A 139,760-nucleotide genomic window follows, 5' to 3' on the forward strand; every position below is an offset into this window, starting at 1 on the left:
GCTTTCTTTACCTTTGAGAGACTGAACGATGTGATTGTGGATTTCTTTCTGTGTGACTTCACTGAGCGTGGAGATTGTTGCATTCAGGTCTCCGACTCTGTGATGAAAAATGAATAAAAATAAGGAAATCGATCAGTTTTGTGTCTGTTGTATCGCTACATTCATTGACATGTATAAGGAACCCCATACAGGCTACAAAAACAATGTCTAAAATCAAACATTTCCAGGGTTCCAGTGCAATGAGTGTAGCCCAGTCTAAAATACATCATTTCAGACAAGGCAATATGCTTAAGTGTCAATTCTGACAGACAAATGTTAATAAATGAATAATATAAATATGTTCATAAAAGGAGATAAAATACTATATTCGAATCAGTTCATTTTAGTGTTAAAAACAGTTCATTGCGGATTAAAAACTGAGCCATACCTGGACTAATAAGTCTTCGTCAAGGTGTTAATAAAGTTAATCGAAATTCAAATAGTTTGTTTACAGTGAACAAAAGAGTAGCGTGGTCATGCTCACAACCTAAACTTAGAGAGCGTTAAGTTGTCTATCTTTTGTTTTCTTTAATTGCATTGGTTGTTATGATCTTGTGAGCCCTATCAGAAAGGCAGAGGGGCGGGTTTTAGTGGTGAACCTGTGGGATGACGCCATGACGAAAACGAGACGAGAAGGCCACAGACGAGCAGAAGCGTGAAGCTTGAGAATAAAGTCTAATACTTGGTGGATGCAGAGTTTACCGACGAGTAACGGACTTATAGAAGCATGCGGAAGGTAAAAGCTTTTGTTCGTATGATTTGTACTGCTTCGACATGATGTAGTGTGTAAAATACGGAGATGCTACATGTAATTAGCGCATTAGCATGCTAGCGGGATTAGCATTCATTTTCAAGGTAATAGCAGCTGATGTTACTGTGTGTTGTTAGTATGTGCTAATGTTACCAGCTAGTGTAAGCTCACACAGACTCGGTATGAGACATATATGAGCTTGTGGATGAATTAAAGAGAGACTGTTAATGTACACAGTGGACCGGGAAGCACTCCCATTCAGCCTGCCTTACGTCTGGACAGTTGCCGCCAGCCTGTAACCTCACTGACTGTTCACCCTGTCAGCCATCGCCCTGCTTTTCACCCTTTTCTTTTACTGCAGATGAAAACTGAAGGATGCGTGAGTAAAAACTAACCAGTGCACATGCTTTTATTTTCTGTGCTTGCATTTGCAAGTGAACCGGCCAAGCTACGATTCAGGCCTGCAACGTCTTTTATTTTGGTTTGAAACTGATACTGGAAAAAAAGGTCATAATTGAAATTGGAACTTAAAGGGTACCTATTGGTGAAAATTGACTTTTTTTCTGAAATTCCTGAAAGTTGTTCATATTGACAAAGGAAGCACTTTCAAGTGTATTGGTACATGTTTTGGAAGTGTTTTGTATTTTTTTGGTTAAAAATCATTATTAATTCAACTAAATTCATCATCTGAATTTAAAGTGCTGTCTTTGGGTCCTATTTACATTCTTTTAAGCTATTTACAATTCATTACAGTGTGTTTAAGGTTTAAAAAGGGAATACAAAATTTTTAGTAGGGATTAAAAATCAGAAATTCATATTTTCTGGCTGAGTGGAGGCACCGCCATTTAATTAAAATTCATAAATAAGTTACAGAGTTTTAAAAGCAATTATTTTCTTTCCTGTTTACTCAGGGTAACATGGTCAGCCATAAATAAACGTGCTTAGGGCCCCCCCATAATACTACAACCCCCTTTAACCAATAAGTTAATCATATAGCCACATGGGACGGGTGCTACATGAGTCGTTAGCTCTGGCTCCACACGCTCACCCCAGCTGCTCGATGCTGCAGTTTCTTCCTGCCAGTATCTTGAAGAACGGCGCAACGTGGAGTGGGGACAGGTTGACCAGCAGGGGGCGCAGTCGGTTGTGGAGCCACAGTGAAACCACTGAATCGCCCACTGAGTGATCCGAGAGGTTTGCACGATCAAACACAACCTGCAAGATGGCCGACCTCACCACAGCAGGGAGCATGTTGTGATGAGCCTGCAGGGAAAGAAACGAGGGGAAAATAAGGAACTTTAGAGAGAAAAAAACAAGAAATGTGTTTTTCTCCAAAGCAACAACAAAGAAATTGGATTTAGTAGGTAGAATTTCATTTCCTGAAGTCTAAACTTTGACGGGAAGTGTGTGAATCTCTCCCTTAGAGAAGCTGATAAATGTTATTCATGCTGACAGAAATATTCTTTCCAGACACAAATCAAGGTGAAGACATCATCTGAAAACTAGTGTGTGACGCACTCACCACGATAGCAGGTGACAAGTCATCAAAGAAAGCAGGGAGGGCTTGGTCGGGGACGTGTTTCATCACCATGGCAACCATGGCGGAGGAGGTGAGCTGGCCAGGTGTGGCGGACACCTCGGCTAGCTGTCTGACTGTCAGCTGTGGTAACGCTTCCATCTGTGTGTGCAGACAGACAAATAACGAACAACACGGATTAGACAAAAAAACGGAAACAGGCACATATAAAATGAGGGGAGGCGATGCAACAGGAGGTACCGCTGAGAAGTTGGAATAGAGCATCTGCAGGTCCTGGATGGACACGAGGACAGAGAAAGCTCCCAGGTTCCTCTGCAGCCATTCGCCGCTGTTGTTAGTGTGTGAGCTGCAGCTCATGTCTGCACCGCAAGACACACGACGATTCAACTCAGTCCCAGACATTATTTTGAGTTATGATTATGAGTACGGCTACAATATCTTTACCATACTGGATGGCACTCTACCTGCGCTGTTATTCCTGGTCAGGAAAACCTTAATGAAGTGTGTGTAGACGGACATCTGCCTGGGGATCGTCATGTGTGGCTGGAGACGGCTCAAAATCTGCACGCTGAGTTCAGAAACGACACGAGGCGTCACGTGGTTAATGGTAACATCTTCAGAGGATCTGCGCTGAAATCGGAGGAAAGGTGTGAGCTCACATGTGCTGGTAGGTGCTGCAGTTCAGTCCCTTGGTGGTGAGACACGACAGGAAGTCAGGGGAAACAGCAGGCAGGAACGGAAGCAGCCGGCGCTTGAACCACAGCTGGATGAAAGCAGGATTATTGATGCTGGCCTCGCCGAATACGTCCAATCGGATTTCTCGTATAGAGTCCAACACCATTGACACTGCAGGACTTCTGAGGTCCAGAGTCTGCAAGAAGAAAGAGTCCAGAGTCTAGATCTGATCAGGCAGACGTGATGTGAGGAGTGTGACTGATTCACACCTTGTTGGTCAGAAGATCCAGAGCTTCATCCAGAACGTGTGAGGCTTTGGAGAGGAGAAGCTTCCAGACGGGTCTGGAGCTGCTGGAGTCAGAGGAGCGATTACACGCCAGCATCGCTGCCAGATGCTCTGCTTTCAACGCCGACAGCTGTGCGAGGAAAGAGCAGGCTGTGAGAAATGAAGATCAGAAAACTCAGTGAAGATCAGACTGAAACTGATTCCCGCAGCGTCTCACCGAGGCGCAGGCGAACTCCTCGACAGCGAAGTCACAGAAACGTCCTGCCATGTGCCCGCTGTTCAGGTGGAGCTGCAGCATCGTGCTGTGGTTTCCAAATAAAAAGGACGTCACGCATTTATTGACAGAACATTAAAAATGAAAAACAAGCTCAGAGTAAAAAACCAGAGAGCGGCTCATAAATCCCACCTGTTCACTCCAGCACAGATGTCTGTTTCTGGGAGAAACAGATGAATTCACGGTGATTATTAACATTCAAATAGTGAATTATTTGATCAATTAAGCTTTTTTAAGCAGCGAGACAACTTACCATTTGTCACGGTAACATTGCACTTGGGGGAGAAACAGATTAAGATGATTGTGAGTCTTCTGTCATAAAATCAATGCAACACAAACAATATTCAGAAAACAACATGAAAAAGATGAAAATCTCATGTAATTACCTCTCCACTGTATATGATGCAGCCTATAATCAAGACAGACATATTAGAAAGATCATTTCAATGAGTTTACATCATGACAGGGAAACAAAGACACATTCATGTAAGATGATAAACTTGGAAACAGAATCTGCTCCTAATGTTGAACAACGGTTGTTTTTTAGCAGCAAGTTGTAAAGTTTCCACTTTAATTACTGTTTTACTCTGATACTGGAGATCACACTGGTTTATCCACTGTACCAGTTAAACCTACAACAACTGGTGTTTTGCAGCCTGCTGCAGCCAAAAACGACACGATGAGAGCAGCTGCAGGTCAAACAGTTGAATGAGCTGAAACTGAATATAACCACAATGCATTTAAGTAATGGCATTCATACTACTGCATTTACTGAACTTTACAAGGTACGCTTCTCACCGACTGGTATGTGCTTAGATAAGGCCATCTTGCTGTAAATGATGGATGAAGCCAGCTCAAGAGAAACGGTGGCCATGGCCAAGTCCAGTCTGTCAAACCTGGAGCAGCAACACGTGGCGTTAAAAAACACAGTTTTATGTTTCACGTGATTAATTCTAATAATCAATGCAGAATCTAAAACAAACACATGAACTCACAGTGTTTTGTAAGACGAACAGGAGAAATTTCCCTTCAAATAAAGAAAACAGACATCATTACCTGCAATGAGTCGTGCAAAGTGTAAAGTTTGAATGAAGAGGAACCATGTTTATCTTCTTACCCGCTGGAGCACCATGACGAGCTCAGACAAGAACTCTGTGAATTTCCCCTCGTCAGGAGACTCGGTCAGGTGATCAAAGATCATGTTTATGATGACGCCTTTGTCTGGAAGAGCAGGAAGAGTCAAGACCAGCAGCTCTGCGGTCTGCTTCGGAGTCAGGAACGGAAGGACCTCCAGCTGAAAGGATCAAAACACATTTACTGCTGCTGAAAACAACAACAAGAGAGCAGCACTGCTGCTGTTCAGACACTGAATCTTACAGGGCTGAAGTCTGGGTTGAGGTAAAGCAGCTCCTCGAGTGACAGAAACCCTGAAAACGGACCCAGATTCTTCATCAGCCACTCCGCGCTGCCATTGGACAGCGACGCGCAGTCTGGACCTGGACCGAGTCATGAGGACAGAGACATATCTGTGAATGCTAACACGTTTTTCAGCTCTCAGTCCATCCCAGTTTAAAAAGATGAAATACATTTGAACATATCACATCGTAGTCGTTCAGGTTAGAGTACCTGAGTGCGACAGGAAGCCGAGCACGAAATCCTTGAAGACCACGTGCTGCTGTTTTAAGGTCATGTTGTCAAAACGGTGGATAAATACCTGCAGTCTGGCCACAAAATCAAGGACAGAATGAGAAATATTATAACCTCGGGGTAACTTAATACTAAAAATCATGATGTTGTATCTCATAACACCAAATCCAGTATTCTGCATGTTGTTGTGTTGGTCTGCTTACATTTGCTGGTATGAGGGACAGCTGAGGTTCCTGCGGCTCAGACACTGCAGAAACCTTCCTGAAGCAAACGGCAGGAAGATGCTCAGACGGCCGGAGAACCACTTCCTGATGAAGCTGCTGTTCATCAGCTGCTCATCAGTCAGCATCGACACCCTGATCTCTCCAATCACATCCAAAACCTCCGGTGCTGATGGACCAACCGTGGACTGAAGGAGGATCAATCGAGTGAATTGTTATAGGTTCTATTAGTTGGAGCTCTCCTGCAGTGGAAACCTCATCAGAGGTTTAAAAGATACTGACCATGTTAGCCAAGATGTCCAGAGCTGGGTTCAACACGTGGGACAGCTGAGTCAGCAGCATCTTCCACAGTGATTTGGAGTGGCTGCTGTTTCCAGGCAGATTACACTTCAGCAGAGACACCAGCTGATTGGCTGTGAAGTTCTCCAGCTGCATGTATGAGACAGCGCGTGGTCATTTAGCCAAACAGCATCGAAGCTACTCCAGAAATAAACAGCTGCATTGCCATCTGACTTTGTTTCAGGTGAGACGCTCACCTCTGCACATGCATACGACTCCAACGGCAAACTACAGGAAACCTCCATAGATGTGTTCAAGTACAAGTCAGAGCTGTGAAGGCAAAAGCAGAGAGACATCAGTGCTGCTGAAGGAGGCCTCTGTAACTCTGGATGAAAATCAGAACAAATGGGATACCTGTTCATTCCTCTGCAGATGTTTGTTTCTGTCAGACAGCAGAGAAAACTCACTTTATCTCTACAAGCACTCACAGCAATGTAAAGAGGTATTAAATGAGACTTTACTGAAGATCTTACCGTTGTACTGGGTTACTGGGCACTGCGAATGACAGATTTAAAACATTTTATTCAACATTAAAAGAATTAATATATTATAAAACTGAAGCATAAGCTACAACAAAGATTCTTTGGAAATATGAAATATAAAGAAATCTCACCGTGATGTTTTCGGGCACACACTCTGTCCAAAACGAAACAGAAAAAATATTCAGTCAACTTCTGTTTAAAATTAAATTTAACATTTAAATTAAAAAACCGTCTAAAAAATAAAAGTAAGGCCTCATTTTGGCTGCCAGGCAGACGGTATAAAGGAGGTCATTGTGTGTGTGTGTGTGTGTGTGTGTGTGTGTGTGTGTGTCTGTGTGTCTGTGTGTCTGTGTGTCTGTGTGTCTGTGTGTCTGTGTGTGTGTGTGACAGACAGGCACTGACCCTCTGGTGCCATGGTTATCAGGTCGTCTATGCCCGCCCAGGTGACAGGCTCCATGCTCGGGGGCAGAGACGGTATGCCTTCATACAGCCTCACAAAGCTGACACACAAATGAAAAGAAAGCACAGAAAAGGTTTATTTAACATTCAGAGGCCTCAGCTACATAATCTTAACTGCATAAGGCTCATAAGAAAGCTGTGAAAATGTCCAAAAATGCCTTTGCAAATCAAGAAGAAGATATTTTGACTTATACTGGACTTAATTTATACAACTTAAAGCATTAACGATGAGTCGCTTTGAACAATTAGAGCCACACAATGCAACGAAGCCATCAGATATCTTGTTAAGATAACGGCACTCACATGTGTTTGTAGACGCCGCAGGGTGGATCCACCTGAAGGTTGGAGTATTTTACAATTCATCACCCAGGACAGTTAAAAGTCTCCAAAAGCGTAAACGTTTCTGTATCGTAGCAAAGTCGTTACCTCTTTGGCGAGCTGCACCAGGTAGTGCAGGACCTCCATGAACTTCCTGTCTTCAGGGGACTCCAACAGGAAGTCAAACACTTGGTTGATGACGACGTGTTTGTGCGGTGGAGTCAGAAGAGGCAGCAGCAGCAGCTCTGCTGTCTGTTTTGGAGACAAGAGGTGAAGGACCTCCAGCTGGACAGGAGACAAAGGAGAGGACATTAACTCTGATGAAGTGGAGTCAGCTATCGATGAAACGTCTCAGCCTTTTCCAGACTCACTCCAGAGAAGTTTGGGTTCAGCTGGTAGAAGTCAGTGATGGAGGCGAATCTTGAGAAGAAACCAAAGTTGTTTTTCAGCCATTCTGCGCTGTGATTGGCTGAGGACAGACACTGGGGGTCTGAAACACATATGCAAAATGAATGTATATTTATAAATTAATTACAACAGTTTGTCTTCACATTAGATCTTTATTCATGGTTACGAGAAAAAACTCTGAAACACAATGATGTAAAGTAACTAAGTACATATCCTCAAGTACAAATTAAAGCACGTTAAGATTTTATATGCAAAACCTTTGATCAGCTGTTAACATACAATGAATCTTTACGCACCAAACTGCACAAAACACCATATAAAACAGTTAAAAATGGCTCCACCTCGACCAAATTAAACGTTAAATTGCTTCTTACACACCACTGATATTCTAATAATATTAGTGACTCAATCAAAGATGCAATTTACTTTTAATACTTCAGTACATTATACTCACAATACTTCTTTACTTTCACTGAAGTGATATTTTCAATACAGTACTTTTACTTATGAGTATTTTCACACTGTGGTTTTACGACCTTTACTTACTAAATGATCTCAGAACTTCCTCCACCACTGCAGAAAGAGAAGACGACTCCTCTGAGTGAACATTTTTATGTAGTTGCAGGATAAAAGTTCAGGTGTATTTAAGGTGCATTTCTATTTAAAGGCGGCTTCTTCTGCTGACGGCTCGCTTACCAGAGGTGTTGTGATGCAGCAGGAAGGGAAAGATGAAGTGCTCGTAGATGTTATGACTGTACATCGGGTTAGCGTCCATGAAACTCATGTGTCTGCTGAGTGCAGCCACACTGCACACGTAGAAAGAGAAAATAAAGACGTGAGAAATTTAGTTCAGCGTACTGTTTGTGTGTGAGAGACAAACACTCACTGCGCACTCACATGGTTTGGTAAACCGGGCAGGAGAAGTTCTTGGTGCTGAGGCAGGACAGGAGGCCTGTGGGTACGTCAGGCAGGAGCGGCATCAGCTTGATCTGAAACCAGAGCTTGATGAAGGCCGGGTCCCTCAGGTGCTCCTGGGTCAGAGACGGAGAGTCCGGCTCGCCAAAGATCTGCTGAAACTCAGACGCCAACTCCGTGAAGTTCTGCAGGAGAGCAAGAGCATTGAGTTTAAAAGGTGTGATAAATCAGCAGGAAAACACACACTCTCGAAAATATAAGACCTTTTTACTCAATGACAGCGACTCCCAGGGGTCATGCAGTTGTTACTGCCGTAACTGAAGTCTCATACTGGAGGTTTTGTGTGTCTGTAATTATCTGTGAATGTTAAAAGTGATGTCTTTGTTTTTAAAATTCACCTTGTCTGACAGGTTATTGTTATTGCTTCAGTGTGTGTCATAAAAAAGAAGATGATAAAGGATAAAAGGTTTGTTCACATGAGTAATGCTTGTACACACTGAGGTGAAACAGGCTTATATTCTGATTCATTATGTGTTGATTATTTAGCATTTCAGTAAAACAGGAAACAGTGTCAGCGTTAGGGTGTTTGTTAGGATGAACATGGACGGAGTCGTTGGTCCACTCACTGCTTTGGACAACGCTTGGATCAGTGAGTTCAGACGTGCTGTCAGCTCTTCGATCAGCCTCATCATCGTCACCTCAGACATTGTCAGGTTGCTGCGAGCAGCACAATGCAAAACATGGGCCATGTTTTCCACTGCGTCCGTCAGCTGGTGGGTGAAAAAATGATGATCGTGTGAGTTGAAAGGACAACAAGAAAAGGTCCATTTAAGTTTGAATTAAAATGACAAACATTCAAACTTGATTAATTAGAAAAAACCTCACCCCACAGGGCCTCTTATCAAGAGTGATGCTACAGACATCTGGGTCCTCAGCGGTGTCATTGTCCATGACATGGTCCAAATAGCTGCACACAAACAAGCACAGATGTAGATTAAGACATTATAATACCCCATCTTACACCAGAGAAGCATATCAGCTGACCTGGAGCGAGTGGAAAAGACCATTTTTACTCTTTCATTCTTTTTTTAGGCACTTCACATCTAGCTGACAAACCCTCAGTGTTGACACAAAGCAGTTTCCCACCAGGAATCAATAAAGTTTTCCTGAATTGGATTATCCCTTCATGAAGATTTGCTCTCTGTTTTGGTCTCCACCAACTCCTGAGAGAAATATCAAGTTCTTAGCTGCTCAATGTTCCTCTTTCTTCACATGCTAGACGCTAACAAGCAGTTTCATGCCATCTGGTAAACATACGGCCATCATTATATATGTTATAGTTATGACGTAGATCATTTCTTAAACTTGTACTTGACCCATCCAACTCTATCTTCACTGACACACATTAAACAAAAGACATGAATACTCAGGGATGTGGTGTTGGTGACGTACAACACTTGGTGGAAGGCGAGTCTGATGTTTTGATGCATCAGAGCTTCATTGTTTGGCAGGAGCCTCTGCAGCAGCGGCATCACGACCTGCTGGTACCAGTCCTCCACGTCTGTCACGTCAAACTTTGGCCTCTCTGGAACTACAGATGTGTTTTGTGGCCGGTACAAGTTTGCCAGTTCAGCCAGTGTCCAGTTGAGCATGAACTGGGTCAGAGTGGAGCTTCTTATTTGTGACACGTCCCTCTGGAGAAAGACGGCAGGTCAGGAGTCGTTTGACTGGGCAGGTGGGCTCTGTGTGTGTGTGTGTGTGTGTGTGTGTGTGTGTGTGTGTGTGTGTGTGTGTGTGTGTGTGTGTGTGTGTGTGTGTGTGTGTGTGTGTGTGTGTGTGTGTGTGTGTGTGTGTGTGTGTGTGTGTGTGTGTGTGTGTGTGTGCGTGCGTGCGTGCGTGCGTGCGTGCGTGCGTGTGAACTTGTACCTCCTGTGTGAAGGACACAAAGTTATGCACGAAGCTCCCAACAGGTCTGAAAGCCATCATGAACCCATTCACAACCTGTAAGTGTGACAGAGCAGGTGAGGAGGTTTTAAATCAGACCCACGACCTGAAATGACATCCTAACTTCTTAAACTTAAAGATTCGTTAAATTTCTTTAAAGCTGCATGTAAGGATTTTTTTTTTTTTTTTTTTTTTTTTCCATTTTGGGGACACAACAATAATGGGGAAACCGACATATTGTCACCACATGAAGCTTATTTAATGAAAGTGTTTTTAAATACTTGCTAATTTACACATGTAGCAGAGACATTAGCATTAGCATTCATTTGCAGTCATGTGGGGGCGAAGCCAGATTTTGTAAACATTCAGGGTTTTGCGTGAAAGACTCTCATAAATTTGAAGAAAACTTAGCATCAAAACATGATTCAGCAGGAGTTTCCATACATGCACTGAATTCATTTAAAGGCAGGATCCATGCATCTGTGCCACATTACCGTACCTCTCTGAGGCTGTTGTGTGGGGGTGGTGGTGGGTATGGGTGATGTGTGGGTTTTGGATAATAGTGAGGGGGGTATCCAGGGGTCATCCAGGTGTGGTTCCCTCCAGGGCGGGCGGTGGGGGGAGGGCCCGAGCCCCCTGTCAACAAATTGTGGAAGACCAGGCTGAGGGTGCCATTGTCCAAACTGGCAACCTCAGGCCTCAGCAGCAGCTCGGCCTTCTGCGCGGGAGACAGCAGGTGGAGAACCTCCAACTTCACCGGGAAAAACAACAATAGAGCGAAGGAACAAGATCAGGAGAAAGTTAATCACTTGAAATAAAAACTCTGCCCAATCTGAGGTTGACCAGTGTTGTAAATCCTATAAAACACTCTAACTCACTCCACTGAAGACTATGTTGAGCGCTGAAAAGTCCTTCATTCTGGCCATGGCCCTGAAGGCACCAAAATTCTTCATCAGCCACTCCTCACTGCTCTCCTCTGGGCTCACACAACCTGAACAGTGGTTTCACACAGAGTGAACACGTGTTCAGACTTCAACAGAGATTAAAAAAAAATCTTGTACGCTAACAAACTGAAACGTCATCCTGTGAACTTCATTAACTTAAAGTTTTTAAATACGTCCAAAAGGAAAAAGGACAGTGCTGCTTTACTTGAGTTTCCTTTACTGTTGATGTCTTACCAGTTTTCTGCATAATGTATATTTTGCCATTGTTTTATATAATAATTTTACATAAATCTCCATTGAATTGTGCAATAACAGCCACACTCTGATCAGCCACGTGTGTGTGTCAGCCCAGTCTTAACACAATGGCTGAGAGGTTGACTCATGGGAAAGTATGAGTAGTTAATCCTTGCACAAAGATCTACTATGCCTGAGCAGCATTAAGCAGCTCCTCAACAATCATGGCTGCAGTCAGCCAAGATGATTGTCCATCAGTGTGGAGAAATATTGGGTTTGTTCAGAGAAGCACCTGGTTCAGCTGCACACCTCTGGAAGATGTGCAGAGTTGGGATTTCTGGTACAACTTGAACTTCTTCCAAGGTGCATGAAGGGAAACAGCCTCCAGCAACATTCGTGGTATCACATCTGTCATGTGGCCTTCAGTGACGATCTTAAATGTGTCACTCTCACCACAAAGTTGTTGTTCATACTGTGAATGTTTCTGGAGCTGTTGGAGCGATTACAAATGTAGTAGGATGTGCAGCTTCGGTGGCGGTTTGTGCTATCCAACATTTCATTATCAAGCTGAATTAAACATGAAAAAAACCTTACCAGCTACTCTGTCTCCAGACAGGAAGGGGTACATAAAAAAAGTGTAGATCCACTTTTGTCTGACTGGATTCATCTCAGAGTAATGGTGGCTGAGCTCCTTCACCCTGCGAGAAGAGACCGGATGGTGAGACGGTTTTAACAGAAGAGACAGAAGCGTGCAGGCGGACAGACACTCAGACCTACACCGTCTGGTAGGTGGAGCAGCTGAAGCTCTTGGTGCTGAGGCAGGACAGGAAGTGTTTGGTGATAGATTTCAGCAGCGGTTTCATCTTGACCTCCAGCCACATATGGACCAGGTCTTCATTCTGGAGGGGGTCCACTCTGGGGTTTAACGCCAGCGCCCCCTGCAGGCTGAGGAGTGGCACTCCCGTCATGCTGGACCGCTGTGGTTGAGGCGATGGAGGGTGTGAAGAAAATGAAAGGGAAGAGTCCATTGAAATGTATGTAAGTACACAAGCACATTCAGTAGAGCAAAAGTCTTCACTAACGTCACATCATTGCTAATCTGTCACCGTGTGAATGTCGCTCCATGACAGGAGGCAAAGACAACATTGCAACACCAACTGGTCAGGCTGGAATCAATGGCAGCATTCCTGCTGTGTGTTTCTAAGGAGAGCATTCCTGTTAACTGTCAGCTGTACCATGAAAGTGTACACGTCCATCGTCGCTTCCAGCATTCCTTTCAGCCTCTGCATGTGGTCCCTCCCCGTGTCTGTCGATGGCAATCCCACGCACTGCAGGAAGCGCGAGGTCGAATCTGGCACCTTGGAATGACGAAATGAAAAGACGAGCAGTGAGGAAATGCTTTGATATGATTCTTTGGCGGTGACGAGAAAGCTTCTTTACGAGAAGAGACTGAGCTGATGCAATTAGTCCACAGCATCTGGATCATACTGTGCTATTAGGGAAATTCTCATCCATCTCAGAACCCATCACCTTTAGCCTCTGGGGCAGCGGCCAGTGGTTTGGTGCTTGAACCCAATGAATAAGCCATAAAACACTCTAAAGCTATGAGGACTGGGCTTTATGCAACCTTTGTGACCTCATAGGACTGATGTTGATGCATCTTCGTCTGAGCTAAGAGCTTTGATTTAGACTTTTTAATGAAAGCCTTGAAGAAAGTTGTTGATTAGATGTATCTTTTGGTTCTAAATACAATAAGGAAAAAACAGTGTTTTCGGTCTTCTGGTGAAGCCAGAGTATATCTGGATTTATGGATATCTGAGCCAAGACTTCCTCTTCAGTCTTTGTTTAAAGTGCTATTATCAACATTGCTTTCAAACTCGACAACAGCTCAACAACTCGGCTAATTTCTACAATTAGATATTTGAATATGAATCAGATGCGTAATAAAAAGATAATGATAAGCTAAGTTAATGCCAGAACATAGTTGATGTGTTCACCTGTAGGCATGCAGGTAAACCTGGTTTCCAACCACAGCCTGCTCAAACACGATTGGTCAATACTATTCAGACTGCAGTGAAAACCAGAACACTTGGCCTCTGTATTAGATAACTGTTTACAGAGATCGATTTTCACAAGGCCAAGGCTGTTTGTGGCCATCTAGATTTACTGTTTATGTATTTATTGTGGCAGATTCTGGAGAAAGATTGTTGATATTGAACTCAACACCAGAACAGGTGCAGCTAAACTCTAATAAGTGTCCAGTTAGACGAGAAAGACTGTTTCATTCACCTGTTTTGAAGATTGAATGTGATCCGGTTCTGGCTCTAACATGGCGGCTGAGTTTGTCTATATTTTGGGGAACAGTCTGGAGCTAACTGGGAATTTGTTAATGTGTCAGTGGTATTCGGGCTAGCAGTGGACACAGCCGAGGAAATGTTGATGTGAGGGTCAGCTCTGGAGCTCTGATCATCACAAAGGTAGTGAAGCTTTGCCTGTTCATTATTCTGCATCCAGGCTCATTATTTACACCTGACCAAGCAGCCACCTCTGCAGATGAAGCCACATGCCAAAAACTGCAGCCTCTAATCTGCCTCATAGAGCGAGTCAGTCCCCATAGACCCCCATATTAAAATGTCCAACTTTACAGTAGAAATAAACATGTTTACAGGCCTTTCGTCCACAGCTAATTTTCCCATTCATGACAACAATACAGAGGGTGAATTCTTACATAACTTACTTGTTTCTATCATTTTAAGGCTTAAAGTTAGGCATAATTATAGGTATGGCTGCTCTGAGTGACAGATAGCCGCTAGGTTTCAGCAACCAGGCTTCGTTTGGCCCTCCTCGGCTGCACCCGCCCTCTGCCTCTTTGTTCATTTTTGGATTAGCTGGGAGTTTTTCACTGAGCCACCGCCAACACGGCGACAGTAAAGTGGTCATGGACTGTGAAGAAGACGTGTATAATGTTTCAGCGAGTGTCTCTTACTTCCTCTGTAAGTTCACACACGTACAGGATGTTTTTAAAATCTGACACGCTGCCTCGTCGTACCATCAAACGTGTGCCAAGGACAAAAGTCTGAAAGCATGAAGACTGCAAACAAGCTTAATGATGATCGACTTGCATCGACACTCATATCTTCACATGATGGGCTTCACCACACTGATGCTCACTGCAGGCAAATCCATCATTTGGTGTTTCAGTTAGACTCTGCGCCTGTGGATAACCACGTGCTTTGATAAACTGCCTTCAGGTTCACTGTATCGTCTCTGCTCTGTTTGATAATGGAGCACGATGTGAAATCCTGATCTGGCTGGTATGTGATTTGGGCAGTTTTGCAACTTTACATCTGAGTCATCCAAGTGTCAGTGAATTCATGAGGAAAGTTTAAAGGTGTCACTGCAGCTCTGGAGTCAAACTGCCAGCTCACAGTGAGGACGCTGAGCCGGGACCGCTCATCAACCCTGTCCTCTGACAGCACGCGACTGTAGGACTCATGAGGTCGAACACTACTATTATGAAACGTTTGGTAACGTTTCGCTTGACTGGAGACTTTGCTGTGAAATAACAGCAAACAGTGAAAGAGGCGTATATTTGAAATGTCAGCTTTGAAAAACAAAACCACGCCATGAGCTCGCTCAAAGCTGTCTTATCATTTGTCGTTCAGACATCTGAGAAGCTGTCTTCAAAGATAAAATCGGACTCTTTGTACCTGTCGCCTTGGGCGGGATTTGATTCTGATCATGAATCCAAATCCATCAACATAATCATGTAACAGGAGAATTTAAACACTTTTTTCAGGAGAAATTCCTCTTTCTCTTCGTAGACTTTTGCTTATATACACACACAGTAAAATGCTTAAGTGTGTGAGAGTTTCACTCACCTGGCCACAGTTTTCTCTTTTAGCACAGGTCGCATTTCTGTAGATTTCCATCAGTGAAGCAACAAGATGTTTAGAGACAAACAACAGCACAGTTTGTTAGAACAGGGCGAGGTCTTCACAAGAGGAAAAGGACATGTATGATGCACGGGATTTGTAAAAAACACGTTCTGTGGCTTTTATTTCTGCATCCTGATCTTACCTTTGTGCGCTCAACGTCCCTGTTAGAAAGAAACAAAGACACCATTTGAGCTGACGTTAGAATTCGACATAACCAAACTAGATTTTGTCTATATTTTAGCACGTCAGGGGAAATAAGAAAATATAAAATGAGACAAGGATGTCTAGGTAAGTGGAATGATCATATTGGAGAATTTAAATGATCATTTGGGGAATATTCTGTAAAAAAAAGACCAAAACTGTGAATTAAACAGTAAATTAATCCTTCTAATAGCTTATTCCCTATAAAAGCATTAAAACATGAACGCCACCCTGCTGGACTGGGTGATGTGTTCCTTCATTGTAATTTATTTTGAGTCAATCCAACACAAACTGTCACCCACTGCTTTAAATACTCAGTAGCACATCACATTTGTATAAATCCACAGCTGAAAACAGTTCCCTGAAAAACGCACTATCACTATAAATATCACTATTACGAGTAGAGCAGACGGGAAGTCGTAAGTATTGATTGCACATTGCTGTTCTGTTAAATCAGGGCTGACTGCACACGCTGCCTGCAGCCTGACAGATATATAACTAACACAAGCAAAAGAAAGGAACAGCTGAGTGACGCTTGTGCAGTTTTCAAACTGTGTGGATGACCTTTTACTGGAAGAGCATAACGAGGAGTGTGAAGCAATTTTGGCAGTGAGTGAGATTTATCAAATGCAGCTATGAATCTGCACAGACCGGCTTAAAACAAACAAAACGTGCTCCGTCCAGATGACTGAAGCAACAGGCTGAACAGTATCTGGTATCCCTCCCATGCACACAGCCTTACGTAGGTATGAGTGGAAGGTCAAACATGTTGAGCTTTTTTCAATTGGAAAATATGGAATAACTGCTGCCATAGTGTGGATTTGTCCTTCGATTGTATCTCCACACTCATACATGACAGAAAGGACACTCACCCAAGCAGCTCCCCAGTAAGTAAACCAGGAGGAATAGGTTGCGTGATCTCATGATGTGACCCGTCTCATGGGATGAAAGGGCTTTGTGCTGAAATTCACTGGGGAGGGAATCAGAGAAAGCAGGTAACACAGTCAGCCACTGCAGCAAAACGCACAAACTGGTGGAGTATAGTCCGAATCAGACATGACAAGTTTGCTTTCTTTGAAGGTAGAAATAATCTCAGAGCAAAACACACAACCTTTATCTGACCAGTCGTCTCAATATGAGATCAGCAAGGAATAACTGGTGTTGTGTGATCGCTGCCCAACAGGCTCGACCCTTTTTCTCCTTTGAGATCTCAGCATTTGAAATCCTAAAACTTTACATAAGAAGACTTTTTGAACCTGTTTTCAGTCAGACCATGGTTGTCATGTCACTGTCAGTTTTAACGGTTTAAGGCTGATGCGCTTTGTGAAAATCAGGGTTGGAGTCTGTGGCTTCGCTGGCCGATAGGAATCAGGGAGCGGCAGTCAGCTATTTTGGTCAGTAGCATAGAGGTACCTTAAACATGAAACAATGGATCAGTGCAAAGAATGCCGAAACTCTACACCCTTCACCTCCAGACAATCAACACAAAGGGAACGAGCGCATGAGCCTGCCTTAAAAACAGATTCTGTGAAAGAAAGCAGAACAAAGGATGCTTTCTTACACGATGATACTGACAGCATTACTTATATCTTCATGTACGACTGATTTTTTTTTACTGATCTGTGAATATTTTCTCAAATAGTACACATTTTTTCAGACATCTCTCACATCTTTGCTAATTTACTCACATCTCAGCTGTCAAACCAAATAAAAATGCACACAGAAACACTTGTTCTGGTCTTTTTTTGATTTTTTGATGATATTGTACAAACTCGAACGAAGACTCAAACATTTAAAGATGCTTTAAAAAATTGTTTGGCCAAAGCTGCAAAGAAAAGTTGAAGTGGAAAATGTGTATTTAGCCAGCAGGCAGAGACAGAGCAGCATCAGTGTAACAGGGTTTGGACCATGTGTGACTCCACTCGACACAAATAAAAGAAACTTTGCTCGTCGTGAAACATTTGACTGAGTTTGTTAAGTGTACCAAACGTTACCGCTGAAACTAGCGAGTTAGCAGGTTGGCGATGGGCTAAACTTCAGTACACAAGCATTCACTTTGAGTCACTTGTCTGTCCACCTGATGGATGTCACATATTTGTTCTCTGCTGGGAAATATTAGCTTGCTTTGTGCTTCACTAGCCGTTAACTTTGTCCTTTTGCTGTTTGTGGCTGGCAGCGGATTAATCGAAGCATTAGCACTGAGAAAGTGTCTGCTGCTGCAGGTGGAAACAAAACTGATGAGAACCAGAACTAAAAGACTGAAAGACACAGAGCTGAGGGGGCTGAGGGGGCTGAGGGGTCAGCTGATGACTGTCTGACGTCAGCCATTTGATCCACTGTTAACAGAAAAATGTCACCTGGTCCAGTTTTAATGGGAAACTTTGTGGAGACCAGATTTTTGTCCCCACATGAGAGGTGAGTCTCCACCATGTGACTGTGTGAACAGACTTACATTCATTTCTGGAGACTTACCTTAACTTTAACCTTAACCTTAACCTTAACCTTAACCACTGCCTGGCTAATTCTAACCCCGACCTCAACCAAAGTCCTCACCCTAACATGCAATGATTTACATCATGGGGACCTGCCTTTTGTCCCCACAAGTACGGCGAGTCCCCACAATTTGACTGTGTAAACAGATTTGTGTCCCCACAACATGCGCACACCCACCCACCCACCCACACACACACACACACACACACACACACGCACACACACACACACACACACACACACACACACACACACCTCTCCACACTTTCACCCACTGATTCAGAGCCATATGTTGCAACATGGATGCTTGTGTTAGAATAAATTGCTTGTTGAACTTTGAGTGTTTATTCAGGATCATTCCATCCACACACACACACACACACACACACACACACACACACACACACACACACACACACAGATGAGACAAACATTGCTTAGATTCTCTATTTCCAAAGCTGGAGTTTGACAGAAGTGATGTGAAAATATTTGAAAATGTTTGTCCAACAAGGCGGGTTAAATGACATCACCCATACACACAAAAAATAGATATAATATGTAAACATATGTTTTCTCTTCATTTCCCCTTCAGTTTTTTTCTTACTGTATTTATATGAAAGGATTCTGAAACTAAATAAAATAAAATGCGGTTCATAATCCCTCAATAGAGTTCACTGTCAAACCCTTTACACCTTTACGATTTAAATATTTAAGCAGTATGAGCTGTAAATTACAAATGTTTTGTTATTGCAGGTTATCATAAATGTTGATTAATCTGTGACTGACTGAATAAAACAGTTTTTTTAGATTAAATACTGTCATCTTATTAATAATGTCCCACTACCACAGAGTGGATACTAACAGTTAACATTAACTCCACAATGATGAACCACAACACTTAAATACTGCATATAAATGTGTGATAATAATCTGATAACACTCTGAAAGGAAGCATTCTGCATAAAAAAAGAGTACTTTTACTTTAAAATTTCTTAGTATATTTTGCAGATAATGCTTATTTACTCAGCTCAGATTTTGAATGTAGGACTTTTTATCCTGCTGTCGCCGCTTTGACTGAAATAAAAGGACTGAAAGCTTCACATTAATTCCTCAATGAGAACCTTATTTGTCATCGACAGCACTCACACACGAGCCTGTCGTTTTTTCAACTGAATTTCCTATATTGCATTTATTATTCTTTCCTCTGAAAGTCACGTTTTTTCCAGATATTATCACTCTGTAAGGAGAATTCCTCTTCCTAACTCATGCAGGCACACAGGAACACACTCTCTTATCCAGCTACACGAAGCAGAGTTCATTATTTCCACAGCTCAAATCCCTGAACAGCTCGTTGTTACCAGAGGTACCCGCTCACACAACAAGAAGGAGCTGATTATGGCAAGTTAAGTGATTACTTCACTGATTTTCAACCTTATCTGAAGACCTGCTGGTGCACACCACACACACATTTATCAATCAGTCAGAGCAGAGCGATCAATGACAGCAAATCCAGACGCATAGAGATGAAATTAAAACTTAACGAGATCCTTTCACTGAGACAAACTTGGCCAGGAAATACGCTGAGATAATGACGTGAAATTAAAGCTGAATCTCTCACCGGCTCTTGTTTTGTTGCTGAGGTGCTTCAGGTGCTGTAACGTGTCGGTGTTTAACTCCCTCTGTCCTGACACCTGAGACTCAGGTGCACCAGTGAACTGCTGAAGGGTGTGTTGTCCTCTGACGATGACATGGGTGATGATGGTGCACAAGGGGGCAGGACGAGGCTGGCTCTTCTGCTTCAGGTGTGTGTGTGTGCGTGCGTGTACGTGTGTGTGTGTGTGTGTGTGTGTGTGTGTGTGTGCGCACACACAGTTGCACTCAGCTTTTCTGTACATGAATGCCTGCGAGAAAGAGAGTGTGGAAAAAGAAAGAAAGAGACAAAGTATGAAGTTACATGTGATTCACGCCCTGCAGGTTACGCCTCCCCCGTGTTTGTTTTTGGATATACAGTAAGCTCGAGGCTTTGTCTGAAATAAAGCAATTCAGACTGACACAACCTGTTCTGGACTGTTTAGCTTACCCTCCTGACTGTGCAGATAACATTAACAGGGATTTATTCTGATCATTTGAAAGCGCACCCAACCAAAATATGGGCTGATCATAACCAGTCCTGCCACAGATGGAAAGGGATCTATTTTAAAGCTTTACAAATGATCAATTTCCTTAATATATCCCATAATTTATTCATGGATTGTCTGTCAGTTTAAATGCATAAAGTAAGAATAACAAGCTAATACATGTCGACTGTGAAATTTGGTATTCATGTGTATGTGCTTGCACACACGCATACGTGCGCACACTTTGACATGCACAGATCAAGTTAAACTGGTTTGTAATCATAAGAGGTTTGGAACAAACTGCATTCAGTATTATAAGAAATGGTTCATTCAGTATGAGGGTGGCTTCTCCTAAGTGCCAACCAGCAGATTATATAAGAAGAAACTGAGGTTCATTCATAATTCACTAAATCTCAGCATGTTCACAGCCTCCACAAACACTTTGTTTCTGACGTGACTCACGGGTTATATTTGAGTATTCATTTATTAGAACTCCTCAAGATTTTCTTTATAATTATTTCAGAGTCACATGGCAGAGATGTCGTATTTGAAAGAATATTCAACAAGTGAACACACTCACGTGTTCAAACTTTTTCACGTGTTTTTATATTAAAGGAACAGTTTGACATGTTGGGGAAAAATGTTTATTCACTTCCTGAGAGTTAGATGAGAAGATTGATACCATTTGATTACATGGAGAGATTTAACTTAAAACTGGGGTCAGACTTTTTTCCACAATGGCTGTTCAGCATATTGTCATTGAAGTGAGAAAAAGAGAAAAACAGATTTCTGCCCTTCCTCTTGACTTTGTTTTCAGGCTTTAGAAAAAATAGTTGATGACGGGAGACTTGTCAAAGAGCGGACGTTCCTATTGGCTGTTGTGTAAACGCACGTGCTCGTCCCTTCAGATGGTGAAAGTCTGATTCAATGGTGGAAAAAAATCCTGCAATTTGTGGTCAATTTCTAATATATAGCACAGAGTAGCATAAAAAGTGTGTGAACACATCCAGGCTCCAACAGGAGGTTTTGCCTTCTGCAGCTTTGAACTACTCAAAAATCATGGATTGATTGGAGGGAATGTAAGTCTACCACGTGACTAAATGATTTGCTGTGTTTTTGCAGTGTTTTCCTCGGTGGCTCCTCGGCTCTCTGGATCATATGACAGTTCCCTCGACTGCTCTGCATCATTACATGATTCCCCAGCTGCTTCTCATTGCTCCACAGTCAGCAGACTCACAGTAAGTATTAGACTAATTAAGCCGCTGTCTCCTGCAGCCATCCACGGTCAGTTTGTCAGCTTATGTCGTTTTACTCACTGTGAGTCTGACAGTCTGAACCTCAGGGCTTCCTGCATGTTGTTCTGGCTGCCTGCGTGCATCTGAGAACTCCATCACAAAGGTTACCGGTATCCTGACTTGTGGTCTACTGGTTTCCAGCATAAAGCCTTAAGTCACCTCCCATCCATCACCTGAAGCAAATCAATCTGTTCACCTGTCTCCAGTTGGTGCTCTTCATTCCACTGTTGATTAGGCAGAAAATACAGAATATTGTCTCGTTATTATTTCATAGTTAGTATCTCAGCTGATATTTTAGAAAATTGACTTTCTTACAATACTGTACAATGCAGTACAGCAATATAAAATTACATATAGTTATTAATAGTGAAGGTAATAATGAACATGTCATGTGGCACATGTACTTTGGGTTTATTGATTTCATAAACCCAAACATCATGCATTCAGGCTTACAGGGGTTGCTGGGCAGTTTAGGTTGAATGTACTTCCATAAAGTTGAAAAGAAACTTTTTGTTTGTTTGTTTTAATAAAAATTTGACCGACTTTTAGGGCCTGGTATAAGTGACTCTTCAGAAACATAATATTTTTTGTGAGAATTAGTTGAAGAAAATAAGAAACCATAAGTTCCTCCGCTGGGTGGCAGTAAGCGCTTTGAGGACGCGCGTTCGTCTTCCGGTTTTGAGTCGAAGAAGAAGAAGATTACTCAATGGACTCAAATCATGTGTGTTTGACCCAAACAAACGCCGCCGAGCTCTCAGACGTGTGAGGAACAACTTTTAGGGTTAAAACGTTCCGTGTTGTCGCTTGCTGTCGTCTTTGAAATGCACTTTCATTAACCGTCATAAAGTCTTACAAAGCCGGACTGCTGCCTCGCCAGCTAGCTAGCTAGCTAGTTAGCCAGCCAGGCGACTGTATAAAGTGTATGATGCTGTTCGCACAGAGGTGTTTTCAGTGTGTGACAGCGGTCAGAAACAGACGCGTTAAGCTTCAGCTCAGCGCCGCCTTTATAAGATGCTGCTCCACGGTTCAGGGTGAAGTGAGGGTCAGGTTTGCACCCAGTCCGACAGGTAAGGTCCTCCCCAGAACACATAGAGCTAAAGTGTCCTGTACTGTAGAGGTTATCCAGAAGGACAGCTACTAACTGGGCTGTGGGTCTGCCCCTCCATCGTTTCCTCTCTTTCCCACAGCATCATTTCCTCAACAAATCAGACGTTTCTGGAGTGATTTTCTGACCTGTTTGTCTTTGTTTTTGATCGTTTTGACATAGTTTTGCAGATTTCATGCACACCTTCATTTCAAACTCCCCTCATTGTGAAGCTTGTGTTTTTCTCTTTAGTAATAATCCCTCTCATGTGTCTGAAAAACAGTCTTCAGGTATTTTCATGGTTTATTTGGCAGTCTGATGTTCTGACAGTGTATTGTTTTCTTTCACAGGCTTCTTACACCTCGGAGGCCTCAGAACTGCTCTCTACAACTACATCTTTGCCAAGAAGTATGGAGGCTCATTCATCCTGCGGCTGGAGGACACTGATCAGAGCAGGCTGGTACCAGGAGCTGCAGAGTCCATCGAGGACATGCTGGAGTGGGCTGGTGAGAAACACTAGACTCTTCAGGATTACTGGGTTAATATTGTCAGTGCGCTTACAGCAAAATGACTGAGTAATATCTTGATAAAATGTTGTATAATAATTAATTATATCCAAGTTGTCTTAGATTTTGCCCTATGCTCACTCTCTCCTCCAGGTGTCCCCCCAGATGAGAGTCCTCGTCGAGGAGGCTCAGCGGGTCCTTACCTGCAGTCTCAGAGACTCGACCTCTACAGTCAGAGCGCCCAGCAGCTTGTGGAAAGCGGTCACGCCTACTACTGTTTCTGCACCTCTCAGAGACTCGACCTGCTCAAAAAGGAGGCCTTGAGGACTGGACAGACACCGAGGTGGACAGATCACATGAATGCACACACTGTTTACAGTTTCACCCGATCGTATTCCCACAGAGGTGACACACAACCAGACTTCAGGACACTCTTTGTCAGATTGGAGACATTGGCTGCGTTTCCCTCCACAGGTATGATAACAGGTGTCGTCACCTGAAGGCCCAGCAGGTCCAGGACAAGCTGGCTCAGGGAGCGCCACGTGTGATCAGGTTTCGTCTGGAAGAAGGCGTCGAGCCTTTTCAGGATCTGGTCTTTGGATGGAATCATCACGACGTGGCCCAGGTCAGAATCGTGGTGATTCCACACTTAATGATGTGAGACATTGCAAACATGGCTTAGTATCCGTTTTTGGTTCTAGAAAAAGCTAAAACTCAAACGTCTGAGAGCATTGATGGAGTAACCTTTGCCTGTCAGTTTAGCTTTTCATACCGTCTGTCCTGTTTTTAGGTGGAGGGGGACCCTGTGGTGATCAAAGCAGATGGTTTTCCCACCTATCACCTTGCTAACATAGTGGACGATCATTACATGAGGATCAGCCATGTGCTGCGAGGGTCTGAGTGGCTCATCTCCACCTCCAAACACCTCCTCATGTACCGTGCTCTTGGGTGGAAGCCGCCCACCTTCGGACACCTGCCGCTTCTGACGAACAAAGACGGCAGCAAACTGTCCAAAAGGCAGGGGGACATATTCATTCAAAGCTTCCAGAGAGACGGAGTCCTGCCAGAGGCTCTGCTGGATATCACAACCAACTGTGGATCTGGATTCACCTGTGAGTGATGGGGAGTTATCAGAGAGGGGATGAAACCATGTCATGCTTCTAAATTACATATGCTGCCTTACAGCCAATCGGATTGGGCGGAGGATAGAGGAACTGATCTCCGAGTTTAATCCTTCAAAGATCACAACACATTCTGCCCTGTTAGACCTGGACAAACTACCGGAGTTCAACAGGTGAGCCAGACTCTCTGCTCATTGTCTCTTTGTTGTACTGTATTATCTCAGTGGTTTTGAAGTGGATAAATTGGATTTTTAGCCACACTGGCAGTGTTGATCGGTGCATATGTCTGAATACGGATGCCCCTCTCATATCTCTACAATAAATATGACACCACAGCCAGCACATGCTTAGCTTAGCTCAAATTAGCTGCTGGCTGTAGCTTCATATTTACCAGACAGGTATGAAAATTCTATCAATCTTCTCTTTGAACTCCCTGCAAAAGAATAAACACATTTCCAAAAAGTGGAACTCGTCCTTTGAATGTCAACTGTACGGACGTTAAACCCCTTGGTATCAGCTCGGCCTTCCTCTGCCGCCACCCGTGGCCCAAACTTTACATTTTTACCTGATTGTGGAACAATGTAATATACATCCTGGCATGTAATGTACAGCCTGATTGGGCAGCTAAAATGACTCTTTTCTTTAATGCTTAAATTATGAAAGTCACAGTTCATATATCAAACATCTTTGATCGCGGCAGAATTCACCTGCAGCACCGCATTGAGGATGAGGAGCAGTGCCATTCGCTGATAAAGGATCTGCAGGAGCAGATCCAGCAGGCCTATACAGCACAGATCCAGGATGAAGAAGTGCTGCATGAGGATTATATCAGGCGGGTGCTGCATCTTCGTAAGGTACCTGTAACAGTTTACTCCTTCATACCATGTTAGCATGTGTTCATGCCGTATTTTCAATATGCTCAATGATAGATTCTGTTTACCTGGTTTCTTTTGAGACTAACAAAGTGTAGCTCAAAGTCTGTTGCAGAGTATCAGCCCAATTTAGCCACTTTGTTTAGACGTGTGTGTATTTCCACTTCAGAGCAAGAAGGAAACATGGGAGGATTTTTAAATCCGGCTGATGAATCACTTTAAATGTGCTGGTGTGTGTAGGACATAAAATTACTGAATTAATGAATTAACTCAGAGTCTGTCACAGTTACACAGTCTAGATAAACTGGACTTGAGGGGTTTTAGATGTGGTTTTCGTGGTATTGAAACCTAATATTGTTAAAAATTGCTGTTTGGACTTTAACCCACTGTCTCTTCCTGCAGCCGGTCAGATGTGGCATCTACTCTCATTTCACAATACTGCTCCTGTATCTGTCCAGTAACACTGAAACTGTTCTCTTCCCTCTCTGCAGGGTCACATATCCTCCCTGAAGGAGCTCGTCAGTCCTGCTTACTCCTACCTGTGGGTGCGTCCTTCCTTCTCCAGCCAGCAGGTGGCAGCACTCACTGCAGAGGCCCAGCACATTGCTTCATTAGTGCTGAGGTGTGTTGTGTTTACAGCGGTACCTTTGAGCTAAAGAGTTTCTGTTGGGATTCTGAACATTTCTGCGTCTCTGTTGTAGATTAGTGGCCGAGCGAGGCGAGGAGCTGGCCGTGGATCGACTCAGTGAAGATCTGAAGACTTTGGCCAAGCAGACTAAAACCACCAAATACAGAGAAGTGATGAAGCTGTTGCGTCTGGCTCTCAGTGGTCTGCAGGTACCTGTTCACCATGGTCACTGTTACAACTGAACATGTCTTCACTTCTTTTCTCGCAGTCTTCTAGTTTCCAAACCTCAGAACAGCTGTGACGTTCACCCTGCAAGACCCTTTATTCCAGGCTGTGGTCATGTTGATGTGTGGATGCACAACCCGTGCAGCTGATCTCAGATCAGTCAGTCAGATCAGTCTGACTCCTGGAGGAAGTGATAACATGATTCTCTCCTTTCATCACGTGCAGATTTCATTTCTGCAATTTTATTCATGAAACTGTATTTTTCAGACTGCACCTCAGCACGTCATCATTTTTGGTGATCATCAAAAAAGACTCCTGGCTGGACTCTTGCCTCGTGTCCCTTTTTTATTTATTTCTGTCTGCAGCATGACTGAGCTAAACTTTAAAATAGCACGTTTAAAATGACAGTGATGAGTTACGCCTCAGAGCAGCTACAGTAACCACAGTCACCCTGCAGACTCTCGGCGCTGGAATATGGAAAGAGGAAGTGGATTCTGATTGCTCCTCGCAGACGTTTGTTTCCTCACTGTCTGCTTTGATGGCGTTACTTCACTGACCCCTGACCCTCTGTTCTCCTCTGACCTGCAGCAAGGGCCCAGTGTGGCGGAGATGATGGTGGCTCTGGGGCCCTCGGAGATCCGCCATCGCTTCCAGAAACTGGTGCTGCTCTCAGAGACCAGTTAAAGACCAGACAGCCTGACGCTGATGCTGAGGATCACATGCAGCCCCCTGCTGATTCTCACAAAGCCAACTGGGACACATTCATGATGAACTGCACTCGAATTATTACAGACGTTTTATAAAAGAGATGAAAGCTGCTTTTACTCACATGGTCTGTTTGATTTATTCAGTTCTGTGAGACTTTACAGGAGCAGGTGACCGAGCAGGCGAGGATGGGAAGTACCTCGGTATTTTTATGCAAATGCTCCTGTGCTCTCTCCTGCAAGTCGTTCTTAACGAACTATAACACACAGATGTGTGCGCATTCACAAGAAAAACATCAAGAAGTCATTTTTGCTTGAAGTCAGTCCTGAGCTGGATGCATTTGAGGAAAGTGTCACTCAGAAATGATTTTGAGTGAAGTTTTTAATTAGCCTATAATATGTGTGTGTGACATTTTATCATCAGTTTATGCCACTCAGTATGTTCACTTCACTACAATGTAGAGCTAAACATTGTGGTTTTTACTCCATTACATTTGTTTGGCAGCTGGAGTCAGTCATTTCTTCACTGTTCAGAGTTTATGTCCAAAGTTAAAGCAGTAACAGTTCATTAAGTAGTTAAAATGAGCTCCGAGTTCAACCAGCTACAGCAGTAAAATGCTGTTTTCACATTAATATATCCATGGTAATGCAACTCTCACAGGGGTCAGTATTTGTAGTATTTTTGCAACGTAAACATACTCCAAAAATACTTCTTTTACTTCAGTAAAGGGTACTTTACCACTGTTACATCATCGAGGCGTAAAACTTCCACAGAACACTGGAAAAACACGTAACCTGCAGTGAAGAAGTATTCAGATACTTAAGTAAAGAAGCAACACCAAACTGTAGAACTACCCCTTCAGTACTACTTGAAACAGTAAAAAGTGGAAGTACTGAAGCATCATCATGTAAGTGTACAGAAATAGTACTCATTATGCAGCAGCATGGCCTCAGTGAGAGTTACAGCGGGACATAATATCTGAACATTACTGCTGGTCATTAACGTCACGTCAGCAGTGGTAGAAAGTGAGTCTGAACATTTACGCGTGCACAGTACTGGAGTACAATTCTGAAGTACTTGTACTTTACATGAGTATTTCCGTTTTCTGCAGCTGCATTCAGAGGCAGTATTACACCACATCCAGAGTATAACCAGTCTCATATTAACTAGCCTTTGGCAGCTTTAATCTATAATAATCCATCAGATTCTAGAAGCTTCTCACATGTTTTCTATCTAAAAACATGATCTAAAGTAAAAAAATCCATTTCCCTCTGAAATGTAGTGAAAGCTGTAATAACTTTCTAAAACTTGGAGCTTGTTTGCGTGAGCTGATGGAGGCCTGTGGTTGGAGCAGTCAGCTGCAGTGACACAGGGCGGGGGGTGTGTCACCCTCCCCGGCCGCGGTGTCAGGGGTGTGACTGAGTGTCACATGTCGGCTCGGCCCGGCGCCTCGGTGACACTCCGCTTTCCCCAGAGAGACGCGCGAAGTTCGGCCAGCGAACCTCTCCGGACGGCATGGCGACCGGTGACAGCCAGGCAACTTTGGAGGCGCTGCTCAGTAAGTGAACCGGGGGTGTCGGAAGGTGCTTTTTGTTTTTGTTTGCTTCACTTTACCTCCGACATAACGCGAGCTAAGCTTCCTCATCATGTCGCTGCTTCGGGTGCTAATGTCGCGCTGACTGCCGCGCGTGGAGACGTTTGGGCTTTTACGCGTCGTGTTTGCGGGTAAAACGTCAACGTGTGGATTTATTTCATCTTAAATAAAATAAGCTCCGACATTGTGCAGAGAGCGTCAGTTGAAACAGGAAGTTGGTCAGACCGCGCGCGTGCTCGACGAGCGCTCGAGAGCCGTGTTGTGTCTGCGCCGCTGCTGCTGCGCGCGCGCACCGTGCCAGGAAACGTTATCTCAGTAGATGCAGTTGTTAGATGAAGTTTCCAGAATTTCAGTAAAAGCAGCAAAAGCAGGAAGGAGAAATACATAGAGATAAATCCTACATGTGAGAAGCCAACGAGTACAGGCAGTAAAAAGTACTCAGAGCCGAGTACTGTGACAACCGGGCTTCTCAGGTGAGGAGTTAAAAATACCTGTTTGGTTATTGACTGTTTGAAAGCCTCCTGTCCTAAATTTTGGCTCGTTTCCTTCAGGCAGGTTCAGGTTTCATACTCTGCAAAACTCTTCAGACACTGACAAAATGCTTGTTTTCATGGTGGCTTATGGATGGAGACACATGCTCAGCCTCCAAACAGCAGTGTGTAATGAGTTTATCATGTTCAGTGCATCCTCTGAATGTCAAAAGATTAGCATTTAGGTGATTAATTGAGCAAAACTGCCACAATTTACAGTCTTTAGACCATCGGTTGAACCAGACAAGCAGTTTGAAGAGATCATCTTGGGAATTTGGAGAGTGAAATATGCATTTTTCAGATTTTATAGACTAAACAAAAAACAACTTCAACCTTGTTTTCAAGATGAAAAGCATACAGACAGAGTATACAGTACTTGAATATGTACAGTGGTTGTCTTATGAGTGTACTCAGTGCAGCATAGGCCTGTGTCTCCATGCATGTCTGTCTTTAATTTTCACTTCCTCATTAGATTGTATAATGTTTTGCATTCATTTCCATGTGTTTGATCTTGATATGGTGGAACGTTATAAGAATATTTTTTGGATGTTTAACCTGTTCAGGCCAGGCCACAGACCCAAACAATCAGGAGGACAGGTGGGACTGCATCCAGAGCTTCTACGAGCTCACCAACCAGGAGGCTGATGGGTAAGCTGAGCACAGTCTTTGCACCTCAGCAGCGTTTTTTCTCGTTTCTGTCTGCGCTGTGTGCTCGAGCACAACCTGCGAGGGTTTCAGATCATCCTCAGGCTTTGAACCTGAGCTGCTTTTCAGAGGAGGCTGCTAGAAGTTACCTTAACGCAACTGTGTTGTTTGAGAAAGAGTTGCTTCACATCCACATTGCGATCACAGCTTCTCAGTTACACCATCGTGCACGAGGGAGGAGGAACTCTGCAGCACCTCCTCGCCTTTTGACCCTTTTTAGTGTAACATATTATATTGTCTAAACATAGTGCATGCACGTTCAAAGCCAGCACGGCTGTGTGTGGAAAGCCATGTGAATAGTGCTTCTTTCAGTGCTGGCACATGTTCTGTGGTCTCCTCAGGCATTTTAATGTGAATAAATCTTAATTTTCAGCCCACAGGTAGCCATTCGTCTGCTTTCCCATAAAATCCAGTCTCCACAGGAGAAGGAGGCTCTGCAGGCTCTCACTGTAAGTATCACGTTCTTCATCTCTACATCTGACACACGTGGTTAACGGCTGCGCTGTGTTTGAAGTGATGTTCAACATGTTGAGGTAAAGACCGTTCACTGCAGAACAAATGTCTTGAATCATCTTGCGGGGGGGCGTCCTGTGAATATCTGTGACTATCTTCCATCACATGACATGAGACATTTAATCAGCGTTTGAATCTGCTGTGACGCCACGTGCTCTGTCAGTCATACGTTGAAGAGAGCTGCAGTGAGTCACTTTAAAATGTGACTGAGGGAAGCTTGTCGAGGCGCAGGGGCCTGCTGTCATGTGACATTTAAAGGTGGTTGACCACGAACAAGCCGTGACAAATCTGTCCTTTCTCTCTTTTGTGTTTCCTCAGAACAGACGACTTCTTTCAGTTTCGATTGAAACTGAAAAACTGAAAAATCTTCTATTGCTGATGATTTATAATGATTTGGTGCTTTCCAGGTTCTCGAGGCATGTATGAACAACTGTGGAAAGAGGTTTCACAGCGAGGCCGCCAAGTTTCGCTTTCTCAACGAGCTCATCAAAGTTTTAACGCCAAAGGTACGGTTACTCCTAGAGACAGAGGCTTCCTTAAAGCCGTCGTTAAAACAGAAAGTTTGCATTTTCCCGTCTCACTGCTGTCATTAGAAAACCTAGAATAAAAAGTAGTCTGCTGTGATCTGCTCCGAGTTCAGACTCATATCTTACAAAACAGAAACGTCTCTTCTGTATCATCTGACAATGATTCAATCAGGCCAGATTCTAAATGATCCCATTTTTGTCTGTTCATACTTGAGGAAATGATTGATTGTGTAGTAAAATGGATAAAATGACTTCCAGTAATGTGAGATAAAAAACACGAAGAAAATGCGATTTTTCGGGCAGTACTTCGGAGCGTGGACGCCACAGAAGGTCAAAGACAGAGTGACCGAGGTTCTCTACGGATGGACTCTGTGGCTGAAAGAAGAACCCAAGATTCAGCAGGCCTACTGCATGCTGAAGAAACAAGGTGTGGATGCAGCATGCACGCAAAACACCGCCATGTTTTCTGCTCTGTGCAAAATGAGCCTTCATTAAAACTGAGTGACCGCATGATGTTTTATGTGTTTACAGATACTCAAGATAGCACCAGTCTTTATTGATCCCCAGAAGGGAGATCATAAAAGAAAGTAAAATGAATAAATGAGTTGAAAGGCACTCAGAGAATTCAAACCTCTGCCAAGGCCAACGGCCAGACCAAAAGCATAACCTCCTCAGCTCAGCCATGTAAAGTAAGAATAGGAGACAGAATGGTGCGTGTAGGACTGCTGTGACAGCATACACCAGATTTAATTACAGAACAGTTGAGTTATGATGCTTCATGTTTGTCTGGATTCATGTAGAAATAAGATGCAATTAAATTGTACAGCATGTTAATATAAACAAGATAATATAAGGTTAAATGTAGCAGTGTAGGATAACACCATGTGTAGTACAAAAGTATGACACATAATATATACATACATATACATAAAGTATCCATTTCTTGTCTCAAGAATAACACCATCGTCCTCCTCCTCCTCCTCTTCTTGTTATTTTAGGCATCGTGAAGAAAGATCCCAAACTGCCAGACACCTTAATAATGGCACCTCCACCTCAAAGAACCACAGAGTCTGTTTTTGACCAGGAGGACAAGGCCCAGGTGTGTTTGAGAGAACATCTGCTGACGAAACATTGAAGGGGAAGTTTGGATTGTTTGAAGGATGCTTGTGTGAGGTAGTTATTCACGGTCAGTGTATGGCCGACAGTAGACGGTGGGCAGCTGTTAATATCGCTCAGCAGTCACAGACCAGACTGCTTTGACCAAAACACTGATTTTACCTCCTGGATCGCAGGAGTCTCCGGTCTGCTGCTGCCTCATTCGCTTTGTTTTTGTGTGACTTCTGTGAATCACACATATAAAAATGAAAATGTGTTTCTCTATCATCAGCTTTTAGCCAGATTATTGAAAAGTGGCCGACCTGAAGACCTGGAAACCGCCAACAGACTCATTAAAAGCACCATCAAAGAGGTGAGGTGCTCATCTTGGCAATGCATGCGAGTGTTATGGAATGAATCTGGTACTGATTGTGTGTGTGTGTGTGTGTGTGTGTGTGTGTGTGTGTGTGTGTGTGTGTGTGTGTGTGTGTGTGTGTGTGTGTGTGTGTGTGTGTGTGTGTGTGTGTTTAGGAGCAGGAGAAGGCTGAGAAAGTGTCAAAGCGTGAGTCCACTCTGAAGGAGGTGGAGAGCAGCACCAAACAGCTCCGAGAACTACTGAACCAGCACGCCAGCGCTGGAGCCTCGTTACAGCCGAGCGATGACGTCAAGGTATGTCGGATGCTGCAGTCTGAGGCTCGCCGCCTCGACAGATGGTAGCAGAGGATTGAGTGGAAGGCCTGTGATTGTTGTCCTCTGTCGCCCTCTGCTGGCTAACAGTGAATATGAGGCTTCGGTCACTGTCAGTTCTATGTGAAAATTTAAAATCACCGGCACCGATTTGTAGATTTCAAGAAAGTGATATTTGGGCTACTTTTCTCAGAGCAGTGCACGTTTACATCAGTATCCCCTCACTGTGGAAGTGTAACTCAGCCTCGGACGCCTCCCTCTCCCACTGCAGACCCTGTACGAGCGCTGCGATCGGCTGAGGCCGAGCCTGTTCCGCCTGGCCAGCGACACGATGGACGACGACGCAGCTCTGGCGCAGATCCTCGCGGCTAACGACGAGCTAACGCTTGTAGTAAATGCCTACAAAGAACGAGTGGAGAGGAGGGAGTGTGACGGTGGACGAGAAAGAAGCAGAAGTGAGGAAGAAGAGGAGGGTAAAAATGATGGTCCCTGTGGAGAACACCTTGAGCTTGGCTTCGCTCTGTCTGTTCTGCTTCTATTTGATCCTGCTTGTTCTTATTCCTCCAGCTCCAAGGAGTCCCAGAGAGGTTAAAAGCTACCACCTCATCGACCTGTCAGCGCTGGACTCTCCAAAGACGCACAGAAAAGCTGATTCGCCGCCGACCTTCGAATCCTCTCCGCCCACGTTTTCCTCTCTTCTGGAAAGTTCCTTCCAGTCAGTGTCTGACCAGGACTTTCATCAGTTAGGTAGGCCTGCATTATACCTGCCTCCAGTTTGTTCTCTTTGACGGTGATGAACATGTTTCAGAATGAAATGATGTGGCCTCCTGTGTTCACAGAGTTAGATAATCTGCTCTCAAAACCGGCTCAAGAGTCGTCCAGGTCGTATTATGAGGAGCTTCTGCAGGTGAGGCTCCGCTGTGAAGACAAAGGTTTAAAGGTGGCTTTTATTTGGAAGAGCGCATGACAGTTTATCCTTTTCTGTCAGCTTAACGGAGACCATCAGATGAAGAGTGCCGAGCAGAATGGAGGGCGAGGCCTTGTGCTGAGAGCTCGTGGATGTGGGGGGAGCAGCGCGACATCAAATGGGACCAACATTTGGTAAGTATGGAGAAAAGGAGGCTCGTAAAGGCCTAAATGGCATTCCATGCATCAGAACAGAACCAGTGAGTCTGTGGTCCAGGATGTGCTGTTCACACTTACCTAACACGACTCCTCTGACAGGTCACTCCCTCACAGTCAGCAGCTCGGTGACGCGTCTCCTGTGAAATCGGAGGACAGCTCGTGTCCCTCACATGTCCTGACAAACATCTTCGTTCCGGTGGAGACGATCAAATCCAGTACGTTCCCAAAGGAAGAAACCGGTCCTGCTGTTCTGCCTCACGTCCGTCTTGTCTGAACGCCTGTCTCTCGTTGGTTTGTAGGTCATCTTGAGCCGATCACTCTGTTCGATCAGGCCGGCGTCCACGTCTCTCTCCATTTTGCCAAAGACTCTCCGACAGGTCATCCAGGCGTCGCGGTGGTCGTCATCTCCACGGTGAACACGTCCGCCCTCCATGTGAAAGACTTCCTGTTTCAAGCTGCCGTTCCAAAGGTGATAACGTAACAGCATCTCCCACGACAGACAGACGTGTAATAGTATTTAGAAAAATAATAAACCATGCAATCTTTATTCAGACTATGTGTTTAAGTTGTAGCTGGCGCCCCCTCCTGGAGCCCTCTGTCACAGCCCTGTGAATACTTCTTTACTTTCTCTGACATCCTCTCCTCCCGTCTTTCACAGCCAACTGTTTTCCATTAATGAGTTGAACTTCCAGTTAACTGTCAGCTGAATTCCTCTCCTGCAGACCATGTTGGTGAAGCTTCAGCCTGCCTCAAGGACACACCTACCTCCTTACAACCCTGTCCTGCCTCCACCCGCCATCTCCCAGGTCGTCCTATTGGCTAATCCTCAGAAGGTGGGTATGGGGAGCGTTGCTGGCTTAGATTATTATGTTAGTGCCTGATGGAAGTGCCTCCATCACTGTTACGGCACAAAGAACAGAAGTACTTGTATTTGTATACATTTCAGTGTGCTTATATTTTAATTTAATTTACTGGGTTGCACTGTTGTTTAGTTTAGTACTCAGATCTTTGAGTAAAAGTAATGTAGAAATACTCTGTTACAAGTAAAAGTCCTGCATTCAAAACTTAACCAAAGGTAAAAGTACTCATTGTGCAGAAAGGCCTGTTTATGAATAATGCGTATTATATTATTGGCTTTTTTAAGTGGAGCTCATTTTAATTTTTGACCTAAACCGATGAGAATACATCATAATGTATTTGTTAATTACATTTGTATTATTAATTTGAATCTGAAAAGTAACTTTGTTTATAAAATTAGTGTAGTGGAGTAAAAAAGGGCTGATTTATGGATAATGTATAATGGAAATACTCAAGTGAAGTACCTCAAAAGTGGACTTAAGTTCACTTTTGGGTTGTTTTTTATTTCCTTGTTTTGACATAATTTTCTTTCTTTCTGAAATGTTATATAGACCATAATATTCAGCAATATTCATGTGTGTGTCGTGAAAGATACAGATGAATTGGACATTATAATACTGCACATTGCAGTGAACTGCAGAGTTGGTGGAAGTTAACCTTCGCACAGACAGCTGAGATCAGTCACTGATGCATGGGACCGCTCGCTGCAGCATGTGGCAGCTGCTCGTTTGCTTTTCATTAATTATTCATTCAGTTTCTCCGTTTGTCTCCGTTAGCGAAAGCTGCGTCTGCGCTACAAGCTGACACTGACACACGGAGACAAGCAGCTGAACGAGACCGGAGAGATCGACAGCTTCCCCGACTGGCCCTCTCTGATTGGCCGCTAGAAACGCCAGATTTGGATTACAAAGAAATAAAACTCTGGACGTGTCTTTGCGGGACGCTGAAATCTAGATTTTGAGATGACAGAGTGAACTCAGTGAAAAGGTGGGAAACTGGTGACCACGCCTGCAGCCGATCCTCATGACGTCAAACAAGCATCAGGTCTGTGTTTCCTTAAAGATCCTGCGTTTACCTTGAAAGACTTTTCTGCATTTTAGAGCGTAGAAGCAAGCATTACAGAAGCCAAGGAACAACCTTAAGGAGATTTATTTTACTCTAAAAAAACATGTTCAGGTGGGTTTGGTACATCCCTGATTGTACCTGGTTCAGGTAAATTCAGGTATTCTGCTGTTAGTGTGCTGTTTTTTCTGTTGCTGCCTGTCGCTCAGCTGTTCATGTGTGGCCGGTCACGTCTGCATATGAAGTTTGCTGTTGTGCAATTCAAACTCAAAAGTGCCTTAAGATGGAAAAGGTTGTTCTTAATATGTGTTTAATTGAGGTTAAATGAGGCTGCCTTAAGGAGAGTGTGTGTGTGTGTGTGTGTGTGTGTGTGTGTGTGTGTGTGTGTGTGTGTGTGTGCGTGCGTGCGTGCGTGCGTGCGTGCGTGCGTGCGTGCGTGCGAGTGAGTGAGTGAGTGAGTGTGAGAGAGAGAGAGACCCTCTGAGCTTAAAACACAAGCAAATGGAGGAAATATCTGTGTTTGTTATGATGAAAACAGGCAACATTTAGACAAAAGCAAAGCAAAATGTCCATTCTGACATGAGGTGTGAAAGAAATGTGCTGCAGATACAGAAAACATAAGCAAATCCAGAAACGCTACAACGTCAACACATCGTAAATGTAAATAACATCGACAGCTTGGAAACGAGCAAAGCTTGCTCATTTTAGTTTTACATGCCAGTTTCACCTTTTTATTGCATGTTCATCGTACTGGTTACATGATACAAAGGTGACCAAATAACTGCCTGAATCACAATTAACCTCATTCTGTCTTGGGAGTAAGTTGAGGCTCTTATTGTGAAAAAACAGGAAGTGTTGTTGTTCATGAAGCTGCTGTGAACGTGGCCATCGCTATCCAATAACTCCAGAACGTTGTATTCTTACTAAATGTTGTTGGAGTTTTATTTTTCACAATAAAAGCACCCACTTCCTCCCAATACATTACAACATATAACAGGAAGTTACTTGGCCAACTGAATGTAATGCAACAGCATCAAAGTATCAACATTTAACTTGTGTTGATTTGAAGCTTTCTGTGGTCGCTTGTTTCCTGTCATTTCTTCACAAACAGGACGCTTTATCACGCTGCTGGATGTGTTTCCTAATTTGCAGCTTTGTTTTTCCTGATATGATCTGATGTTTGCTCTGTCAAAGCTGTGAACATCATTTCTTAATTGGCTCAAAGAAACGATTCTCAGACTCTCTCAGCTGTCGTACATCTGGGACTGTTGTTGTTGAATCACTGTTAAAAAGACCGGATCAGTGTTTCCTCATAAGTTGTTTTGTACTGTGAAGTTTTATTCTTTGAGCCCAGAGCAACAAACTCAGTAATCATCTGTGACTGTCAGGTTTACACAAGCTCACAACAGGATGATTCAAAGCCAGTCTGAGCGTTTCCTTTGAATGCTCGTCCGCCTCTCCTCTGTCAGTGTTGATCTGCAATATGTCATCAATAAAGACAATTGCAGTCTGCATCACAACAAAGCTCAGAATCTGTCGAAATCACCCCAATCCAAGAACATCAAAGGCTTTTGTGGTGATTTAGTAATGACCCGTCACATTATCCCCAAAAATAGATGAATCAAAATAATTGTTTCAGGTCTATTTTATTTTGGCGGTTTGTTACTTACTAAAACTTTTCCTTTGATAACTGGAATTTTCTTTTAATTGCTATTTAATTGCTCCAATTAAATATTCATTATCAATATTCATATTTTTAACATACAAAAACGACAAATTTACAGTAGAAATTAAAAAATTAAAGTTAACTTTAGTTTACCAATTTAACATTGTTTTGTTTTCTACTATATTTAGTACAAAACAAATCGTTCTTTCTGTTAGCACTGCAACTCATCACTGTTTGAAATCATTGATTTATTATCTATTAATAATAATAATTAATATCTATTAATAGACTTTTCAATAAAAAAGTCTATAAAAAGTAACAAAATATATAATATGTTACACTAAAACTGAATATTCTCAAATTTAATAAGCTGGAAGCATCAAATGTTTTGTTTGATAATTCAATTTTTTCAATTCATTTAATTTGTTAATTTCTTTGATTAATCAACTAATTATTCAGTTTGGAAATTCTGGGGAATAACAGACCCGTCAAACAAAGCGTCACCATAAGCACTACTCGCTGTATCATGGTGGGTAAATCCCTTCTGGTATTACTCAGAGCAGAAAAATGACCTGCGACAGAAAACACCGACTTCATCGATCATATTTATTATATGACATCAGCAGATTAAAATACATGTTTATTATGTACATATATGTAACAGGGGTGTTACTAGATAAAGTGCCAAATACCATTTTTTTACAAAAACAAAACCAAAAAAAAAAAGGGATTAGTGGAAGACCATCACACCCGTTACCCTGGTCCCACAGTTCATTGCTTCGCGGTCGAGGAGCCACCTTGTGTGGAGGGAGGCTGAATTGCTCAGTGCTGGTCGTGGGACAGTTTGGCACGATTCAGGGCGGGAGCGGTGAAAGTGTCGCGGTGGGATGAATACTGGCTGCTTTTGTTTCCAAACGTGAGCCGGCGTCGACGCGTACGACAGCTCGGCGCTCCGAGCTGCACGCGCTCCCACCGCATCAGTCCAGACGTTATTGAGAGATCCAGCATGTTTGCTTTAAGGTTCGTGTGTGAGGAGGCGAAACTGTTCCTAGACCAGAGCCCGAAGGCGTCCCAGCATCCTGCTCCCGTGTGGGAAGAAATATAAGACCACAGACTGCACTTCCCAGACTTCCTGCTTTTTTTTTTCTTTTTTCTGACATCCAGAGGAAGTTGACATTCTTTTAACAGTTATTGGTCGGCGTGTGTGTGGCGGTATCTTCCTCATAAACGAGACAGTGACAGAGAGGATGATGGGTAGCACTTATTTGCATGGACGTATTTCGGGTTCTTTTAGATTTTCAGGAGCTACAAAAGGTCGATTGAACGGGTTCCCCTCCCTTTTACTGTCCCCCAGTTTGTTCCCTACGGCAGTGATGGATGTACATACTCGGTGATGAAGACTCTGGTCCAGTCGATCAACGATCTGCCTGTTTCGGGAAGGCGGAGGCTCCGGCCAGGTTTTGTCGCGGCGTCTTCAGTGTTCGTCTGTGAAGGTTAAGACGTCGGCCTTCGGCTGAGAGGTCACGTGACAAAGTGGTCAGAGCGAGAAGGGCGACGTCGGCTCTTCGTCCTCCTCCGTGACAGTCGTACAGCAAGCTGTCGAAGCCTTTCTTCCTCCTTTACGTACTTCTTCATCTCGTCATAACCTTTCCTCGCGGACCCGGTTCAGTTCTGTTTTTACATCAACTAACTTTCTTCTTCCTCTTGCACCTCTTCTTCCTCTACCTCCTCCTGTCCAGTTTCATCCTCTGCTGGCGCCTCCTCCTCCTCCTCCTCTGCTCCTTCCAACTCTCCTTTCTCTTCTTCAGCATCTTCCGTTTCTCCTACCACCCCTTCTTCCTCCTCCTCTTTCTCGTCTGTCTCTGCTGCCTCCTCTTCCTCTTTCTCCTCCACCTCTCCCTCCTCTGTTTCCACTTCTCCCTCCTCGTTTGCCGTCTCCTCCTCCCCCTCTACCTCTTCCTTTTCCAACGTTTCCTCACCTTCTCCTTCCTCTTCCTCCTTTTCTCCTTCATCGTCACCCACTTCCTGCTCTTGATCTCCTTCCTCTTCTTCTTTAGTCTCCTCATCCTCCGCTGCATCGTTCACTTCCTCTTCCACTCCGTCCGTCTGCCCTTCTTCATCTTCTGCTTGGTCGTCTCCTTGTTTCACCTCCTCCTCTTCTTCTCTAGTCTCCTCCTCCTCTTCATCTTGGACTCCGTTGTGTTCGCTGTTGTGATTCTCCTCGTCTTCCTTCTCAGCTTCCACGTGGTTCTGTTCCTCGCCTTCTGGCTCCGCCTGGTCGTCCTGCGCTTGCTCTTCGGCGCCGTCATGGCAGATGGCTCTCCGCCCGCTGTTTCTGTGGTGGATGTGGTTGTGATTGTTGTGCTCCAGGTCCTCCAGGGTGAGTTCGAACTGGAAGCGGTCGTGCTGCAGGTGTCTGTCCGGGGGAGGCGAGGGAGACTGGGGCATGGTGTTCAGGTACCACTCCCGGTTCTCCTCCAGCGTGTCCAGCAGCTCCTGGGCGTCTGGGTGCACCAGGTCGGCCCACGTCTCCCACAGCGGGTGGACGATGTAGTCGATGAAACCCACCTAGAAAAGAACAAGAGTCACAACTGAGGCCTTGATGATAGGTGGTGTTAGAGAAAAGGTTTTTGGAGAAATGATTTGCTTTCTTGCTGAGAGATAGACGAGAGGATTGATACCACCAGTAAATACGAAGCGACAGTTAGCTTAGCTTAGCATAAAGACAGGAAACAGGGTGAAACAGCTAGCCTGGCTCTGCCCAAAGGTGACAAAATCCACCTACCAGCACCTCTAAAACTCACTAATTAACACGTCATATCTCTTTTGTTTAATCCATCCAAAAATAAGCATTTGTGGTTTTACTGGAAACTTGCTTAATGTTTTGCTATAAATGAATTATAATACATTAAGACATTACTCGCCATTGAGTACTTGAAATACTTTAGCAAATGTTCGCTAACACATAAATAAAGATGGTGAACGTGGTAAACATTTTGCCAGCTGAACTTCAGCATGTTAACATTATCAGTGTGGGCATATTACTCAGCCCACACTTGATTTAGCATGTTAGCATTTAGCTCAAAGCACCACTGTGCCAAAATACAGCATCACAGAGCCACTAGCATGGCTCACAACAGCTTTATTAAAGGCCCAACCAGTAATAAAAGCACAAGAGTATGAATGACATCTACATACTGTTTAACATTTTGCATTTCTGTTCTTGGTTTTACTCAAAATTTGAACACATGATCTAAACAAACAATTTAGAAAGCATTCATACAGTAAGTTGTTGTCGACCGTCTTTCTGTTGATATAAAGATGTAGAAAACAATTCAGAAATGATAAAGTCATTGTGCCGACTGAAGAGGTGTTGACTCATCTCAAAGGTCTTTTTTCCAAGACACAGTTTGTGTTTTTTGTTTAGCAAACATCTTGGTTAAGAGTCAGTGTTGCCATGACGGGATCTACGTGTGACCGCTGTTCCTCTTTGTGCGGTGTCATTTCATCACCATGAAACACTTCAGAAAACTGGGGGGTTTGTGAATGACACTAACAATGACCTCAAACATGACATCGCTCCTCTGACAGTCTCACCATGAACTGACTGTTGCATCGTACTGTAGGTGTTTCTGTTATTTTGTCCTCTGACGCTGCTTGTTCATGGTCCATTATCCAGTTTCCATTTCATCAGTCTGGACTCATTGTATTAACAGTGACACAGTTAGAGGGGAAGGGGGGAGATCGAGCGTTACCTGACTCTTCTCCACTGAAGCGGTGTGTTTGTCACACATGGCGCTGATCTCCATCCCTCGCTCTCGCTCTTTGTCACCCTGTCGGAAGAACTCCTCCATGATCCTCTCCGTCCACTGCTGGTACAACGGCAGCGTCTTGGTGGGGTTGCTCAGGTCTGCACAGTGCACCATGTTCCTCAGCACCTGAGCACACACACATTGAGAGTGTGTAACATTCACACAGTTCAGCCGTGGTCTGAGTGAGCAGCTGCACCGGCATGCAGTTACCTGTATCCGTTCAGTATAGTGGTCCAGCAGCAGCACACCGGAGCTGGTCACCTTCTTGGTCTCCACCATGGTCTTCAGGTCAGCCAGTAGGGTCATGTGTTTAGACATGTCTGTGGCCAACACCTGCAGCCGTAAAGACAGGAAGGCAGCACTAGAAAAGAGGCACAATGATCCAAAGCTGAGCGTAGAGACCCAACAGGCTTTAGGTGAACTAGTTTAAAACAGTAACTGCAGACACAGAGCACGTTCATGCACCGGGTATTGCAAACGTTTAACAGAAAGTATGTCTATGTTGTAGTTTTGGAAGAAATCCAGTTCTTGAGCTGACTGAGAGTCCTGAGGTTCATGGAGACGCTGGCCAGATAAGATTGATAGATTTCACTGAGATGAAAAACCTAGATAGGCAAGATAGGCAGCAACAAGTTACAGACAAACAGCATAAAACAGACGATGATTAAACAAAATGAACCTGTACCGCCTTAAATGAAGAAAACTGACAAGTCTTAAACTTACTTAAGACAAGTCTAAAACTATCCCGATAAAGAGGACAGTTCTCAGCATTGGCAGCAAAAGAGAATGATCACAGCTGACCAACCAGAATCAGCTGAAGCACAGGTGAAATGACGGCTTGTGTGTGTGTTTAGAATGAGCCTGCGGGTGTGAGACGAGGCAGGAAATGATCTGACCATATCGATGACGAGCTTGCGAAGGCTCTGGCGCTGGCGCTTGGTGAGGTTCTGGAAGATGTCACAGTTTTCCTGGTGCAGAAGCTTGAAGCCCACGGCGAGGTGGTGGTTCTCCAAAACCGACTCGTCGTTGTACATGAGGGCCAGCTCCGAGTCTGAGGCAGAGGAGGAGGGCGTAAACACAGTGTGTGTGCGTGTGTGTGTGTGCATGTGTGTGTGCGTGTGCGTGTGCGTGTGCGTGTGTGTGTGTGCGCGCGCACTCACTGGTGTTGATGAGGAACTGATTGGAAACTCCGGGGTGGTCAACATCATGGATAGCTGCAGCGAACAGAGCGGCGAGGATCTCCAGGTCAGTGAAGGCGGCCTGAAAGGGACAAAGAGGGCAGAAGACAGACGAGATCAGAGAAAATGAGACTGGAAATTAATGACCCTCAAGAACACACATTATCACTTCCATTCATTATTTTAAAAGGTACAGTGTGTAAGAACTGGCCACATGTCAAAGGTCACTGTAAACATATCGCCAGGGTAACCACAAACTGCTGCTCACTACTCTTTTCTGTAAGTTTCTATGGCTGTAGCTACTCGCTGCTGTTAGCTAGTTAGCTCAGTTAGCTGTGCAGCTAGTGGCCCCATTAGCTGACTGGAGTCTGCGCCGAGCGGGAGCTGTTGGTGTTTACACTGTGGGACATGGAAGCACGCTCAGCAGCCTCCCAGCGAACACGGACACATCAGGACAGAACGCAGCCTCAGAGAATGACGGCGGCCAGTTGGACAACAGCGAGAACAGCGCTGAGGTGATTTACAGCAGCTCCCACCAGGACTCTGACTCCAGGGTCAGCGAAGTATGGCGGGCCGGGACAGGAGGGGTGTGAAACAGGAGAGGAGCGAGAGGAGGGTCAGCGCGTAAAGCCAGAATAATTTCACATCTAACTCGGAAAGACAAACCATCCACGTCTGTCCAGACTCATTTAATATGACTTCAAGGGAAGTGAACGAGGGGCACTGAGTGTGTCTGTAGCAAAGCAGAATGTGATTGAGTTCATAATGACACTGCTTTGTGGAGCAGAAGTGTAAGTGTAATACTCAGGTGCCCCAAAACTGTTCTGAAGTATTGCGCTTGAGTAAATGTACTTCGTTACAGTTCACCCCTGCAGGTTGACGGAGTACAAATGACATTTGTGGTGAATTAAAATATTACGCTTTTGAAAACAGCCATCAGGGTTTGAGGTGTATTTGTTTGTTTAAATGAACAAATAAATAGTCTTGTTGGTGTTAAACTTTTATCGCTGTGCCCTGGGCTGGGCCATAATCATCTCCCAGCCAGAATGAATTATGAACTATGAAAGAAACGTGCTTTGTCAAGTCAAACAGAACAATGAGAACGTTTCCATGAAGCCGTGTCTGTCCACTTCAAGCACAAAGCAACCAGAAAGTGTGTGTGAGTGCATTCATCAACGTACATCGAGAGCAGGTGTGGAGAGGAGGACGTGTGTGGACTGGGTGACATCTGCAGCGTGGAGGCTGTTGTGGTACGCTACGTTTCCATGGTAATGGTCCTCCAGGGTCATCACGTAAGTGACAAAGGTGTCGACTGGGATGCGGAACGTCTTCAGCAGCTCTCGCTCCTGAGGAGGGAGGAGAGGAGGCACAACGGGAGAACGTCACGTGCATCAGCAAAGCCACAAACACTTCAGAAAACACACACGCACACACACTCATTTTGTTTACCTGGAAGATGGCGTACATGATGCAGCTGAGAGGTCTGTTGTTGGAGAATTCTGCTACTCTGAATATGTTAAAACTCCACTTGTCCAGATCCTCCAACTCCTGTTCAAACACCACACACACACACACACACACACACACACACACACACACACACACACACAGAAACAAACATAATATGAAGATAAAAAAGCTTATTCCACTCGATGTTTCATTAAAGGTGCAGCAGAATTAACATAGAGCTACACAATAAACCAAATGTATCAAAGTACCAACATTGTGGATCACTTAAACTTAATTTACTTGTAATGCAAATAAAAAAAAATGTCCAAATCACATATAATTAAACAGCAGAGCAACAACAACCACTGACGTCCACCCACAAACTGAGCCAGCCAAAGAGTAAATACTTCAGAGCTCAAACAATCAGCTATCTGAAGCTTCCTGCTTCACAAATATGAATCTTTACTTGTTATAGACCAAAACAGTTAATCAGTTAAGATAGAGAACAGATACCATAACCTCCCTTCTCGCCCCATAATGAGCTGACCTTAAGTCGCCCCTTGATGTTAGCACTTAGCTCAAAGTGCCGCTGTGCCGGCGGCCCTGCAGCACAGGGAGCGCTGTACTCTAGTTAGAACCAGGGACAGTTTTCAGTTAAACAATGAGGCACCGAGCACAAAAAAAGCAGACAATCAATAGATTCTATCTTTTTGGGCAGCGTTTGGCTTCAGTAGAAAGTCTCACAGCCTTAAAACACACAAAAAAACTCGCTTGATTTCTTTAAAAATGAAAAAAACATCTCTATTCACGGAGCACAGTCAAAGTCTGAGCGGCGATTGATCTGTGCAACTCATTCTGTGTGAGTCAGAGAAAAAGAGACAGACAGCGAGACCTTGGCGAGCTCATCCTCGTGGTCTGTGTTGACACCGAAGCGAGGCATTGAAGTGCTGGAGAGGCTCGAGCTGTGAGACAGTTTCCTTACTCCGCTGATGTGACTCATAGGCTTGTCTTTCAGAGTAGGAGACGGGATTTCCACTTCGTTCTGCTTGTCTACGGATTGGCGGACAAACACGCAGGTTTATTGTTTTTTACGTGGCAGAGGTCATAATCAAGACGAGGACAGACATCACAGTCTGGTCCCACTCACCCATGAAGGTGCTGGAGATGTATTCAGACACCTGGTTACCGGAGCGACTCATCTCCGACAGGTGGGACAGCTCCCTGTTCAGCATCCTCTTAAACTGTGGCAGAAAGAGCAAAACGGAGACACGAGCCAATGACGCGCTGTTTCTGAAACATCTGGACACTAAGAGGAAATGTGTTCACTGTGTATCAGTTTATGGTTATAATACAGTTCAGCATAGAGACGTACACACTGAAGATATTTGAGTACGATCAGCCGTCATCACAAAGCAAACATTTCTTTCATTCAAACATCGTGACAAAGATCAGAAGGCAGATTATTACAGCTGAACAATGAGTTCCACTAACGTAAGCGACAGTAAGAATAAACAGAAGGTGACAGTAAATCACCATAAATAATTTTTTTAATATAATGTTATTGTGCCCTGCAATCGGCTGGCGACCGGTTCAGGGTGTACCCCGCCTCTCGCCCATTGTAGCTGGGATAGGCTCCAGCCCCCCGCAACCCCGAAAGGGATAGGCGGTATAGATAATGGATGGATGGATAATGTTATTGTTTATTTTCTCCATCTGATCTTGGTCTGTTCAGCACTTCGCGCTGCATCTTTGCATGAAAGGTGCAAATAAAGTTAGAAACTTTGAGACAGAAAAATGTCGCTTCTGTTCGTTTCATACGCTGTGCGCTGACCTGTTTACCATGAGCCTGCCTACCTTGTTGGAGGCCATTTCGCTGACAGAGCGGTGTGTCTGAATGGTCTCCAGCTGGTCCAAGCACCAGTCCAGCTCCTCCAGCGTGTCCAGCGCGAGCTGCTGGTACTGCTGGTCCGATAGAGATGCCCTGGGACTGACGCACACCCCGCCCAGAGGAGACCTCCTGAGGACGCAACAGTTAGACCCACATCAGCAAAAGTTAGCAACGGCCTCCTCAGCTGCATCTATTTAGACATTTAGCCATTTATTACCAATCCCACATATAGTTTTTAAGCTTACAGCCTTGATTGTCTTTAGTTTTATAATTGTTACAGTTCAAGATTCCTTTCTGCTGTGTTTGGTACAATATAAATGTGTGTCTCTCTCTCTCTTCCTATTATGCAATAGTGACTGTTCTTCATCCCTAACAGTTGGCATTGCTTTGGGCTTGGTAGCTCGTTGGCTGGTTAGTGGGATATTTCAGGACAGTGAGTTGTACTGACTTGACTGTTGGTGTAGAGACGTTGGCAAGAATGGTGAAGTTGCTCCGCACTGATCGCAGACTGGCCAGAACCTAAATCATCACAGTGTCACAGGACGTAAACAGAACAACCTCAGAGAAAGATTCATGTCGCCCTTTTCCACGAGCAGTTCAAATCATGCAAAATTAAGTCAGACTCACTTGAGCAAAAGGTGTGACGATGAAGTCCTCTGCTGTGTGCCTGAGAGAGGACAGACAGGTGGGAATGAGAGAGGAAGCATGAAAACATGGACACACACACACACACACACACACACACACACACACACACACACACACACACACACACACACACACACACAGTCTTTCTGTCTGTCTCCCTGAGTCTCACCCTTCGCTGGCGAGGGAGGAGTTACGCGAGACGGTCTTGGGCGACATGTCGTAGTCGGAGTCAGAGCGGTAGAGGAAGGACTCTCTTCTCTGGCCCTGGGGAAAGGAGGTGTGCAGGGTGAGGCCCGGACTCTGCGAACCCAGCGGGGTGTGACCTGGCGACACGCCGTTCTCTGCTTCATAGCTGGAGCGCAGGGAGAGGAGGAGAAGTCCGATGGTTAGAGACGAGAGGAAGGACGCGTCCTGCAGAGCTCCCTGCAAGGCCAAAGCCAAACTGTGTGCAAACCTGTCAGTGTCCGCTTGTGTGATGGAGATGCGCGGCGGGATGCGGAGAGGAAGAGTTGTTGGACGCGACACATTGTTCAGGACCTCCGGTGAACGGGTGCGGTCTCGAGGGCGGAGCCAGCAGGGTACCTGTGCAGGTAGAGGCAGGGCTTGTAGATGATCTGTCTTCAGTTCAGGGCTGGGAAACCGTCCACTGCCCCACAAGCCCCAGATTATTTTTCCTGTTATTCTCGGCAGCCCGCTGGATGAAATTCAATTATTTCGGAAAGAACTGATCGTTTGGCCTCAGACACACAAGATGTGAACACATCACTGACTTCATATCTCTTTTTCGGTTGATATAACAAACTTCCTGGGGAATAGTTATCCATTTACACATCCAGCAGTTATGGGGGAACATTATCACTTATTTGGAATTGCGATGTGTCCACAATGTACATCCAGTATTTAATCTTTTAGCTCTTCACCAAATCCTGAGAGCAACAGATGACTCTTTAGGTGCTAAAGGCTCGACTATGTTAACTTTGCTGTTTGGTGGTATGCAGGCAGTTTACAGCAGGTTAATCAGCATTTCCCTTAAAGCGGCTCCCTGCTGCTGCTGAAACTAAACAGTGCTACACGCTGTTATTCCATCTACTGTTAATGCAAAAATATGGTTTAATGCAATTTGTGTGTGTCACACCCAGTTTACATAAAATCTTGTGTTTCACTCTCGCTGCATGGTCATGCACTTAAAGCTGATTTGGAATGACGTCACTGCATTACCTCACACTGACTGTAGGTTAACTGTTCTGAATTCAGTGGAAGTCAGCGGATCCCTGCGGTGGAAGGAATCATCATATTCCTAAAATCAGCGGTATGCTCCTTTAATATTATGTGCACACGTTCACACAGCTCATTTTATACCACAGGGCCCCGAAGCACGTTAACGCGCCCGCGCTGCCTTTCAATACCTGGAGACTCGACGAGAGTCTTCTGCTCCTCCCCCTGCGCAGCTCGGCCCCCAGCGTGGCCCCAGACGTGTAAGATCGGCTGTAGCGAGATGACTCCGCCTTCTCCCCAGCACCTGTTATATCTGTGTCATTGCCCTGTGAGATGGGGGCGGGGGGGGGGCAGGTGAGGGACACAGACATGCAGCATGAGAGACATATTTCATTTGTCTTTGCAAAGAAAACTCGTACTGTGGATCTAATGATAAAAAAATCAGAGTAACTTCGGTACATTTACCAAACCGTGTTGATTTGCCACGTTCACATTCTGAGGAGTGAAGAAACTTATCAATGCATGTGTGTCTGCACGCGTGTGCGGCTGCGCGTGTGTTCAGCTACATGCGTGTGTGGCTGTGTGTGTGTGTGTGTCTGGGATAAGGCCTCTACAGACTGAGCTCTTAGAGGCTGATCTGCACTGCAGTACCGTAGCAACAAAACACTAGGGGAATGGTAGCAGTTGCTAGGCAACAGTGCCGTGTTGCTTCCATGCTGCGTTTGATGTCGTCCAGACCCAGATGTGGAAAGATGCTCACACACAAACACACACACACACACAGTGGACACAAACACACACATGTATGGGCATGATCAATAAAAGAGCGTCTGAATAATGCATGGCATGATGTCCTTCAGCCGAGGCGTTAGCTCTGAGAGAAAACAGCTCGTTGACACAGCGCGCTCATTTAGCTGGGGTTCATTTACATACAGGACGATGACTGACTGAGAGGTTCACACTATGTGAGACAGACTGTCCACTCCGACTCCTGAGTGTGTCCACAGACATCGACAACAAGAACAAAGGGACTCCTGGATGTGTGAGAGTCATAAGGTTTGTATGTCATCGAGAGCATTCAAGCAAACACACACACACACACACACACACACACAGTCGAGTCGGACGGTCAGCTCTGCCTGGTATCTACTCTCATGGAAACAAAGTTCAGCTGATGCTCTCGAGTTCGTCCCCGGTTGTTTATATCCTCCTTCTCACCTCTTCTCCAGTCACAGACAGCACGCTGCGGCTCTTCTTCATTCTGATTGGCTCGTTCTGGGCCCCAGGGCGGAGCGTTCCGGAACCCAGGCAGCAGAGCAGGTGGAGAGCCAGGACCGGAGAGGTCAAAGGTCACTGCAAGGTCAAACCTGGGTCAGACCGGGTCACAACCGGCCCCCATTGGAGCTGACTCAGCCAGCCAACCGTCTCGCTCGTGCTCCGTCCTCACCAGTCTTCAGATGGCTGAAACCGGGCGTCCGACCAGCCGCTAGATGCTAAAGGTGCATTAAGTGCCCCTCAGAGGCTCCAGGTTCAGGCTGAGGTGGATGACCTTCGTGTTGATCTGTTGTTTATTCACGAGCAAAAGGTGGAAGAAAGACAAATCAAAAAGAAAATTCTCACTCCATTTTAGAATAAGCTACGAGTTTCTGGGGAAGAACAAGCCCGCCGGCACGTGGCCTTGCTTTGGCCAGACGAGCCAATGGGATATCCCGGAAAGAGTTCATGACGGCACTGCTGAAGAAAACCTTTTCCCGAGTCTTCTCAAACGTTTATCCGACTTGGAGCGTTGTTCGAATGACATTTCCCATTTGAAGACCTGATCCCACATGAATGCAGCCTTCCAGCACTTAATAATCCAGTTTGTGTCTCCCGTCTCAGATCAGTCCTCCGCTGTCACATCAATCAGTCGGATCCAAGCTTTAAGTCCAGATGTCAAAATTCCAGGTTTGATATTCCAGGATCCATCCTTGAATCCCAGCGTGTCGTCCTCGGTGTAGACTCCCTGAGAGAAAACAGAAATGAAGAGTTACCATGAGCAAGAATTCAAATATCGTCCGCTGTCTTTTTCAGTCTTTCCTTCCTTCTTTTAGATCTAATGAATTCATTTGATGCATCATCAAACATGAGAAAGTCCTCTCCCCATGCACACTGTACTCCTTTATTAACATGAGCCAGCCTGGAGAAACATTTCAATGCCCATTGTTTTCCACAATACGAAGCCCCCGCCTGAAGAAACTACTGAAATACCAAAAGAAATCGCAATATGATGACTAATATCCAAACAAACCATCGGTCGGCTGACAAAGGGGGCAACCTTAACTAAATATTTTGGCTGCCATGGCAGTGCAGGAGCTGTACCTACAGTGTGGCTAATTCTGAGCAGACACTGCAACACCAAAGCTCTCTGATGTTATATAATTACTCTGAGCGGTCCGAGATGACCTAATTCCACTGGATACGGCAGATTCGGCATATCAGTGTGTTTCTGATTGGGCTGGTAAACAGAGAGATGATGCTGGAGACGACTTCTACCAGGGGTCATCAAGAACACACCCACTCAACGAAAGCGCTCTCACACCAGAGTCTGCACAGAAAAAAAAGGCTTTGTATGGAGAAATCAACAAACGCACGGTGACACAGTGACATATATATACACAGACAATGAGGAATGTGAGCACATACACAAACACCATGGCTGCCACCAGCACCACCTCCACTACACATAAAGCAGCTTATAAAACCAAGCAGCAGTGCATCAATATGCAGCTCAACCACCAGCCCGCTCCTCTGTTACAAAACACCCAAATATATATATATAAAACACACGCACCCCCACTGAAAGCATGCATACATGAGGACAGCCCTGCCGTCATGCCTGTCTGCACACACACAGCGGGAGATGTGTGTCAGACAGACACACATGCACACGCACACACACGGCCGGGCTGCAGCACGTAAGAATAAAAACACTCACCTTGATCACCTCAAGATCAATGGAAAGAAGGGCTGGGCCTCGTCTTGCTTTCACTCGTCTCCGTCCCCGTCTCTCCTGCCCGCTGTCTCTCTGCAGACTAGCAGTGTGTCACCACGGCGAGAGAGGGAGAAGAAGAAGAAGAAGAAGAAAAAAAAAACACTTGGCGTCTTCATGAATATCCACGGCTTCACCAGCCTCCCTCTCCCCTGCCACAGTGGTCTCCCCCAGCCACCCCCCCTCCTCCACCACATCCTCCATGGAGAAGCCCATCTCCCCTCCCCTCCCTCCTCCCACATAGTGTCCATTAATCCCATACAGCAGCCTCCGCTCCTCCTCTCCATCAGCACCCCTGCCGTTTTCTTTTTATTAGTGGCCACACGCCGACTCTCTGCTTCAACAGTCAGGCATCGGTCCTCCCCATTATACACACATTCAACACAAAATCACACTAAGGATTCATGGTTCCCGTTTACTCGCTCTCCTTTGTCTCCCATGTCCTTTTACAGTCATTCAAGGACACGCAGTGCACTTATCCATTTCCAGTCCGACAACAGGAATCGTGCCTCTGGTTTTCTGGTTTTATCTCTGACAGTGTGGGATGACCAACAACCTTGATGTGTTTAAGGTGCACTTTATGAATTCACTCCATCAATAATTGATTAATCAGCTGATTATTTTCTTAATTAGGCAATTCCTTGTTTGGTGACAGAAAACAGTGAAAAATGTTGATCAGCCCTCCCAGTCTCAAAGATATTCAACTGTAGGACAAGCGAAGGCAGTGAATCCTCACATTTGAGGGGCTGGAACTGGTGTTTTCCACATATTTGCCTGAAAAACTGCTTCAGCTCTACAAGACAGTCAGAGTGCAGACTGAAGGCAGAACAGCTTCTGATGATTCTGGTTAAACCTGTGCTTTTTCACAACATTCACACATCTAGAGGACCTGACTTGCAGCTACAAGCACACGCTGATAAAAACGTACAAATAAACACACCCGAGCCTTTCTGCATGACGCTGTTCTGTTTCCCTCCCATCAGCTTTTATAGGCATTATCTAGATTTGATTTATGCCCTGGGCCTGCGCTGATTGTTTTTTATTTACAAAAGTGACTGCACAAAGAAGCTTTGCCTCAAAAATCCTGCAAACGCCACTAAATCAAACCCACCAATTAATTACGAAGGAGAGAGAGAGAGAATGACCCAGGAATTAATTATGCAAGTGAGAGTGAGAGACAGAGATGGAGAGAGACCAGCCAGGATTCACAGCAACCAGTGGAAAAGTTCATCAACGACACAAATAAACGAAGCCTGGTTTATTGTACAAGTTCTGCAAAACAATCTAAAAACAGAGTCTCACGATGCCAAAACTGCAAAGAAAATAAAACGTACTACTTGAAAAAACACAAAAACTATGACATACTATAACAAGGCTTACATCACAAAGCAGCAACGATGAAACGATTTGCCCTCAGAGTTCACTTGAGCTTTAGAGGGGAAACTAGTCTACTGACTGATTAAAGGAGCAGTCTGTAGCATTTAGTGGCATCTAGCGATGAGGTTGCAGACTGCTGCCAGGTGAATCCCCCTCGCCTCGCCCTCTGACGCGCACTCTACAGGGACAGCGTTTGGTTTGTCTGCTCTGGGCTACTGTACAAACATGGCCGGGCAGCGTGACGGACTGAGGAAGAGGAGCCGCTCCCTCGTTCTAAGGTAACAAAAACACGCTCATTTTCAGATTATTGCACACTGATGAAAACACACTTCTGAATACTTAAACGCCTTTCTGCCACATTCTGCAAAGACGTCTCCCTAAATCTTACACACCATCCCTGAAGTCAATCGAGAGGAGATTCATTTTGATTTTCGATTCATCGTTTGAGTCATTTTGCATGAAAACATCCTCAAGTTTCTTTTACATCACTGCTAAATTTCTTTTATGTCTCAGTTAATAATAATCAGCAGCAGATGAATGAAACCCACATCACCTAATACACACATTTCTCATCATAATTAAATACTACTTAATGGAATCGTACTCTGAAACATGGACACAATGATCTCAAAACTGTCTTTGAATTTCAACACTGCAGTTTTTTTGTTACTGACTGACAGCTACAGATCTGCGATAAGCAAATATCAGCTGATATATTTGTCAGTTTATCAGCTTTGCTGTAGTTCTACCATCTCGAGTTCACGCCTTCAAAACAGAAAACACTTTCATTTTCAAGTAGAATCAACACTCTGACAGTCTCAACAAAGAAACAGCCCTCATCAAAGTTCACCTCATTCTTATTCATGCAGGGTTATTAATTCGTAGCCACAGCGGTCATTTCCAGAATCCAATGCACTCAACATGAGCTAAGGTCCGGCTGTTTGAGTGAGGAGACTCAGCTTAGCGCCGACTGATATCAGCTGATATTGATTAGAAATGACTCACTCTGTGGGCTCACATTTCACCAACACAACGACAGCTGAGCTAATTAGATGGACTGCTGTTCAGGAGATGGGCTTGTGGTGTAGTTTACAGGCTGTGCCTCCAAACGGACCTGAGGTGGCGCTGTTGACCACGGGAGGACAACAGCTGCAGTCAGGCAGGCTTATTGATTGATCTGTAAATGGTCAAACGCCTGTGAAGACATACTAAACTGCTTTTTGATTTAATTTAAACCTAACAGAGTATCAATAAAGATGCAATAATCAAAAATAACATGGATAAATACAAACATCAAAAGGAGCCGTGGCTTTTTTTTCCCCTCTCTCTCATATGAGATCTTATTAACTGTGCTTATACAGTGAGTACATCGTGTTGCATCATGTATGAAGCAGCACGTGCACACTGTTGGACTGACAAGGACTGTTAGTGATGATCTGGGTCAAAACGGAGGCCAAGAAAAGGCGTACTGGTTCCACTGAAGTCCCGGGAACATTATCTCACTGCTGTTTGCTTTCATTTAGGTTCTTCCTTCTCTCATTAATCTTCTTCCTCATCCTCTTCGTCACTCTCCTCTTCATCATCACCCTCTCCCGAGTCAGGGACCCACAGTCCAGAGTCAATACACCTCCTCAGGTGGTATTTTCCCTCCTGTAGGCAGAAACACAGAATGAATGAACGAACATGTTTTGAGGCATTTAGTGCCAGTTCAACACTTCCTGGTCTGTGAGGCTTTTTACAGGTACGAACACTCACCTCAGGGTCCAGTCTGTTGATAGCTTCCCGCAGCATCTGGACGTTCTTCTCATCAAAGCTCTTCTGTATTTCCTATGAAACAAAAGTACTGCTGTGATGCCGTGGGCCCAGAGAGCCGAGTCCTGCCTGCAGGTTTGTCAGCACTGAAATCTGAGTCAGTCTTTCATAGTCACGTCCAAAACGTCAGCGTGTGATCACTTTAACATGCGCAGTGGACACCAGCGTCGACTATCTGAATGTTTTCATTACACATTTTTCTACAGTTATACAAACTTTCCACTTTGTTCAAGCTTATGCGAAAGCTAAAGGAAAGTAGATAAAGGTGTTTACCTTGCACAGAGAGCTCACGCCTGACTGGTGGAGTCCATTCTGCTGAGCTGTGTATTGACTTCTCTGATTATCCAAATGGCGGCAGGGTTCATATCAATAGACTGCGCAAACACTGACTTCAAAATCTACTAACAGCTTTGAAATGAGTGAAAAAATGCAGCCGCCCACACGAGACACGACTGTCAGCCAGAGTAAAACCATCTCTTTAAATAACCCGTGTCAGGAGCCACTGACAGGATGTGAACTCTACGTGGAATTTTTTTATTTTTTCGCAAAACAGAACGGAACAAAAAATAAAGCAAACGTAGAAACAACAGCAGGAAAAGTACGTAGGTAGACTGGCATGGATCTGTCTTTCTCCTGCCGAGTATCAACAACATACCTTTACACTGCGCATACTAACAGGCCGGCTGTCTTCCCTCACAGCCTCCAGGGACGTAGACAGAGGCGACACACAGTTTCAGCTCCAGTGCAGGGTGAATGAAATCCAGCTGAGCTGAATTCATGGTGACCCTCCTACTTTACAGTAAGTGTATAAATGTCATCACAGAGACGACTACTGTGTACAACTCAGCCATCATTTGTGTCTTCTTGTAAATTCAGCATTAAAATCAAACCAGTTTTAGGTCCATCAGGTCTGCTCTGGTTCCACCACCAGTTTGTTGCGACTCACTAATATTCTCCAGTGCTCTAACTTTCATCCTTCATCGTCGTGTTACCTACATATTCAATTATTAAACGTGCGTTTTACTGAAGAGCAGCTGCTGCCCACAGTGGCCGACCTCTCCTGACATACTGGTGCGTGCTTGCATGTGTGTGTGGATGGTTTACCTTTGGCAGAGATTCATAGACCTCTACGGGGTCTAAACCACCTGGGCCCAGCCTCTTCTGCCTCTCTTCTTCCTCTAGCTCCTTCATAGCGCTCTCCATCCGGATCTGAGCACAGCTGCGGACTCGCTCCTTCAGCAACTCCAGCTCATGGTCAAAGGCGTCTTGGTATGGCTTGTCTGCAGTCTGACATGGACACAAAAACACTTAAATGGCCAAATTCTTAAAATTGCACCACCACAAATCATTTTCCCCAGTAGAAACTTAGTCCACAGACAAATATGCGACCTTGATCTTTGAGAAGAACTGTCTGAAGCAGCCTTTTGGGTTGACCTTCAGTGTCCGAGCCAAATCCAGGATGAACTGCATGACGATGGCCTGATGGGCCACCTGCTCCATCAGGGCATGTTTCTATGAGCACACAGAGAAAGGACAAGGCTTCACCTGACAGATCTGTGTTTCACCAAGAGCATGCATACACACTTTTGCATCAGCACTCACCTCATCTATCTCAAAGTCAATGCAGATGACAACAAGGCAGTTAGTCGTCTCTTCGCACACCAGATGTGGGTTGTCCGACAGATACTTCTGACTGTCGTCCCAGCGCCGCAACATACCTGAAGCACACACATGCACATCCACAATAATGCAACGTTCAAGCTGAGCTCCAGAGGTGTGTTTTCAACACAGGAAGTCAAATATGTTCTGCACTCAAGTGGCCTCTGTCATGAGAACACTTGAGGACACTTCAGGGACTAAAAGTCAGGACGTGTCTTTAGCTGCTTTGATTTTGACTGCTAGAACACCTCTTTAAAAACATCATCACAACTTATTCATGTGAAGACCTACAAAGTGACAAATACCTTAAAAATAATGGCTGAACAACATGCAAAAAAGCATGACACTGGGATTATTGTGACAGTTATTGCTGCTGTGACGAGTCACGACTCGAGTGGGTTTGGTAAAGGGAAGGCAGAGAAAACAAAGGTGCATCAAGACTAAAGCATACCAAAGTGTTTGATTTCCTTCGCATATTTCTCCACAAAGGTCTTGTGCTTCTCCACCTTTTCCTTCTCCGTTTCCTCCTTTGTGACAGGCTTGACGTTGAGTACGCTCTAGAAAACAACATGAAGATAAATCAGTACGCCGATAAGACGAAGCACATCTCACACACCTCGTGACCTCCACGCCGTGCTACCTAGCCTAGCCTTACCTTGCTGAAACCTTCTTTGCTGATAGTGTCCACATTCCAGGGCAGTTTCTTTTCTTCTCGCTGGTGCTCTTCGATCATTTTCTCAAACGACTTTTCATCCTTCTTCAGTTTTCTCACCTCGGCGTGGACTTTCTTTAGCTCAGCCTCTCTCTCCTCATCCTCCTCTCCCTCCTTCCTTCCTCCCTCCAGCTCTTTAAGCCGTCCCCGGGCTTCCTCTAATAGCCTCTTGCATTCTGCTAAGTTAGTCTCCAGGTCTTCCCCTCTCTGCTGAAACTCAACCATTCTCTCCAGCCGGGCCTGTGGGCCAGAGTGCATGACAGTGAAGTGAAGAAATACAAGGCAAAGATGGTGGGAGATGAGGACAAGAGGAACACTAAAGGTGGAAGGGGGTCAGGTAAGAAGATACTCAAAAGGAAAACTAGAAAGCACACATACAAAGTAAATGTGTGCATGACAGAGAGGAAAACTGAATAAAAGCAACTAATCATCTAGGAGCTAGTTAGGACTGTCTTCTATTCAAAAACAAGAGGAATCAGGATTTCACATATGTTCAGAGCTATTAACTTGAACTCCATGTCTGTTGCTGGGCGATGAAACACCTCATGGGCATAAATCATTTGGTTATCTTGCGACCACATTTGTACATTCACTGGCTGAAATGAGCGATGATACTGAACCTCACGCTCTAGAATCAGAGCCCACGACAGTTCAAACATCACTCAGTGGTGTTATTTCCTCTTCGGCGATGAGCTACAGATATGAGCTCTGAGAAATACTGGAATGAAAATAGACAAGTGAAACCAGAGACCTGCTGGAGACTGCAAGTCTTTCTCGACCTTTCACCTAAGCAGACATGTGACAGCCAGGGACCGGCTAAGCTCATTAGCTTCCCAGAGCCAGAGCCACACAAACTGAGCTTGACCAGCGCAGTTAGCAGCCACACAACGTCCTGCCTCATCTATTTAATGTAAAGTGATATTAAAGTATGCCTCATGACAGCCCACCCCGAGGAGCTGCAAGATAAATCTGTGCAGTCCTGAGACAATTAATGTGAAAAGAGGAAATACATTTGCTTTTGGAGACATTACTCTAATCCTCTAATTTTGTCTTTACTGGACAATCACAATTACATCTCTTCTCTAAAAAATTGCCTTGATCATAATCCTTGACAATGGCTCACAGCTAAACACTGACCTTGATCATTGACCATTGATCATTGATCTTCCCCAATGCTGGAAGGCTCTGTGAAAGCTGTTAGCTCACAGTACTTCTGGACATTGATAGGTATTGATGATTTACTACAGTATCTTTAAAAAAAAAATATGATGATTTGTTGTCTAGTATTTATTTATTTTGCAAAGATCTGTGAGGTTGGTAGCCACTAGCAAGTTAGCAGAACATCAGCAGCCAGCCTTTAGTCTGTTTCTAGTATTTTTCTTCTTTTTATACCCTTCACGTTGTGAGTTGCACATTTGCTTTCATACACTGAGACTCTCTCATCTCCCTCTTTTTCATTTTCATCTTGCTGTAAATTCCTTTCCAGCCGTTAAAACAAGTGCTGTACAAATGAAGTTTGCTTGCTAGTCGTTAGCTAGCTAGCGGACCCTTAGCGTCAAAGAAGCGCACATGTGTGTGTGACACCTGTTGGCCATCTTTGTACACACTGCTCTGTTTGACTGGTACTAAATCACTTCTACTGGTAAAACTAACCAGGTATACGACTCCAAACGTCACAGCTACTACAAGTTTCACTGCTGACCCGGTGTCTCATTCTGAACAAGCTCGGCGTGTCGACGTACGGACTGGTCACATCTTCGTCGTCTGACACGTAAATGTGATCCCAGGCGCTGTAATCGATGCCCGCTCCGCCGCTCATCCTCCAGCTCTCTCGGCCGTCTCCCCGCTGGTTTTCGGTTTCAGTTACAGTGGACGGAAACTACCGGGCTGTCCGGCTGGGACGGCGCACTGACACAGGCTGTGCAGTGAGACAGAAACCGATAGTTTCCCAATCCTCTTAGGGAGGGAAGCAGCGACGCGCCGTTTACAGAAATCCCCTCTTTAACTGCAGCTCCGCGCGCCTGGAAGCCAATCGATACACGTCATCAAGAAGCGCGGGTCGGGTCGTTTATGTGTTTTTACAAAGCGAAAACACAAACAAACTTTAATGTTAATGGGGAAAAACAGTTATAATGTGGTAATAGAGGAGGGTTTTGTTGTTTTATAATAATTCTTACAATTAATGTATATATATTTTTTTATTTCTTTATTAATTGACATGATAAACAGTATTTTAGTCATGAAAAAAATACTTAAAACTTGACAAGCTAAACAGATAGTGCGCAAAATTCATCATCAGTTTCATCTTGTAAACATCAAACTATGTGGCTTACTATAAACATACCTTTCAGTGTAAGTTTATTCTTGTGGGACCTAAGGTTTTTTCCATGTGTTAAAGGTTCTGCTTGTCATTTCTTTAACTTAATTTCTTCAGTTTGTGCCTGATAAAATCTGCAGTATGTGAACATTTAGGCAATATGTTTAAGAAATTTAAATATGGAAAGGCATACTCCCAAAGCATAAGTGGTCAATGGGTGAGGAATAATATTCAGTTTTTAACAAATGCTCAGTCAGATTCAGAGATCATGTCAGCTGTAGTTTATTTTAGGCCACTGTTTCACTGCAAACACAACCAGTCTACATCCACTGTCCCAAACACAGGCGACTGTTTCTGGAGGAGCTCTGGTGATATTTTTTATTATACAGGATATAAAAAAAGACAACATGAGTATGAAAAATCGTTTCAATCACATGCTTTCACATGTCTACACTTGTGCCAACATGGAGATACAAGCAAAGAGCTTCAGGCCAGGATGCGCAGACGTTTCCTCTGGAAGTGGTGTCAGATCTGGGGCCGGTGATCACACTGTAAGCACGACCACATTCAGTGACAGATTTCCAAAAAAATGCACGGTGTCATTCTTTTTCAGCTGTACGGTTGTTACACACATGGCTGTAGGGGAGCAGGACATGGAGAACTGATCTGCTTTAATTCCAGTCTTGTAAAATCAAATTATTTCAGGTCTATCAGGGAAATGTTTTCAACCATGCATTATCCATCCATGAATAGACAGACATACCGCGTAGCCTACATGAACACGAGTTGAATAACAGTGCAAATAACACAATATAGGACGAGTTTAATCAGTTATGATGGGGTTAATTCATCAATACTTTATTATTCATGATCAAATATAAAGTGTATGAAGTCTTCTTTACTCGTCTGCTCATCTCCTCTGAGCTTCCTCTTGGTAGGGGAGGAGAGAGATTATGGGAGGGGAGGAAAAGAGTAGGAGTGAAATATTTCTGGCATGTAATGACTCACATTACCCTTAACTAAATCTCTGTAGTGGAGTTTCCCATAAAAGACTCACAGCCAAAAACAACGGAGAGTTCTGAAGTTGTTAAGGCAACAGAGAAATAAAGGACTTCAAAAACAGGAAATCTGCTGTTAACGGCCACTACCTCGCTCTGTGTATTTTCATTTTCATTTTAAAATACATTACTGATGAAAGAGACTGGGATCCATCACACTGTTTGAACAAAAAGTTATCATTTATTCACATTTTTTCTAAACACAGTCAAAGCTTATTTTTCCACATTGAAGTTCAAGAACATTATCATACAGTTTCTGCTTGCACAAATTCCTCTTTTATACACATACACACAGAGATGTACTCTAAGAGTACAGGCACATAAACACAACAGCTGTTTCTTGATCAGTAGCTGTGACTTACAGTGAGGTCAGGTTCAGTATTTAACACACAGCAGTGTAATTCTGTGGGAGAATTTTCCCACAGTAACATCAAACTTCATTTGTAGAGCAACTCTCTAAATAAAGTTCTTTGCAGTAGCACAACCAAAATACATGTGAGAGAAACAGTAAAACAGCAATAGCTTGACTGGAGGTTTCAGGGCCAAGTATGGACTGCATAGTATGGACTTAATATCATGGATTTAGTTTTATTAGCAAATGACAGAAATAAAATTGGTTTCAGCTTGTTTCAATTTACTGTTTCACTAATTGCAAGGAAAGTCAGAAAGTGGTGACATGGATATAAACTACTTTATTCATAAACTACTTTAACATATTTCAATTTACATTAATAGCTTGTGTTTATTTAATAGAAATTCATATCTTATCAAACAATCTGCACTGCAGATAATATATACTTATACAGCTTTAACCTTTGTTGGTCAACTTGTTTGCTTCTTTAATGATCTATTTAAGGACAACACACATTAATTAACATTTCTGTAAATGTGCCAGTTAGCCAGCATGATCGTTTTCAGCTGCAGTCCTTTGGCAAAATGTTCTGAAACCAATGAGGTGACAATTTAAGAAGTACAAAGAGAGGACAGTAAGATGCTGAATTGACAACAATCGCAGCAAAGCATCAGTTTGAGGCTGATGATATTCTCTGTTACATCAATGAGCTACTGAGGCTACATTACCAACCAGCAATGAAAGCAACTGCTGCAGACACACAGAGATCCTGAGGAGGAGTGGTGTTCGCCACAGCTACAAACTGAAATGGGTTCTCAGGTGGTTTCTGCTTTCTTTTCCCACCACTGCAAAACCATTAAAACCGCCCTCATGTGTGTCACACCTTTGCAGATGGTCCTTCGTTAGGATGAACGATGTCACTGCACTTAATGGATCAGTCCCACATGCACCATCCTGCTGCCACAAATACTCACCAGCAATCAACAAATCCATCGTTTTAACTTCTGTTGAATAATGTTTGTTAATTTTTACAGTGACCAGCTGTTTTAGGAAATTACTGACCATTTTTATATATTTGTGTCCTGTGTTACGGCTCCGGTAGGAATGAATGGTCTTAGGACTGAGTGATACAGAGTAAGACTTACAGACAGACTTACTCATTGCTGGTTTTAGCTTTTTTATGGGACATGCTGACGACAAGAAAAATCTAGAATAACCCCGCCTTACTTTACATAGATAAATATTTACACGTTTTGTAGTAATGAAATGATCTGAGCTGTATATATCTCTCCTTACACAGTATTACACTTCAGTCTATGGCCTCAAACTGTAGTTTGACCGTATGGTGTGCAAGTACGTCACAAACTTCAGATACAAAGTGAACTCTACAGCAGCTGGGCTCAGGTGAGAAAACAGCTGTGCTAAACCGAAGCTTCTGCAAACACAGCACTTTGTTATAAGAGAGGGCGCTAGTTCCATTCAGTGCAGAGGGTACGCAAGGTGAGACTTAACTCTTTTTTATGTGTTATTTTGGGCATTTCATGTCAACAGTTAGCATCAGTAGAGAAATGACAGGAAATGACGGAGAGAGGTGCAACAAAGGACTCAGCCAGACAGACCGGGGACATTGTGGTTCATGGTCGATGCCCTTCTAAGCCCCATGTGACTCCTCCTTAAACTCTTAACTGCAGGTGATGGTAAAGCAGCAGCTCCAGACTGTACACGTCACGCCTTTCCAACAGACTCACTCTGCAGAGGGCAGGGGAGAGTGTTGTGTATGAAAGCGGAAAACGTCCTTCAGGTTGTACTTTCCCATTTTGTTGTGCTTGTAGTAACGGGCGGACAGAAAAGCCACTATGATGGCAACCAGAGCAACAGCAGCTATTACTCCAAATATAATGTATCCGATGTGGTTGGCTGCAGAGGGTTGGGGGAAGGGTCGGGGTAGAGACAAGAGAAACAGAGAACAATCTGCATCAGATCATTGAAATACCACAAAAGTCACAATGAACTTCCCCTCTGGTGTCGCACGTTGGAACAACGTTGAACCACTGTGAGAAAACTGACTGAAAGCAGCACTGTGGTCAGCTTCAGTCCCTCACTCTGTAGTAACAACCGCTCTGAAGACTGAACACAGTGAAACTCATAACTCACCTCGGACATCCACGTTAAACGTCACGGTGAGGGCATCCACGGCGTTCCTGACGGAGCAGGTGTACCGCCCCTTATCCGCAGTTCTTATAGAGCTGATAGTGAGAACGCTGCTGTTGGTGGTGGAAAGCCCATCTGATGGTAACAACCAGGTGTATGAGGGGCTGGGGTTTCCCACAGCTGTGCAGTTCAGCTGTAGAGGACTTCCCTCTGTGATGATAATCGGATCAGGATGTGATGAATCATTACGCTGAGGCTTATCTATGTGTTGAGAGGGTGAGGAAGAAAAACACGTCATTACAGCAAAATGGGAACAATTTTGAAATATAAATACCATCCATTGATGCTGGCAGACAATGTAAAAGAGCAGTGGTGGAAAGTACCCAGTAACTTCCACCACAGGACTGGCCAAGACAGGCTTTCGTATTTCACTTTCAGTTTGTACTACTATGTAGCTCTGCTCCAAAACATGTCAGAGGAAATGCTTCAACTTTGAATCCACTCCATTTATTTCCAGGAGAAACTGTAGTCAATAGTCACTTTGCAGATTGATGTTTACATACACATCATCAGTAACAAACAGTGAAGCATTAGCTCAGTCAGGGAAGCCAGCACCTGTATTCAAACACAATGGGGCTAAATGCTCACAATTACACTGCAAGCACCTAAAATAATCAATATCAGTTTAAATCCATGCAATATTGTGAGTATTTTCAGTGCTTGATCTTGCTGTCAGACAGCCCTTTCCTTTGGCACTTCATTTTCTTAACCTTCTCGCGCTCCGCACTCCTACACATAAGTGCAGCTGTGCCTGGCACGCTAATGTGGCGTGTTTTCATTCAAGAACATTTTTCTGAAACACTGTCAGACATGAGCAGATTGTGTGCTGCAGGGTGAGAGACATAAGACATAAGAGAGAAATAAAAATAAGTGATTATGACAGCAGAATGAATGAAATGCCGTCCACTGTGGAGACACAGGACACAGGAGACACTGTTCTGTATTCTCTGGTCCACCCTGGTCCTTCTCCTGTGCACTCTGGAGAACCAGCTGTTTCTTTGCTGGTTGTTTGGTATTATTTGCAGGTATTTAGTGTTATATGACCTGATGGCTGAGGGCAGCAGAAAATACAAAGGAAAGGGCTGTCTGATGGCAAGACAAAGCCGTGAAAAAGCTCAAAATATAGTGTCCACTAAACTGATTTATTTTATTTGGACCTTTATTTAGGTGTCCACAGCAGTACACTGTTTAGCTTCTGTGCTGGTGCACCTGTCTGCTTCTCCAAACTGTGGGCATGCTAACCCCCATCTAAAGCAGTTAATACACGACTATCGATGAGCATCTGTGGAAACCCAAACCCAGACTATCCCTTGTAGATGATAGAGCCTTGACAGTGTGTACCTCCACATCTAGCAGATGCAGAGCAAGTTTAACATTTGCTTGGAGTGGCCACCTGAGAGATTTGCATCCAATATTTACTCTGTACAAACTCCTGAGAGACATATCTGATCTTTAGAGCTTTTTCACTGAAAACGTGCCGACAGCTGTGAGAGTGATCCAGAACAGCAAACTGTGGGCCGTAAAAGCAAAACACTGAGATAAAAACTTTATAGAGCTCTGCCATCACTGAAAAAGAGGTGAAAATGGTAAAACAAGGGTGTCATGGTGTGTTTGAATAATTGTTATCAGACTCACAGAGGACTGTGGCAGTGACGGTTTGTGACGCCACCACTGGAGGGGGCTGTGGTCCTTCAGGTCCCAGCTCCAGCTTGGCTTCACACCAGTACTGGACTCCATCATCTTCCTTCTTGGGGGTGATGTTAAAAGTGAAGATCTCAGTCATTGGTGTCTTCTGCTTTGTGTTATTCTTGGACTGCTGTGGATACAGTGCTGTCTGTCCTTTGTAGAAGGTCACAGTGAGGTTTTCAACAGGAGCAACGTCCTGTACTGTACACTGCAGAGTGTACTGATGATCCTCACGCATCGGCCCAGTGTGGTTAACAAAGCTGATGGACACACTGTGTGGAGGCTCTGTGGAGAAAGGGAAGGAGACAAAGAGACAAGCTGAGAGACACGTGCAGAGACAAACACACAAAGAGGATAATTTGCGTTGACTGTACATCATGAAACCATCACTAGCAGTAGTGTTTGTTCACCAGCGGTTTTACTTACGGTAGACAGTTACAGGCAGGGTGCTGAAACACTGGCAGCCAGTTTCTTCAATGTTATAATAGCACATGGCAGATGTGTCCCATTCAGTCATTGTGTCAATTCTCCAAAAAGCCGTGGTCCCATTTATTGTTCGGACTCCCAGAGATGTTTCCAAACCATGTGTCTCGCTGTGGCAGTGCTGACATACAGAGCACCTGGCAGAGGCCGAGTCACCAAACTTCACCACCAGCCTGGATGGAGTGAAAACAGGTTCATCTGCACACGGGTCATCTGAAACACAGACATTAAAGGTTGTGACTTTAAACCGCTTGATGCAAAATAGTCATCAGATACACTATTAAAGAATCTCAAACTGTAAATTCACACAAACAAAAGTCACTTTACTGCTACATACTGTCACTGTGTTTGGGTTTATTTATGCAATGTATTTCTATTTTTCCTAAACAGAATATCTGGCCTCCCCTTAATTACTAGACAGGTGTGTTGCTAGGCCACCTGAAGTGGTCTGTAAACAAAACATTAGCAGTTATGTTCATGTTTGTTATTTAGCACACGCACACTCGTAATTTTCCAAGGTCAAAAAAATACTCACCAAAAATAGATTCATTTCCATCATGCAGATTTTCTAATCATATGTTTTCTGTTTCTACATTTCCAGTCAATCACTGAATAAATCAATAAGATTATGGGTTAACTTATTCAACGCTAAGGTCCAGGACTGATTTCAACAGTTCAAATAGTTTTTTAACCACTACTGAATACTGAATTCTATATATTAACTTTTAGAAGTGACTGTAGGAGACTAACCAGGCGTCAGTGATGAAACCATCGACACTGTGAAAGCTTTGTTTTATTCCACGATCAGTTCATAGTTTTATTGGCGAGGCCACATCACGCGCAGTTCTGCCACGGCATGGTGTACAGTTTGAAATGTTAAGAGTAATATTCATAATGTGAGAAAGAAAGATGCTTTGTACATTACTGTACTAAATAACAGCATATACACAATACAACACAAGCTATAAAACACTTTACTATTATGCAGTACACACTAAACAATAATGAAATAATGGCAATTTTGACATACAAATATATATCAAAAAACGTTAATAATGGAACCTTAAGGATGTAAGTGCAGCAATAAATTACAGTTTTCACTCAATCTGATGAAACACAAGTGAAAAATGCAACAAACAAACAAACAAAGAAAAGAAAAGAAAAGAAAAGAAAAGAAAAGAAAAGAAAAGAAAAGAAAAGAAAAGAAAAGAAAGCACGAAGCCAAACAGCGCCGTCAAAGACGGACTGTTGACCGGTTGCAGATCGAAGCAGATGCGGAGAACTTACCACAGCTGGACACGCGGAAGTCGTGCAGAATGTTAATCAAAGAAACAGCCAAAAATATGTGTCTGAAAATCATTATTCCCAAAAATCGAGGAGCCGGCTGAGACACGTTTGTCCGCAGTGTGCGATTGAAATCGGAAGTACAATCCGGACAATCCTGTGGGGACGTCGGTGAGGTCGGACGGAGCTGTGGATCCGGAGCGCGCGCTGACGCTTCAACGACTGACGCCGTGTCAGTCACGCTGTTTCTAGTAAAGCTGTGAAATTGAAACTAGTTTGGGGAGGTTTTCCGAGGGACATTGGGAAATTCCGGTACTCTCATCAGATGGTGACTCACATCAACCCCCTGCGTCAACTTTCAATGACCCACTGAACTAAAGATGCCCCACACGGATACACTGAAGCGTCAGTCAGCCTATAGATGGACTATAACACACACAGCAGAGGTGTACGTTTAGGAAGGCCTGCTTCTCTAAGTGGACTTTGGTGGAGGAATTCCATGTTCCGGAAACAGACTCCCCTTATCTCCTTCCTGAGAGCCCTTCCTCCCTCCAGTAGGTAAAAGCCTCCAAGTCTTAGACTGAAAAACGTTCATTCACCTTCACCCCGTCTGCCTGTGTGGACCCATCGCTGCTCCCTGCTGTCATATCCCAGAAAATCTAGATCCCGCACTGATGTCTCCCTCCTCAGAGTTTTTTTTAAATCTGTAATTATCTCATTCCTTCCCCCACCGCTCCAGCATGCAGGCAGAGGAAGCCAGGCCTCCATATCAGAAGGCCAGATATTTTAATGGCGTTTGGTGTTAGGAGAAGAGCAGCAGACAGACACAACCAGAGCGGTCAGCTGTGATTTAACACCATGTGAATGACACTCTTACCAGGAACACCTTCAGTTAAACAACCACCCTTTCTGAATAGCAAGTTCCCCTAATGTCTTTTCTAAGTTAATAAATCACTTCCTGATGCTTTATAGGTCAGACATGAGGTCATTAATTAAACATTGTGCCATTGCTTTGTTTTGTTTATAGCCTACGTCCAGGAAACGTGTCAATCCAACATGTTAAAAGAATAGTTTGACATTTTGGGAAATGCACTCACTGACTTTCAAGCTGAGTGGAGAGGATACCGCTCTCCTCTGCGTGCTAGCAATGAAGTTAGCCTACAGCTAGTAACAGTTAGGTTAGCTTAGCGTCAAGAATGGAAACAGGGGAAACTGCTAGCTTGGCTTTGTCTAATCATAACAAAATCTGCAGCACCCAGACGGCTCACTAATTAACATGTTATACCTGTTTTTAGGCTTAAAAAAAGAGCCACAGCTAAGATGCAGCCAGATTAGATATGTGTGAAGTGATCTTTAGCTGTTTCCCCCGATTATAGTTCTTATGCTAACATAAGCTAAGCGGCTGCTGGTTGCATCTTTATTTTAAGCATTGTTTGTACACTTTGGTATTTTTATTTGTTAAACAAACACAATGTAACGTGTTAACAGAGAAACGCCAGCTGTTTCCACCTATATCTGCTAAGCTAACTGGCTGACCTATTAGACGAAGAGGTATAATGTGTTAATTAGTGACCGTTAGAGCTAATGGTTGACAGTTACCTTTCAACAGAGCAAGGCTAGCAGCTCACCTTTGTATCCACTACGATAACTGGCTGAGTAACATTAGCTCCATATTTAGCATACACAGTGATACCACTCAGCACCAAACTCAAGAAAGCGAATCAGTGAGTTTCTCAGAAAGTAGAACTGTTCCTCCACAGTAAGAGCACTTACTTCTAACATGGTCACAGTGGTTAAACGATATAAAACATATAACATTGAATTCAGCAGCACCTGCACTTAAAAACAAAACTACTTTAGTGCAAATCAAAGCAGGAGATATCCATAGTAATACACATAAATACAGTAGATTAATAGGCCTAGTTCAGGAAACATTTTTTCAGTTTACAGGCAGCTGCAAAACAAACTTGTCCAAAGCCAATGTTTAATCTCCATGCCAGTTATTGAATAACCCATGGTGAGCTTGGCTGTGCATGCTCTGAAAGAACTTGTTCTTCTTCTCGGGCAGTGAGACAGTTTACAGTAATGATATACTTTGAGCAGGAGAGCTATAACAGTGTGACACATAACATAAACAGAGACAGGCTGTAACAGGACAGGGCTGTAGCTATTTGACTCCTCAGATCATGTGAAATATGATCTAGGAGTCATGTGTTCACAAAATATTAACAAGAAATCCACCTCTGTGAATGAAAAATGAAGTCATGCGCTGACGTGTCTGGAATTTATTTAGACATTTTCCAGTTCTGCAAAATAGGAGAAGTGAAGCACAGAAACATAGAAAAAAAAACAGGAAATGCACATCAACTGGGGTTAATTTAGCAGAAGTTGAGCTTGAGTAACCATTACTTGTTAATGGGGGGGGGGGGGGGGGGGGGGGGGGTCATGAAACCAGCATGACTGTCATTGGCAGGTTAGCGCTATTCAGAGAACTGGGCAGGTATGTGTGAGGTTTGTACTTCTTACATCGTGCCCATATTTGTATTTTTTAGTTTATGGCGCCCCCTAGTGGCACTGTGCTTCAAGTTGAAAATACCTCCGTTTTTGCCTGTTAAGTACAAGTAATGATGTGAATGTGCTTATTGATAATAACATAGGACACCCTAAATGCTGTAAGTTATACATTATGGAAGGTTCTGCTTTAAAACTGAGGTACAAAAGCAAAGTCCTGTTTATTTTCTGTCAGACTTGGGTGTAGTTTTTCCTCCCAGCTTTTCAATGAGAGGAAATGGGCTTGGAGGATTATGTAAGTGCACACCAGTTATGCTTTGATGGTTATCTTGATTCCTGCTAATGAGTAATGAAAATATTGTATTAACTGAATAAACACAACTATAATGTGTTAAGTAACTTATTATAAAAGAGTAGGAAAAACAACTATGGTGATGACAAAATAGAATGTTTCTCATTTTTGTTTCTTTATCATAATAAAATATAGCTTAATGTTTTGTAACTTACAGCATCTATCACTACGGAGGTGATCCCTCCAATGGTTAATTATTTCCCATTTTTCTTTATTTAGCTCATGGTATATCTATGCCTTCTGGACATTTCCAGATATGAAGCTGTGGTGGAAAAAGCCAGAGTAGTTTCTTTATAAGACTGGATATCAAATGTCAAGACATCCTGAGTACCGATCAAAATGCATCTGTTGAATATTGAGAAGTGACAAATACTCAAAGCTGGTGTTGTTTTATACACACACAAACACACACACACACACACACACACACACACACACACACACACACACACACACGTATATACATACATATATCATATATTTCGTGAGATAAATCAGGAAACATGTTTAAGTTTAAATTTTTAAGCAAAATACCTTATTTAACATTTGAGCAATGAACAGTTTGCAAGAAATGATCAAAAGGTTTAAAGTTTAATTTAAGAGCAGCTCTACTACCATTACTAGTTCAGAATCAGCCTCAGTCCTAATCCTCAATAGTAGCCAAAGTCCTGGTTCTGGTTCTGAGACAGAAGAAGTAGGGGAGGCACATGGCGATGATCAAAACCAGCACAGATACTGCTACAATGGCCATTAAAAGGATGGGAACTGGATGTCGAACTGGCAGATGATCTGTAGGCAAAGAAGTAAACAAGTGGTCCATTAATGTAGGTATACAGCACATTAAGAGGAACATACACTGTTATATGCTTGTTTCTGTCCAGTGGTCTGATGACAGTGAGGCAGTCGTAGACTACTTGGTCTAGTGCATTATTTTTAATCAGCAGGGTTATGGGGGAGCTGATGTTATGGCTGGGCATTATGGCTAACAGTGATGTTCAATATCAGCATATACTGTATCTCTATATGGCAAATGTATGCACAATGACATGTAAAACTGTGCTCCACGTCTGTGTATTATGGCAGAAATCTTGTCACACACGGCAAACAAAAAGCACCGTTTAGGAGATGCTTATTCACTTTCTTGCAGAGAGTAAGATGAAAGGATGAAGACCCCTCCCAGATGGCACAAGATTTACAGTTTGCTTTTTTGAACAAATTCAAGCAGCTTGATATAACATGTTATTTAGAGACTTTTAGAAGTGCTAGCAGGCAGATTTAGATAAAGCTACGCCAGCTGTTTCCCACTTTTCCAATCTTTATGCTAATTCATCAGATATCCTCTGTGGCATCAATAACTGCCATACGTCCAGAAATATCAAACTATGGCAGAACATGCTCATATTACCATGATACAGTTCAAATGACAGTTGAGAAAGAATAATATTAAATGATTGCCAAGCCTTGGTTGTTTTCTTGTCAGACTCACAGAGGACTGTGGCAGTGATGGTTTGTGACATCACCACTGGAGGGGGCTGTGGTCCTTCAGGTCCCAGCTCCAGCTTGGCTTCACACCAGTACTGGACTCCACCATCCTCCTCACTGGGGGTGATGTTTAAAGTGAAGATCTCAGTCACTGGTGTCTTGTGCTTTACGTTATTCTTGGACTGCTGTGGACCCAGTGCTGTCTGTCCTTTGTAGAAGGTCACGGCGAGGTCTTCAACAGGAGCAACGTCCTGTACTGTACACTGCAGAGTGTACTGGCGATCCTCAAGCATCGACCCAGTGTGGTTAACAAAGCTGATGGAGACACTGTGTGGAGGCTCTGGAGACACCAACAGAGAGAAATGTGGACGCACGTCAGGAAAAATTTTAAATTATTACATGAACTTGTAAGAGAGTCCTTCAGATCTGCCCTAATCTTTCTAACATGCTTCATACCTCACTCTGATTATGGGCTGAATGATGAAACCATCTGAGTGTTTCATACTCAAAACAAGTTTACTTACGGTAGACAGTTACAGGCAGCGTGCTGCAACACTGGTTATCATCGTCATCAATATAGTAGCACAATGCATGTGTGCCCCATTCAGTCATACTGTCAACCATCCACAGTATCATGGATCCATTTCGTCTCGTCACTCCATCAGATGCTTCCAAACCACTCGGTCTGCTGAGGCAGGCATGCCGACACACAGAGCAGCTGGCAGAGGCTGGGTCGCCATGCTGAACTACCAGTCTGAATGGGCTGAACACAGGTTTATCTGCACAGTTTGCATCTGCAAGACACACATCAAAGAGATGTAAAACATCTGAATTTTGCTTATTTATCTGCTTATTTTACATTCAACTTAAACATGTCTTCATTATTTTAACTAATCTTAGACGCTTGCTCTCATCTGTCCATCACTCAATCATATCTTATCCTCCTTCTCTTGATCCTGATGCTCCACTCAGAGGTCAGTGACTGCAGTTCACTCATCAAAATACAAGTGATGAATGGCTGAATTTAATCATCATCATCTTTCCATTTCAAGAAATCAGTTAATCAGCACAGTGGAGGAAGAAATATTCAAAACCCTAACCAAGATAAAAGTAGTATAATTATATTATAGATACAAAAGTGTACTTTAAGTGTCAAAAGTAAAAGAACTCAGATGCAATGCAGCAAAATTGCACCTGTAGGTGTAATATTATTATATATTCTATTATTTGATTATTACTACTGATGCATTAAACATGAGAAACATTTTTAAATTGCAGCTGGTTGAGATGGAGCTCATTTGAACTAGTTTATACACTGTTGGGTAGTTTTATTAATAAAACTGAGTACTGTTGGTATGTCCCTATGAATTGTTGTGGAGTGAAAGTAAAGTAGCATAAAATGGGAATTCTTAAGAATAAGTGCCACCAATTTGTATGCAGCAGTTGAATAAATCCTCCACTGTATCAACAGCAGAGCCAGCGGCACAAAGTGCCAAGCAGTATGTGATGGTAGGGTCTGTCTAAGTACAGTAACAGTGTAATAAATACAGGAATGGTGACATTAAAAAAAAAAAAAGATTTTAATGCTTTTTAACTACTTACCACAACTGGATACATGTAAGTCGTGCAGAAAAGTCCCCAAAGACACAGTCAGAAGTATGAAAAACATAATTTCCAATTATTCTTGCCAAGTAAATAAAGCAGTCTGGTGTCAAAATCATTGGATGTAAAAATGGTCAGAAAGTCGGGCAGTTAGTCTCTTTTCACAGCAAACACTGTTTTTAGCATTGTGCGTCTGATGGTCTCAATTTACCTCAAAATGAAGCTTATCGTCAGACCCAGAAGTATTTCAGGGCTGGTCTGGAGTGACCAGGCTTCATTTTTACTGTGAGATTATTATACAGCAAGCGAGAAAGTTTGACAGAGATAACGTTTTAATCAACTAAGAGCCGTGTTTCCATGGTCACAATCAGTGACGCTCGCCGACCAGTGGCACCAAATGACAGAGAGCAGAGGAAAACATTGCTCATCACTTGTGGTTTGCAGTGTGGAGAATAATGGAGGGCGTGGTGGAAAGTCTCATGAGCTGAAGGAAGGAGTCCACCAGGAGACTTCAGACGTCTTATGCAGACGTATTTATTGCAGGCTTGATGCATCAAGGAGAAGCTGATGAGCAACACAATGTCCACAAGTGGACCATGGTACAGTAGAGCCACACCAAACTATGAAGATGTCCCTCTAATGTGGTGTATTAAAACCCTCAGTGTCACATGTTTTCCTCTCTACTCCTTGAACTATGCCCTATTATAGATATTCTATACCTTCTACATTTGTGTAACTCTATTGGATGGTCAAAACCAAACATTAGCTCCTACCATGCTTACGTCTGCCCTGACATCCAACCCTCTAACTGAGGACACTTTCACCTAATTCCTTTAAAAGGTGAACTCGAGCAGTCCTCCTAGAACTGGTCTGGTCTATGTCTCCATAGTTGATCTGTAATACCTTGGCTACCTCCATAGTAAGACCAGGGAGAGGCTTCCTACCTGCTGTCTGTTAGAATGGCCTCTAAATATTATGTTAAAGAGTCTCTGTCTGAGGTCTCTGTGTTGTCCAACCTTGAGACCTTCGGGTGCCTCTCTGTACAGAAGACCCGTGATGGAAAATTCCCTCACAGTTTGCCCAAAATCTATCCTGAGCAGTACTGAAACCAGTTACTAACAGCCATGCTCCACCTGAGCTTCACGGCGGCTCCTCAAAAACCTGCGGGTGACATCACAGAGACAACGTCATGTTTTATACAGTCTGGTGAGAATATGTGTGTTTACAGTGCATATATGCAAGAACAAGATGTGAAGTAAGGGAATAAGAAGGCAACAGTCTGGGCATTGTTTCCATCCCATCCCTTCAAGAGTAGCATCACACTGAAGGAGGCTGCGAGGTTTGAATCCAAAACCTTCGCAATCCAGCGTCGTGTCGTACTTTCTGTAATCTGACAAATAAACTGCTTTGTTCAAGTAAAGTACAGAGTCTGTCAGCCGGTGCAAGAATTTAAAGGGTCTGAAACGGACCCAGAGCGAAACACAGATTCCAACAATATGTTAATCAATGTGGGAAACATAGATTGTTGATATTCTAACTAGTAGAATTGTTTGTGTTGGTCTGTGAGAGGATGAGATTATATTTCTGTTTTGTTTATGAAACTGCTGGAACAGAAGGGTGTAGTCAAAGCTATGTATTTAGGGGAGAATTGGGAGGATGTGACTCTGTCCCGGTCCGGACCCTCTGCTATTTTCTGCTGGACTTTTGTGTGCATGAGAAAAAGACTGAATGGCTGAGTGAGCACTCAGTGTGATGATGTTGTGTTGGTTTGTTGTGTGTGCTGTTTTTGCTGTAAGGCTGGTTCATTTCATGCATCACAAACAGTAAAACTGTGATATTGAGAAGAGGAGAGAGACAGAGGAGGAGAGACAGATATGTAATTGATTGAGGTGGGAGACGCAGATATAACTCATAGGACACATGAATAAAACTTGTGTAAATTTATAGAAGACCTCTCTAGTCAAGTTTCCAAGTCCTTCATCAACAAAAGTAGTCAGAGCAATGAGGAAAAATTAGACGCATACAAATTTGCATTGGGTAAATCCACTGGCTCACCACCAAATTCACAGCTATGACAGAGACTGAACGCACCAGTGTCAGAAACCTGGGTACGGCAGAAAGTCTGAGAATTCCCCTGCTCTCACGACACCTTCCATGTGTGTCTCAGACGTTAGCGCGTGACGAGGAGCGTGGTCACAGTGGAAACCACGAGCCGTTTCCGGGACTAAGTGATTGACAGAAACAGTGGCTGCCCGCAAGCAAATTCCTGTGAGGGGTGTGGTCGTCGCATTGGCTTGATCTGGTGTGTGTGGGCTGCTGCTTACACCCTGGAGTAAAAGAGTGTTACACACACATACACACACGCTCCCTCGCTCTCTCTGTATACTGTATACGGTCACAGCATCTTAAATCTCACACACACCCCGGCTGCAGTTGGCTACTCCTGCCTTGACTCCCTACTGCCCCCTGGAAAAAGATCTCCACACCAAAGAGTGCTGCTGTCCACCAGACATCAGTAAGTTCTGGTTTGGGATTAGAGGAAGACACAGAGGAAGAGGAAATAGATGATGAAGGAGTGCTGGTGGGATTGGGTGGAACCACTGCGCTGCAGCAATCCCCTGCTGCTTTTTTCTTTGTGCTGATAGCACACAGGTTCAACATCACAAAAGCTCCTGCAGTTGAGACGCCAACCCCTGCTGGCTTTGATTTTATAAAATGTGCTGCTCAAACTGAGACCCTGATTTGACCTCTAGAGGAAACAACGTAGTCGATATTATGACTAAAACAAGTGCAACATTTTACTGCTGAAATTGTGAAATCAGCTTGTGGGCTACTGGGCGCACACCAGACATTTTCATGCTTTCATCACCCCCAGTCAACTGAAAAAGCAGAAGGAGCTAGCAGCGCACTCAAAACCAAACTGTACAACAGCTTCTGCTGTCATGTTTGCAAAATGAGTCCAGTCAGAGGTTTAGTGTAAGAAAGGACAAAAAGCTTGAACTCACCTTGGACAACCACAATAGTCCCCACAGTGTGACTGAGGCTAATCTGTGTGTTGACTGACGAGGAGGAGAAGGTGAAACCACGAGCTGTTTGCCTGGAAGTAATTAATGCAAACAGCAAACGAGTGCACGATTAAAAATCCAGAAGCAAACAGATGGTCGTCAAAGGAGTAGTTTGACAGAAAGACACGGATTCACTTTCTGATTCAATATGAAGCTCAGCTAGTGGCCGGTTATGTCTAAAGGCTCCTCCCCACATATTCATTCTAGTATGTTGTGGATGCTCCAAACATGAGGGCCCTGTATACTTAGTCTGGTTTTGTCCGCCAGTCCTTCACCCCTGGTAGCTATAGCCAGTGGCTGGGACCATAAGGATGCATGCAGGTCACTGAAACTAAGCTGGACTCACAGCAGCAGGCATCTATCAGGTGAAAGATCTTGACACTTTAGCAATCATGCAAACTTAATTATACATTTATTTTATGCAGCTGAATTGTGGCGTGCTGAGACTCTCAGTGGATGGTGGCATCACCACATCACCACTGGGGGGCAGTATAGTTCTTCAGCTCCCAGTTCCAGCTCTGCTCCCTACTAGTGCTGGACTCAATCTTCTTCTTTACTGGTGCTGATGTTTCAAATGAAGATCTCAGTCACTGGTTTCTTCTTCTCTGTGTTATTGTTGGACTGCTGTGGACTCAGTGCTGTCTGTCCTCTGTAGAAGGTCACAGTGAGGTTTTCAACTGGAGCAACAAAGCTGAGGGACACATTATCAGGAGTCTCTGTGGAAACCAGCAGAGACACACTCACACACACACACACACACAGTAAGACAGAGGCTGCAAACAGCATCATAGCTTTAGATTATAAATGATTAAACCATCACTAGCATCGATATTATGCTCAACACTAAATTTCCTGATAGTTACAGCCACTGGCGCTAAGATAAAATCCCACAGCATCAGTAAAACGATCATAATAGCACAATGCAGATGTGTCCCAATCAGCCGTTCTGTTAACGTCCATGACAATCAAAGTTAAAGTTCTTGGAAACATCTTTTTGTTAATTAGTAAGAATACTTAGAAACTGAGTGAAGCTGCTTTATCTGTGTGGGTGTGGATGGTAATGATTTGACTTCAGCATCACACATTGCATTTGTTCTTCTGATCAGTGTGATGAAACGTGTTGTCTGCGGTTGTTTCCAGTTTGTAACACGACCCCCGTGATCGGCCTCTGCATGGCTGAGCTGAACTGCTCACAGTTCGACAGACTGCAGTCAGGACACGCTGATCTTTGATCTTTGCAAGAGCTTCACAGCTGTCAGTCTCTCCTGTGTGCCTGTGAGCAGGGATTTCAACCATTCATCGACACTGATTCATTTGTGTTGTGGTAGTTTCCCTGGTGCTCTTTTTGGCTCGACTGTCCGGAGGAAACAGTTTCCTCTGAGACTCCAGCTGCTGCTCCAAAAAAACACCTTAGAACAAGACCAAGAATCTCACCACATTGACTGTTTGTGTTTCAGAAAGTATTACAGTTCAACACCCAGTTATACAGGATTAAGTACCTTTATAATATAAAATAAATATAACAGAACAGCTATTTGAATAACTAAACATTTCAAATCTTTTAGAAAATGTGTGAGTTTCTTTGCCCACAAGTGTTAGAAGATGTACCAAAACTTAGACATTTAACAAATGAATCAAAGAGTTTGATTAGTTAAAAACAAATAAATAAGTAAGTATATATTCAAACAAATGAAATAGATAAATAGATCAATGGGATGTATTTCTGTATATTTACTTCTGTACAGTTTCTTCCCTCATTCAGCCCCTTTATTAGTCCACACATTTGTCCTGACGAGCCCTGATAAGGATGCATTCACAGCCTGCTTGAGTGTGTTTGTGTCTCATGGTACACACACATTGTCTGTCTCATAACTCTAATTTAAGAGAAGGTGCTTCAGACATTATAAAATACAGTCAAACCTTTTTATTGTCCAAACTGGGAGGAAACCAGAGCGCCCCGAGCAGACCCTGTCCTCGTGGTTGTGAGGCGACGGTGTTCTCCGCTGAGCTTCTGTTCGGCCCGTAGACCTCTGAAGACGCTGCAGTGCAAACCTCCTGGTTAGTCCTCCTGTATCCTCCTCCCAGCCTTCAGCAGCAGGTTTAGCAGCTGTTTCACGTGGGCAACCCATTCCTCCTGACTCCGGCTCAGGAGAGCGCGACACTTACACACCAGAGCTGGTTTTCACTTCCTGCCTCCGCTGTGGACTCACAAGCTGAAGAGGCAGCAGGAACTGTGGACTCTGTCTGATCCAGTTTGGCCTCAGAGACCTGCAGACCGGCTTTCTCTCTCAAGGATGCTCTATGATGGTGCAGCGCAGTAGTCTCTGCTGTGAGATCTAATCCTGATACTGGGAAACTATGTGCTGCTGGTGTGTCATAGTGTACTGTAAGTTACAATCAATGTGATAACACGCATACATTCACCCACACACACACTTTCTCTCTTAATCTCTCATCCAACCAAAGTAAAACAACAACAATAACAACAAGATCCTTGTCCATAACTCTGAACCCCCTCCTAGATAGTTTTGGAGGAAGCGCAGATGCTTTATTTAAGTAAAATAATACAATGATGCAAATGTGCTCCATCACAGGTATTAAATGCATAGACCACAAAAGACTTCATGCACACTAATTACATGATGGTTTTTCATACGTTTCCTACATTTTCTGCTCATTTCAGCCAACCAATCAACCAGCACCCAGAAAGTTGTGATGGACTTGAAGTGGAACAGGTTCAAACCCTGGTTAAGATTAAAATGGTTTTAAGTGAGTCAGATTTTAAGTGTATCTAAGCCTAAAACTACATCAGTCCTGTGTTTGTTGACCCATCCATCCAACCCACCTTTGCTCCCGTCATAATGACAGTGACCAATAGAGGTTGCCACCTTCCAAGGCTGATTTCTAAAGCTTATATTAGCTTCTGTTTATTATCGTGTTATAGTTCTGGAAACAAACTGCCTCTAAATTACTCAGAGAATGACCTCAAACCAGAGCAAGCAATAAAAGCATGAGGAACGTGTTGACTGTGTAAATCACTGCGCCGCTTGCATACATGGGCACAAAACTGATCACAGTGGTAGTGATGTTTTGTGACATCACCACAGGAGGAGGCTGCGGTCCTTCGGGTCCCAGTTCTAGCTTGGCCTCACACCGCAAGTGAGCTCCATCATCATCTTCACGGGCCCTGAAGTCGAAAGTGAAGATCTCAGTCACTGGTGTCTTCTCTTTATTACTTGACTGCTGTTGACTCAGTACTTCCTGTCCTTTGTAGAAGGTCACAATGAGGTTTTCAACAGGAGCAACATTCTGCACCTCACACTGCAGAGTGTAATAACTGCCTACAAACATCAGCCAAGTGGTTCCCTGAAAGCTGATGGTCACTTCATCTGGAGGCCCTGGAGAGACAAACAGAGAGGTGCAGAAAGAAAGACAAGATCTTCAGATGGATATCTGCCCTAATCTTTCTAACATGCGTCATCCCTCACCCTGATTATGGGGTGAATGATGAAACCATGTTGTTGAGTGTTTCATACTCAAAAACAAGATTACTTACGGTAGACAGTTACAGGCAGCGTGCTGCAACACTGGTTACCATCGTCATCAGTATAGTAGCACTTTGCAGATGTGTCCCATTCAGTCACATTGTCAACCGTCCACAGTATCATGGATCCATCTCGTCTCGTCACCCCAGCCGATACTTCCAAATCATTCGGACCTCTGAGGCAAGCATGCCGGCATCCAGAGCAGCTGGCAGAGACTGAGTCACCAAGCTGAACTACCAGTCTGGATGGGCTGAACACAGGTTTATCTGCACAGTTTGCATCTGCAAGACAGACATCAAAGAGATGTAAAACAGCTTGGTGAAAATGGTTTCTGTCGTTCCTTTACTTGACTGACTGCTGCTTCTTTATCTACCGCTTCAACATTCTACTCAAACACGTCTTCATTATTTTAACTTAGATCAATCAGTCATTCAGGTTATCTTATCTAGAGCCTGATGCTCCACTCTGAGGTCAGTGACTGCAGTTCACTTATCAAAATACAAGTGATGAATGACTGAATTTAATCATCATCATCATCATCATCATCATCATCATCATCATCATCATCATCATCATCATTCCATCCTAAGAAATCACCTTATCAGCAACAGTGGAGGAAGAAATATTCAAAACCATAACAAAGGCAAAAGTAGAAATACTGCAATATAAAAATACTCCATTATTTACTCCGAAATTTGCATGTAACTGAAGTAAAAGTACAAAAGTATAAAAAGCAAAAAGCACAGTGTCAAAAGTAAAAAAAAAAAAAAAAAAAAGCTCATAATGCAGAAAAAAACGCACCTGTAGGTTTTACATTATTATATAATTGGATTGCGAGCTGCTGTCTAAGTACAACAATAACCTTTTAATAAAGGGATGGTAACATTAAAAACACTTATATTAATGCTTTTTAACTTACCACAGCCGGACACATGAACGCCGCGCAGAAAAGTCCCCAAACACACGAATAAAAGCAGGAAAAACATCATTTCTGATTAGTCTGTCGCAGTCAGATTGCGCACTTCAATTCTCCTTTGTTTCTTCAAAGTTGTGCAGTTTGGGAGCAGTGCAGCCTCCCTGTTTCTCTTTTTTATCTGTCCTGAGGTTACCTCATAGTAAAAGCACGTCAGGGGCCGAGTCTCCTCACGGATGAAACACAGCCTCCAACATCCAGAAATCAACAAGTCAAAATCAACAAGTAACGCAGCAATTCATGCATTTAACATAACGCCCTCAGTCAGCAGCTGTGAGGTGAAAACTGCTGCTTTTGGGAGGCCAGGTAGCTCACCTGCAGAGCACGCCCCCTTCCTCTCAGACTGTCCTATCAATAAAGGCTAATGAAAAAAAATGCAAAAACAAAACCTAAAACTGCTGCTTTCATGGAAAGATGAAGCTCAGAGATGCTGACAGTCAGCGGGCAGCAGATCTGTTATAACCACAAGTCTTCTTTTTTACTGGTAAAATATTTAACATGGCTCAGACAAACTTTATTTAAACAGCACGTTAAACATCAAATGCAAAATAAAAATAAATTAATAATATTGAGAAAGAATAATATAATAAAACAATTTAAAAACAAGGGCTGCAGGTAGTGCGCGTGCCTCACAGCAAGAAGGTTGCCGGTTCGATCCCCGGGTCAGGCGGGGCCTTTCTGTGTGAAGTTTGCATGTTCTTCCCGTGCATGCGTGGGTTCTCTCCGGGTACTCCGGCTTCCTCCCACAGACCAAAAACATGCTCATTAGGTTAATTGATGACTCTAAATTGTCTGTAGGTGTGAGTGTGAGTGTGAATGTGTGTTTGTCCTTACATGTGGCCCTGTAGCTGGGATAGGCTCCAGCCCCCCCGCAACCCCGAAAGGGATAGGCGGTATAGATAATGGATGGATGGAATTTAAAAACAAAAAAACGACATCTGTATTATGAGCAGGAGAGGGCCAAGCACTGAGCTCTGGGGGTGCCTTGTTGCAGAGGAGCAGTGGAGGAGGTGCAGCTGTTCATGTTGATGAACTCTTGTCTGTTTGTGAGATCGGCTGTTTCTGTGCTCTGCTGTAGAAACCGGATGGAAATGGTTCAAACAGGTCACTGGAGATGAGATGAGGTCTGAGTTGGAAAGTGTTGGGACATCACCACATGGATGAACAAAGACAGGCCTGAAAGTTAAAGCCTGAACAAAGGCCCACATGTAAAAACTAAAGCCTGATAAAGAACTCAGGGCACGTATGATGATGTTTCATAGTATCGCCTTTCCACTGCAATGTCCTCGACCAAACTGGACCATTTGAAACCAGGACATGAAAGAATATCCTCCTCTGACTGAACGATTACACTTGAATCCTTAAGAGACTACAGAAAATCTGAAGGACAATGGAAGTTCGACAAGTCGGAAATAGTACATAATTGCCTTAAAAGGCAAATATTAATGTATCAGAAAGCATTTAAAGGATATAAGATTATCTAGAAATAACTACAATCTTCACAATCTGTTCACCCACTGCTAAAAAAAACTAATTTTGATCCGCGCCTTTAAGTAACTATCAACCAATCTCAATTCTTTTTTTTTCTTTATCCACTGTTCAGCAGAAAGTAATTTCATCCCAACTGATATCTTTTATGAATAATAATAATGCTTTTAATAGCTTCCAGTCTGATTTTAGAGCACTTCTCTGTACAGAGACAGCACTCGTTAAGGTTACCCATGACCTTCTGCAAAGTGCAGGCAGAGCAAACAGCTTGATTTGAGTTCTTTTAGATTTAAGTGCAGCCTTTGACACAGTCGATCGCAGTATCCTCTTACATCCTCTGCAGACTTTGGAAGACATCGGGGGATCGGCTCTAAGTTTACCATGCACATACCTCTCCAGCAGAACTGTTCCTGCCACTCCGGGTCACTCCTCTTCCTTGACAGTTCAGATGAATTGTGGTGTCCCTCAAGGCTCAGTTCTTGGCCCACTTCTGTTCTCTATATCAAGTACATGCTATATCTTGGTAAAGTCATTCAAAATCATGACGTGTTTTACTGTTAAGGCCTTAAACAGCCTTACTCCTGAATACATTTCCAATTTATTGACCTTGTATGTGCCCCCTTGACCATAAAGATCCAGGATGGAGCCCTGCTGGTTCCTCCAGGTCTCAGTTTGTGACTAAGGATGATTGGGGTTTGTCCTCATTTTCAAAAATTGTCCTCAATCTGTGGTTAAAAACTTGCTTTGGTCCTCATGATGTTGCCAATACAAGGACAGACTCGCTCTCTCTTTCTTCCAAACAAAATAAAACTAAACTAAAATAATCAGTAATCACAACAACAGGATCCTCCTCCATAACTCACAATTGCCTCCTGGACAGTTTTGGAGGAAGCACAAATGCTTTATTTAAGAAATATAGGCAACAATACAACAATCTGAAAATACTCCATAACAAGTATAAAATACAGAGATCAAAATAAACTTGAATTCATTCGAATTATATGATGTTTTGACACTTATCCTGAAGCTCTTGCTCATTTCAATCGATCAGTCAACCATAGCCCAGAAAGTCAGGATGTGTAAGAAAGCCTGCTACATCGGTCCTGTGTGTTGACCCACCCCACCTTTGCTCCCATCATAATGACTACAACCAAGAGAGGTCACCACCTGTACAATGGTATATAACGTTGGTTATAAGGTAAACATGGGTCATAATAACATGCTTGCATTGTCGACCTATAGGGTCGTTTTTCTGGTCAGCGCGAGCTCATTGTTACAGAAGAGTGTTTACATTGGAAGAACTGATTGGTATCATATCAGATATGAGCTACACAGGAAATAAGCTACTGTTTCTTATAATTATTATGTTATGGTTCAGGAAACAAACACATTTACCCTGAGAATGACTTCAAACCAGAGCAAACAATAAAAGCATGAAGCAGACACTGAAGCTGTGAATGGTTGTGCTGCTCGCAGTGATGTACTCCATAATCTTCACAGTGGTAGTGATGTTTTGTGACATCACCACGGGGGGAGGCTGTGGCCCTTCAGGTCCCAGTTCTAGTTTGGCTTCACACCTGAAGTGAGCTCCATCATCCTCGAGACGGGCCCTGAAGTCGAAAGTGAAGATTTCAGTCACTGGTGTCTTCTCTTTATAAGTGGACCACTGTTGACTCACCACTTCCTGTCCTTTGTAAAAAGTCACAATGAGGTTTTCAACAGGAGCAACATCCTGCACCTCACAGTGCAGAGTGTACAGATGATCCTCAAACATCTGCTGAGGGTCAGCGAGTAATCTGATCTGCACATTATCTGGAGGCTCTGCAGAGAGAAACAGAGAGATGACGCAGAATGAGCTAAAGCCCGACAGGTGGACATCTGCCTTAATCTTTCATTATGAGGTGAATGATGAAACAGTGGGGTGTTTCATACTCGAAACAAGTTTACTTACGGTAGACAGTTACAGGCAGGGTGCTACAACACTGGTTACCATCATCATCAGTATAGTAGCACTTTGCAGATGTGTCCCATTCAGTCAGGCTGTGAACCTTCCACAACATCATGGATCCATCTCGTCTCGTCACTCCAGCAGATACTTCCAACTCAGTCGGACCTCTGTGGCAAGCATGCCGGCATGCAGAGCACCTGGCAGAGACTGGGTAGCCAAACTGAACTACCAGTCTGGATGGCCTGAACACAGGTTTATCTGCACAGTTTGGATCTGCAAGACAGACATCAAAGAGATGGTTTCTATTTTTCTTTTACTTGACTGACCGTTGCTTCTTTTTCTGCTTATTTTACATTCTACTTAAACATGTCTTCATTATTTTAACTTATCTTAGATGTTCACTCTTTTCTGTCCATCAACAAATCATTCAAATTATCTCAACCTCCTCTGGAGCTTGATGCTTTACTCTGAGGTCAGTGACTGAAGTTCACTTTTTAAAGTACAGGTGATGAATGACTAAATTTAATCGTCATCATTACCATCATCATCCTTCCATTTCAAGAAATTGAATCAGCACAGTGAGGAAGAAACATTCAAAATCATAACAAAGGCAGAAGTAGTAGTATATTTAGTATAAAAATACTAAATCTTGCATTGAAAGTGTACCTTACCACAGCCGGACACATGAACGCCGCGCAGAAAAGTCCCCAAACACACAAGTAAAAGCAGGAAAAACATCATTTCTGATTAGTCTGTCACAGTCAGATTGCGCACTTCAATTCTCCTTCGTTTCTTCAGTGCAGCCTTTTTCACGGCAGCCTCCCTGTTTCTCTTTTTCTATCTGTCCTCAGGTTACCTCATATAAAAGCACTTCAGGGGCCGAGTCTCCTCACGGATGAAACACAGCCTCCAACATAAAGAACCGTCCAAATCACCAAGTAACCCCACGCCTTCATACATTAAAACTAACACACACGTGCCCTGATGAGAGCAAATCTTCAGCAGATGACTGAGCTTTTGAGTCTCTTTAAAGTGTTTAAAGCATTTTATTTTGGTGCAGAACAGCCGCCCTCAGTCAGCAGCTGTGAGGTGTCGATCCGAGGAGCAAAGGATTGAAATCTGCTGCTTTCGGGAGGCCAGGTAGCTCACCTGGCAGAGCGCGCCCCCTTCCTCTCAGACTGTCCTCTTTTTATTTACTTTTTTATCAAAGTACTCAGAATGCATAAAAATAACACTTTTACACACTGTTGGGTACTTTTATTGACAACAGTACAACATATTTTACAGCGTAAGACCATATGTTTTCTATACAATCTTAATCTGTAAAGTAAAAAACAAATGCAGTACAGCATTCCCTGTGAATTGTAGTGGAGTAAAAGAAAAGTACTGTACTGTAGGTATATTTTTTTTCTAAATTACTACATCACTACAGGGTACAGTGTGACTGACTGCTGAGCAGCTCCTTCCTGTCTGTTAAAGGACCATCTTCCACCGACTCTGAGCCTTGACGGTCAACTCTTTGCATCACTGCTGACTGTTGTGGAGACCATACTGAAGTTTTAATCTTGTATTTTTCCGTTGTTTTCTGTGATACCAAACCAAACAGTAGACCCTTGAAACATTCTTGAGTTGTGTAATCCTCACAGTTATCTTTTGAGAATACTCCTTCCTGTTAGGAACAGCTGCATCTGGGTGGAGTGTAGGCGATCAGTGGCCTTTTTCCAGATCGATGTCTACTCTAAACTTATGATATTTCCAAGAAAATTGCACACTTTTATAGTTCAGTTGTGCACATTACACTTTTTACGTGACATTTTCCTCCTGTAGCCTGACAGGAAACAGTCATCGCCTGACGCTCAGAGCAGGACTCTTTTGTTGGTTTTCTCCAGGTTGCAGATCCTTCCTTAATCCAAAGACATGCAGATCGAGTGAACTGCAAACTGTAAATGACTTTTTCCTTCTCATAAATACTGTTAATATTATCAGTAGTATTGCATCAAAGTGCTTTAACAGGCCGTGGCGTAGTTTGTGTATGTGCACATTAGATACTTCATGCCTACACTCTGATCTTTAGTCAAAAATGGAGAATTCATTTAAATTAAAACCTTCATCTCAATGAATTGATGTACACAAACAAAACAGTGTAATCAAAGCCATTATGAGTTTGATGTGATTATACAGTAGCATCTTCTGTATTGTTTGCATGTTTGCATGTTGTATTTTAATGCGACCACTGGGAGGCGCCATAAATACCCTTTATTTCTCAATTATATGCTTTCGTGGAAAAGATATTACATGCGGCTGTCCAAGAAGCAAACATCCTCTTGTGTTGTGTGGGAATGAAGTCACATCAGAGCAGAGAATAAAAGCATAAAACACAGTATGAACCTGTGAGTCAGTCTGTTTCTGGTGCTGCTGTTCCCAACTGTTGTCGGCTGTCTGGTGGTTGTGGTTGAGGTTGTCTCCAGACCTATGAACAGGTAAACAATTGATTTTTTTCACACCCCATTAAATTATCTAAACAACATTTATTGGTCCATTCAGTTCTATTTTTGAGTTGTGTGATACTTTTTTTACTGCCTTTTCTCAGCTTTGAGGCTCCTCAGATGCTCCATAATGCTGATGAAAAGGTCAATTAGAAAAAGTGCACACTATAAGATGAATTTAGCATTTTTAATTAAACTATTAACCAATGTTTGCTTTTTAAGTCCATGATATTTGTTTATAATTATTTTGAATCTCTACATTTGCAGATGATACTATTGATGATGATGGTAACCGCTCCTGTTGTCATGATTTTAAAGAGCCAAATCTGAGGTTAATGTAGGTAAAGAAAGAAGGGATAAAAAGTTTGAACTCACCTTGGACAGCCACGGTGAACTTCATAGTGACAGTCCCCACAGTGTTGGAGACAGAACAGGTGTACTGCCCTGCATCTGCAGGCTTTATGTGTTTGATAGTGAAGACGCTGCCACCAGAGAGGGGAGGGCTGGCTAACGGGAGCATCCAGGTGTATGAGGGGCTGGGGTTTCCGCCCGCTGAGCAGTTCAGGTGTAGGGGGCTTCCCTCCGTGATGGTGACTGGATCGAGGTGCGATGGCCCCTGTGGCCGAGGCTTATCTGTGTGTTGATTGACGAGGAAGAGGAAGAGGAAGAGGGAGAGAGAGAGAAATGCAACACCTGTCATTAATTAATGCAAATAAAAACAAGTGCACACTTAAAAACACTCAAGTAAACACACAATTATCAGAAAATTAATACCATTCTCATGTCTGTACAGTAAATATGAAGCTCAGCGAGCAGCCAGTTAGCTTAGCTTAGCATAAAGACTGGAAACAGAGGGAAAGTGCTAGCCTTGCTCTGTCCACAGGTATTATTTTCCTCAGCAAGGCTGAGCCCTAGCTACAGCCGGTGGCTAGGACCAGGCGCGGCTAACTGTAGCTAGCTGTACGCAGCTGTGGGGTCCGCTGCAGGTTAGGGGCTGAAACAAAACAAATCTATTGTCCGGTCAAGGTTTGGTGACAATTAATTAATTAACTCTACGTAAAGCTAGCTAGTTATTTGGTAAGGTTAGCGTTGATTGTTATCATGATGATTATCGCTAGCTAACATTAGTCTGTTGGCCCCTGTAGGGTATTTCTGAATGACAACATGGTTTTGGGACTTGGCTCAGTGCAGAATTGGGGTGTGCTGATTAGTTGTTATCAGACTCACAGAGGACAGTGGCAGTGATGTTTTGTGACACCACCACTGGAGGGGGCTGTGGTCCTTCAGGTCCCAGTTCCAGCTTGGCTTCACACCAGTACTGGACTCCATCATCTGCCTTACTGGGTGTGATGTTCAAAGTGAAGATCTCAGTCACTGGTGTCTTCTGCTTTGTGTAACTGTTGGACCGCTGTGAACCCAGTGCTGTCTGTCCTTTGTAGAAGGTCACAGCGAGGTTTTCAACAGGAGCAACGTCCTGTACTGTACACTGCAGAGTGTACTGATGATCCTCACGCATCGGCCCAGTGTGGTTAACAGAGCTGATGGACACACTGTGTGGAGGCTCTGTGGAGAAAGGGAAGGAGACAAAGAGACAAGCTGAGAGACACGTGCAGAGACAAACACACAAAGAGGATAATTTGCGTTGACTGTACATTTGAAAACAGGACTGTGACTCCATCGCTTTAGGACTCATTCTGATTAGGTGAAACCATCACTAGCAGTAGTGTTTGTTCACCCGCGGTTTTACTTACGGTAGACAGTTACAGGCAGGATGCTGAAACACTGGCAGCCAGATTCTTTAACATTATAATAGCACATGGCAGATGTGTCCCATTCAGTCATTGTGTCAACTCTCCAAAAAGCCGTGGTCCCATTTATTGTTCGGACTCCCAGAGATGTTTCCAAACCATGTGTCTCGCTGTGGCAGTGCTGACATACAGAGCACCTGGCAGAGGCCGAGTCACCAAACTTCACCACCAGCCTGGATGGAGTGAAAACAGGTTCATCTGCACACTGCTGATCTGAAACACAGACATTAAAGGTTGTGACTTTAAACATCATGGCATTCGACACAGTGACGATTGGAGCTATTATTGTTGTAGTTTCACTTTTGTTTGTTCAATTCAAAATATATAAATATATATACATTTTAGATGGTGGGGAGTAGAACTGCAAATGAACGCACTGACTATAATAAGCAATCGTCCTGCTTTAAGGTGCGTGTATCTTCTGTAGCCTAATTATTTTGTATATTTAGTACATGATTATAATGAATAATAACTTGATTTGTACAGCACTTTACGAGAGGAAAACGCTCTTAAACAGACAAAATACTTAAATACAGAAGGAAGAAAAGCCAAAGAATCACAAAAAGAACAGTGAAATGTGCTTTAAAAATAAAGGAACCAGATGGAAAAAAAAAAAGATTATACATGTAAAACAGATAAAAGAGCAGAAAGTCCTTTCAAAGTCAAGTACAGATGTGTACGTACCACAACTGTATGCAATGCAGCCGTGCAGAAAACTCATCAAGGAAGCGACCACAGGCATGAAAAACATTATCTCCAGTTATTTTGTTGGTAAGACAACTAATAACAGTTGCTGAACATAAAAGCCAAAGGTGGTTCAGAAAGCGACTGAGTTCTCTCCCCTTTTGTGATTGTCGGTGGCAGTGCAGCCTGCTTTCATATCACGCATCCTCTCTGCGTTTGTTCATGTCTTCAAAGGGTCGTTTTGTATAATTACGGCTCGTAGGCAGTCCTGGTGTGTGCAGCCCTCCCCCAACCTGCTCACCACTCATTTCAAAGGGACTGAAGTCAATGTGAGCGTCACGTCCCTCACCTGTCCTCTCTTATGTTACTGAAGCCTTTGACAAAAATGGACCAATGTTCTCTCAGTATAAACACATTTCAGTAGAAGCCTATGGATTTAATTTTGAATTTAGTTTAATCAAAAAAATTTTTTTTTTGGCAAACTGACTGGGACAGGTGTGACACACAGACACACACACACACACACACACACACACACACACACACACACACACACACACACACACACACACACACACACACACACACACACACACAATCAAGAAATCAACAAGCACAAGACCTAAAACATACAAGTCGGAGCAGAAAGTAGCAAACATGATCATTTAAGAAATAAAGAGAAATAATCATCAAAGAAAGACAGAAAGATCCATCCATCCAGTTTCTCTCCTTTATCTGGGTCCTGTGGCAGGCCAGATAAGATCCCTCCGCCGTCTTCTGGACCCCCAGGGTGTCCAGCAGTTGGACGTGTCTGGAAAACTTCCAAAAGCATCCTGATCAGACACTTTCTCCACCTGCATTGTCCCCTTCAACACAAAGGAGTGGTGGCTCTACTCCGAGCTGTTGGCTGGTTGGAGCCTGAAAGCAAAATTAATTGTAACATCTGTCAGTCCTGCGGGGTGGAAGCACATTTTTACCAGTGAAATGGACAATAAAGATCCTGTAAATGCAGGTGGTCTACACACAAGAACCAAAAGTGAAAGCCTGCTGGAGGAATTCATGTGGAAATGGTGCAGCAGTTCCTGCACTTCCCGGGGATCTTTATCTGTTTCCTGAGAGTCCTCCCATGATTACAGAGCGGTCAAAAACAACAGACAAGCCTCTCACACACTCAACAGCACTTAAACAGCACAGCACCAACGACTTGGCGCCTCCATCTGCTCGTGTATTTATTCATCATTACTTTCAAATGAAAAGAACACCTCGTATTTTGGCTCTGCATCATTTTCTTTATCCTCTCTTCAGATGTTTTTTCAGCTTGAGTCCACACACACACACACACACACACACACACACACACACACACACACACACACACACACACAGAGGTGAGGAACAAAAGGAAAATCCCACCCCCCTGCCAGTGCTGCACCACCCTGCTCATCCATCTCATGCTGCCTCTGACAGGAAGCCTGTGGAGCTCTTGACCGCTTGTAATGCTACGCAGCAATGTTCTGATAAGCAGCACGATCTGGTGTTCCACTGATTGTTGATGGTGGTAATACGCCAGGAAAGGGAGGCAAAAACATGCACTTCATGTATTTTTAAGCTTCGAGGATACGTGCAATGTGTACTGGTCATTGATCACGATCCGCTGTCGTGATTAATGCATTGCGCGATTATTTTCTAATAAATATTGAATTTCATAACTGTAAAGTGTATTGACGCATCAGGCCAAGTGGTGTTATTTATGCTACCGCACAGAGGATTTAACATAGCTGTGACCCACGCATGAGCTCATGGGAGCCCTGTAGGGTTTGTAAAATTTAATCTGCCATGTGCACACAACAATAGTTTGTGAAATATGACACTGCTGACATTTTCTCAGGCAGACTGAGCAGTGGGATACACTGATAAGTGATCAATATAATGTAAATGTTACTACTGAAAATAGACACTTACCTGCAGGATAAATGTCAAGAAAAAAAGTCAAGAGTGTGATGCATCTTTATTCATAATTTAGGTTGATTAGCATACAGACAGGAACACAAAAATAAATTTAATTTCAAGACAAAAAGAAGACAAATGTACAGAGAAGAGCTGTTCTGTAAAACCAGAAGTGAGTCTAACTTTGTAAAATAGTATAATTTAGCTTTTTCACAACAGTCTGATCTGTTTTTTCTCAGCTTGAAAAGCCGTTTAATGTACATAACGTGACACCAGGTCACGCCAGATGAGGCCACGCGTGGTCCAGGACGACCTTTATGGTAAACAGTAGTTCCAGTGGCGCTCGTTGGGGAACACCTGAGCGAGCCGCAGGCAGCAGCTGATGGTGGGCTCGTAAAACACAGAGTCCGCTTCCTCGATCTTCACTTTTGTCTCAATTCTCGTCGGCTGGCCAGAGCGGGAGAACAGCGAGGGTTTCGGGAATTTAACCAGAGTTTTCTTCGTCACACAGCCCAAGTCTAAGAGCGCCTGTGGAAGAGACGAGCAGGGTAACGAATCAGGAATCATTTCAGGGCTGAGTTTGATTTGAGACGACCTGATGCACCACTGAGCATGTGAGCTTATGTAGGTGAGAGTATTTCCATTCACCTGCACCAAGTCCAGCAGGGCCATTGGCTGCAACACGTCTTTGTAATGCTCCACCAGCGCCTTCTGCGTGAGGCCGGGTCGGTACATGATGTGGCACAGAACGGCCTCCAGCATGCCCTTACACACCTGCCGGTTCACACCGCCGTCCACCATGCGCCACGGACGGCTGATGAAACTCAAGTTTTCTCTGCGTGGATGAGAGGTTGGTGATGAAAACAGAGACGACAAACAGGAAAGGGAAACGTAAACAAGGCGATCAGCCAATCAGTCCTCACACTGTGTACTTACTCATCTTCAGCGGCTGGTCCTGTTGGTAGAGAGCACGCTTCTTCGTCTCTTTCACCGGCTACACTGTCCGTCTTTTCTTCATGTCTTTCCTCCGTTTCCACCTTCTCTTGTCTTGCCTCCTCCTGTCCTTCCTCTTCAGGCTGCATCTGCTTTCCTCCCTCCTCTTCCAAGCTTAACAATGCATCTGCCCTCTCCTTCTGCTTTTTCTGCTGTCCTTCCTCATTCAGTTCCTCTCTTGTCATGCCACTCGACAGCCTCTCTGTGTCCTCTCTGTCCTCGGCCTCTGGCTTGTCCTCAGCTGATTTTTTTGCCGGTGGTTCCTCCGTCTCTCGTGGGACTTCTCGCCTGCATCTCTTGCGTGCGGAGGTGTTGTGCTGATACTCCATGACGGCGTCAGATGTGACGCGTGCCTGGGACCATGGTTTGGACTTAACAGTCAGCAGCCAAGGATCAGCGTGCTGCATGAGCACCCAACGGACGCCCAAACTCCCAACTTTCAACACCTGGCCTTCTTCTTGTAACTCCTGGAGCAAAAACACAGTGGAAGAGGAAAATAGGAAACTAAAGGTAAACCTAGATTAGTCATGACAGGACAGGTCAGTCAAACTACATTTTAACAGTTTGGAGGGCGGTGTCTTTGTTTTTAGTCTTTCCATAACCCCAAAAAGATGAGCTAAGGTGTAAAACATTGATTAAACAGTGTGTCTGTCTGCTCTAACATAAGATGCATACGTTAGCATGCCCCGCTAGCTAGCTTAATACCTAGAGTAGCAAGCCAAAGCCAGCTCCCTTAGCAAGGGGCCAATTATGTCAGAAAGGAAAAAAAATTCCCACAGTGTCTTTTTCTTCATCATGACTCGATTTAGCCTAACTGAACTGACAAGATGCTGGTTCATTAAATTAAAAATTTACAAAGGTAGCCTGGGAAAAAGTCAATTTAGCTTAAGCTAAGGCTAGTGCCGGCTATCTCCCCAGCTAGCTTTCACTTTATTCAGTTGTCTGTCTGTGACAGAGAGTGAAGTGACTGTGGTTTGGGTTTTAGCTTTATTTTATAGTTATTGTGGTTAATTCATATACTTGACTTGCATAATAATGTTTTTTATCATAAAACTGATGTTTAAAGTCACTTTCAGGTCTTGATTAGAAATATTAAAGACTGAGCGGGAAGAAAAATCCTGCTAGCTAAGAAAGTTTAGCTGACTTGATTTATTTGACTTTTGCTCTGTGGGATAACACACTGAATTACCACGATGTCTGTTCATCAAATTTAATATTTTTCAGTTACACATTATTAGCTAGCTGCTGCTAGCTGCTAGCTTTCGCTTGATACAGCCCTCTTGTTCAGCTGTGTCTCTGGTAGAAAGTGCAGTAACTGCGGTTTAGTTTTATTGTGTGGTTACTGTACATTTTACATGCTGTTTATGTGGACATTATGTACCTCCATTGCACACTAATGTTTTATGTGCTAACACAGGATACCTCCATGTACTGCTGCAGGGTCCTGGTGCGTCCAGACTGCGGCTCCTGCAGGTGTGCGTGAGTCTCGTAGAGGTCATGTACATCCAAGCCGTTCTCACCAGCGGCGTCTAAGCCCCTCCTGAGCTGAGCGCAGGCCTCTACATCCTGAGGAGTGTATCCTCTTTGCTGCATCAAACGGCCGTCACACTCCCTCACGCTGGAGGGAGACGAGCTGGATGAGCGGGTGGTGTAGGCGAGGCTGGAGGGCAGCAGGGACGGACTACATTTAGTCAAGTCCAACGGTGGAGCGTCTGAAAGCGGAGAAAAAGGGAAACAAAGATTTACTTCTCGCAGGTGAAGCTGTGTCTGTACATGTCTTACATGCATTGATACTCACTCTCCGTACTGAACAGGTGGTGAGCAGGTGTGTCGCGCAGTTGCAGCTTAATGATACACGACTCCACCACGATGTTATCGCTGGTGTTCAGGTTGCGGATTTTGACTAGAAACAAAACAAAACAACAATTTCCAAAATCTGAACAGGGAAGCAAATAAAGCAAATTTTCTTAAATAATAAATTTATTGTCACATTATTCATATGAATCGTCAGATTTCTGGAGCTAAAGGAAGAGAATTTTAAATGTCATTAAATATACAGAAAACATTCATCTATTTAAAGTCATAAAAACTCTACCTATGCCAGGAGAGCAGTATCCCCGCATAATCAGGTAGTTGGTGTGTGACGCTTGATGTGCCTTCACTTCCAGCCTTTTTTTGCCGTCACACTCCTCAGCGTCATCATCATCGTCGTCCTCTTCTTCCAGTGCCGCTATGCTGAAAACAACAGTTTAGCTAGTGAGTCAATCACAAGTGTTTTCTGTGTCTCAGTGTGTCTGTCCCTCCATTTGGACATGGTTGTCCCTCTGGGTGCGTCTGATGAAAGGCAGACTTTACATCAGTTTTCCACACATGTTAAATGTCTTCCTCTGCCACAATGAGCCAGCTTGTGCTCACATCCTGGACATGATGGGGTTTCCTGGCTATGTGTTGTGTGGACATCCTGGTTTCGGTAGCCTGGAGGCAGATGATCACAAACCTGGAAACTGTCACGATCATGCATACATGGATATGAACTCCATGTTTTTCATGTTCCATGTAAATGCCAAATCCTGAATGTGATCCAAAACCCAATCAGACTAAAAACATGTCAACACACACAGTGGCTATTTGTAATAGTGCTCCTCTAAATGTGAAAGGACAAGGCCGGGCTTTTCCTCTGCTTTTAAAGGGTCAGTTCATTTAAATTATGAAGAAACTCACTCACAGCTGCAACGTCATGCAGATGTTGGTCCTTGTCATGAAAGGTCTCAGGTACACACTCTGGGCTATGAGTACAATAACGTACTGTGATGTTTGTACATGGATTATTACTCACCTCTTGACCACGTCATTGTCCACCAGGTTGCTGTCCACCACCACTATCTGTTTGGGTATGGACATGTACACGCTGAGCAGTCCCAGAGACATCAGGCTGAGAGAGACCACACAGGCTCCACCCGGAGAGTCCAGAGAGAACTGCAACATGTCCGACACATCTGGAGGCTCTTCTGACGCTCCAGCTGCCGTGTTTGAGGCAGCAGCTTTGGGAGGGTGGTCGTCTGTCTGCTCTCCGCTGGGTGGATCCTCACCAGAACCGGCTGTGATGCATTCCTCTGGCTTCTTCTCCTCACCTTTCACTTGTCTTTGGTCGTTCTCGCCCTCCTTTGAGGAGTCACCGTTTGGCTCCTCTGGCTGTGAATCTGGTTCACTCACTGGTCTGCCATCCTCCTTCCCTTCACTTTGCTTTTTTTTCCTTTGTGACCCCGTCCCTCTCTCCGTTGGGTCCTCCCCCTTCTCTGACCTGAAGTCAGTTTCATGGTAGAACGCAGTGATGGGTCTGTCTCCCGTCCCGTTGTTAAGGAGGCTCCTCAAGAAGTGGAAGGAGTCAGTGCACAGCGAGTGAGGGAAACGCCACGAAAAACTCCTGTCAGGAAGGTAGAGGAGGGAGAGTCCTGGTCAGACACACAGTCAATCGAGTGGCAAGAAACAAAAAAATGCACCAAAACTGAAAGGAGAAGGACAAACAGACCGACTGGAGAGCTATCTTGGTGGAGGTAACTGAGGTCCTGGAGGTGAAATGAAGGCTGACTTCTTAAAAAGGTTCCTAAAAGGGCTGCTGCAGTCACTAAAGGCCTTAAACCGCTCTAACCACTGGCTCTTAAAGCTGATCCTCCTGTTTAATTCCAGGTATTCCTGTGCGTTCATAGCTTACAATACTCTCAAACAGGTTGCGCTGTATTTAGTTGCTGTATGAGTGTTATCTCACGTCAGTTGCAGCTCGTATTTGTGCACATGGGTGGCTGCGTACCTGTAGAAGGACTGGGACAGCTGGTAGGACATGGGCAGGATGGGCAGCGCTCGGTTCTTCTTGGGCCCAAACGGCTGATTGACACGCCGGCGGTTGACCAGACCCCTCTTCCTGCACTGTATGAACACTTGGCACAGCAGCTCCTGGTCATACTCACTGTACAGCTGGAAGGTCTAAGACAAGACAATCAGGAGTTTATTGTTATTATTTGCTGTCTGTTGCCTTATCTTATGTTGTGAAGTACTCTCTGCTCCTGAGAGGTGAGACGTGAACAGAACAGAGGAAGGAAATTCAGGACGGCTGCACCTGAAAGGATCTGGAGGACTTCATCTGGCTGTTGTTCATGGCCAGAGTGCTCTGGATCAAGTTATGTAACACTATGGTATGAATGTCTTCCGTGCTGCAATGGACACACACACACACACAAACAAACAATTAACTGTCGCCATAAAAACCCACATTTAAATGCACAGTATGTAATTTCAGCTGCTGGGCGTCTCTCACTCAAATCAATAACAAGACTTAGCTGGATGACGTCGTGAAGCAGTTATTTTTAGACTTTTTAATGTAGAAATATTACATACTGTGTGTTCAATCAGTGGAGGAAAATCTAAAAATCAAACTGAATCCTCACCAGTTGATGGTGTCTCTGCACGACATCTGCTTTCCACTGTGTATTGCTGAAACTCTAAACCTGTAACACACACACACACACACGGCATTACATTAGGAGCTACACTCAGCTTCTGGTCCCTGCCGTCGCTGCTTGTCTTCATACCGTGAGAAGAGCTGCTGTTTCGTGTCAGGCATGACGGTGTCACAGGGGCCCAGAGCGGCGGTGAACTTCTGTCTGAGCAGCCTGACGTACTCAGAAAACACTTTAGCACAATCCTGGAAGAACACAGGCAGGAATGATGAGCTGTCAAGGTTTCAGAGAGCAAAGAGAAAGAATGAAAGGGACAAAAACACACCTCAGGCTTGTCTGGATCAGCTGGCTTCTTCTCCTCCAGCAGTCTCATCAGAGGTTTGTCCTGGTACACCTCAGCCAGGCAGATCCTGCAGCACGTGTTCGATTAAAAAACTGCAGGTTTGAGCTCAAAAACGTGTTTTCATGACGTGAGCGTACCTGTAGTTCAGAAGCGTCTGAGGATTTTTGAGGATGTATCGCGTGCGACGTCCGACAGCGACGGATGTCTTATCCATCGATATCTCAAACTCGGCGTGGAGCAGGTCTCGAACCACACAGTAAGGTATGAACGGCCTTTTTAACTGCAACATGAAGGAAACGCAGCATGTTATTTCAATCAAATACAAAAACATATTTGACTGAGAAAGGCTGAAGAGGAAGACCAAAGACCGGTTTTGTTTCTGTTCATCCAAATGTTATCGGCCTATAGGGCAACTCAGCATCGCCCCCCCATCGACCACCATATTCACACATCTTTATTCGCCAAACAACCTTTCCAACACTCACCGTTGAGCCCTGTGGAAGCAGCAGGTTTAGACAGCAGTACCTGAAGTATTTGTGAGCACGTACTTTGCTGTTGAGCAGGTTTGAGGCCACGCTGCAGAGCATCATCAGCGAGTCCTCCTGGACAGACCAGGAGACCCTCTGTCTGGTCATCATCTTCAGAGCTCGGTGGTCAGCGGCATCATGGGCAGGCGTGCGTTTCTTGGGCTCTTTAAGGCAAATAACACACACACAAAGACACACAGACACACACACAACCTGTCAGCTGTCCGTCATTCACATCCCTGAATTTTCACGTTCACACAGTACCTTTCTTCTTCTTGCGAGGGGCCTTGACGACTTCCTTTCTGCTCCTCTTCCTCTTCTGTCTCTTTCCTCCGACCACCTGCTGGTTTCTGGACGCAGGCTCGACATCCACCTGGTGGCAAACACAAAGGAACAGGAAACACTGTCTGTATCCTTTCTTAAACAGGAGACAACACCACGCACACCTGAGCGTACCTAATAAACTGGCAACTGTAAAGATAATGACAGAACTCACACCTCAACATTTTCTGCCAACAGCGGTCGCTTGGCAGTCACATAGCGAGGAGTAGCAGTTCCTCCTGTAACACACAGATGCAGAAAAGCGTATTATTGATGAGCAGGAGCGCAGCGACAGTTTGCAGCTTGTCGACGTCACTGACACACACGTCGCTGGTAAAGATGGATTAAGGAAAAGATTCAGCTCGGCTATAAAACATGCATCACGTTCCAGGCAGCCACTCACCAGCTTTAAGTGCAATCCTGAGAGCGTTTTTACTCAGCAGGCTCTTCAGTCTGATTTTATTCTCCTTCGCCTCTAAAACACTTGCCGCCTAAAGAAATAAGGACAGACACTTGTTCTCAAAGGCACCAACACGAGGCCGCATTAATACTGTCTTTGCACAAACATACTGCGCACGCACCGTTTTGGAGGCCAGCAGGTGATTGGTCCACAACCAGTTACGTTTCAGATGAGCGAAGAACTCGGAGTCCAGACCTCCTGCTCCTTTACCGTCTCCTGGCGCTGAGCCGTCGTCACACACCTGAGAGCTGCCCCTGTGGGAGTGCGCACACACACACACACACACACCTGCTCTAACCTTTACTCTTAAGTTAATGGTGATAAAATCCTCATGTGTTCATAAAGAGGGCTCCCATGACTGTAAACTGTTTTCTCCATGTAGCTTCATGTGCTTTGAGTAAAGCACTGTGCCTTGTTGTTTAAAGGCGCCATACAGATGAACTTAACATCACACTCCACCTACTTCAGCAGGTAAGCCAGTCCTGCGAACACGTTGCGATCATGGACAAAGGAAGGGGCACCTTCATCGTCTCTAACGTGTCTCTTGCTGCGGATCACCCCTACAAAACGCAAACAAAGAGGGAAAATCATCGTTTTCCACGAGACTGTCAGTGCTGTGAGTGATTCTGCTTTCATGTGTGTGTGTGTGTGCGCATGTACCCAGCGGAGTATTGAGGCAGACACACATCAGGTCGAACCAGTAGTTTTCCACGTCTTCAGCGGTGTTGAACGTGTACTGGCGCCTCTCAAACGGTTTGTCAGGCGACTCTGCGACCAGCCAGTAATGAGGCTCAGAGCTGGTGGTGTCCACAATGGTGGCGTTGCGCTTCAGGTACACAAACGCCTGGATCAGTGCAGACATGGAGAAAAAATACAAGACATCTGAAAAGAAAATTTACTCAATGTTGATTTCCTTTGACCTATTAAAGAACCTCCATTTCTATAGATACATTTACAGGTATTGATAGCCCCTGTGCTTTTGGTGAAAAACATGGCGAAGCCCCTGATCATTTGGGCATTATTTTGACAAAGAATACTAAAAAAAGTATTCCTCATTTCTTTGCAAAATTAGATTCCTTGAGCAACTCTGCTAATCACTTGAAAAAAGAAAACATTTTTCATTTTTTATTGTTTGTAATTGTGCTTTTATATAGATTAGTTTTATTCTTATTTGAACTCCATATTGCAGTTTAAACAGCTGTTTCTATTTTATAATGGGGGGGCACAATCAAAAATCAAGGATTTAGAACATTTATCTTCAGAGATGTTCGTCCCTCTTTCAAACATTATGATAATATTTGTGTATCTGAATGGAAATGATTAAAAGAGCAAATGAAGTTCAGTGTTTCATGACGGGATCAGAGCAGCGCTGATGATTGATCCTTTCTGACTTCATGTGGTTACTGCGTACCTGATCTTTCTCCTTGAACTTCTCCACAGGGCCAAACTGCAGCAGACCCATGTAGACCAACTTCTGCAGGTTCTCGTGAAACGTGAAGATGTATTTCCTAATAAAAAACACAAAAATACTCAATTTAGAAATACAGTCCCGATGAGTTCTGGAGAGAACAGGAGAGAAAAAAGTCACCGTTTATAAAGCAGCTGTCTTTTCATTCTGGCAGGCAGCATTCGGACAAGGTGGTGCTGCTTGACGGGGTCACTGAGGTACTCCTCCAGTCCATCCACCTGTGGACACACGTCAACAAACCAGCTTTCACGTACTGAGATGTGCTATAAGAAGTGAGCCATCAACATCTCTTAAATGTCCACATGTACGGCCTCTGAGGCGTGATGAATAGTTTGATTTGTACACAGTACATCTGACACAGGCTGCAGTCACAGAGGAAGACGTCACCGTAGAGAAAACACAGTGAGCTCACCTTATAGTTGATCTGAATGACGTGAATGAAGACAGAGAGCGGCAGGCAGAGGAGCAGGTCGCCAACCATCGCCCAGCCGCCGCCGAACTCCTTGTGTGCACGGACAGGAGGCATGAACCTCTTCCACGAGTCTTCATCAGCGTACACTATCAGAGACGGGCGGTTAGTTGGGAAAAACAGTCTGAAATTGTCCTCCGTCCCAGTAATTAAAGTAACTACAATGTGCTTTCCTACACTGACTAATACAAGACTAATCTGCGATAAATTACAGGAGTTTGCTGCTCTCTCACCTTTCATGTCGGGCTCAGAGCGACTGAGTGCTGATTTATCCTGCAGCTCCTCCTCATCATCACCGGATGAAGTCACGTCTAAGTTAGTAAGAGTCGACTCTGCAGTTTGTGGGTCCTCAGAGACGCCGGCAGCACTTTCAGATGACTGCGTTTGTCCCTCAGTGTTTGTATCGTCTTTCACATCCTGTTGTTTTTCCTGGCTGTCAGGATCACAGCTGGGAGGGTTCGCTGGTGTTTGATTGGCCGAGTTGGAGTCAGGGGAGCTGTGTTTGCACGGGTGCCCATATATCAGGTACCAGAGGAAGTTATGAACGACACGCAGACGGTGCATCTTCGGCTGGAAGCCTAAAGTCTTCCCCAAACCCCGGACTGAGAAGACAAAGACCAAAAAAATGAAGCTTTAGAGGAGAAAGACATCTAATCTTGAGGATATCAATACAGTGCATAATACTGAACAGTGAAAAAGACTTCAACAGAGCAAAATCAGCAGATCTGAATGTGTTTGTCCAAGTTTCAATATAACTGTGCTGTTTCTTTCTCTGTGTTTCAATGACAGGATTTCCTTGAATTTAAGAACTGTTATTGCTGCTCATTGTTTGTGCCGATGGTTAAATCATCAGGCACTAACGCTCGCTAACGGCCTGTGAGCGAACACCGAACAGACGGCGGTAACTCCGTCCACTTTGCTTCTCCTCTGAAATGCAGTGAAAGTGAACCTGGCGTGGGCTTGAACTGCTCTTCTTTATTGCTCGCTGTCTTTTTGTCGGCCTTGTTCCTCTGGGTTTTAGTAGTCCTGGCGTTGGTCTTCTGTTGTTCTGCGGCTCCCTCTTCAGTGTGCTGCAGACTGAGGGACAGAGGGGGAAGACAAAAGACAGCTGAACAGAGGCTTGATCAGGACACGTCCCTGTGCTACACTATAGCAGACTCTGGGTCATGATGGAGTCTGCAGGACATCCGCTCTGATGTTGGGTTGGCCTCAGAGTAATCGTGTACTTCTCACACAAGCTCTATTTCCCACAGACTTATTTCAAAGCGTTTGCTGCTGCTCACCGTACTGCTGTGTAAGAGCTGGAGATTTTGAAGCGAGTCTGCTCAATGACTCGGTTTACGATTTCATCGTTGGGCTGAATGGACGGATGAACGACCATCTCGACCTGAACGCAGGAGAACATCAGACAGACAGAGGGTTAGTGTTATATCAACAGTTATCAAAGTCTTCCAAACATCACTGAATCATGATTAAAAGTATTATAACATAATGTTTATCGTCCATTAAATTATTCAGGAATCATTTCCATTATTTCCTAATATTCTTCTTCATACAGCTGTATGTATGAAGTAGTAATTTAAGAATGTATGCTGTGATATTAAGCTTTTACTAAACAATAATATTCAAGTGGAAAACTAAACAGCTTTATAATGATCCAGCTTTACAGAAGAGAGTGCACCTGGACCCTGATCTTTTCATGAAAACACTGCACTGACAGTTTAACAACAGCATTAAAAGCCTGTAACTGTCAGAGTCACAAAACTGAAGATGAAGCAGGTCAGAAAGAGGGCTGAGAAAGTCTGTGATATGACCTGAACAAGCAACCTCTCTGAAGGTTTAGGCTAAATGTATTCTTCCTTTTATGCATATTTTTAAGCCTTTATTGCCACCTGTTGGCGCGGCATGCTCATAGTTCAAAGTGTTCAAATGAGTGAGATGTGAGCTTTACAGGTGCAGACAGGTGGATTTTCTTATCAAGCAAGCTGTCACTCCATGTTTCCAGTCTGTGCTTTATGCTAAAGCAAGGAAGCAAACGAGTGTATTTCCCAAACCGTAAAGCTATTCCTTTGACTGCTTAAAAAATAAAAGCATAAATTCAAGAAAGAAATCGTTATTACATCAATTTGTCCACCTGAATTTTAGTCCCAACAGTTAAAAATCAGTCTGATGATTTAATAACAAGACGATGCAGTGAGGCTTGGAAATATAACCAAGCATCAAGGTGCGATGTCTGTGTTTACCTTCTTCGTGATCCCATCCTGTATGACGGTGGTCCTGTAAATCTTCAGCAAGCCCTCCCTGGACAGATTGTGGACCAGACGAAAGATAGTCTTCTTGCAGCACTTTGAGCTGAATCCATCCTGCTTCTCTTCGTTGTTGATCATCTTCAGCAGCCTGGAGAAAGACGGCATGCTGACATTTCTGTCTGCTCTCTCGCTGTGTGACAAAATGCTTTGAAATCAACTGATAGCATGAAGGCAAACTGACGGGAAGAAGCCCTCGATGATTTTGAATTTGCGGACGGCCTCCACGATCAGGTTCTTCCTCCTCAGCAGGCGGTACGTCTCGTGAGACCTCTCCAGAGACTTTCTGGATTTTTTACATGTGGAGGCCTAAAAGGAGGCGGATTGAAGTGTTACTGTCAACACTCAGGCACTCACTGAAAGAGCTGGAACACAAGAGTGACGCAAAAACACTGAAGCCATCCCATCAGACTGACCTGCAGCTGGACAACATCTTTAACAACCACAATCTCGCTGTCTGCTGGGTTATCGGCCGCGTTCGACGCCTCACCCTGAGGCAAAAGGTCGGCAGGACTAGAGGTGGATTCTTCCTCCTCAACTTGAGCTTTGTCTGATAGAAGAGACAATCTGAATTAAATACAATTGAATAGAACAAATGAAAACACACATGGCATATATCTGACATGGAAAAAGAGTTTAACTCTGAAGAAATCAGTCGTGGACTCTGGTGTTTGATCATAAACCAAGTCAAGATTTGCTCATTTTCTGCAGCACGAGAGAAAACGAGAAGCTTGACTGTTGGTGACATGTAACTGGAGCAGATTACCTGTACCTGTTGTGGGATTGGACAGTGTGTCAGGTGTTGTGGGCGTGGATTTGCTGCAGGCTGGAGTTTCACCTGAGTGATGGCAGAAAACATAAAGGCCACTGAAGCAACACTTTGACCATCACAGCTCACAGTTAGGGTTTGAAAGTAGGAAGGTTAAAGGAGGACTCACGCTGGGCTGGTGTCGATGGTGCGCTGGGAGTTTCAGCTGGTGTCTGTTTATTTCTCGCTCTGCTTTTCTTCCCTGCCGTGTTTCCTTTAGCTCTTGACTTCCTTCTTGCTTTACCTCCCTCTCCACCCAAGCCTTCATCAGCTGTATTGACTTCACCACACATCCGCCCGGCCTCATCCACGTCTTTTGAATCTGCATTTTGAGTCTTTGCTGCAGGAGCTTCCTTGTTTTCTTTAGCGGTGGACTTTGAGGCTGACGGTGTTTTCGGGCCGGCGGCTGCAGTGTCGGACGCCTGAGGTGCAGACGAGTACAGAAGCTTGGTCCGTTCCTGCTCTTTGGCAAACAGCTGGAGCTGATCGCTCACACCCACACACCTGTGAAGAGAAGTGAGCAGAACAGGTAGGATTTGAATTGATGTGGCGTTAAAGTGAGAGTTTAGAAGTCAGCACTCGTTCAGATACGCACTTATGGCTGATATATTTTGTAGTTCTCTGCCGACCTTCATCCTCCATGAACCCCTGCAGGGGGAAAGACATCAGGCGTAAAATGAGTGACCAGAACCAGCTCATGCAGCAGCAGCGTCACATAATGTGTAATAAAATAACCCTGAACTGAATACTACATTATTTGAAATTACCACTTTGACTGCTGTGCTGTTGTACACGACCACATTATACATCAAGGATGCTTCCTATATTTTGTTCGTTGTACAAAGCATCACCATATTCCAAACAAACAGATCCACAAGCCACCAACCTGACACCAAACAAGCTTTAACTGATTTTATCAGAGCACCATCAGCTCCGTCCTCACAGCATTTCAAAGAGGAAGTGTTTGCTCTGTGGTGGATGACCTCTGGTGGAGGTCATGAGGGTGGGACGTGCCAATATATCCGACAATTGAGAATGTGCTGCTTGATAATAATTGCATGCTAACATCCCATTGTGTAGGACATTTTTGCAGTCCCTCTGAATAGACATGAACAATCCTGATAGACGTCACTGTTTTAGACTTTCAAGAAATCTTTAAAAGGAAGAAGTAACAAGAAAACTAATGCTGGTGAAGAGTAAGCATTGTGTTTACAGCCTGGGTCTCACCTTAATCACGCCATCCCTGTCCAGCTTTCGGCAGAGCATACGAGATTCCAGCTTTCCGACGTTCATCCTGAACCTGATATCTCTCTGAGGAATCCCCTTCGTACCACAGGATAATACTGCAGCACCACAAACAGGCACAGGCGCCAGTTAATATTACAGTCATTTGAGGGTGAAAAATGTTATTTTCTTAAAAACAAACTCAGCAGCCCCTTCACTAACTAATTATAATATAATTAGCTTCTACACACAACATGAGGCCTTGAGGAAAGAGTCCATTGTCTCTGCCTGACCGCAGCATCCCTGAGAAGTGTTTCAGACCTACCAATGTGATAGGCCTGCGACAGGACGTCAGTCTCCATGATTCGCCCCCCTGAAGGGAGGGCTCTCTTCCTCACTCCAGTGTCATCTTCTTCCTCGTCGTCATCATCGTCGTCATCATCGGCGACCCCCTTTCCCACATACGGCTTAAGCAGCTTCAAACAGCGCACACGCACTTTAGTCCCTGGAAAACAGCAAAATGACACAGGAATGCGGCAAATACCATCAGTTTAATGCGCTTTTGTAGCGATGGTGCAATTCATTCAGTGTCATCGGCAGCTTTTAAATAAAGATAATCTTAACTGAAGGTCCATTTACCAGCCTTCTCACTGCATCTGTAGAGTCTGGATGGGGAGATGCATTTAAAAGCTGGAGAAAGCCAGTGAGCGGACTTTGAAATGATGCATTTGTTTGTTTTTGTTGTCTAGCTGCTGCTTTCATGTGTGAGAATGAACTTATTTTTAATTTTTATTAATTATTAAAACATATTTTAATTTTCTAACACGTAAAATAACCTCACTGTTTTAACATATTCTCATGGTAACTCATGACTTCATTAACTTCATGCCTATGTGGTTCACCCAGGGCGAGGCTTAGCCACTGCACTGCGGCTGCGCTGACCCCTGCCAATTCCCCAAATGTGGGAATCTCGACTGCATAATAAGGTGGCGCGGTGGAACAGTGGTAACACTGTCGCCTCACAGCTAGAAGGTCCCGGGTTCGACTCCATGCCTTCTGTGCCTGCTGCCATCTAAGGGGGGGCCTTTCTGTGTGGAGTGTGCGTGTTCACCTGGGGTATCCTCCATAAAAAACCCCACTAAAAACATGCAAGAAGATCACCACCTGACCTGGTCTGCCGTGGAGGAAGGACTTCCAGGATGGGTTAAATGCAGAGAAAATAATTTCACAAAGCATGGTGTGTGTGCAGTCTCCCCCTGTAGCATGTGTGTGCCGTGATTAATAAAGTATATCTTAAATCTTAAATGTGAACTTCTGTCTAATATCTCATACAGCACATACTGTATATAAAATATATATATATTGTTGTACTGCATGGTGTTTAATTAGTGGGCAGGTCAGTAATAACAGATGTACTGGTGCTTCAGTGGCACCTCACCTGTTTTGTGGGTGCACGGCCCGGCGCTGGGATCTATCTCCTCCAGAGGGTACTGGCAAAACTCAACCAGCTTTGCAGACCGCATGTACTGAAGAACGCGCTTGAAAGTCCTGTCCTTCACATTCTGCAAGAAAGCACATTTGTTAGCACCAGCGGAAAGACAAAGACACAGAGACAAACAGAGAGACACAGAGAGATACTCACAAGCTGGTTTTTGAGTGCGACCAAAGTGACAAACTGACCAGGCGACTGCTGGAGAAAGTTGGACACGTCCTCCATCAGAATGTCATACTTACTCCTCCTGGAGGAGCAGAAGAGGTTATGAGCAATGTCTCCATGAGAGACACAGAGACAGAGTGGGAGCAACAGAGGCGACAGACGGCGTGAGGTGAGCTACGAGCGCCCACAGCGGCGAGTGTTCACCTGAAGAACGACACGTGCTGCCTACACAGACTTCACTTCACACAGAGGTCGTAACAGAGGCAACAAACACACCTGTTTACATGGAAGCGTTTGAGCAGAAGAAGAATGGAGTGCTGCTGCTGTCCCGACTTCAGCTGAGTGCAGTGAGACTGCATGCTGACCAGTCCATGTTTGACGAGAGACTTCCTCATGTAGTGCAGCTTTCGAGCATCGACCCTGTTGAAACGCAACACCGGCTGTTAGGCCATGAACATCTAAAGCGCAGCTTGTAACACACGTTCACATGCACGCTAATAATCCATATTGAATATTCCAAACACGATGCGGGTCAGAAAATGCCTCTCAGTTCAGGGTTGTTACTGCAGTTTGTGACACACGGCCTCTTCCCTGTTTACAGGAGCTCTGTGCTCTGCCCAGCCAACAGTTTGCAAGGCTGAGGTCGAGATGCATGAATAAAAGAAAGGCCCACATTTCTGCTCAGAGGGAGAAAAACAGCTACTTCACGAAAGCTGGAAACCTGGATATCAACAAGTTTTTGGATACGCTCAAATATTGCAACACCGACCTTTTCAGAAAAGTGTCTGAATGAATGAAAGAGGGAGGTTGTGTTTGTTACTCAGCTGCATGTAAACGGGTTTATATGTGGAATATTTCATTAGCTATGTTCACAGTTTAGTAGGAATATTGTCTTTCTCAGGATAAGCACAAAAACCAGAACATCTTGTGTGTGTAAGTGTAGCCACAGAGCAGCAGCGACACCGTGATGAATGAGAGTGTGTGTGTGTGTGTGTGTGTGTGTCCTACTTGAAGGAGCATCTGTGCAGATCTTTTTGCAGCTCTCCTTGCCATCGAGCTCGGCCCACTCGTTCCAACACACAGTAAGAGTTGTCGGTGAGCTTCAAATCCGGGTCGCTCTCATTGCCGATCAAGGTCCTGAATCGCAGCACCTGGGACGCCACAACAACAAGCTTTCGGCCATACCTGAGGAGGTACGTTGAGGAAGAAGGTGGGAGATGCGAAACATAAGACGCCCAAAACATTTCAGAGCTCTGTTTGCTTCTGCTAAAATGTAATAAACTGGATCATATTTGTGGTCTCAGCTCAGATATCTGAAGGTCTCAGTTTTAAAGTGAAAAAGACAGTAAAGAAGTTTTTCCTCGCCGTCGTCGCCAAGTGCGTGCTCATGGGGGAATATCTGGGTCTCTGTTCATACAACAATCTAGACCTGCTCTATAAGATTCTGAGCTGTATAAATAGAAGTGAATTGGATTTTAAATGTTAAAGTTGCTGCTTAATAAACGCAGAACATTTGGCATATTTGGCAGCGAGTCGTTTGAAAAAAGTCACTCTTAAATACTACAAACAAACTCTATGCACCTTTCCAAAGCCTCCTCCAAGTTGACCAATGGGCTGAGGGACTTGGAGCGAACATTTTTAGTGATGTCAGTCCTCTGTTTGAAGAACTCGCACGAGCCCTGAATCCCATCCTTGTTTTCTTGAACCATGTGGACCGGGTAGACGTCTTTCTGCACGTCTGAAACCCTCTGTGATGTTTCGGTGCCCGTGTCTGGGTCGATGTCTTTAAACCTGAGAACACACACATGCATGCGAACACAGCGTCTGAGTCAGGGCATCCAAACTCCAATACAAAGAGGCCAAAGAGGCACGAGGACCCTACGAAATATCCTGCAAAGAATGAGGATTTAATGTCTTTGTTAAACTTCAACTAGAAGAACGAAAACATTTTTCTTTATCAGTTTTTACTAAATCACAAAAATACTCTTCTACTCTACTCTGAAAATGAAATTTTATCTGAATTTTTTTAATTATTTTTTTTACTGGACTACAAGTGTAACTCTATATTACAGTAATAATTAGACAAAGCTCCAAGTGACACCTTCAAATGTCTTGTCTTGTTCGTCCAGCAGTCGATTAATCAGTATCAGATCAGATCAGTCGATTATCTGATGATCATCAATTAGATGGACTAATAGTTTATACTCAACTTTTAGAGAGTATTGGGTAGTTTCACTTTTTACTATGCATCATTGATCCTGTTTTAAAAGTTGTTCATGTGTTTTGTATGCCACATCTTGAGTAGAAGTGCCATAAAATGGAAATACTACTAATACTTACTGATAAGTAAAGATACCTCAATTGCATATTCAATACAATACTTTTTGTACAATATTTGAGCACATGTACTTGGTTACATTCCACCACTGGTCGTCAGCCTCTAACACTGAAACAGATTTAACAGAAACGTACCTTGAACATTTTCATTACGGTGTGATTTACTGCAGGTAACCGCATTCATTTAAATGCGTCTGTGTGAGAAGATAATCCCACTAAGACGTTTATAAACTGCTCTGTGGATTCTCACACATAGCCAGGACATTGTTGGAGTTTAAGTGGGGAAAACAGTTTTAAATTATCTTGGTAAAAATGGGTTGAACTAAGCCTTCAGTGACACCTGTCCGGGCAGAATGACAAACTCACCTGTGCCACACCACAACATCCTCTCTCTCCTGCGGCAGCTGGTAGAATGTCAGGTCGGCGTTGCTGATGAGTGACCTCCAGAGGAGCTCCTTGGTGCAGTCGTCGAGCTTCAGGGGAAACTTGGGCTGTCTATCTTCTAGTCGTGTCCACAGACTGGGAATAGTTATTCCGTCTAGCCCCTCCAAAGCCACTTCATCCGCAACGATACTTAACGGATCCATAGCAGGGCCCCGCTGGGCTAACGCTGGTGTTAGCCTGCTAACATGCTAGCTTAACAAGCGCTAACTGTAGCTAGCAGCTCGTGAGGTTGTTCCGCGCACCTAAAATCTGGTGTTCTTTCGGGTTAGATAACTAATACCTATGAATTAATACATTAAGGAATAATAATAAAAACTTGTTTGCAAAATCTTCCAACTACGTTTACCAACTGGTGTGTTTACGTGCTTGCGTCAGATGTCAACTGTGACATCGCGTGGTCTTCTTCGTCTTCTTCGCTTTCTTCTTCGAGGGTTAACGGCAGCTTGCAGCCTTGTTGTCGCATTACTGCCACCTTCTGTTGACTCCCACAGCTGTCATCGTTAGCACAGGCTACAGGACAAATGTTGCTCCAGATTGTTCTTCAGGTCTTGTTTTTTTTTTGTACTGGATCACATGCAGGAAGTGATGAGGCCTTTTCAGGAGTTTCAGTGCCTTATTTAGTCTTATTTCTGACAGCTTCTTTTTTTGTGCTGCCCCAGCATGGTACTGCCTTCCAGTTTATTTTGCCTTGACCATAAGGGATGGATCTGTTCTGAGACCTTCTCTTACTTTCAGAAAATCTAAATCCACAAGGTGGCGTTCACACACAGCTTCTGATTTACCTGCATGAACAGGAACAGAAGGCACATTTCAGACAGTCACACATATCCATGCATATTTTAATAAAGAAATATTGGTATTAACACCAGCCTTTCTCCAGTGTGGTTTCCAGCGAACATCAATTACATCTCTATAACTGTCTAGTGCAATATTACATGTTTAACTGATCTTAGATATTTCTACTGTGCAATAGTACAGAGTATTTTAATATTGATATCTTACTCAGACATTTTGACATGTCACAGCAGGAAAAACAAACAAACATGTAAATAATAAAATCAATGCTGGCAGACTTCCATTCAGCTGGTGTCGTGTGTGCTGACTCACTGTGACATCTGAAAAGAACAGGGCCAGTGATAATGTTATCAGTACGAGCTGTGCTTTGACTACTGCGGTAAAGACCTGCAGTGTTAAAAACATCCTAATTTAAGGCAGCAGGAGCAGCTTTACATGTTAGGATAAATAATAAGGAAAAAGGAAAACCGGGTGAGCTCAGAGAGTGACGCCTGAACAATGAAAGAGAAAGTGTTTATTCAACATCTTTATTATGAAGTACCTTTTTAAAAGAAATGTACAAGTGGAACCAGCACAGTGACATCTTGGCGTTCACCTTTGAAAAACAGAAACACCATGGACATGTGGTGCAGGTCTGAAGACACATATGAAATGATAATGTACATATTTACAGCAGAGGATCTATCAGAACAGAAGTGAGCGAGAACGACTGCAGCTAAAAATACGACGGGACTGACTGAAAAGAAAAACGTACATTAAAAGCATGGATTGGTTCAATAAAGATATTTCAAAAGATAACATGATAAAGGCACTGTGTTTCACACAAACCGACAACACAACAGACGCTTTTGTTTGTTTTGTCCATCGAATCGTAATCACAAGAATCAACTCTCGACAAATGCTGTCATTCAAACTGTCCCTGGGCTTTCTTTCCGAGCCAACAGATAAAATATATCAGAGGGCCGTAGCAGTTTGCACAAACATTAAAACAGAATAGATAATTCAACTCATCAGGAAAACATTCCTTATAAAGAACATGCTTGGTGATTATTAAAATTACATTTTTTTATAAACAAATACATATCTAAACTTTAAATTTTATATTGAAGGCATAATGGGTTGAAGTAAGGACAAATGTTTTGCGATCCTACGTTTCCCTTACTGGCAGAAGCCCGACACAAACCGTATTCGACATTCCTGCAAGACGTACAGTAGGACCTCTGTTTGATGGACACATTCCTTTAACTACAGCATAGATAACACAAAACACTCCATCAGGCCAACAGTTTGAGATCAACACGAGGACAGACGGACGACACGGCTCCTTTGAGGACACAGCGGGTAAACGTTTCAACAAGTCAGATTACATTCAGCTTACAAAGCTGGTGTGTGTCTGCACGCCGCGTCTGATATTCTCACTGCAGGACTGCACTGACGTGAGACGTCTGAACGGAGAGTTTGACATGATGGGCTGAGACCTTTTCTCACGTCTGTGGGTTGAATATAAGGCCACAGCCAGCAGTAGATTAGCTTAGCTTAGCACAAAGATCTAGCTTGAGAGCTGAAACTCAGAATAATTTGCCAGATCATTTTTTCCAGTTTCTAAATTGAGCCAATTTGCTGCATTTTTGTCCAATATGACAGGAAACCAAAAACCTTTGAGAAAACGAGCAGTTTTTAGACATCACCTTGGTCTTTATGTGGTGACATTTTAAGGGTTTGATTAATCCAGAGCATGAGCGGTGAATGAATGGCTAAAAAAAAAAAATCATCCATTTGCTTAACTTGCTCTCTGTTTCCCCTCTTTCAACATCTTTATGCTAAGCTAAACTCATCAACTGCTGGCTGTAGGTTTGTATTGATCACACAGACATCAGCGTGGCATCAATTTTCTCACCCAGCTCTCAGCAAAAAAGCAAATTAACGCATTTCCCCAAACAGTTATTTGACGATAAACTGCAGATTTTAAACTCAGCGTTGAGATACGATGTTTTCCCTTCTGCTCAAGATGGAAAATACATTTGTCACTTGTGGACTTGGACTGCGCACACACACACACACACACACACACACACACACACACACACACACACACACACACACACACACACACACACACACACACACACACACACACACACACACACACACACACACACACACACACACACACACACACACACACACACACACACACACACACACACACACACGATATGCTCTTTGGCTGAGTTCAGGCATACATGACACAGGCTTTCACGCTGACCAACGCGCTTCACAATAAGCATTCTGGGTAGGACTGGCAGGCACTGGCCAGGCAGGGAGGCCGGCAGGCACCTAGACTGAGCTCGGCGTGACGTACACGGGCTCTCAGTTTAGCAGGAAAACATGATGCAGGTGAGGTGACAGTGTGACCTGTTAAAACAACAGATGCTGTGGTCAAACATGGCACACTCGCAGTGCGCGCTATTGTGTTTCATGACAGTTTTTAAGGGTGGGGGTGGGGGGGGGGACACTTCTATACTTAAAATCCATCGCGCAGGAGAACTGAAGTGCACACTCAGAAGGTAAACAGAACAGAGCTGAGGTGCAGACATGTCTTATAGAGGGGAAAACAAACAAAACGGCTGCCCTGAAATGACTAATGAACTAGCTTCAAAACATACACAATAATACAACATTAAGTTGAGATATAACGAAATTAGGCTGCATTAATAAGTAATAGTACCTGCCTTGTACATACACAATTCAAATAAAATGAAACAAGTAGCTAGGATACTTGTCTTATCAAAAATATGTAGCTTTGGTAAACAAGTTGTGTGGAGAACTGTTGTCTGAACATGTCGACGTGAGAGATCACTACATGACATCTAGGAATCAAGGGTGAGAAAGTCTCTGGTTTGAGGCTGTGAAGTCAACGAGAGGAGAAGCAGGCTGAAGTTCCACCCCCCCAAATCCTCCGTCCTCTCCCCTTGTCACCAGCTGATGAGGAACAGAGACAGCGGAAGGCAGCGAGACCCCCGAGCGGATCAAAGCTACTTTCCTTTGCTGTCCCGAGCACCGATTGAAGAGTTTCCGTGGTAATGTAGCAGCATCGTAATGGTCTGCGGAGGACAGACTCCTCCAGGGCAGAAGTGGAAGACTACTCTATCCTCTCCCCTTCCAGCAGTCCCCCTCACCCTTTCCCATCCATCGCAGTGGAAGTGGAAGACTGGTCAGACATCAGATTTTAACAGCGCTCCTCTAATATCCACAGTGGACACAAGACAGGTGAAATAATTTATGTTCCATTCCTCCACTCCGGGTTCATCTAGCCAAGCTTCTTCGCTGTATGTGGGTTTGATCCAATCCGTAACACCAACCACCTCCTTAATACTCGAGCTACGACCATGCAACGCAATCCCCCTTCTGTCACACGTTGCTCCTTCCATCTTTCTACTTTCATTCGTTCGTTTTTCTCGCACCTGAATTTCTATCCAATCCTGATGTTCTCTTCCTGTCTCCTCCTTTTTTTTGTACACAAACAATCTGTGTCATCTTCCTGTTCCCAAATTTCAGTCAACCTTCTCCACCTTCCCAATGATCTTCTCCTCGAAGATGGGCAAGATGGCGTCATCGTCACGAACCTCCTCGAACACGACCCCGCAGTCGAACTCGTCGCTCACTTTCTTAAAGTAGAACCTGCGCACAGGAAACAGACGCTTAACACCGACAGAAGGCGGCTCTTTCAAACTGTGACGCTGCCTCCAGCACTGTTGTACTGATGTTTTAATGCACGCAGCACATCTTCTCACCTGTAATGGCCCTTTTTGGTAAGCAGCTCCTTGAACTGGCCCAAAGTCACCACCCGGCCTTTGACTGACGTTCGGTACGGGATCGGCTCTCCACAAAAGTAGTAAGCAACCGTCATGTTCTCGCACACCTGCCGCTTCCCAGACTTATGCCTGAAGAGAGAGCAAGACCCTCGTTAAAACACTCAAATGACAACACGTGCACACACAGACACACACACACACAAGCTGAAGCTGTGATCCGGGGCCATACGAATAAAACTGATGTGACGCAGGGTTCTACAGCTTTTTAAGAGCAAAATTTAAGCACTTCTCAAGCTCTTTTCAAGCACTTTCAAGGTACCTAAACCTGATTCACGGTGCTCACAAATTTTAACTCCAGGAGACAAACAAATGTGACAGCAGGGCTGTGTCACTGCAAATATGAAAATATTTTTGCTTCACATGAATGATTGTTTAGATGAAACTTAGATTAATAATCAAGCATTTTCAAATTCAAACATATCCCTGATCTGAAAACGGTTCAAATCAAACATTTTAAGACTCATCACAAACGCCGACCTCTGCTTGGCCTGCTGTAGTGCGTTCCTCCTCCTCTCCTCTTCCAGCCTCCTCCTAGCCTCCTCCAGCTGGGTGAGGGGGTTGGGAGCCGGGTTGGGGGGCATAGCCGGGTCCTGGATGAAAGGGTGCGAGGGCTGGACCTGGTTGGACGATGAGCCGGGGATGGCGGGGGACACTGAGGAGGGGTTGTTGCGCAACTGGGCAGAGACCCAGGGGTGCACAGCTCCAGGTCGCTCCACTGAAGTGGGACGTGGTGACTCGCTGCTGGCTCCCGTCCTCCTGGAGCTACTGGTGCTGCCACTGGGAAAACACCAGGGAGGGAGAAAGGATGTCAAAGGACTCGGCTTGACTAAACTCGTGGCCCCTCCCCCAGTGAAGCCTCTACTATTCACTGCTACCTTCAGCCTGACACACAGCTTGAACTGGTGAATCATCACAACCTTAACATTTAAAATAAACTAAACATGAACGAGTATAAAACATTAGAAATGACATTTTTTTGTCACGCATGACTCATACACAGTATTCCTCACCCGTGTGAGCTCTTCCTTTGTCGGTCTCCTTCCATCATCCACTGCAGGATCTTCTGGTTTCTCTCCAGGTCCTCCAGCGGCACCTGGGCCTCCAGGCCTCGGCCACTCTCGTCGCCTTTGCCCGACGTCTCCGATGCCTTCTTACAACCTCGCCGTGATAGCGTGCTGCCTTTACTACTGTAGAACGAACAGGTAACACACACAGAGACCAGTTGAGGTCATCTGAACACAGACAGCGTGCACAGTTTGCTGAGGACCAATCAGCACCAAGCCTACCTGTAGCCCATGCCCTCCAGCGTGCTGGCTCCGGCGCCGTCGGCATAGTTACGACTTCTCCCTGCGTACTGGTTGGCTGGGTCTCCGTTCCACATGAAGTTGGCCTGAGACCTGGAGCCCGTCTCGTCCTGCCCTTCTCTTCCTCTGTGGTGATACAGCTGCTTGTGGTGGTGAATACCTGACGCAGACATCACAGCCAGACGTGTTAGTTAGCACACATTATTGATCACCTGAAGAGCCAATCTCTCCTTTACTATAATCTGTGATAAAAGACCAAAGCTGGTCAGAAACTAACAACCTGTCAACCAGTTAGGTCACCAGACTGGTAGCACTGGTTCTCCCTGCTGAAAATTTCAGGGACATCAGCACAAAATTCTGGATCTTTACTTCGATCAACACGCCATGCAGCCCATTCATTTTTTTCTATTTTAATTATATTGCTCATAAACGCGTTGGTAATAAACAATTTACAGACGTAACAATGCGCTGTTGTCTTATATGAGAACGCCGTTTGTCACGATGTTTTAAGGAGGGCTGCAGCACCTCCTAAAAGGAGATATTATGAGAATCATCATTAGTTTAAACCTTAAACCGTGTTCTTACTGGGACACAGGCTGTATGGGAAGTACACCAGTATCTGTTTCTGAACCCTGAGTGACGTCCAGAGTCTGAAACAGCACACACACCATCCTGGTGTGTACTGTGTGTGATGTGTAGTCATCCACCACTCAAAATAGTCCCCAACAAGCTATTTGAGTAACATTTGCCAAATTAGAAATTACTGAGCCTTTTTTTAAAGCATGAAACTAAAACACTTCCTGGCCACTTTATTAGGTACACCTTGCTCGTTCTGGGTCAGACCCTTCAGAACTGCCTTAATTCTTCATGACACAGATTCAACAAGGTGCTGGAGACATTCCTCAAGACTTGAGTCCATACTGACACCACAGCACCACACGGATGCTGCGGATCCACAGTCATGAAGAGATGGACACCGTCAGCATCCATACCCAGGCTTTGCTGACTGCTGTGGGCTTGTGCTGCTGCAGCCCGTCCACTTCAAGCTTCAACGTGCTGCGCATGCAGAGGTTCTGCAGTCCTCGGTTGTAACGAGTGCATATTTGAGTTCCCGCTGCCTTTCTATCAACTCCAGCCAGTCTGACCATTCTCTCCTGACCTCTGCCATCAATGAGCCGTTTTGGCCCAGAGACCTCCAGCTCATTGGAGGAGCTCGTTGTCTGTAAAGCCCAGCGATGGCTGTGTATGAAAACATCAGCAGATCAGCACTTTCTGAAATATTTTAACCGGCCCGTCTGGCACCAACAAGCATGAACGTTCAAAGTCACCTTTCTTTCACACTCTGATGTGAAGTCCAACAGATCGCCCTGATCGTGTCTCCACGCTTAAATGAAGTTACTGTCACGTGATCTGCAGATCAGACATTTGTCTTAACAAGCAGCTGAACAGGGGTACCTAATGAAGAGGCCAGTGAGTGTCTTCTATCCACACTGACACGACAGCCTCTTACCTTTGACCCCAGCAGCAGGCAGACTGTGACCCCCCCCTCGGTGTGGGGGGTAGTGAGGCGGGCCGGTCCCCCCGTCAGGTGAGCGCGATGATTTGGGAGGAGTGTGTCGACCCCCTCCTCCTAAGGTGCTGTTGGCTGCCCCTGGTGACTGGCAGCCTGGCGTTTTCATCACGCGCTGCACGTGCTCATCCAAAATGGACTCCGGGTCGTCGTCATGGGACTCCTCCATGGCAACCAGACCGCCGTAAGTGGCGACCGTTGCCGAGTTCGCAGTGGTCTCTGAATAACGGGCGCCGTAGAGAGGTGGAAACGATGAGGGGAGGGGGAGTGGTATGCTATGAGAGGACATGGAGGTCGTCACGGAGATGTCAGCGTCGTCCCCCTCTTCTTCCTGTGGGAGGAAGAGACGAATCTTTGAGTATAAACCAGTACGCACAAACAAAGAGAGGACTGAGGGGGAAAGGAATAAATACACAGACAAATAAATAAATAAAAACATCCATCCATCCATCATCTATACCGCCTATCCCTTTCGGGGTTGCGGGGGGCTGGAGCCTATCCCAGCTACAATGGGCGAGAGGCGGGGTACACCCTGAGCCGGTCGCCAGCCGATTGCAGGGCCACACGCAAAGACAGACAAACATTCACGCTCACACTCACACCTACGGACAATTTAGAGTCATCAATTAACCTAATGAGCATGTTTTTGGTCTGTGGGAGGAAGCCGGAGTACCCGGAGAGAACCCACGCATGCACGGGAAGAACATGCAAACTTCACACAGAAAGGCCCCGCCTGACCCGGGGATTGAACCGGCAACCTTCTTGCTGTGAGGCACGCGCACTACCTGCTGCGCCACCGTGCAGCCCTAAATAAAAACATCTGTTTGGTAATTAATTACTACAATTAAAGACTTCATTAACATTCCTTTTGTCTCCGGGGAGGAAAAAACAAACAGAGCAACATTTTGACAGAATTCATTATTACGCTGTTTGAATAAATAAATATATTCATACAACAGTTAGGAAAGAGGACAAGTTTCAAAATCTACTGATCTCAATCAAGTAGTCCTGCTGAGCTGAACCTAAACAAGAGCTGGTGATGATGAAACTGCAGTTTAGACCCCCCCCCCCCCCCCAAAAAAACACAGATCTCGTAGCACAACAGTAAAAGTACATGTTTTAAATTCTGAACATGAACCTTTTGTTTACATACGTGGGAGAGAAAGCCATTTTCCCGGCTCAACGTGAATAAAGGCTGAGACGATTTAAACATATTTTACAATCAGCACTGCCCAAACGCGTGCTTCCTGGACTCACTGCCAGCCAAACTGAATTTGAAGAAACAGACATCAGCCAACAGTCCCTTTCTGATTCGTTTGTCAGCGTTTGCTATAATGACTGCAGACAAACGACGCTCCTGTTAACTGGGAGATCAGAACGACACGTGGTCGAAGCCCACGAGCGTAAACTTCGGCCAATATTACTGCTTGTTCTGGTGAAGCGTAAAGTCTTTCTTTATTATCTCTGGTGGAGTTTATTGCAGACGTTTCACATTTTACGAAGAGTATAATTAGTTGCATGAAGTCTGGGTATTTACGTTTCCACCGCCACACCTTAGTTTGAGAAAAAGTGTTGAGACAGTTGTTGTAATGTTACGATAACGACTGCTTTCTTATGAAGTTTGAGCAGCTACGTGTGTCAGCTGTCCCAGACGATCACCGGCACCCACGATCGTGGGCTGTAATGTGGGCTCATCGGATCTCTACACTTGGCTATGATTCGTCACTACTGTAAGATGTATGGCCTTTATTTTGCCAAACGCTCTAACTCACAGTCTTAACGGCCGTGAAAGTAGTTTGTAATTCAGGGTTCTTCCTTGGCCTCTGCTACACTCTTACAAAAAGTTTCATGAAACTCGGAGCAGCAGTTTTTCCCTAATCCTGCTGACAAACAAACAAACCAGACCTAAAACCTCACCTCCTCGGTGGAGGTAATCACTGGAGTGAATTACAGCTTAACACACAGTGCAAAAACCACGCACGCACGCACGCACGCACGCACGCACGCACGCACACACACACACACACACACACACACACACCGATACACTCACCAGTCGTACTCTCTTCAGCCTCTCTTCCAGTCTTTCCTGAGCCTCTCGCTCTCTGAGAACCGTCTCCAGCCTGCTGATGAGCTCTGCTGCAAACCTCTCAGGCTCTACGTGGATGTCCTTTGGCATGCGGTACGTGCGCTGGATGCAAGACACAAGCACAAAAATAACATGCCACAAATCCCCATACGCATCTGCTGCTAAAGTTCTCAGTTAACATATAAATGATGAACAAATGTGAGAAGAACAGTAACAACCCTTAAATTGCACTAAAAAGAAGCAGCGTACTACGAAGAGAACAACGTAAGATATATGTACTAATTTCAATTAAGAGAGTAACCATGAAGCTCATAATTTTTTGTCTCAGTTTGTTAACATGAATATAACAGAAAACGATGTGACAGGGAAAGCCACCCTGAGCTACCCGCTGATGAGCTGCATTAATAATTAAAGCTGCAACAGCGTGTAAATAAGCAAATTCCCACTGATAATTGAATCAGGTCAGCATGACTCATGCTACCATTAGCACAGCTGTGAATGCTGATGTGAGGCTAACTGAGTGGTGTCTGTAACTCACAGGTATATGAGGTAGGGGCACGCGTCCATTGGCTTTGGCACTTTCATGCATCTCTTTGCGATGCTGCTTCCGATATCTGTATGGAGGAATACCATCTCTGTGCACAAAGACACAGATAAATACCATTAAAACACAGATCCTAACGGCTCATTCATTCTGAAAACTGTCAGCGTTAAACACCTTTCAATCCAGTGACTGAACTAACGAAGGAGTAGATGACCTAATGCAGTCTCTCTGGCTTCATCTGGGTGTACTTACACACTGCTGTCGGTCAGTGACAGTGTGTCTGCATCGCTCGACATGCTCTGCTGCTCACTGTCATTGGCACTGGTTGCTGGAGCGCGAGCGTAGCCCATGTTAGCGTAGTACGGGTTTACCGGCTCCCGCCACGGCCTGAGGATGAGTAGATGGATTATGATGGAGTGAGCTCACATTAAAATGTTAATACAGGTGCAAATTATGCACACAAAGGCAAGGGTCAGCATTAGGTTAGGAGTAATCTATGAGTTTTCAGGACTAAACAACACGTCTGTGTCAGGACATCTTGTGTCTGAATGCTCATAACTCAGTATTAATTTTCAGCTAATATTCTTTGACACTGTACGTTTAGAAAAATGCCAAGTAAATTCCAAAGTATGGCTGCATTGGTATGAGATTTTCAGTTTCGCAGTATACACTGAAAACAGTATACTGTTGAAACAAAGCTGTGGGTATTAGCGAATTTAAAAATGAGGTATTGTTTTTAAAATGACTGCATTTGCACCAATATTCAGTCAAATAAAATATAAAGTAAAATGTCCACTAGACATAGTGGTATTAATCATGAAAGGAAGCATAGTGGCATCATTACAATATTGGCTCAATGAGTGTGGAAAGGATCCAATAAAGACATCAAAAATATATCAACATCAGACACTGTGATGGGAAATAAAAACACTCTTAGACTTCAGTCTGCTTTATGCATCAAGGACCTTGAGACACACACACACACACACACACACACACACACACACACACACACACACACACACTGACACACACACCTGTACTCCCTGCTGTCCTGCCTCCTCCGGTTGGCCGAGGCTCTCTGCGGTGCTGTCTGCATCAGCAGGCTGTGAGTCAGCCGACCAGCTGGTGTGTCTCCACACTCCTCCTCGTCTTTCTCGTCCTCCACCTCCCTCACTCCTCCTCCTCCACACCTAAGATCAGATCACGTTATGTCTGTTAGTCAAACAGTCAGTGGGATTTATCATTTATTATTCCGGGTGACAGGCGTGGGTCCTGCGGTGCATCGTCTCACCTCCACTCCTCATCCTCAGCGAGGGTCGGTAAGTAGCCGGGCACAGGCTTGGCTGGACCCGACGAGGGGCTCTGATCGCTGGGGTTGGGTTTGGGGCTCTCTCCTCCGGTCCGTGTGTACTCCAGGTACAGATCCGACTTAAGAAACAGAGGGTAGGTGTTCTCCTCCATCATACCCTGGATCTCTATCTGGGCCTGGAGCAAACAAACACAGCGGGTTGGTACAAAACCAAACGATGCCTAAGGAGGTCACCTTCATTACACAGTTTCTGATCAGCAACTAAGTCCAGCTACTCATGGCTGATACACACTCCTTTCAGACTGAAGCAAGGCCTTGTCCTGGCTCTTGGCTCACAACTGTTCTCTTGACTTAGACTTAAAACGTTTCCCACACTGCTAAGCTTTTATAAACGTGCACACAGGTTTCTATGAAGACTATAGAGTTCTGTAGCAAACTAATATCATCATTTATGTAACTGTAATGTAACTAATGCTTTATCCAGACTGACACTGAGAGGTGTGTTACATCCTCACATGTGTACTGCTCGGTGTAGGTTTAGACCGTCCTCCTAACCAGGTTCAAATTCAAGTCCAACACCAGTGTTTAAAATAGGGATGGAAATTTAAGTCATTGACATTTAAAAAACATTAAACCGACACACCAGGAGAAAAGAAGGCGGCAAACAGCACAGGAGAAGGTCGGCTGGACAGAAAACTAAAAGTGAAACTTGCTTCATTTGGTTCATTTTGGCAATCATGTCATCTCATTCTGTGTAACTGTGGTGTTTGGCAGTAATGTGTACAGAGATACAGACAGAGACGCTGTTAACAAGACCTGTGACAGCAGCGTCATATGTATGTGGTCTGAACACACCTTCAGCAGACCCACAAAAAGAGCAACGAAGACAGACAGAACAAGATCAAGGATATAAAAAAAGGCACAGGTGGGCGAGTGACAACTAAACCGAAACTTAGCTGCTTTAGTCTTTTGTTGTGGTTTACTTACCAGAGCGTAATAACACAAGAAAACAATTCTGTGCTATGACAGTGACATGTGTGGAACTATAGTTGCGCCCTTTCTTTGCCACATATTTTAAAATAGCATTTTCATTTTACTACAAGGCTGTAACAGCCCTTTATGGCCACGAGAGCATGTTTGAGAAGCCAGGAACCTTTTGAGGAACTGAGGTACAATAACTGCAGGAGCACAGGCACAGTTTTAGGTCTTGTCTACGCTTAGAGATATTTTCTGAAGATTAATAATTTCCTTTATGTTTTGGTCTGTTATCCACATTGACTTGATGGCGTCACCTCAATTTGTGCCGCTCATTGTTGCTTTGTGTAATCGGCATACCTGTAACAGTAATGGCAGACTACTGGTTAGTGTATGTTTGGCAAGCATGGCGAGGCTGTGCACCAGAGAGGTGCTAAATGAATACAGATGAAGAAAAAGGTGCTAAATCAGTGTAAATAAATACATAAATAGCTATCATTGTTTTTAGGTTACGACGGGCACACATACTCAGGATGTTCTCCGCTGGTATTTGATGCGTTGATGCTAACCTCGTTGCCCGACATGCTCGTTAAGAGTGTTGGAATCATTTCGCGTTCTTGTGTGTGTGGAGATATGTTGTAAAACAAAGGCTGTGAGTTCCTGGATGACAGTTCTTACCACGAAAAATGTCTGTTATGTTACTGACAGGTGCACGACTGTGTGCAGCATTTTTTCTGACTGCAAAAAAACGAAAATGCACACAACACATACACAAACATACTCTCTACACTACAAATGAAAAGCAATCTGGCATGTTCTTAAAAAAACACTCTCTACGACTTCTGGCCTGTTCAAAGGCCTGATACGCCAGTCGAGATGGAAGCAGACATGGCGGTCTGGTTCCTCAAATCTAGAGGTAAACACTGACAGATAACTTAATTATGATGCCTACATTGTGTATGGGAGAGATGTGAGTGAAGTTGTGTGAGGGGGAAAAGAAAAGGCTAAAGTCCTCAGCACCTGTCTGCAGACAGTGCTGCTATCAAAGCCAACTACAGTGCCTTTTGGGTGTCAAACATCATCTTCCCAATGGGAACTGTTCAGCTTTGCTGTATCAGGCACATTTGCACAGCACCAATGTTTTTTCATCGGCTGACACCTCAACAATATAAAATTGCTCCCTTAGTCTGGACGTTTCAAAGACCTGAGATGGACAAATTACAGCCGTTGAAAAATCTTTTCCACTGGCTGCGAAATCCAACATCCATTGCTCTTATTAGGACCCTTTACAAATAATAAACAAGCGTTTTAATTACCTGTTCAAACATGGCAGGGTCTGGATGCGGCCTTCCAACACAGTCTCTGATGAAGCTCTTGGTGGCTGCTTTGATCTGTCTGGAGACAATCCCGCTTCCGTCCACAATGTACTTCCTATAGATGGCCTTGGCTAGCTTTGCCCGCTTCTCCTGACTGGTCTTCCTGAACCCCGAGCAAGCAAACCAGAAGTCAAGGAGGTCCGCACACCCTTCCTGGCACAGGAAGTTTCGGAACAGCTGGGTGCCTTCCTGGTCGTCTAGGAGAGAGTGAAGGGACTCTGCCCACTTCAGGTAAGGTGGAGTTGGTGAAGCAGAGCCCTCAGGTTCATACCCCAAGTCCAGATCGGGGCGACGCGGGGTCGCAGACGATGAGGAGGGTGTGTAGCTTGATGGATCCCCCATTTTAGATGATGAGGACGACGGGAGATAGCCGAGGGTCTGGGAAAGGGTGTTTGGACGGGTGCTGGCTGACTGGACCGGGATGTCCACATCAGATCCCTCCTCACCAGGAACAGGGGGTCGTGGAGCATCCTCGGTAAAGTGGGTAGGGCCGCTCAGAGAGGCCACAACCCCACCACCGCCGCCCCTGTACCCGATCCCATGTAATTCTCTGACAACACTCATGTCTCTGATTGCACAAGGCAGAGGTCAGATCTTGCCCTCTAGCAATGATTTTGCTGGCAAACGATTCACCCTAGCATGGAAACAAAAGAAGCAGTTAGTTGTAGCAGTGAGGGGTAATAAAAAGGAAATTAACATAGTTAAGGTAATAAAGAGGACTCTTCTCACAACCCCTTCACTGTATCAGACCATTACCATTTTTATGTAGTACATATTGGGATGGTGAGTAGAAGAAATACGTAACAGAAGAGTGGATGATAAAAACAAGTGTGACTGAGAATGAGAGGAATCTCGTCACAATACAGATATTGACTGCTAACATGGCATCTAAGTTAGCTAACAAATAAAAGCATTACGAATAACTACTACCGTCTGCTCCCTGCAACTAGCAACTAAGACTCCAGTCTGATCCTAAAACAATTTAATGCTGTGTGCTTTAAACCCCAAAATGAAGTTCACCATTAAGTTTTTGTCATCAGCTTAACAGCTAGCATAAAAGCTAGCGCTAGCGGTTGTCAAAACATAGCTCACACTTTGTGTAGGTAGACTTACTTTTCTAAATAACCAACTAATGTTAACAAGCTACGATAGCTAGCTAGCCTTGTAGCAATGCCACCACCAATGCCAGTGCTTTGAAGTGAGAATCTCATTCATCTTGGCCTGCAAAGACGGTGGGGGATGGGTACAGAAACAAACTCTACAACCACACAAGACGGGCCTGCATGCAAAAACACTTCAACACAAGCGTACTTTGTACATTTATTCATGCCCGGCAAACTCGTACAGAAGTAACGCCAACTTTCCGACTGACTACCGCCAACAAATCAGCCGATCTAACATCAAACAAAACAAGAAAGCGAGGGCACGTTTTCCACTCTACTGGCTGCAGCGCCAGCTAGCTTGGTGTGTTAGCTAGGTTTGGTTAGCTTGTTAGCTTGCTAGCTTAGCTAGGTACGTTAACGTCCCGTGTTTTCTACAAAAGTGTCTGTCCTACCGTCTCTGAAAGCCCGATCCCCGTAATCCGCTGCATTGGGGATACTGGCGCGAACTGTGTGCTCCAAAACGCCGCATATGGATAGCTTTCTGATATTAAATATTAACGAAAATAATCCGTCGACTACCCCCTTAACTCCCCATGGTGGCTGGTCTCTGAGCAATAATACAGAGCGAGAGAATACGTACGTGCACGCCGACGCCGTGCGGTGTGTAGTACGTTTATAGAACTACACCAGATAGAAGCGACGGACAGCGCGTCATCAAGGTCTAAACTCCCATAATTAACATTAACTGATACATTAATACGTAACATGTAACAACAGCTTTAATGTTGTAGCACTTTAATGTGTGCGTGTACATGGAGCTAACGACTTTATACAGAATAATTTTGTGAATTTAAATCTATGAATCAATCTGTGAAAACAAATCATCACATTTTATAAACTGATCATGTATTGCATATAAAATCTTCATCTGCAAATTATTTAGTGTGTAAAGGTGTCCAATAAAGGTAGTACAGTAAAAAAGTACTATTTGCCTCTGAAATGTAGTCAAGTAGAACAGAACATCAAAATATTGAAAATATAAAGTACTAGTATCTCAGGTTTGTACTTAAGTACAGCAGCTGAGTAAATGTACTAAGTTACTTTTGACCACGGGCATTGCATTTATTACTTTCTCTCAGAGTTTATAGATTATAACGTTTCTATCTGTGGCAGTTCTATGTCAGGGTGGCGAAATTCCTTCCAACAGCGCCCCTTCTGACACCAACAGGTCATTACACAATTTGAAAACAAAATTAATTGCAATACAGACGCAAGCCTTTGAAAAGATTCTAATTAGTAGTGTTGCATGCTTTATGATAAACTGTTTGCTCCACACATCGACATTAAGATGAATAAAAAGGCAGCATGCATTGAAACTGAAAAAATAAAAGAAGCAGATACAGGAGCAACACCACAGTCAACATGACAAGGTACATCTTTGCTCCGGGCAATCAGTCGATCTGTCTGCGGGACAAACCTGAGGCAAAGCCACACGTCAGTGAGGAACAATGACAAAACGCAGGAAGGGATTTCTTACCTCTGAACAGGTGTTCACGGAACGGAGCCCACCTCCGCCGGCAGAGTGACTGACAGGACAGAGAGAGCACGCTGCCGCAGCCACCTGAGCATCCTGCGTGTCACTCGCCTCCGCCGGCTGTCAGTCAGTCAGGAGCACCGAGCTGCCACCGCTCTGTGTGTGTGTGTGTGTGTGTGTGTGTGTGTGTGTGTGTGAGAGAGAGTGAGAGAGAGAGAGAGAGAGAGAGAGAGAGAGAGAGAGAGAGAGAGAGAGAGAGAGGGAGGGAAAGAGGAAGAGAGAGAGAGAGAGAGAGAGAGAGAGAGCGAGAGAGAGAGAGAGAGAGAGAGAGAATAGACGGCAGTTAATAGTCACATTTCCTCCACACATTATCAATTACATCCATAATCAAATAACACACATGAAGTGCCAGAAAGCCACACACGGCTACATGAAGACAAATCACATACTGTCTCAAATGTGCGTTAACTGTGAAGCTGATGTTTTTGATGCTTTACATTTTACTCTGAAATCTCTGATTATCACATGTTGATTTGTGATTTTATCATGTGAAATGTGGCTGACATAAATTGTTGATAATAAGTTGATAAATTCTCTTTTTTTTTTAAGTAAAATTGATAGCTATACTGCAGGAAGTGTAGAAATGAAATTAAAGAAAATACTACGAATAACTGGCAAACAATCTCACTAACAGGTGGATTTAGGAGGTGTTCTGGTGCTTTTGATCGTGTCATCTGATCTTCATCAGCAGATGGAGTTTACCCAGTTGTTATTGCTTTTGACAGTCTCACCACAAGGTCCACGTAGTTGTTCTGAACTGCTTCAACATGGACCTTGTGCTGAAATTTGCTGTTTCCAAAGTCAAGAATGAACTTTGAGCCTCAGTTAATTCCAACGCTTAAAGACATTCATGTTGCTTTAATAATAAGCTGGTAAAACACTGACTTCTACAGCAAAAATCAATAATAAGTTAAGATAAAATCCAACCTAACGTATATTATATTTCAATGACTCTGGACCAGCAAATCAATTAACAAATGCAGACAGTCAAGAAGCCGAGCACCACACTTGAATTACTGCTAACATTGTGACGCTCGCACCCTGACAGTTAATTACTGTCTTGATGTGCTGTCTATGAGTGTTACATCCAAAATGGATCTTTGTGAATGTAAATCTGAAGATGTGAAAATATCCCATTAAAACCATGAAGAGTGTCTGAGGAGCTGTCTTCAAAGCAGCTCCAAGATTTGTCTTTAGATGACATCATCACTACAGGGAGTCTCTCTGCTGTCTAGTTTAATAAACTTCTTCAATTTCAAAAATTCACACTGAGTTGTACAATATTACAGAAAAAACTGCAACAATATAACTTTAGGGTTCATTTTCTCTTTTTAAATTTGTATTAGGGCGACCTCTAAATCCGCCCATGATGTGCAGCGGTTAACAACATAGTTTACCATGCCTCCTGTAAGCCGGTAAGGCTAGCTGTCCCATGTGGGGAAGGCAGGGTCAGGTGGCTCGAGGGAGGTCCAGATACCTGTCCTCATCTCTGTCCACTCCTGGATGGACAGTTTGTCCATGGTAATGTGAACCTGGGAATTAGAAAATGCAGCGATGAGAAATCAAATCGAGCGCCGTGCTGCAGCTGTCACGTATTTCACATTTTTTTCACATTTCTGTAACTTTAGCCTCGGTCCAGATGTACAATTAGAGAAGAACAACTCAAATCTGATATTGATCAGGTCAAATAAGAGCAGACAGTGTGGGATTTTGGTCTTTCCAAGGAGCCCTGCAGTGGGCATGAAGACAGGCAGAGCTGTTTGCGGCGGAGGCTTGAGAAAATGTTGATGAACTGTTTCGCAGTGTGTGTGATTGGCAGACCTTACAGCCAAGCTAAACACGCTTCATTATGGAAATGTATTCATATCACTTTGGCTTACATCCTCAACAGTCAACGCACACACACACACACACACACACACACACACACACACACACACACACACACACACACACACACACACACACACACACACCCCACACACACACCCCACACACACACACATACACAGGTTCCTGCTGCAACAGGCTGGTGTTGTTATGGTTGCTGCAGTGCCCCCAGAGACAACGAGGAGAGAAGGAAGGGAGACAGAGACAGAATACTGAGGAAGATGAACTTGACCTTTACGATGTCTTGGGGAGGAGGGGTTGGGGGCATGTTGGTACTTATGAATCTATAATGAGTCTTGTCTATGTATGTATGTGTGTCTATGTGTGTGAGTATCGTAGAGGTCTGAGCTCTCAGCTGAAGAAAGGTCATCACACAGGGGGGCACTAATACACCTGGCTGCATGCTCCCCCTCTCTTTGTCTATCTATCTATGAAAGCTGGGCAATTTGTTGAAGCATATATGCTTATTCGCTTTCTTGTCCTTACCACTCACACCACTATTAGCTTAGCTTAGCTTAGCTTATCTTAGCGTAAAGACTGGAAAACTGTCCAAAGCAAGGCCTCGCAGCACCTCTAAAGCTCACTAACTAAAACATTGAATCTCATTTAATCTGTCCAAAAACTGAAGTGCAAATAACAACACATTGTGGTTTGGATGGGGGGGTGGGTTAACGTGCCAGACTGTTTCTTGGCGGGGTGTAGTGGTTTCCACTGGTTGCCTGGCAACCTCAGAGTGGCAACAAGGCTATAAGTTTTATTTTAATGAGTAAAGGCTCAAACTATGTTTACCCTCCTTTCTGGTTAAAGCTGCATTTTTCACTGAACTTGAATGAGCAGCAGACACATTAAAAACATATGTTCAGTTTTGAAATGAACTTTCCTGTATGCAGCCTGTGATATTTTGTTTCTTTTATTTATGGATGGAAAATGTGACAACGTGTGTGGACCATGAGACAACACCTTCACCTTACTGCCTCCGGTTGTTTTGGCCGTGGGCCTTCATCACAGCAGACATTTTGACTTGTCAGAGTATGAAAAAGCACAGGTGTTACTCATGACATTAATGATGGCTCCGTTCTGTTCATTTGTCCCAGTGAGCTAAGACAGTGTGACGAGGCGACATCAGGACCCTGAACGTGAAGCAGATAAATGGAATCCAGCCATCGTTAATCTTTTCATTTACACCTGTGTTTTTTCTGTTGTGGAAATACGTCCTGTTCATTGATTTGCACAATGCTTTGGGCTTTGGATTTTCACACTTATTTTTGCATTATATATGAAATGAAATGACCTATTTATTAAGCAGTTTTGTAGAGAGTATTTAATTTACTGGATTAACCACAAACACACATCCTGTCATTGTTGTGGTCAATCTATCTAAACCATTTCCCACTTGAATTTCCAGAAAATGTATAATATCACACCAAATATATTGATATTGCTATATAAAATCACATATTGTGGTGGAAGATTTTATTCATATAAGCCATTTGTAGTATTTCTTTTCACTTTCTGTGCTTTGTGACACTTTGTAGGAGACTGACTGCTTTGGTTGGTACGTACCGTAGGTTTAGCACAAAAGCTATGGAAACGTTACGCAGCACTAGCCACAATGCAAGTGGTGCTGATTAATTACAATGTCAGTGATACATGAATGATATATATCCATCAACTGCTGATCCTTGCTCGCTACTTTGAACTATTTGCACAATAAGAAGACAAAGAACGATGTGAATTACTCTTATTGTCAAGCGTGTGATGAAAACAACCATTTCCAGTGAAGGTAAAACTGGATTATTAATTCTTAAATTGAGGCAGCCCTCTTAGACTACTGAGATGGAGCTTTTTGTCAGCGCGCTGGTCCAGCTCAGGGGTCCCTTTGTTCCAGCTGCCACAGCAGATTTGGGCGTCTGTATGGAGGCCTGTCAGAAACAGGCTTATCTCTTGGGGGCCTCCCAGCACAAAGACCCATTTAGATGCTCCAAGAGAGTGAAATCTTCATTATACACCTCTTGAAAGAGAAACAGACCTCAGCTCTTTAAGAAAATTAATTGGAGACAAGTATTTTGTTTGGCTGCAGTGAAAGCTCCAAAACAAAGGATAAGGAGAGTCTTGTACAGTGAACCCTTTTATTGTGTTTGATAAAGCGAGTTGGGAGCTATCGATATTTCATGTCTGTCTGTTACTATATATTTAGACACTGTCACAATGCTATGAAGGATGTTTAGAATTGAAGCTTATGTCTATCACCTCTATTTCTGTCTCGATCTTACAATTACCTCATTTTTTTCTGTAACCTAAAATACTCTAAGTTACACAAGAGGACTTCTCGATAGGTGAAATAAAGAAGCCGCGGTTTCAATATCACGGGTTTCCATTCATCCATGCAATTGTCCATTTGTGTATCTCTGTATCATCCCTCCATCCATCCGTCCACCCACCTATCCATCCATCTGCTGGCCTTTCCCAGCCATGCCTGTAGTAAGAGTGTCAGTATATCTGCCATGGCGTCCTGCTGATGTGTATTGTGATGGGGTTGAATACTCCAGCTACCAATATGGCCTGCACCAATACTGGATTAGCCACAGTGGATTAGCTGGCTGCCCTCCTGCTGCTTATTCAAATATTGTTTCACGTATTGTCATCATTGGGACAGAGCTCTGGCCCGGTAGCCTGCAAGCTACAGAATATTCTGAAAGAAAACCAGAAAAAATGTCTTTGCTTCCATTTCCCGACAAAAGCGTCTGATTTCATTTTTCAGCGAATGTGGAATTTGGACCACTGAGGGTTGGGGGAAAGCATCGATGGTTCGGAGAGCGTCTGCAGCCCGACAACAGGGAGAAAAAGGAGGATGGAAAGATGATGGAAAGCAAAACCCAACCAGGGCCAAAATCAGGCATGAAAGCGTGCCTTGATCTTTGATACATGGTGTTCGTCTTTTTTCCCCTCTCTCCCTTTCTCTCTTTCACCCTCACACATACACTTGGGAGTCAAGGCAATTGATGTGCTGCCTTTGATGGCAAAGAGAGGCCTATATTAACAGGCAAAAGACCATGATGAAAGGGCCGAGAAAAAGAAAGAAAATGGGTAGAAAATGTGTTATTAGAAAGAATGGCAACTCATGATAAATACTTGAGATGGAGTGATGGTAACCAGACATCGGGGCGTTGAGGGTTTGATGGTTTAACGGCAGCGGAGGAAAGGCTAAGGTAGACGGAGAGCTTACCGTGCTAGCCCGGCGGTAGTGGTGGCTGAGGTTGGCTTGGTGGTTCCAGTATGTCATGCTGGTGGTCATCCTGTTAGAATAAGGGGACTGAATACACTTGCAGCACTTCCAGGGTTCCTCCTGGTGATTCGGAGGTCTGGACGTCAGTGAACGTCCCAAAGCAGAAGCAGTCGCCATCTTTGTCCCGTTGTTGTCTTGGATATCCTCTCCTGCGTCTTCATCCCTCCCTCTTTCCTTTGATCATGCCTCCCTCCCTTGCTCTCTGCCGTATGACATCATCACGCAGCGGTATCGACAAGCATCAAAGAACCGCTGGGCAGGACTGTGTATCTGTCGGCCTATGCATTTGAAAGGAGTGTAAATATGGAGCATAAAGAGTGCTGTAACCCCCCCGCTCCCCGCATCCACTGTTCTCTTCTCCCTGCAGATGGATGGTTTATTAGGCCAATACAAAACTAAACACACACATACACACACACCCACACCCACACCACCCAACTCTCAGACGGGTGTATCCCGAGGCCCCCTGCTGTGTCTGCAGCGTTTGATGATGTGTTTAACGGATTCATTCATCCCAAAGCTTGTTCCCTTTCTCCACCATTTTTTCCTCCTCCTTATCCATCTCTCCCAGCTGATGCCGCAAACACAAACGTGTCCTTTCGTCAACTTTGCAGCCAAATGACAGTTAATTCCTCCTCAAACTGATCGAGCAACGCTCCTCCTTGCGTCTCCACCCCTCCTTCCTCCCACTTTGACTCTCATCCCCTGCTCTTTCTCTCTTACCTCTTACAGCTGGTGGGTACCATTTCCAATCCTGTTAAAGTTGTATGTCCTGTTGAGGAGCCCTTCTGTCTGTCTGTCATCTGCCTGAAAATCACATATACATGTTTCACTGTCACACTCTCAATCCTCTTCGGCAGCTGTTATCCAATCCAACGAGATCTTCCCCCCCAAAAAACACACAACAAAAAGAAAGAGCAGTGTTTGACCAACGTTCATGTATCAGCAAATAGAATAAAGGCAATCAGCTCTTTAACACAAGCAGCATACCTTGGACATGCATTTCATCTAAACAGTCAAAAAAGAATATCTTGTATCTCACCTACAAAGGCAAAGTGTAGTAACTACATGAACAGTGAAGTTTAATGCTTTAGAGGTTTTAATGCATTGAGGCTAAATATTTTGCCCCAACATAACCACAACACGTGAATGAGACTCAAAAGATGGCAGCTTTTTCCTCATCATGTCTTGATTTAGTTACTGCTACACTAACTCCATTCAGTTATGTGGAATAAAAAGAATGAATTACCAAGATGTCAGCCCTTCAAATTTGATATTTTTCAATTACAAAGAGAATTTTGGAAAAAAGTTTATTTAGATTCAGGCTAACGGTAGCTATCACCCGGGCTAGCTAGCTTTCACGTGCTATAGCTAGCAATCTTGCTTTAGCTGTCCTGCAGTCTAACTCCCTCTGTAATTATTCTAAATTTTCCATCCAGTTTTTGCAGAAATAGCTGAGTTTATCATAAAACCAATGTCAAAAAGTCTACCTCACTTTTGACTGAAGATGTAGTTGCTGGGCTTTGGCATCGTGGTACTTTTTTTTTTTTTTTTTTTCAAACTAAACATTGAGGTCCGGGCAAATATCTTTGTTCTGTAAAAATAAAAATGTGTACACCATCATATTTCCGTAAAGGTAAAGGTAAAGGTTAAATTCATGTCAGACCTTTTGTTTTGGATTGCATTTGATTCTAAAGATTTAAGTGACCACTGAATGTATTGTTGCCTGTTTTGAAACAATCTTGACTCAGATTATATCTTAAGAGTCTTGGTGATGTGCAGTTATATATATATATTACTAAAGGCAAATTCATCATTGAAGTATCATTAGTGAGATAGGGCTTTGATTCAGATCCTCTTAGCACTGATTATTACAAAGAAAGAAATGTATTAAAGCTTTTAAGAGTCACACAGCTGGTGTCCCAGTTCAACCTCCTCTCCATAGTCTCTGGCTCTTCTATTTTCTCAAAGTTTTTATTCACATCTTTGCTCTGCACGCCGCCCTGCTGCCTCTCTGCCCCCACGTCCCCTCTCCTGTCTAACTAATTGTCAAGGTTCTTGTTAGCATTATGCTAAAATGCGTCTCTCTGCGGCAAAAGCCACCCAGTGATATGGAAAGCACCCTCGGCAAGGATTATACCACTCATGAGAATGAGTAAATGTGAGTGTGTGCGGACGGGAAACAACTGCTCCTGAATCTGCTGTTCGCTCGTGCTTTCTCCTCTCTCCATCTTGTGAACCCTTCTCTTCAGCAAACTGTTTCCCAGCTTTCCTAAAACCAAGACTTCTTCCTCTCGCCCACGTTGCAATCACATAAACAGTGATTTACATTCAAACAGCAGCTTCATGCCAGGTATTACGAAAACTAATTTCACAACATTAATAGAGCTCTTAAAAATACCCACTTATTTCCTCCACAAATTACTTCCCATAATCCTAATCAACTAAATCCGTCTGCTGATTGCTCCCTTTCTGCGGGGACAAATAGGAATGTTTGGAATCAATACTAGCACTCTTGGCCTACCTGTAGGATTGTTGGGGTAACAGCTAATAGCACCAAGCTGACAGGCTGTAGAGAGTTGATAAGCATTTCTCATTACTGAGCCCCATTCACACAGCTGGCTGCAATGCACATATAACACACACACACACACACACACACACACACACACACACACACACACACACACACACACAGAATCTCTCGTGGAAATAGATGTCCTCCAAACCACATTCTCATCACTGTAACAATAGATATGAAAAAATGAGAAATCATTGGTTTATGCACCTATTGACTATGCATGTGTTTACAAAAGAGAGAGCGTCTGGAAAGCAACAAACTGACACCTCAGGGACGGACAAAATAACAGAAAAGCCTCCCAGTTTGACAAAGCTCATAATCGCTTTTTGGTTGCAGCTGTCAGACGTTTGGGCTGGCATTTTTTTTTAGACCCGCATTTATCAAACATGTACAACATTCAGTGTCCATCAGTCAACGCTGTGACAAGTTTGTGAGCTGCCACAGACTGCAGCTCGTGTCTTTTTGAGATTTTACTACACATTTGCAGCGATTGTGACTCATATAACAGAAAGCCATGTAGCAGAATGTAAATCACAATTACAAAAGCAGACACACCAGTATCTCAGCTTTAAGAGGTCGGGCACACTTTCATATGGCAAAAGTTACTGGAATAATTGGACTGTTCAGTTCACTTTTCTATCTCACGTACAGTAACTGATTGCACTGGATGCAGGATGACACCATTCCCATTTTTCATTTCCAAATTAAAATCTGTCATGAACTAGCCCGCTCCAATACCTTTAAATCAACACTCACATCTCTGATTGGTTCAGTAGTCAGAAAGAAATGTAGAACGTAAAACAAAATGTTATTTCCATCGGATCATGACTGTCCGACTTCAGGTGATAAAATTCACAATGGCTTTGTTCTATTCAAGTGTCCCAGCGAGCCACAACAGTACGACTTTGAGCAAGGACGCACGACACCAAACTGAAGCAGCCAGATCGAATTCATTACTGTGATTCTTCACGGCTGTGCTTCTCCTACAGCGACTGTTGTGTCCTCCTTAAAAAAGGCCTTTAGAAGACTTCCACTAAAGTCAGATCATTTTGTAAGGGACGGTACTTGTAAGGAAACGTGTTGCTGTAACTAAACATGAACTAAAAATGGAAACGTTAATACACCAAACCTGTTACGCGTGTTGAATATGAATCATTTTGCTCTTGCTCAGTGGGAGGGACCCCTTCAAGGAGTTGCAAGATAAATTTGCAAAATTATTAATTGGACGGGAATGAAGAAAAACTTTAGTTCTGCGACTACTTAGAAAATATTAGGAATGCAGATTTTCTCAGAATTATTATTATTATTATTATTATTATTATCAGTTACAATGACCCTTAAACGAATGAAAACAGATTTTTTTGTTGTTCTGGTTGAACAAACACTACTATAATTTAACAAAATCCATATTTTTTATAACATTAATATTGTACAATTTAAGATTTCTAATAACAGTAATACAGTAGGATATTGTAGTATTAATACAGTACAATCTGTAGATGTGCAAATGTACACAATATGATAATTATTAATTTTCATAAAATAGCACTACATCCCTAAAGGTTTTATCTCTTTTAAAGTGAGCTGATACAATGATTTGTTGTTTGGTGTTTTTACAATTATAGTATAAGTCAGTGAAGTGACCCTTTAATGTCAGGTGTGCTGCCAAAGTTGGACCAGTTTTGGTTATTTCACGTGATGATTTCTGATTTTATGTTCTCACTGGTTTGCTGTGGGCGGGGCTCCGTTAGAAAAGGGGAAGTCACACACCTCCATGCACCAATCACAGCTCAGCAACATTTGAACTAAAAATGTGACGACAGCTGTTGTGCTGTGTGTGATGTTGTCAGGCCTGTCAATCAGATTTAATAAAACCACACCAGCACAGTTCCTGTGAAGCACATTAGCTGAGTCTTTGAGTGATAAGCTCTCAGTAAATAACAAACGATGCTTTATTTCAGACTTTTACTCCGATTGTTGCTTACTTAGTCAAAAACGTGAGGTTTTAATGCAATGCTTTAGTTTTGTATCAAATTTTCAGGGGCGTTAATGTTATTTTTATTTTATTTTAATCAGGTGTAAGTTGGTGGAAGTGGATTTGGAGTCCTTGAAAAGCTCTGAAGCTCGACAGTTTGAGCTTCAGTGTGGGAGAGAAGGCTACAGTTGTGAGGGGGTCGAGGCCATTGTTCGGGTAAAGTGAGACAAATGAGACCCTGGAGAGCACTACTTAGCCACTCATAAAGGTCAGATATGGAGCCACAGCAATGGATGCTAATCCCGACCCCGGGGACCGTGTGCACATGCGCCTGTGGATGCAATTGTTTCACAGGCCGGTGACATTTAAACCTGAATAAGTGTACAATCCTGGGTGGCAGAACGGTGCGCATGTGTCTGCATGCCTATTTGGCTGGAAAGCAGTGGGCTTCAGTTCCCACTGAGGTTTAATTAGACGTGGCCTTGGGGGCAATTAAAACATCAGAGGCTATTTCGTCATGTAGACAACACCAAGTGGTTGGCACTGTGCATATTCTCTTGATTTTGATTATGCTGTTCCTGGTTAAACATGTCGACCTGTCAGCTTCTGCAGAATGCTTTTTATGAATTGAATGGCACATCTCAATGAGCTTTATTTGTTACACTGTTTTTAATTTTTTTTAAAATTACAATCATACAAACCGCCTTTCCATCCATAAGAAACTGTTTTTATTATGTTCTCTATTAAGAGAGAGAGTAGAGATATTAGATGCCGGCGCTGTGATATTACGAGGCATCACTGTGCATTAGGCATTATGCAGCCCAGTCACACAGTCTAATTGGTATTGCACTAATAACACACTGGCAGCTGAAAACATCCAATCCTTTCCCCTGGTGTTGGCGCTATAAGCTTGTCAGCAGGTCACACTGATTGGGCCACCTGAGAGTCGGTGGCATCGCAATTTATGAGTTTTAGCTGAATATAGTGGAGATAACGACTGGTGGGTCACAACAGTTCATCCCAAGTGTAATGAGCAGAGAAATTCACAGTTCTGTTAACGCCTGTGTGTGTAATGTGTACGTGACAGAGACCTGTGGAAGTCCGCACTCTGATTAATTCCTTCACTGAATGACAGCACTGTGGTTACACTGCACCACTTTGCTTTAGAGTACATTTTAAAGTTGCTTTTAATTTAAGATATTCAGTTTTGATGCGTCATACCGAAAGAAAAATCTATAAACAAAGCAATAATAATGTCTTCAAAAGACAAAGCATGAAAGTGAGAGTGACCTTTGCAGAAAGGCCAGTGGACGCAGAGGAGAGACCCGAGAGAATTAAACAGAAATGTGAGCTCTTATTCTGCCTTAAACCTGCAGACAGCACCGATATTAAACTCATGCAAGAAGTACAAGACCACAAAAAGCACAGTGAACAGCAGCGTGGATGTTTGGCCGTGTTGCTCACAGGACAGCAATGTTGGCTGGTTGGTCCACCGATCTGAAATATCTCAACCAGGCTGTGACGGGTGTCAGACCAAAGCTAAGACCCCCCCAGTCTGATGTGTCAGTGTTGAGTTTTGCCTCACCAAGACATGAAAAGAGCATTCTGCAGAAAAGTTATCGATAATAAATATTCAATGTCAGGACAGACTTTCAAAATAAAGCTTTGCTGAGGCACCAAAACCACTTGGTCAGGTTTAGGAAAAGATGATGACATTATTTCATTTACTAACAAAATATGACAAATTTTATTGAGTCATATCATCACTCAGACCTGAAACAACTCACTCAAACCAGTGCAGTTCTTCAGCATCACAGGTCGTAGCTGTTAATGACAGTCAGGATGTCAAATACACGTGTATGAAAGCATGAGCTGTGAAATCTCTCTAAACTGATGTGAAAGTCTGTGCTGTTCTTCATTACAAACTGTGCAAGATGTTTAGAAAATGATTTAAAGCAGATATTTTCACCAGCAGGTGCTGCAGGAAAGCACATTAGTAGACTGTATCAAAGATTTTAATAAATGAGTCTGTGAACAATGACTGTAGTACACCTGACACACAGAAGTCCAAGTCTGCACAAAGTGAGGAATTCACTCCATCTTGTGGTGCAGAGAGGAACTACCAGCTCAATGACAGCAGAGTGACACAAAACACAATGTCAAACAGGACATTTCCCCACACGATGTGAACTGTGGGCTCACGGACAGCCTGCAGGATGTTCCTATAGCTGTGACCCTTCTGTCTTTTCCTCTGCTTCCATCCTGTAGTGTCAATCACTGAAGTGCAGAGTACTGAAAAACGAGTGAAGGATATTTGGCAAACCCAGTCAAACACACAGGGAGCTTTAATCCAAGGACTGCTTTAAGAAACAGTCAGAAAAAATGTGACACACCAGTCAACCTGAACAGAACTCTTCTCTTTGGAGTAAAAAATGTCCAAGATAAAATGACACTGAAATTAAAAATCAAATTTGGCATTAAAAAACTGTCAGCTGACGGCAAAGTTAGGCTGCAGAGCGGCGACGTGTGCAGTTAATTCAAATCCCCGTTATTTAAGAATGGACATCTCAGTGAAGCTGGAACCAACGCGTCACATGGATAGAAAAAAAAGACATTATATTCAGATTCTGTTTGACTCTTCTAACCTCAGCTTTTCCTCGAGTCACGTCACTGAGTATTTGAGCCTCCTATTTAAAACAAAAGCACTACATTAAAAGCAACTTGAAGAAAACTGAAATCTAAACGCTGACAATCAGTTTCTCTGAATGTGAGCTCTCACTCTCCGTCACCTTCGCCCTTTTTAGCCTCCTCTTCGCGCTGTGCCACGTTTTTGTCTTCTTCGCCTGTCTTCGCCTCTTTGTCCGTGTCCTTCGTCTCATTCTGCTCAGCTACATTCGAATCTGTTTTTGCTGTGGTCACGTCAGGCTTCGGCGTGTCCTCTTTCACCACTTCCTGGACGTTGTACTTTCTGTACAGCGTATAGTCTTTAACCACGCTGAGGCAGCACACGGCCTTGATGACCTCCACGATGACTGTCAGCTCGGGGTTGGTCAGATCAACCTTGTTCTTCGGGTTCAGCTTCCCCACTAGACCTGCAACCATCACACACCAGACGGACGAGTCAGCTGAAATTCAGCTTCCAGTCAGTGTTTTCATTGGACAGAATATCAGATCATATGAGCAACACATTCCTGTCCAGTCCAACTCTACCTGCAATGGATTTGATGATTTCGTCCCTCTTGTTGTGGCTGCTGTTTCGGGCCTTGAAGGCGATCTGGTAGGTAGCACAGTTTGGGGTTTTGAACCACGGCTCCAGGAAGGTGGTCAGGTACTTCACCATGTCATCCTGGAAGGCCTTGCATGTTCCGGTTACCTGGAAGAGACGAAAACAAGGATGAGGCACCGCGGACGAGAGCATGAAACCTCAGCTGCTTTTGTCCTGACGTGTATTTTTACATGAATTCTGACTGCTTTGAAACGGTTAGGCTTCACTCACAGGAAGCATCCGAAGGATCACGCGGGACTTCTTCTTCTTGCTGGTGTGCAGATCAGACAGGATGTGATGAACCAGCTTGTCAGATTCTAGAAAAAAGGAAAGAAATGCGTCCATAATAACAGAAAATAAAAATACTTCACATCAGTGACTCTTCATCAGCGAAGACTCACCCAGGTTTTGAGTTTTGATGAAGATGACATTGTTTGCTCCACTCTCCAAAGCCTGGAAGCGCCTCTCCTGTTTAGCTCCAGATGCTTGCAGCTGTGCCACCTCCTTCTTCAGGGCTTCTTCGACATCTTCCTCGTCAGCCTCCTCCTCTTCACTGCTGCTCCCGTTGTTTTCTTGCAACTGATTCATTCAAAATCTCATTTGTCGAATCAACATTTTAAAGTCCAGAGACAAGAATGCTTTAACGATAAGTTGATCATCCAACTGTTGGTGAAACTGTCTGACACTGATTGATCAACAGTTTTAGCAGATGGTCACATTTTAGTCAAAGCATATAATCATTAGCTAAACACCAAGTGGTGGGTACTGAAAAACAGACAACCCTGAGGTTTAATTCAGGTCTGTCATCGCAGGCACGTGCACATTTCAAAGGTTTTGCTGTGGTTACTTTTACCTGACACACAAACCAGGTTCACTTGCTGCTGCAGTGACTTTTAAAGAGGGCTAACGTGAAGAGGCCTCGTGCTTAACCCAGCAGGGCTCAGTAAAGTGCTCCTGGACTCACCTTCTCCGGCCCATAGAGCTTATCGGCGTATTCATTGAGCAGGTTGAAGGCCTCCGCGGTGCACTTCCTCTCGTTCATGTTGCATGTGATGAGGATGCCCTGCATGCCCACCTCCAGCTCCCGGGAGCCCTTCCACCGCTTGCTGTGGTGGCCGGCCACGTACCGCTTCTTGCTCCGTTTCCTCGAGTCGTTTGTGACGGTCGACATGTTAGCAGCTTCGGTACAAGTCAAAAGGTTGTGTTTAGCCGCCTCCTTGTTTTGGTCTCTCCCCTCGGCTGTTAGCCGTTAGCTTCACAGTGAGGCTAACAGGTCGCGTTTGGAGACGTTAAAGCTGTGAAGCCATGTGAAGTTCACGAAATGTCACAGCCTGTCTCTCTGAACATGTGTCCCAGTCCAAACGGGAGCTGTTTCAACGGACGACGTCCCATTCAGTCACAACATAGCACGTTTTCGGTTGTCCCGTACGGCGTGTGAGGAGGGACAAAAGGCTGCGGCGTCCTGGCGAATCGTTATACACCTGCAACACCAAGTTTGGAGATACGTGGTTTTCACTGGATGTCGTGGAGTAAAACGGACAATATCTGCGTTTGAGACGTAGTGGAGTAGAAGTATAAAGCTGCATAAAAAGGAAGTACTCGAGTACTTGTGTCGAAGTACTTGAGTAAATGTACTCAGTTACAGTCCACCAGTGTATAAACTTCATAAGAACAAGCCAAAACTGAGAGCGAAGATAACAGATTACAACATGGAACAAAGTCATGACTAAAACAGACACTTTATTACTCTAACAGTTCATTTCAGTACATTTACAAAACAGCTTATTTACTGCACACCACACAGAAAATTAAGTTTATCATCAGTCTTCATTATCGGTTGATTATCTTCAATAAAATCCACATCACTCATATTACTTTATTGCATTATTTCATCAGATGTCATTATTCACAAATTCAAGTGTGTCTAAATGTGTAAGAAAAACAATTAATCATCCAAAGTACAATCAATAAATTAAAGTGAGCATTCATCGTCAGTGAAGCGTGGCTTTGATTTGTGCTGCGGTGTGAAGTAAACACAGCGTTATTCGGGAGCCATCACAGAGGTAGATCATACAGCAGCAGCTCTTTTCTCAGGTTAGTGGCTCTTTCTTTTTTGTGATCAATTGTTTATTGTGCTTTTCTATTAACAGAGGCAATCATACAGTCGTTGAATGTTCAAGAAAGATGTATTCAAATTACAATGGCATCAATATCTGCCTCCAAACCTCCCCCCAACCCAAACAGTGTGCCCCAGGCAGGGTAGAACTTTCAAGCCTCCATAAATATCCCACAGATGATTACAGAGAATGCAACATCAATAGTAATAATAATAGTACAAACATAATAATTAATAGCTCTTTCTTATGGCCGACCTCTGACGAGGACCGCGGCTCAGAGTCGAGCTGATCTGACAGAGTGACGCTGAGCTGCTCTTCATCACAGCTGACTCCCACTTAAAGAACTCGCATCCCTTCTGGACCACGCCTCCGCCGCCTGACCGGCGCACCGGACAGCAGTAAAACCCTCGGCCGTGGTTCGGTCCACCGTTGGACACGACCTGCCGCTTCGCCCGACGGCCACACGCACACAGTGGGGATGTGACCCTCTGACCTCCTGTCATTGTGACAGAGAGGGAGGAACGATTGGCACGTGAGGAGGGTGTGTTGGCGGACAGAGAGGAGAGGACGTTCCTGGAGGTGCAAAGAGAGCCACGTGAGGAGGGACGGGAGGGGTTTGCAGGGTCAGTGAAGATGGTAAAGGACGACTTTGGAGTCTCTTTGTGATTGACGTGCTGCCTGACGAATGCTCCGGGCCGGGCAAAGGAGGCAGCGGGGGTGGAGGTCTTTCCTGGTGTGAAGGTTCTGTGCCTGAATGGAAGAGGTGTGTTTGTTTTATGGGGCTCGTGGGACTTTTCCTTTACCTGTAAACAGGTTTTTAGTCCTGTTTTGTGCTGATTTGATTTGGAGTCCCAAGTAACAGTTTCAGGCACAGCAAAATACACATTGGGCTCTGAGATCGTTGAATGCTGCCTGATTTCACTTAAGTGATTGGACACATTAACGTGGCGCCTCATCTTTGCAGCTGCAGACGTCGTTGATGACTCACTGGTCATCTTCTGAGTTTGAAAGTTGTTTTTTACGCTCTCTGTGTCTCTCATGTTGTCCGTTAACGTGACCTCACCGCCTGACGACGGTGTCTGATCAGCCCACACGAGACATCCGCTGTCAAAATCTGACACGTAATCGACGTCAGATCCTCTCTCCGTTTCACTGCCGACATCGTCATCACCCTCCAGCACCACATCATCATACGAACCACACCTGTCTTCTGTTTCC

At 44.0% G+C, this 139,760-nt stretch overlaps 10 protein-coding genes across 14 annotated transcripts in view; 2 read left to right on the forward strand and 8 right to left on the reverse strand.

The window, feature by feature from the left end:
* The first annotated feature begins 22,180 nt into the window (after positions 1-22,180).
* ears2 (glutamyl-tRNA synthetase 2, mitochondrial) lies at positions 22,181-27,166 on the forward strand. Of its 2 annotated transcripts, none has more exons than XM_070987923.1 (10): positions 22,181-22,584; positions 22,952-23,107; positions 23,261-23,450; positions 23,582-23,732; positions 23,898-24,219; positions 24,293-24,401; positions 24,929-25,082; positions 25,592-25,722; positions 25,802-25,937; positions 26,542-27,166. In XM_070987923.1, exons 1-10 carry the CDS (start codon positions 22,440-22,442, stop codon positions 26,635-26,637), a joined length of 1,590 nt encoding a protein of 529 aa, XP_070844024.1. In that variant the 5' UTR covers positions 22,181-22,439; the 3' UTR covers positions 26,638-27,166. The 2 variants fall into 2 exon arrangements, with proteins under 2 accessions (XP_070844024.1, XP_070844015.1); XM_070987914.1 differs by having other exon boundaries at positions 22,188-22,584; positions 25,802-25,931; positions 26,536-26,660.
* A 920-nt stretch (positions 27,167-28,086) lies between these two features.
* LOC139343315 (ADP-ribosylation factor-binding protein GGA1-like) lies at positions 28,087-36,872 on the forward strand. The gene is made up of 16 exons (XM_070980880.1): positions 28,087-28,216; positions 29,346-29,430; positions 29,861-29,936; positions 30,408-30,506; positions 30,831-30,954; positions 31,526-31,626; positions 31,915-31,995; positions 32,154-32,291; positions 32,581-32,794; positions 32,877-33,056; positions 33,149-33,216; positions 33,298-33,410; positions 33,534-33,649; positions 33,734-33,903; positions 34,157-34,267; positions 35,069-36,872. Exons 1-16 carry the CDS (start codon positions 28,174-28,176, stop codon positions 35,177-35,179), a joined length of 1,830 nt encoding a protein of 609 aa, XP_070836981.1. The 5' UTR covers positions 28,087-28,173; the 3' UTR covers positions 35,180-36,872.
* A 735-nt stretch (positions 36,873-37,607) lies between these two features.
* On the reverse strand, positions 37,608-50,397 carry LOC139337402 (3',5'-cyclic-AMP phosphodiesterase 4C-like). The gene is made up of 17 exons (XM_070971951.1): positions 50,185-50,397; positions 48,429-49,212; positions 47,402-47,536; positions 46,450-46,577; positions 46,165-46,347; positions 45,975-46,014; positions 45,796-45,866; positions 45,314-45,476; positions 44,607-44,700; positions 44,352-44,509; positions 43,460-43,558; positions 43,192-43,356; positions 41,993-42,092; positions 41,729-41,883; positions 41,043-41,165; positions 40,776-40,958; positions 37,608-39,588 (listed from the first exon to the last, which is right to left on the reverse strand). Exons 2-17 carry the CDS (start codon positions 48,468-48,470, stop codon positions 38,707-38,709), a joined length of 2,721 nt encoding a protein of 906 aa, XP_070828052.1. The 5' UTR covers positions 48,471-49,212; positions 50,185-50,397; the 3' UTR covers positions 37,608-38,706.
* Positions 50,398-51,482: 1,085 nt separating this feature from the next.
* On the reverse strand, positions 51,483-57,870 carry cdc37 (cell division cycle 37 homolog (S. cerevisiae)). 3 transcript variants are annotated; one of them, XM_070981839.1, is made up of 8 exons: positions 57,452-57,870; positions 55,742-56,038; positions 55,538-55,643; positions 55,030-55,145; positions 54,817-54,939; positions 54,532-54,714; positions 53,371-53,442; positions 51,483-53,265 (listed from the first exon to the last, which is right to left on the reverse strand). In XM_070981839.1, the coding sequence occupies exons 2-8, from the start codon at positions 56,021-56,023 to the stop codon at positions 53,155-53,157; spliced, it is 993 nt and encodes a 330-aa protein (XP_070837940.1). In that variant the 5' UTR covers positions 56,024-56,038; positions 57,452-57,870; the 3' UTR covers positions 51,483-53,154. The 3 variants fall into 3 exon arrangements, with proteins under 3 accessions (XP_070837940.1, XP_070837932.1, XP_070837948.1); XM_070981831.1 differs by having other exon boundaries at positions 51,489-53,265; positions 57,501-57,715; XM_070981847.1 differs by having other exon boundaries at positions 51,489-53,265; positions 57,541-57,609.
* A 1,459-nt stretch (positions 57,871-59,329) lies between these two features.
* LOC139336753 (vascular cell adhesion protein 1-like) lies at positions 59,330-70,173 on the reverse strand. Of its 2 annotated transcripts, XM_070970971.1 has the most exons (5): positions 65,193-65,663; positions 63,849-64,118; positions 63,372-63,707; positions 61,680-61,937; positions 59,330-61,442 (listed from the first exon to the last, which is right to left on the reverse strand). In XM_070970971.1, the coding sequence occupies exons 1-5, from the start codon at positions 65,263-65,265 to the stop codon at positions 61,270-61,272; spliced, it is 1,110 nt and encodes a 369-aa protein (XP_070827072.1). In that variant the 5' UTR covers positions 65,266-65,663; the 3' UTR covers positions 59,330-61,269. The 2 variants fall into 2 exon arrangements, with proteins under 2 accessions (XP_070827072.1, XP_070827082.1); XM_070970981.1 differs by lacking the exons at positions 63,372-63,707; positions 63,849-64,118; positions 65,193-65,663 and adding exons at positions 69,539-69,874; positions 70,059-70,173 and having other exon boundaries at positions 59,331-61,442.
* Positions 70,174-81,571: 11,398 nt separating this feature from the next.
* On the reverse strand, positions 81,572-87,280 carry LOC139349483 (vascular cell adhesion protein 1-like). The gene is made up of 7 exons (XM_070990339.1): positions 87,134-87,280; positions 86,393-86,662; positions 85,869-86,204; positions 85,017-85,274; positions 84,533-84,625; positions 82,159-82,428; positions 81,572-82,028 (listed from the first exon to the last, which is right to left on the reverse strand). The coding sequence occupies exons 1-7, from the start codon at positions 87,198-87,200 to the stop codon at positions 81,616-81,618; spliced, it is 1,707 nt and encodes a 568-aa protein (XP_070846440.1). The 5' UTR covers positions 87,201-87,280; the 3' UTR covers positions 81,572-81,615.
* Positions 87,281-89,123: 1,843 nt separating this feature from the next.
* On the reverse strand, positions 89,124-107,275 carry LOC139337394 (general transcription factor 3C polypeptide 1). Its single transcript, XM_070971940.1, has 40 exons — positions 106,814-107,275; positions 105,692-105,901; positions 105,119-105,295; positions 104,387-104,530; positions 104,096-104,192; positions 103,892-104,015; positions 102,779-102,958; positions 102,457-102,572; positions 101,825-101,877; positions 101,360-101,733; positions 101,194-101,259; positions 100,838-100,971; positions 100,606-100,730; positions 100,359-100,512; positions 99,399-99,502; positions 99,065-99,192; positions 98,349-98,717; positions 98,059-98,204; positions 97,767-97,864; positions 97,590-97,686; positions 96,839-97,022; positions 96,642-96,738; positions 96,300-96,432; positions 96,122-96,209; positions 95,896-95,957; positions 95,662-95,770; positions 95,419-95,561; positions 95,008-95,150; positions 94,853-94,937; positions 94,660-94,772; positions 94,516-94,575; positions 94,188-94,281; positions 93,882-94,054; positions 92,910-93,497; positions 92,169-92,308; positions 91,872-91,976; positions 91,496-91,785; positions 90,017-90,540; positions 89,729-89,915; positions 89,124-89,608 (listed from the first exon to the last, which is right to left on the reverse strand). The coding sequence occupies exons 1-40, from the start codon at positions 107,032-107,034 to the stop codon at positions 89,396-89,398; spliced, it is 6,648 nt and encodes a 2,215-aa protein (XP_070828041.1). The 5' UTR covers positions 107,035-107,275; the 3' UTR covers positions 89,124-89,395.
* Positions 107,276-108,186: 911 nt separating this feature from the next.
* Positions 108,187-122,453, reverse strand: LOC139345582 (axin-1-like). Its single transcript, XM_070984276.1, has 13 exons — positions 122,287-122,453; positions 120,672-121,365; positions 118,363-118,556; positions 118,106-118,261; positions 117,321-117,455; positions 117,063-117,159; positions 116,489-116,626; positions 114,376-114,766; positions 112,848-113,025; positions 112,572-112,748; positions 112,039-112,338; positions 111,481-111,630; positions 108,187-111,367 (listed from the first exon to the last, which is right to left on the reverse strand). Exons 2-13 carry the CDS (start codon positions 121,293-121,295, stop codon positions 111,241-111,243), a joined length of 2,667 nt encoding a protein of 888 aa, XP_070840377.1. The 5' UTR covers positions 121,296-121,365; positions 122,287-122,453; the 3' UTR covers positions 108,187-111,240.
* A 12,428-nt stretch (positions 122,454-134,881) lies between these two features.
* Positions 134,882-137,861, reverse strand: thumpd1 (THUMP domain containing 1). The gene is made up of 5 exons (XM_070981100.1): positions 137,390-137,861; positions 136,827-137,004; positions 136,657-136,742; positions 136,371-136,533; positions 134,882-136,252 (listed from the first exon to the last, which is right to left on the reverse strand). The coding sequence occupies exons 1-5, from the start codon at positions 137,594-137,596 to the stop codon at positions 135,936-135,938; spliced, it is 951 nt and encodes a 316-aa protein (XP_070837201.1). The 5' UTR covers positions 137,597-137,861; the 3' UTR covers positions 134,882-135,935.
* Positions 137,862-138,772: 911 nt separating this feature from the next.
* Positions 138,773-139,760, reverse strand: part of eri2 (ERI1 exoribonuclease family member 2) — a 3,960-nt gene continuing 2,972 nt past the window's right edge. Inside the window, exon 9 of the mRNA XM_070985847.1 lies at positions 138,773-139,760. This exon is cut by the window's right edge and continues 491 nt beyond it. Within this exon, the coding sequence (XP_070841948.1) occupies positions 138,773-139,760 (988 nt within the window).

The sequence above is a fragment of the Chaetodon trifascialis genome, chromosome 2, assembly GCF_039877785.1.
Source record: "Chaetodon trifascialis isolate fChaTrf1 chromosome 2, fChaTrf1.hap1, whole genome shotgun sequence".
NCBI classification, from domain to species: domain Eukaryota; kingdom Metazoa; phylum Chordata; class Actinopteri; order Chaetodontiformes; family Chaetodontidae; genus Chaetodon; species Chaetodon trifascialis.

What these genes read in the sequence shown, in the direction of transcription:
- ears2 (XM_070987923.1), top strand. Translation starts at nt 22,440, where the DNA reads ATGATGCTGTTCGCACAGAGGTGTTTTCAGTGTGTGACAGCGGTCAGA. An exon ending in AGGACTGGACAGACACCGAG is followed by an intron (nt 23,451 to 23,581) that starts GTGGACAGATCA and finishes TTCCCTCCACAG; the next exon opens with GTATGATAACAGGTGTCGTC. An exon ending in ATTGCTTCATTAGTGCTGAG is followed by an intron (nt 25,723 to 25,801) that starts GTGTGTTGTGTT and finishes TCTCTGTTGTAG; the next exon opens with ATTAGTGGCCGAGCGAGGCG.
- LOC139343315 (XM_070980880.1), top strand. Translation starts at nt 28,174, where the DNA reads ATGGCGACCGGTGACAGCCAGGCAACTTTGGAGGCGCTGCTCA. An exon ending in ACCAACCAGGAGGCTGATGG is followed by an intron (nt 29,431 to 29,860) that starts GTAAGCTGAGCA and finishes CTTAATTTTCAG; the next exon opens with CCCACAGGTAGCCATTCGTC. An exon ending in GGTGGAGACGATCAAATCCA is followed by an intron (nt 33,650 to 33,733) that starts GTACGTTCCCAA and finishes GTTGGTTTGTAG; the next exon opens with GTCATCTTGAGCCGATCACT.
- LOC139337402 (XM_070971951.1), bottom strand. Translation starts at nt 48,470, where the DNA reads ATGAAGAAGAGCCGCAGCGTGCTGTCTGTGACTGGAGAAGAG. An exon ending in GCGAAATGGCCTCCAACAAG is followed by an intron (nt 44,701 to 45,313) that starts GTAGGCAGGCTC and finishes TTTCTGCCACAG; the next exon opens with TTTAAGAGGATGCTGAACAG. An exon ending in ACGAGGATGAGCTCGCCAAG is followed by an intron (nt 43,559 to 44,351) that starts GTCTCGCTGTCT and finishes GTGTTTGAACAG; the next exon opens with GAGTTGGAGGATCTGGACAA.
- cdc37 (XM_070981831.1), bottom strand. Translation starts at nt 57,617, where the DNA reads ATGAGCGGCGGAGCGGGCATCGATTACAGCGCCTGGGATCACATTTAC. An exon ending in TGTTCAGAATGAGACACCGG is followed by an intron (nt 56,039 to 57,500) that starts GTCAGCAGTGAA and finishes TCTGGCCCACAG; the next exon opens with GCCCGGCTGGAGAGAATGGT. An exon ending in TTGACTTTGAGATAGATGAG is followed by an intron (nt 54,940 to 55,029) that starts GTGAGTGCTGAT and finishes GTGTGCTCATAG; the next exon opens with AAACATGCCCTGATGGAGCA.
- LOC139336753 (XM_070970971.1), bottom strand. Translation starts at nt 65,265, where the DNA reads ATGATTTTCAGACACATATTTTTGGCTGTTTCTTTGATTAACATTCTG. An exon ending in CTTCCGCGTGTCCAGCTGTG is followed by an intron (nt 64,119 to 65,192) that starts GTAAGTTCTCCG and finishes TCTGTGTTTCAG; the next exon opens with ATGACCCGTGTGCAGATGAA. An exon ending in CGTCACTGCCACAGTCCTCT is followed by an intron (nt 61,938 to 63,371) that starts GTGAGTCTGATA and finishes CTCAACACATAG; the next exon opens with ATAAGCCTCAGCGTAATGAT.
- LOC139349483 (XM_070990339.1), bottom strand. Translation starts at nt 87,200, where the DNA reads ATGTTTTTCATGCCTGTGGTCGCTTCCTTGATGAGTTTTCTGCACGGC. An exon ending in GACTCACAGGTTCATACTGT is followed by an intron (nt 82,429 to 84,532) that starts GTTTTATGCTTT and finishes TCTGTCTTGCAG; the next exon opens with ATCCAAACTGTGCAGATAAA. An exon ending in CCTGCCTGTAACTGTCTACC is followed by an intron (nt 82,029 to 82,158) that starts GTAAGTAAACTT and finishes TTCTCTCTGCAG; the next exon opens with AGCCTCCAGATAATGTGCAG.
- LOC139337394 (XM_070971940.1), bottom strand. Translation starts at nt 107,034, where the DNA reads ATGGATCCGTTAAGTATCGTTGCGGATGAAGTGGCTTTGGAGGGGCTA. An exon ending in GCAGTTCAAGCCCACGCCAG is followed by an intron (nt 98,718 to 99,064) that starts GTTCACTTTCAC and finishes TTGTCTTCTCAG; the next exon opens with TCCGGGGTTTGGGGAAGACT. An exon ending in ATACTGCTCTCCTGGCATAG is followed by an intron (nt 91,977 to 92,168) that starts GTAGAGTTTTTA and finishes TTTTGTTTCTAG; the next exon opens with TCAAAATCCGCAACCTGAAC.
- LOC139345582 (XM_070984276.1), bottom strand. Translation starts at nt 121,295, where the DNA reads ATGAGTGTTGTCAGAGAATTACATGGGATCGGGTACAGGGGCGGCGGT. An exon ending in CAGGACAGCAGGGAGTACAG is followed by an intron (nt 117,456 to 118,105) that starts GTGTGTGTGTCA and finishes ACTCATCCTCAG; the next exon opens with GCCGTGGCGGGAGCCGGTAA. An exon ending in ACCAAAAAGGGCCATTACAG is followed by an intron (nt 111,368 to 111,480) that starts GTGAGAAGATGT and finishes TCCTGTGCGCAG; the next exon opens with GTTCTACTTTAAGAAAGTGA.
- thumpd1 (XM_070981100.1), bottom strand. Translation starts at nt 137,596, where the DNA reads ATGTCGACCGTCACAAACGACTCGAGGAAACGGAGCAAGAAGCGGTAC. An exon ending in CATCAAAACTCAAAACCTGG is followed by an intron (nt 136,743 to 136,826) that starts GTGAGTCTTCGC and finishes CCTTTTTTCTAG; the next exon opens with AATCTGACAAGCTGGTTCAT. An exon ending in AATCATCAAATCCATTGCAG is followed by an intron (nt 136,253 to 136,370) that starts GTAGAGTTGGAC and finishes TGATGGTTGCAG; the next exon opens with GTCTAGTGGGGAAGCTGAAC.